Genomic DNA, 121896 nt, shown 5'->3' with positions numbered 1-121896 from the left:
TGTTGCGGTAAGAGGAATTATACAAAACATACGTCCTAGGAGCAAACATGTGTTATTCCTCCATACTTGCGCTACATTGCCTTTCTCGAATGGCCAGCACTTAGCAAATAATAGCACAATTCTAAATTGGTAATATATGTGTACAGTAGCAACTGCGGGTCCCTGTACCCGTGTCGCGGAGCACAGAAGAGACGTGAGGGGGCACGTATTAAGTAATGCGATAGTTGTTCATGTGGATAAGGCCGGGCACTTACCAAGGTGGGAAGGGGCTGAAATTTTAGAGAAAGGTATTAACAAAAAAATAAGGAGGGCACTAGAAGCTGCACACATCAAGACCAAGGACACACTAAACACAAGAGGGGGATTTTATTCGATGGCAGTTAGCGACAGCCAGATTATCCTTGCTGAAACGGAGCACGATTGTGGGGAACGAACGTGATCGGATGTAAAACATCGAAATGTCATTTCCATGAGTGATTTATTAATGCTGATGTTTTTTAAAATGTGATTTGTGACTTTAGGTATATTTTACTGACGATGGCACATTGTTGTCGAAGCGTCTAAAATACAAAAAGATTTAGATTTTAATTATCATTTTGGTTTGCAACTATTGGCCATCAGATTTTATAAATATGTCTAACAATACCGAACAATTAGATCAAACAACTAACTACCGGGCTTCTAAAAAAAGTTAGACGATTTTATAACTAACGTATTGAAGGGTGTATCAGTGTCACAAAACATAATTGGGTATCACCTAAAAGCCTCATCAAAGACATTTCGTTTGAGGGGATTTCGATCCTCGGCAGTCGCCTTTCTGAGCCGCGCCGAGGTTATGTTCGAGATGATTCCCTTTTTGCTCGATGCACAGTTTAGCCCGGCGAAGCGCGACCTCTGCTGCAGCACGACCCACGGAAAGCTGCAGACGGCACACCGCTGACTTCACTGCATCCTTATCATCTTCGGAACTTTTTGGGTGGTTTCGGTACACCTGGGACTTGAGGTGGTCCCATAGGAAAAAGTCCGGTGGGGTTACGTTCGGAGAATTCGCCGACCACGGGCGTGTCTCGAACCTCGAGATCACGCGCCGCCCGAAGCGCTCCCACAGCCCCTCCCGGTTTTCTTTAGCGGTATTGGCGTGGCACCATCTTTCTGGAACCATTGGATCTTAAGCGTTTCCGGATCTTTGCTCATCCTGATATTGCAGAAGAACCCTCCAAAACGTCGCCAGAGCCACCCGATATCGCTGACCACTAACAGTCTGAGTGGCGCATCTCTCACACGAGTGGTGTTCGCCGTGAGCCTTTGATTGGGTTTATGGCCGCCGCTGTGTTCCTTGAATTGCGTGAACCTATTGTTAATACTTCCTCGAGCCGGAAACTTGTCAATAATGTGGAAAATTTTGTTTCAAGATGTTGCTCTCTTTGCCTTAAAGTGTTTGCGGATCTTCCGTGGTGTCGAACCGACCGACTTAGGGAAAACATAATTTCACGAGTTTTGCTTTTACTTCCTAAGACCACGGCTTCATTTTTTTAAGCTCAAATCATGGTGTCATATAAATGTACGAAAAATTCTCCGTTTTTCCACGTGCATTGACTTTGCTTAACCCGGCATTTGCTGGGGTATTTCGCCACCCATCGTTTGCTGGGGCGGGGGGGGGGGCGTTAAACGCCCCCAGCCGATAACTCGAGAACCAATAGGCGCAGCGAAACGCACGAGGCGGCAAACGAAAGAGCGCGACGAGACGCTTCAGATGAGTACTTAAAAGTTTAATTTTGAGGTCACAGGTCAGGTCAAGGTCAGGTCAAACACCGGAAATCGGGCTTTCAGTAGCATGGACTTCAGGACTTCGCAATGGGCGCCTCTCGTCATAAACTCTGTCAAAACGGTGCACAATCCATCATATAAGGCTTACAAGAGTGTCAGCTCCATGTAGGGGTCAGTCAAGCATAGGTCAGGGTCAAGGTCAGGTCAACCGGGTAGGCACATATCCCCGAAAATCAAAACTGATATTCGCAGCCTGTGACACATGTTTTATGGGTAATTTGGAGCGTAGAACACGATGGTGACATTATTTTTCTCATATGTGTACGAGTTTGGCTCAAAAAGCTCAATTTAAGAAATTCATGCATCATGGTCGTGAGGTAGTCACGAGAAATTGCCAAGACTCAGTTCAAGATTTTGGAAAATGCGGAACAATAATCAATAATCGAAGATAGCCATTAGATTGCTCATGGTATTGGCAGTCTAATGGCGTTTACGGCATGTCTGTATATCTATTCTGTGATTTTATATGATTTTTTGAACATATGCCGTTTTTGGTCGAAAACTCAGAAATCATGACGTCTTTAAAACCTCGATATCTCAAAAATTTTCCAACCGATTTTTTTTGAAACTTTGTCACAATAAACTTCAATCAATTCACTACAGGTACTTAAAATTTGGCGCGCCTGCGGCGCACCGTTTTTATGCTATGGCCCGGCGAAAAACGTGGGGGCGTTTAACGCCCCCCCCCCCCAGCAACTCGCGGGTTAAATGTTGTTAGGGGTCCTCTATTTGCAAAAGAAATCCGTCTAACTTTTTTAGAAGCCCGGTATTAAATAAACAAACAAAGAAACGGTGTTCATGAACTTTTCACGAAGAAATATACAAACAACAAGCCCTGCAGTTATCGGTTTCGAATTTATTTCCACAAATGAAATATAGCCCGCTCTGCACCAGTAAATAAACCACTAAACTGAAATGAAAAGACAGCTACAACCTAAATCGTATCAATATCACCCAAAGCAGCAGCAACAGCATGGCATCTGTCGACGGCGCAGGGCAGCGAGTGTCGTCACACAGCCCAACGGAGCGGGCAGCGAGTGTCGTCACACAGCCCAACGGAGCGGGCAGCGAGTGTCGGCACAGCCCAACGGAGCGGGCAGCGAGTGTCGGCACAGCCCAACGGAGCGGGCAGCGAGTGTCGTCACACAGCCCAACGGAGCGGGCAGCGAGTGTCGACTCGTCACACATCCCAACGGAGCGGGCAGCGAGTGTCGGCACAGCCCAACGGAGCGGGCAGCGAGTGTCGACTCGTCACACAGCCCAACGCAGCGGGCAGCGAGTGTCGGCACAGCCCAACGGAGCGGGCAGCGAGTGTCGTCACACAGCCCAACGGAGCGGGCAGCGCCACTGACGGCTGAGTGGTCAGCCCGTCTTGGCGTTGGCCTGGCGTTTGCTGAGCACCTGCCTGGCCGGCTGGGTGAGCAGCGGCGGTCCGGGCAGCACGACTGCCGGCCGCCGCTCGTCCAGCAGAGCCACCTGTGGGCACACCCACCCCGCGGTCAGCCATCATCACCGGCGGCCACCTGTAGGGGAGAGAGGGGCGGGGGGGGGGGAATTTAGCACACCTCATCCTTCATCAATTTCACACATGTGAAAATTTCAGACCAAGGTCATTCAAGGTCAGGTCACTAGGTCACTTCAAGTGACCTCACCTTGTAAAAAGTTTCAATGTCTGCCATAGCTACACCGAGAGACCGATTGCTTTAAAACTTTAAGCGATTGATACGAGCAATAGTACGCACAACTTGTATATCTCAGAATTTTGATATCGTCACGAATGGTATTGGGTATTGAGTTTTTCGCGATTAAGTTTTAGTTATCATTGAGATATAATAGCCTTTGCTCATATTAAGTTCCGAATGGTAAATGAAATGCAAAATTCTTTGAAAAATACCTATAGTTCGTCCATGGGACTTCTTCAGGGTCACAATCAAAAGGTGTTACGGTTACAGAGAAAAGTGGGTTTTGAATTTTAAGATAAGACAGGCACGACACGCGGCATACATAGCAAATACCACCGTTTCAAAAGTATCGGATACGGACACATGCATGCAATCCAAAATAACGAAGTACAGAGTCAATAGTCGAACAGTGCTGAACCTGTGAAACTTAAATGGAGTAGGTACCCTCAACACTGCAAATGAAGACTACGCAAATGAAAACTACGCAACTACATATATTCTCAGCCTAGTGCCTAGTCAAATAATGTAGCACTACAGCCATATCAACATAAATAAGATGATCGACAGACATGAAATTCGGACACAATAAAGAGATGAAACAGAAAATGTAAACACATAAATCGGGATCATTGCTGGCTATACCAGCGAAAACAGCACAATCATACACTAACAATACAATAGAACATACATGCAGAGCGATGGACGAGTCTACTTTAGCAGTAGGTATAGGTCAAGTATCGACTTGACTATTTAAGAGGGGTTGTCTGTCCCGGATAGCCAGTGCCTCGGCAATCTTGCGGTCCGCACCATCTTTGTTCCGGCGGAGGATAGCTATTGAAAGCTGAGGCACTGGTGCATCAGACTGACTCTCTCTCATGTGGTCCCCAAAGGGGGTCTGTTGCGTGCGGTTGACTGCATCTCTGAAGTGCTCGTCAAATCGGTACCGCACGCAGCGCCTTGTCTCACCAATGTATGTTTGTGGTGGGGAGCATCTTTCACATGGGATCTCATAGGTCACGTTTTTGGTTGTACATCGGCCACGAAGTCCGCTGTCGCAGGTGCGGCATGAACGGTTGCCAGCTCGGCATGGTGGTGGGTGGGTCAGAGATTCACTCGAGATTAAATTGTCTTTTCACTTTTTCCTCGGCTGTATCTTCTATCTTCTTTTCTGATCTCTGGAGAGAAACGGCGGGCGAGCGGCGACTTCAACTGCTGGTGAGCTGTGCCGTGGCGGCGGCCGCAGCCGTGTTTGCATTGGTTTATTGTAATTCAGACAAGGCGCTTTAAGTTAAGCCATGGATGAGTTAAGCTTTTGCTTTTGCGCCTGTCGTATTTGTTGTACGTTTCCAACGCCGGGTTTTGGTTTACCAAACATGGTTATGTTGATGATGATGATGGCCCGCCGGACGGTCGTGCAGCCACAGGACGACACCGTGACGGGCTGGCGGACAGCATTACATAGGGTTTTGTTCAGTTGAGGGACAGCAGCCAGGCTTCGCGTCACCTTCTGCGACTGCTGGCCTACCACGTCCCATCAAAATGTGAAATTTGCCAATGTTTGGTGCAAAATAATTACAAATGAAAAAGGACTTACGAGTATTTTGCAGTTTCCAACAGCACAGACCTGCAGCCGCAACTCTGTGCCGCGAGTCACTCTTACCTGCACCTCTGTGCCGGGTACGGCCAGGTAAGGCGGCAGGAAGGCCATGGCCAGCGTCTGGCCAGTGTTGTGGCTGTAGCAGCCCGACGTCGTGTTACCGACCACCTGGCGGCACAAACAGATGGGACTGTCATTTTCACCGGCTGACTGCAGCCATCAGCGCCTTTACCAGGGTTTTATAATTTGACCGAACGGATAAAGGACCATGATGTGCTGTGGGCAAGTCAGCGGCTGAAACTCTCACGGCGTGGATCGATCGAGCCTGCACCATAGTTTTCCTATATAGCTGTACTGCGCAAGTAGAGGAGAGTGGGGCAAAGCGGCCACCTACCTACCAAAGCGGCCTAGGTCACGTGATCTAAGGTCAACTTTTGACCTTTCGACCTTTCGAGGTCAACTTACATATGTTTCGATGCGGATCGACGAGAGGATCACGATGGTGCTATTAGTTTGTTCCTAGCTGGGATAACTTGAAAGTTATTCGAGAAAAACTTCATATATATGTATAGTGCCGCTATTTTGACTTCCTTTTAGCTCCTGTGACGTCATCTTTGACCTGACCTGAAAATGACCTGAGTAAAAATTATAGACCTTATCCGTGTGTACCCTTTACCGTTTACCGCTTGTCGCTATCTTGCTTTATTCTCGAGATCTCGCTGTCGCTCCCGCTCGTAATAATGGACAGGTCATAAAAATGACCTGACCTGAGGTCAACGCAGAGCGATAACCACCTTTTTTTATTATCGCATATGCATGACAATCGATAAGGCTTTAATCGTCATCAGACAAAATTGTTACTTTCAGTGGGGAAAATATCAAGGTCACTCTTCGAAAAATAGGACAAAAGGTCACGTGATCAAAATTTTCAAAAATTGAAAATCCGAGATAGCCAAAATGTTTGTTGGTTGATTGTGAGCTGAACCATATAGTTTTTATCGTAAAAAACCAATAGTTTCTGAGTTATAGGTCGCCAAACATAGGGCTGCAGCGCGAACTTCAGGAATTGCCCGAGGCTATATCTCGGAAACCGTTGTTCGAAGAAAAAAATCCTTGCCACAGCTGGCTTCCCCGCCCATCACAACCCCTTACACCAGTTTTCAACGAAGAATAAAATATGAGGGTGCAAATTTAATTTTTTATTTGTCGATTTGTCGTGGAACGCCCCCTACGTCACACCCCGGCGGGTCAGCTGATACAACTGCGGAGGTGCCGGCGACTGACCCCGGTCGCTGGCGATCGCGGGCGGTCGCCGGCGACAGTTGCCGTCGCCGGCGACCGGAAAAGTTGCTACGTGTGAAACGGCCATAAGTTGACCTCACCCAAACAAAAAGTATATCATTAGACGCGCCTGAGCGAGGCAAACACAATGCTGCCAAAATCGCGGCTCTGCGGCCAATTTTTGCGAAGTTATTCACCAAAAACGCAACCGTACCTTGGGGCACTTGTCATGACCTCAGAGGTCACCGGTTGACCTAGGACCTTAAAATCGGGTAGCAATCTCTGCGTCTCGTAACGGCGCACACGCTTGTTTTTTTTTTTCGCGCGACGCGCTAGCTACACCATCTAGAGAACCCCCTTGGGAACCCCCTGCCGGCTTGTAGAGGGTTCGCGTCAGCAGCTCTTAAGGCCCCACACCCGTCTATAACGGCTCCGCACCAGCGTCTATGAGGGCCCACAGCAACGTCTGTAAGGACCCTCTGAGAGAATCACACTAGCACCTCTGAGCGCCCACACCGGCTCCACACCAGTGCCCAGGTTCAAGGGCAATGGGAGGACAGAAGGGCGCCGAACAATCAGTAGTGCGAAGTTGGTGGGGACGTATGGGCACCAGACGGTTGTGAGGGCGCCAGGAGACCATGAAAAGGGCGCCATTCTCCTAGAAGAGCTCCGAGTGATTGAAAACGTTATATGGTCCAGGGGCGCTGAGAGGCCAGAAGGGCGCCTAACAGTCAGTAGCGCTAAGTTGGGAGCGCTAACCGCAGGGGCGCCAATACGGTTATGAGGGTTTCTGGTGGTTTCTGGTGATATAGTATCGATTTGTCAACATCTGCTATTGTCATCCCGCTTTGGTTTGGGCCTGACCTTGGCCAGGGGTGTAATTTTACATCTCTTTGTGGGAGCAGATGCACCCACAATCCTGAATTATGCCCCCACAATGATAAAAATGCACCCACAAGTCTTTTACAAGCATCCTTTCGAGAGCACGGCGCCCTTCGCACATGCCCTAACGGCGTCCTCCTGACCGTCTCGCATTCCTGGATAATGTAACGTTTTTAATCACTCGGCGTCCGTCTGGGAGAGTAGCGCTATTTTGACAGCACTACGCCATTCGCATAGTCTAACGGCGCCCTCCTGACCGTCTCGCGTCCTTATGTCTCTGTCCACCGTGCATCCCTCGACTGTTCAGCGCCCTTCTGGCCTCTCAGCGCCCCTGGACCACATAGCGTTTTCAATCACTCGGCGCCCTTCTAGGAGAATGGCGCCCCTTTTCATGGTCTCACGGCGCCCTCGTAACCGTCTGGCGCCCCTATGTCCCCAACAACTTGCACTACTGACTATTCGACGCGCTTCTGGCCTCTCAGCGCCCCTGGACCATCTAGCGTCTTCAATCACTCTGAGCCCTTCTGGGAGAATGGCGCAAGGAAAATGCCGTGTGTTGATGTTTAGATGTATAAAGGAAACAAGAAGGAAAGAAATTCGGAAAAGGGAGGAAAGATCCTTTCTCGCTGTCTCAATGTTGAGGGGCGCCGCCCCCTCGGCTCTCAAGTTGAGGGGGGGGGGCAAGCGCCCCAATGACCATAGACCCGGGAATAGCCTCCTCCTATTCCCGGGTCTATGGTCAGTACAAAGCGATTGCAATTGCAATGCAGTGCGATTAATGTGACATTTGTGTACCAAGTTTGAGTGTTATCCGCCCAGCCGTTCTTGAGATATGGAAGCGGCAACCCTCACGTGCGCACGTGCAGTAGCACCGCCATGGTGACACATGGAAATGCATTGGCCATTGGGTGCCAAACTATTGACGAAGTTTTGCTGTAATGGGCGCAGCCATTGCGGAGTTATTTTATGTTGAACAATTTCGACACCCCTAAGTTGGCACGTGGCACGTGCCGTAATATTAACTAAGATGTAGAAAATCGGACAAAATTCGGAGAAGAAGGAATAAGTCTACCCAATACAGGGTGTCCGGAAAAAGTTTACCCGTGAAAACTTTAATAAAATCCGCAACATGAAAAATATCTTAACAATTTTCACACACCATCATCACAAGGTCATGAGAAGTGTATGCTGTAATTTTCAAGAAAAATGGTTAATTATTGTGACTGGGATTGCATTACGAAAAAACATGTGAAAAACGCACACAATAGTGTATCTATTTGCACACGCATAGACAGTGTAATGACAAACAGCATTCATTCATTGACAGAATCGCACGCCTAGCCACGTCGTCGTCAAACATTAAACATCATTTCAGCAGTGGTCTGGTGTCTCTTGTTAAGTGACTGATGTGTTCAAAGTGCTGGCCACGCCTATTCAGACAGACGCTGTCGCTGATGCGGCGTTGGAAGTGATCCACCGTGCGTCGGCAGTGGCCCATGTCGGTTGGGATCTCCCCAACCACTAGCACGATTGCACTCTTAAGCTCAGCAATTGAAATTGGAAAAGGCCATCTTGCTGGGAGCATCGGAGAGTCTCCAGTTGAAGGGTTTGCTGAACTGAGTTTAAGTGCTTCGGTAAGACTGTGTTTTGGCATAACTTTCGACACAGAAAGCTTTTTGTTTGTTAGTGCGCCCTGGTTAATGCATGACATGTCAGTCAACGTGTGCGACTGAAAGTTACATTTTCGATGAATATGTGTGCATTTTAGAGCAGAGTATTTAGAACACCGGGTACAGTCAGAGTTTGGGATATGGTAGCAGTCAAATGTCGACAGAAATGGCGAACAAGTTACAAATAGAGGTAGGTTTATTCCACTGTTATACTTCCTCTTGAAAACTGTTAGCACACATGACGTCATAGAGTAAAAAGTCCCCATCTAAGGTCATTAAGACGAATTTTTGACATAATTAAATAACAAAATTATATTGTGTTACCTGTTTTTTCTTTTATTGTTCCAACAATCATTTTTATTATCTCTATTGGCAAATTATTTGTTGATTATGTCATCTGGGGCCGCGAGTCGGCGAATGCAGTCGGTCGGAAAAAAACACGTGTTTTCGGCGGCCGAGGTAAACAAATTACAGTATAGGTAGCTTTGGGTGATATGCTATTTCTATTATTGAAATCGCGTCTCCTGCCGTCAGTACTTTTTCGTCGCAGTGATTTTCACTTTTAGAATTTTCTTCAATAATTGTGGTATTCAGTTCTGCCTCTGATTTGCAATGGCAATTATTATTTGAAGTGAAGAAGGCCTTGTTATGGCCCTGCACAACCTCGCTGAAAAGTGAAACTGAAACGGCTGGAATAACAGTATTGCAACTGGTTTCAAATTCTTCTTCAAATTTCCTCGAAGTCAGGCTTAGACTTATGAATAACATCAGATTTGCAAGCATGTTCAAACTGCTCCATTAATCTCCAGAACATCAGGCTCTCTTCTGATGCTTACAATGCCTGTGGCTCCAACATTATATTGCTAAGAATGGCAGTTCAGCAAGATGTATGTGCAGGCAGAGGCACTTAGCCAATGCACAATGCAGTGCAGATTAATTGTGGTGTGAATTTTGTGTGGATCAGTGCACAATGCGTGCCATGATGTGGTAAATTCCATGCCGAATGGCTGTGCTGTGATATGAGCTGACACTGTTGAGTGTTGATGCAATGCTATCTAAGAAATTTTCAGAAGGCAAATGAGACATCATTGAATATTAGTGTAGTTTCCATATAAGTGCAGAGTTCCCAAACTTGCAGCCTTTTTTCGTGTGATTGTGCACATTTCCAGCCTATGTGCGTGCTAGTGCGGAATACTTAGTTGCTAGATTGGTTGGAACAGCTTGTCAAGTGTCAACTCTGTGGTAAGTGTGAAGATGAAGTCCAGTGAAGATTTTGAACATCTAACCTGACCTAACCTTACCTTCTAACTCAAAGCTTTCAACCTACCAATCAGGGCTGCGGAGTCGGAGTCTGAGTCGGAGTCTGAGTCGGTCGGAGTCGACAGTTGTGACCGGAGTCGGAGCCGGAGTCGGAGTCGATTTTAGAAACCAGAGCCGGAGTCGGAGTCAGAGTCCACGAAAATCCGTCGACTCTGCAGCCCTGCCAGGTCTGCGGAGTTGGAGTCGGTCGGAGTCGAAGTTCTGGCCGGAGTCGGAGTCGGAGTCGGAGCTGGTTTTTGGAAGCCGGAGTCGGAGTCGGAGTCGGAGTCGCTGAAAATCCATCGACTCCGCAGCCCTGCTACCAATATACTACCTATGAACCCACCAGCCTAAAACCTACAACCTAACTCCTACAACCTACCAAACTCATGTCTACAATCTGGACTTCATCTACTCATATATCAACTCTATTGCCTGATAATCTTTTCTTGTTTCACACAATCTTATGGTCTGATATGTCTTTCTGAAGCAATAGTCAAAGAATGTGATAAGTTAAGTAATTTTGCACAAATGGAGATAAATAAATTTATGTATATGAGGGTTTTTGAGCTAAGTTGTGTTTCAGTGGTGATAAATGGAATGCTGTCATCATCACATTGCATTGCCACCATGAGCAAAGGCATTAGGAGCATTAGGAGGCAGAAGTATTGACTATTGAGATGAGCCATCCATTTGTGTTTTTACCAATGCATTACCTTAGGCCTTTAGGGAAAAGTGATCAAAAGTTGTTGAGTGAAGGGGAATATGGAGAAGAGCATTTATTGTTTGTTTTTGGGAAGAAGACAATCAATTAAACTTATGAAAAAGAAGTGATCATGCATTGTATTATGAGCCCAAATCAAACAGGATTCTCTCATGACCATACTAAATGCACAACCCTTAGCTGTTTGTGCACAGTGGAACCCGCTTAACCCTCGCCGGACTTATTGGTTTTCTACATACGCGCCGGCCGGGGGCCGGGGGGGGGGGGGGGTACGACCCCATCTCGCCGTTTCGCCCTTAATGGAGCTAGAACGTCGCAGAAAAGACGAGCGTGTGTGTCGTTACGAGATGCAGCGTTTTGTACCCGATTTTAAGGTCTCAGGTCAACCGGTGACCTCTGAGGTCAGGTTAAGTGGCCCAAGGTACGGGTTCGGTTTTGGCGAATAACTTCACAAAAAATGATTGCAGGGCCGCGATTTTGACAGCATCGTATTCGCCCTGCTCAGGCGCGTCGAATGGTATTCTTTTTATTTGGGTGAGGCCAACTTTGGTTGTTGAGTTGTTGACCTCGGGTCACGGTGAGGTCAGAGGTCTCAAGGGCACGAACTTGGTCGAAGGAGGTCATGTCACATATCATTCGATTTGGCAGGTCTTCCCGAGTCTATTGGTGGCTTTCCCGACTCGCTAGCCCAATTTGATCAGAAGTTATTGTCGAAAAACTTATGACACTAGTGACGTCATCGATGACGTCATGCAAGCTCTTGGTGCAAAAATGAAGCATCGAACCTTGTAAAGAGTGCATGAAATAATCACGGTTGCGTGTGTTACAGCTAGTCTGAGATCGTTCTGGGCTCAAAATAGCTGTTTATAAGTTTCCCCCATTGGCTTATAATGGTGACTTCATATGACCGGCCTGACCTCATGTGACCTTGAATAAAAAAGCGAGATATACACGTTGTGAGACTTCTGGAGGATACTAGGTCCTGCAAGTTTCATCTCCTTGTGAAATCTGTTCTGACACTGAGGGCGTTGCGAACTTGCGGTATCTGAGGACCGTGCAGAGGTTCACTTATGACGTCAAAGGTCAGTGACCTGACCTGACCTGAAAAAGCTGCTGGTATTGCAAGATCCGGCTTGAATCAAAGGTCAGGTTCATCACTACTCGGTATGTTCCGAGCATTCGAAAAAGCAACCATCAAGATGTAATTGAATGATACCGTTTAGGATTGCACCTTCCCAGGCGCGGATACAAGGGGGGGGCCATGGGGGCCATGGCCCCCCCTTGGCCGATTTTTTTTTTCAAAAATAAAATAAAAAGTTAAAAAGCTGAAAAGGGGGCCTCCTGAAAATAAAGTGGCCGAAATCCGATGAGTTTTTTTTTTTTTAACCTACCCACTTAGTTATTTCTTAGAAGACTAGCTGAGAAGACTTCTTTGTTAGAAGATTGGTAAAGCTTTTCATAACTTGGAGGTCTCTTATACTCACAGAGATGACCACTTTTACAGGGCCTCCTAACCTGCACAGAGGGCCTCCAAGCCTGCACAGATGTTGAGATGTTGCCTGAACAGCTAGATAAGCTCAATAGACGCAGTTTTTTTTGGGGGGGGGGCCAACAAGTGGGAAGATGGGGCCTCCAACAGGTGGGATTATGGGGGGGGGGCCTCCTGGTTTCTAAAGACCCCTCCCTTGGAGATTTTCTGGATCCGCCCCTGCACCTTCCCGCCTATCGCCAAATTTCAGCGTTTTATGTATGTACCATCGCCAAAGTGGATGCGGGCATCGATAGAAGAAAGATCAGGCTGTCGTATGGTACACTCGGTTTATACGTATCTCGACTAATAAGTTAATAAATCGACTTTTAGTTTTGCCTTCGAAATCGGTATCTCCCATAGGTAAAGCACTAGTGAAGGGAAAATAAAAAACCTTCACGCTCTGCTTACGTCACCAGAGCGTGAAGCTACCAATGCCATTGACTGGGGGCCGTTTTAGAGCACGTGCACTATTTTCACGTGCTGGCTTGCGGCTTAACTCCTGCATACAGTTCTGTCAAAGATCTATTACAAATGTTCACCATGATGACATTACGAAATGAGGCGGGTTGGCGCGCAAAATGTGCTAAATTTTCAAAGTACTATTTAATCTGTGATACTATAGCAATACTCATGAAACTTTGTCCACTAACTTCTCATTGCTTTGTTGAAGTCCCCTGAAAAATTCAGCTGAGTAATAAAAAAACTGTCAATTTTATTAAAGATTAATTGGGTAAACTTTTTTTTCCGGACACCCTGTATATACATATATATGATATATTGTCAAACTGCTGTACCATGGTGAGTAAATGACCATATAAAAGGTCGTACAAGGCGATGGGACTGGGCGGTTCAGAACACACGTCTTACGCATTTTATTTTCGTTATTACCTGCTAGAGATGTCAATCGGATACCAAGTTTTTGGTATACCGCTACCAAACCGATACCAACTTGGTATTTGGTATTTCAATCGTAATGTGTTTGGTATTTTGTTGGTATCATAAACCCTCACTAATGTATAAGTGGCTAAGAAATCGGTAAAAAGTTGGTATTTCCCTCATGTTCCCAAGTTGGTTTGGTCTCGGCATTTTCCCGTGGCTTTGGTTGGTGTTTGGTATCGGTATCGGTATTCCGATTTTATGTAATTGACATCACTATTACCTGCTGCTTGCCGTTTTTGGCTTTCAAGCATTTAAGACATTTTTTGTCGTCTCAGGCTCAGTAACATTACCTCCAGCTCGTGGGAACCTGCATTTCAAGCCAATAAACAAGGGCTCCGCCACCGGGGGGGGACGGGGGGACATGTCCCCCCAACCAAAATGTTGGGTGGGACATACTATCTTCCCCCCCCCCCCAATAATCGGCTCTCCTGCTGGTAGATAAATCGACTCTTGTTCCTGACACCGAAAACAGAACATAGGTGCAAAGAATCTCCGAAGAAAAAACGTGATGAGAATATAATCAACCTGCCGTCGACAACTATACCTATCGTCGCTGTGCTTTTAGTCTTTTGTGTAATGGGGGCCACGGATTTCAGTTTTTTTTTAGTAGACCATACAGGGGCGCAGCCAAGGGGGGGGCACACTGGGCTTTAGCCCCTCCCAAATCTAGCAGGCGCCCTCCTGGATGGCGCCTTCCACGATCATTTCGGGGCGCCGAAGCCCGAAAGCGCCTTTCTATAAGGTCCAGCACTCTAGGCGCCCTCGACGGTAAGCCATTGCGGTACACCATGCGGCACTGGCGCCCAGGTTTACAATTTTATGCCTATCTCTTTGTGGGTGAAGATTCCCCAATCTCCTGACCGTCTAGCGCCCTCCTCATCTTCAGCGCCCTTCTGTCCGTTCGGCGCCCTCCTGACCTGTCAGCGCCCTTCTCGCCATTCAGCGCTCTTATGGGCTATCGGCGCCCTTTTCACATTCGGCGCCCTCTGGGCTGACCAGTCGGCGTCTTCATGGTCCTTACCACACAGCATCCTCCTGATCTGTCTGCGCCCTCCACAGTTGTCGGTGCCCTCCTGACATGTCAGCGCCCTCCTTATCGTATTATAGCGCCCTACTCACCGTACAGCGCCCTCCTGACCTGTCGCCATCCTCCTCACCGTACAGCGTCCTCCTGACCTGTCGCCATCCTCCTCACCGTACAGCGTCCTCCTGACCTGTCGCCGGCCTCCTCACTGTATAGCGGCCTCCTAACCATGCAACGCCCTCCAGACCGGCGCCCTCTGCGTTTAGCGCCCTCCTGACAAGTCGGTGCCCTTTTCACCATAGAGGGCCCTCCTGAGCTGTAGGCGGCCTCCTGACCGTACATCGCCTTCCTCACCTGTCCGCGCCCTCCTCTTTAAGCAGTGCCCTCCTGCCTTGTCAGCGCCCTCCTCACTCGTATAGTGCCCTCCGTATCGCATAGCATCATCCTCCCCATACGGCACCCTCCTGACCTGCTGGCGCTCTCTTCACCATACATCGTCCTCCTGACCTGTCAGCGCCCTTTTCACCGTAAAGCGCCATCCTGACCCTCGCCCTCCTTACATTACAGTGCCCTCCTCACCAATTATCGTTCTTCTTATCATACACTCCGGACCTGTCAGCGGCCTCTTCACGTTACCTATGTTGGTTACTGACCGTGGTAAGATCTGATCATTGTGTGATGCGTTTAGTTGTGTATTATGGTTTTCCATGATCCGTCATATTTTGTGAATTCCCGTAGAAGTTTGAGCTTGAGAGAAGGTGAGCTTGAGAGCAAACCGAGTTCAGTTTAAACTCATTTTGTTTAAAGTCTTGTCTAACGTTTTGGCTTTGCGTAATAACAAATGTTATCTTGCACGTCAAACATCCATTTTTACAACTATTTACATTAGAAAAGCGTAATGGAACCAATGCACAGTGGGGATTTTTCCGATCTAGCGCCTTTTAATTCAAAAAATCTTTTTTGGATTTTTGTTTATTTTTTGTGTCAGTGGGGCTAAGAAGTGTCTGAATTTTTCATATATGGCATTGTTTTATCTGTATGTCTACAGCAAAACTAGGAAAAATGCGCCCAAAGTTCACACTCATGCGTGATTACTCAATGGGCTCAGCAAGGCCCGAAAGTATAACTCAATTTCATTGTCCTGTCCTGTTGGTTTTAATCTTGCGAGGTCTTAAAGTTGCATATCGTCTGAAAGGCACCTTTATTAGGAATGGAATGGCAAACAGAAAGTATGCCACAACCTTACTAAGGTCACAAAAATGCCCTTTACAAAAAAACCCTTACAGACACCATATTGAAGGAATGGTATTCTAAATAAATGTAGGAAATCAACAATGTTCTCCACACTTTTCCACTCCGAAATATATCCTATCGAATTCACCACTTTCTCCTGCACAAGACAACGCCTAGTTTGGCTGCCGAAACTTGCCTGAACACGGAATATTCACATTAGAGTATCTTAACACCCCACTCGAGGAGCGCAGGGCAAACAGGACGATATAGGTATGTTCCGGACATAGGCGAATAATTTTACTTCGTGATTTATATGATGCATATTTTCTGAGACACATTCATAAGGAATAGGATGACAAGCGTAAATTATACATACCGTAACCTTATTAACCATCGCACTTGTGGGGTGGGGGAGGGGGAAGGGGTCGGATAAAACCCCATGGTTTTCCGCAAATTACTCGCGCCAAAAGCGGCCGATCGCGCCGAAACTTTCGGTGCCCTCGAGATCATCAATATTACATCTAACCTAAAAATTTCATGACTCTGACCCAACTGACCTTTGACCTGTGGCATATTTCTCGAGACCATGTTTGGCCGGAATCGCGATTCGGCGTATGCCAGCTCACATTATCCGCGGTTTCCAGTCTTTTTGTGGTTTTAAACGTTCAAATATGTGAAATGATGTTGGTGCCATGCATAATGGTGGGTGGCAAGGTCACGTGAAGGTCAAGTCAAGGTCATTGACCTTTTGATGACCTTGGTTCACTTTTTCGAGTTTTACTTGTTTCTAGGGTAGTTTTTGGTGCTGATTTCGATTTTAGCAGCCATTTGAATATTTACGAAGTAGTTCTGGTGCCTTCGTTCCATGCTACGAAGCTATCAGTAGTAGGTGACACTTCTATGGATGGCCGGCAGGACGCCTACTAGTTGATCTAACCTGACCTGACCCGACCTGGCCTAAATGCATAAAGACATCGTCTGTGATCAAAACTAACATGAAATTCGTGATCAGCACCCCAAAATACCCCGTAACACCCTAACTTTGAGAAGTTAGGGTGTCAGCACGAAACCAAGATTGCTGAACATGCAAAACAAGACCCAAGTAGTATATCAAGGTACATAAGGTCACAACAGAAATTGAAGCCAAAGGTTGGACCACTTACAACTGAAAGCGGTACATTGACACAGAGTGACATGGAAGCAGCGGAAGTGTTAAACAAGTTCTTCCAAAGTGTATTTGTTGAAGAAGACGATTCTGAAGTTCCAGAATTCCCAGCTCGTGTACAGGACGAAAATATCCTGGAGCATATCGAACTAACACTACAAGAAGTGCACAGGGAATTAGAAGCCCTAGATATTAACAAGTCGGCAGGACCAGATGGCATACCCAACAGTGTAATGAAAATGTGTGCAGATCAAATGGCTGGACCACTGAAATGCCTCTTCCAGAAAACCTTGGACTTGGGCAAGCTACCAGTTGATTGGAAGGAAGCAAGGGTAACACCACTATTCAAGAAAGGGTCAAAAAAAGCCCCAGGAAATTATAGACCCATCAGTTTAACAAGTCAACCATGTAAAGTTTTGGAGAGAATAGTTAGAAAACGCATTGTTGAACACCTGGATGACCATGACCTGATCTCAAAACACCAGCATGGTTTTACAAAGAGAAGATCATGCCAAACCAACTTGATTGAAGCAATGGAAGAATGGACCAAAACATTGGATGACGGACATGCTTTGGACATAGCATACTTGGATTTTCAGAAAGCGTTTGATACCGTACCGCATAGAAGGCTAAAGAAGAAATTGTATGGCTATGGAATACGAGGAAGGCTGTTAGACTGGATTTGTGACTTTCTGCACAACCGCCGACAACATGTGACTATAGGAAATAGTACTTCGAATTCAGTGGATATAAAAAGTGGTGTGCCACAGGGTTCTGTTTTGGGTCCAACATTGTTTTTAGTTTATGTCAATGAGCTGCCAACAGAGATCAAAAGTAGCATAAAAATGTTCGCTGACGACGCCAAAGTGTATCGACCAATCCGACATGATGATGATGTAGCTGCACTACAGGCCGACCTACAAGCTCTGTGTGCATGGTCTCGGAAATGGCTACTGAGGTTCAATGTTGCCAAGTGCAAGATAATGCATTGTGGGTTTTCAAACCAACATAACCGGTATTACATGACAGAGAATGGTTCGAATAGAGAACTCAAAGCAACTACCCAAGGCTATAGAACTCCAGGTAAGGACACCAGCCGTTTGACCTTGAACGCCGCCGGCCGGCCGATGACGTCATTGGAGGCAAGCCGGCTCGGCGGACACACAAGGCGAATGCATAACGGAGGGGCGTTGGAACGTTGCGGGAGCCGGGGAGATATTTTAATGTGGTTGTATACCACCATTGTTATGTTTATTGATCTACAGACTGCATTCTTTTAAACCTCGATGCACTCTAGGCCTGGATGGTTCGTACATTCGTGGAACGATCACCCCGTCCGAAGTCCGTGGTCGAAGCTGTCATAGTATTAAAGACACTAAGACGGGTGCAATAACGGCGATCCGATCCCGTCTCTGGCGAATCTAGAGGGGTCGTAAGGACCCAGGCCGAATCTGACCGTCTATTTTTAGGGAAACGGGGTGGGTGAATTGACAACCGATGGCTTAAGAGATAATGAGAAGAGATCCCGTCGTCGATTGTTGTTTGACAGACAACACATGTTGTACTGGACGTATGACCATCAGAGGTAATGCCTGAACGTAGGCAAGCATAATTGTTCTGTCATACTGTTTAGGAATATAAAATGGTAATGGAGATTATTGAGGATATGATCTCTACATTACAGGAATTCGCTAATTACTACGGCCCATAGGGGCACCGCCGGAGCTGTTGTTTTGCCATCGGTCCCAGGCAACTCCAGGGAGCTGCAGTACCCGGCGGCCAAAGCGGCCCACCTCGTCGACTCGCAGGTCCTGTGGGATTCCGTGATGCTTTAGTGCTTCACCCACAGAAGCACGGGCATAGCAGTAGGATGTGGGGCTAGGTGTCTGTCCACCTCTTCATTGAAAGAACAACGTATACAGCGCCTGGTCCCGCCGAAGCTCTGTATCGACCGTGACTTATTCACAACTGGCGGATCCAGGAAGCGGTCTTGGACACTGCGGGGGCTTACCCCAAAAAGGTTTTTCGGAATTAATTTAAAAAAAAAACTCTGATTTCGATTCCTTGCGCACTGCTGTGCAGTGTGATTAACCAACATTTCCTCAGAAAAGTTGTGAAGTTTTCTTTGATTCTCGAAAAGCGATTTCGGGCGCTGCCAATGTGGGGGAAGACATTTGCCCCAAATGCCTTCCCCTGGATCCGCCAGTGGGTTGCCCCACTCCGAGCTTGACTAAAACCATTTTCAAACCCCACCAGAAACCGATGGTAAGGTGAATTTAAATCCAATAACTCATCTCTGTCTGCCCGCCTAAATATGTATACAACACATGGTACGGCACCCGGCCCTGTCTGAGCTATGAGCCGATCGCGATATTTTCGGCTTTCCCCAACCCAAGCTCGATTAGGAACGTTCTCCTTCCCCACCCGATTGCTGATGTCAATTCAAATTCAATACCTCATCTCTGTCGGCCCGACCATAACCCATTCATTGCACACCGTTCAGCGCCCCGCCCCGCCAGAAGTATCCTAGCGCGCTGAGCAGTTGCCTCCAGCCGCGTCATCGCGAGGCCCCGCGCGGCCCATAAATTAATACATTGCGCGAATAGCCGTGTCGCCCCCCTGCAACTACCATGGAGCGTGATCTTGGCGTGATAACTACAAGCTCCCTCAAAGCAACTGAACACTGTTATCAAGCAGCCAATAAAGCTTCTTCAGCATTAAGATTACTGAAAATTGCTTTTGCTAGCCTCAACATGAACAACTTTAAGCCATTGTACACATCCTATGTGCGCCCTCATCTTGACTACTGCCTGAGTGCTGTCGGACCCCATTTAATTCAAGATCTTAAAGCCTTAGAGAAAGTTCAACGGCGTGCTTCGAAACTGGTTCGTGAAATCAAACATCTTCCATACCTGATGGTATGTCCATACCTGATGATATTTCCAGTCGTTGATACGACTGGAAAGGCTGGAACTACCTACCATTGAAGAGAGACTCAGCAGAGGTGATTTGATAGAAGCTTACAAGATCCTAACAGGTAAACTCGCTGTCGATCCAAACCAGTTTTTCGAGAGGAACTTCGATGACAGGACAAGGGGGCACCACCTAAAGCTCGCAAAAAGAAGATGCAGCAGTCAAGCACGGGCCAAATTCTTTGCAAACAGAGTGGTTACTGCCTGGAACAGTTTACCAGAGGAAGTTGTGGCTGCAACATCTACAAACCACTTCAAAAATCTGCTGGACCGACATCGGGCTGCGGCACCCTGACCTGTCATCTTGTCCCAAACCAGTATGATGTGGGTACTGAATAGACTGTGTCTAAACCTAACCCACTACATAAACCTAAACCTAACCTAAGTTTCAAGAGGTCTCGATTTCCCAACTTTAGTTGGGTCATTAAACTGACTTGGAAAGTCAGCTTATGACCTTGGACTTTGAAATTGGATATGTTCGGCCTCATTTCGTCATAGGCAGCACGCTTGACTTTTCCGCGAAGCTCTAGCTTGATCAGGGGCCAAACGGCTGAGCGGGGGGTCCAATTGAACCCCCTATACTATGTTGATTATGCACATTTACAGGTAAAATTCTCACCAGGAAACACCAGCCAACATATGTGCACAATCTGGCTACAATTCTACCTATGGTTTGCCCTCTACGAATAGATACGTGCTAGATCGGAAAAATCCCCACTGTGCAATGTTTAAAGCGGCGCCAACTAGAATTAGAACAATTTCCGGAAAATAAAGGCATGACAACGTTTCCAGCGCCTTAATTTTTGAGCTTACTGCATCTAGTTCGGCAAACGTCCACCAGCACGTCAGTGCCACTGGCCCGGCCGGCAAACTATTCACTCATCTTATTCACTCTCATTCAACTCATTCACTTATCACTATCGTCCTTTTTGGGTCGGCCGTAAGCCAGATGACGCTTGACACCAGAATTTGAGACCTAAATTTGAGCCGAAGGACGGAGGAACTGAGCCATGGGGTCGAAAAATACACCGGTAATGCAGACATTCGCAGTCCGTTTGTTTGCCTTCAAGTCTGCCGCGCCTCGCTTCCGTTTGAAATACGTAAAATGTAAAGGCAGTTTTCATCTGAAATACCTAGAATAAACCGTAGTTTGAGTGGAATAAGGTCGCGTAACCACTGACCATAAAGGGAAAAAACGAGTGTACATTTTGTCGTCCTTGCTCGGCATTGATAGCGTCCTCCTGAGCCGAAATTGGCGCCCTCCTGACCCGAAATTGGCGCCCTCTTGAGCCAGAATTGGCGCCCTCACCAATTCTAGCCCCCTCCAAAAAAAAAAAAAATCCCTAGCTGCGCCCCTGAAGTGACCTCAAATTGCTTGTGGTTTTATCATCTGCTAAGCCTTTCGAAGATTAGCCATCATTATTAATGTTACCCATTTCATTAACACCAGTATAACGCCTTTTGGGGCGACTAACGGAGCGAGCGAGAGGGTGAGCCTTGCACGTGCGAAATTTCGAGGGGGTACCTCCAACTGACTTGGGCGCGGCACCCTACTAACCGGTCTCTAGCGATGTGCCAAATTTGAGCACAATCGGCCCAGCCGTTCTCGAGATCTGGAAGCGGCACCCTGCACGTGCGCACGTGCAAAATGGGTCCCAACTGACTTGTGCACGGCACACTACTAACTGGTCCCTAACCGTGTACCCAATTTGAGCGCCATCGGTCCAGCCGTTCTCGAGATCTGGAAACGACCCCTGCACGTGCGCACGTGCAGCAGCACCCCAACTCTGGCACATGGATATGCAGTGCCTAGTGGGTGCCTACCTACATGCCAACTTTCAGCGCACTCGGCCAAGTAGTTACCGAGATATTGCAACAATTACAAAACTGACACCTCTTCGTTTTGCACGTGGCACGTGCACAAGGGGTCACCGACACGCATTGGGAATAGTCCAATACTGGGTAGAAGGAATGAAGCTACCCTACAAAAATTACCGCGTGTAAATCGGTCAAGTGGTTGCTGAGATATAAGCCTCGCAAAAGCGTCCGCACGGCCGGCCGGCCGGCCGGCCGGCCGCTCAGACTCAGAAATTTCCGTTAATCTAAGGAAAGTTTCGCTCGCTTCGCTCGCTCCGTAACCAGTATAGCGCCTTTTGGGGCGACTAACGGAGCGAGCGAGAGGGTGAGCCTTGCACGTGCGAAATTTCGAGGGGGTACCTCCAACTGACTTGGGCGCGGCACACTACTAACCGGTCTCTAGCGATGTGCCAAATTTGAGCACAATCGGCCCAGCCGTTCTCGAGATCTGGAAGCGGCACCCTGCACGTGCGCACGTGCAAAATCAACTGACTTGTGCACGGCACCCTACTAACTGGTCCCTAACCGTGTACCAAATTTGAGCGCCATCGGTCCAGCCGTTCTCGAGATCTGGAAACGACCCCTGCACGTGCGCACGTGCAGCAGCACCCCAACTCTGGCACATGGATATGCAGTGCCTAGTGGGTGCCTACCTACATGCCAACTTTCAGCGCAATCGGCCAAGTAGTTACCGAGATATTGCAACAATTTTCAAAACTGACACCTCTTCGCTTTGCACGTGGCACGTGCACAAGGGGTCACCGACACGCATTGGGAATAGTCCAATACTGGGTAGAAGGAATGAAGCTACCCCACAAAAATTACCGCGTGTAAATCGGTCAAGTGGTTGCTGAGATATAAGCCTCGCAAAAGCGTCCGCACGGCCGGCCGGCCGGCCGGCCGCTCATACTCAGAAAATTCCGTTAATCTAAGGAAAGACTTCGCTCGCTTCGCTCGCTCCGTAACCAGTATAGTGCCTTTTGGGGCGACTAACGGAGCGAGCGAGGGGGTGAGTCTTGTACGTGCGAAATTTCGAGGGGGTACCTCCAACTGACTTGTGCACGGCACCCTACTGACCGGTTTCTAGCGATGTGCCAAATTTGAGCACAATCGGCCCAGCCGTTCTCGAGATCTGGAAGCGGCACCCTGCACGTGCGCACGTGCAAAATGGGTCCCAACTGACTTGTGCACGGCACCCTACTAACTGGTCCCTAACCGTGTACCAAATTTGAGCGCCATCGGTCCAGCCGTTCTCGAGATCTGGAAACGACCCCTGCACGTGCGCACGTGCAGCAGCACCCCAACTCTGGCACATGGATATGCAGTGCCTAGTGGGTGCCTACCTACATGCCAACTTTCAGCGCACTCGGCCAAGTAGTTACCGAGATATTGCAACAATTGCAAAACTGACACCTATTCGTTTTGCACGTGGCACGTGCATAAGGGGTCACCCACATGCATCGGGAATCGGTCAAGTGGTTGCTGAGATATAAGCCTCGCAAAAGCGTCCGCACGGCCGGCCGGCCGGCCGGCCGGCCGCTCATCCTCAGAAATTTCCGTTAATCTAAGGAAAGACTCCGCTCGCTTCGCTCGCTCCGTAATTAGCCCAGGTGTGGCGCATTTACCCCGGTCGCATTTGAAAAAACGTAGTGGTGTGACAAAACATGGCGTCCCTATTCACCGCAGCCACAATCTCTTGCATAGAGGTGCTCAAATCATTCAAAATTAACCATCTGTCCGAAAAATTAGCAGTACATGTGTCCAAACATTCACTAAACCTTATTCTACAGCTTTGAAGAATGCTTTTTTTCACTAAGAAACCCCAACATTTAAACAAAATCGTTACTTAAGCTCATGCTGCCTTACCTCTGCCAAGGTTCCACCGGAAAAGGAAGTATGATCGAGGTGGGTAACTTTTGCAACCACCACTAGGTACTTATGGTGTGCCAATTTTTCTGGAGCTTGGTAGGGCGCATTTATCCCGCGGGCGCAATTAGGGTACTCTCCCCTATACGTTTCCAGACTTGTTATGTCATAAAACCGAGCCAACATGTGAAATGACGGTAGACACATGCATTATGGTAGGTGTCAAGGTCACGTGAATATCAGGTCAAGGTCATTACCGTTAGATGAATTTGGTTCACTTTTTCGAGTTAGGCATGTTACTAGGAAACTTTTTGGAGATGATGTCGAATTAAACATCCATTTAACATTGAGAAGTAGTTTTGGTACCAATGCAATATAAAATATCCATGACAGTTGGATAACGATTATACAGTTGGATCCATGACAGTTGGATGCAGCCCAGGATGATTATTATCATCCTGGGCAGCAAAACTGGCGGTAGGCTAGGAAATTTTCATGCGATTCACATTAAGAATTTTAGACGGTTTTTGTATCATTTTTGCGAAGTTTGTATAATTAGTATATGACTGAAGATCGTTTTTCCATTGGAGCACGTGTTGAGGATGAAAGCGTTTCTAACAGGTTTGTTAGTGCACTCCGTGCACTAACAAACAGTTAGTGAACGGGTCAATGACCATTATTAGAAGGATGAATAACCTGTTGCTCATTTCTGTCAGAAATAGAAAAAATAAACCAATATATATTCGGGCGTGGCCCTTCTTCAGTGGTACAAGATCACAATAAAACAAGAGAGACGTATGTGACACACATGAGGCAAAATACAATATTTTGAATCAAATCACTCACATATATTTTGCATGCGCTTCCAAGATAGGCGTCGATCTAGATTTAGATAGTAATAAATAGCTAATAAATGGTGGCACAGTACATACATATGGCACATACATACATATATATAGGTACAGTTCAATACGATACAGGTAAGCTCGGTTTGCATAACAACATTTATATGCCTAGATAGGTCATTTTAACGAATCATCGTCCTGTACATCGGGGCATGATATTCGCCATAGCCTATACTGTCACCATAGCCTATACCAAGAATAGCACTTTGTATAACATTGCTAACTATTCGACATCAGCCTCATCAGACATCAGACAGTATGGTCACTGTTATGTGTTTGTGAGTTCGAGTGCATGAGCGTAAGTGTAGGTGTGTGTGTGTGTGGGGGGGGGGGCTATGTTTGTGTATGTGTTAATCGTGGATATGTAAGTGAATATGTAAGTGAAGATTGGGGGATGAATGGGTAAAAGCAAGAAAGAGTAAGGGAATTAGTCCCGACGATGTGTGAATGAAGGCGTCAAATAATGTGATCTAATCAAAATCTAAGTATGTACTATCTGGCGTGATCACAAGACCGTCTATAGCTCTGAGTATGGTACTGGCTTGATGAGCGTCCAAGATGATGTCATTGTGTTGAGTGTGGGGCGATGATTGCGAATTTCGATGGACTCGGCGATCTTCAGCTCAGCTACGTCTTTGCAGATTTGAAGAATTGTAATGGAGAGGGCATCGTGGCTCGGCTCTACGTTACAATGGCAGGTCATGAAGTGTTCTCCGAAAGGGGTGTTTCTTGTGTGGTTTTTGGCGTCACGTAGATGCTCGTTGAAGCGGAGCCTAACGCTTCTTTTACTTTCACCTATGTAGGTGACTTTTTGGGTGCAGAGGTTGCAAATGATCTGATAGACTACGTTTTTTACGTGGCATCTACCCTTGAGTCCAGCTAGACAGCAGTGACATTTTTTGTTCCCTGCTGGACACGGTGGCTTTTCTAGAGCTGAGCTGGTGAGTTTCTGTGAGAGGGTGGGGCCACTTTGCCATGCTATTCGCATCGACAGGTTGGACTTTTTCACGATGGATTCGATTTTCCTAGAGAGGTTATCATCTATGAAGGGAAGGGTGACGTACGTGATGTCACTAGGGCTTTTAGATAGTTTTTGTGCCGGGCTCATCTTTTCTTTATCACTCGTTTTGACTTTGCTGTTCGTTTTTACTGAGAATTTAGTTTTTCTGATGAGCTTAGTGGGGTAGCCGTTGTTGATGAACAGCGATTCAATTCTGTTCATGCCGCGTTCCTGGGCTGATGTTGAACTTCCGAGACGCTGAGCTCTTAGAAGTTGAGAGTAGAGCACCGATCTTTTGGTCTGGAAGGGATGGGCTGATGTGAATGGAAGGATGATGGGAGCTGCCGTGGGTTTTATGTAGAGTTCAGTGGCTAATGAGTTATTTTTTTCCAGCGTTACCAAGGTGTCGAGGAAGGGGATTTGTTTTTTGTCAGATCGGTCGCTGCGTTCGATAGAAAATTTAAGCGAGGGATGGAAGTTGTTGAGGTAATCGAGGAAGGCGTCTAGAGTATCAGGTCCGTGTGTCCAGACTCCGAAAATGTCATCAATATATCTTACATATAGGGCTGGTTGTAGATTTGCTGAAGCGAGGATCATACTTTCAATCGCGTCCATGAATATAATGGCCAAAGGGGGAGCCACGCGGCTGCCCATGGCAATCCCATGGGTTTGTTTGAAGTATTGTTGTCCGAATCTTAAGTAGTTGTTGGTCAAACAGTGCTTCAGGAGGTTTTCTATGATAGGTGGGCTAAGGTCTAAAAGGTCTATCTTTTCCTTGTGTTTCGAGATAAGCTTCATCGTGAAATCTATCGCTTCGCTTATGGGAATGTTTCCGTAGAGGTTCGCTACGTCAACTGTGAATAAAATCGAACCAGTTGGCACACGTCTGGGGAAGGATTCATTTAAGCGGTTGAGAAATTCGTAGGTGTTTTTCAAGTGAGCTGGGACGAAGATCAGAAGTTGGGTTATGAGCCGTTCCAAAAACCATGTCAGTTTATCCAAGGGGTCACCACAGGCTGAAACTATAGGTCTAAGGGGCATATCGGGCTTGTGGCTCTTTGGTAGACCGTATAGCTCAGCAGTCCTAGAAGAGGAGGGTTTTATCGCGTTGACGACTTTGTCACTGACTTTCCCCGCTAGGTTTGCCGAAATGATTCTTTTTGTCTCAGCTTCAAGTCGGGGTGTGGGATTCTTAGGCATCTGTTCATACTGGGATGTGATAGACTGTGCTTTTTGAACATATGTATCCTTAGGCATAAGAACAAATCCTTTGCCCTTATCAGAGCGTTTTGCAATGATTTCTGGATCGGAGCGAATAGCATCTAAAGCGTCTAAATCTTCTTTTGAGTGGTTAGGTTTGTTCGAGGTGCGATGGTTTTTGAAGCAGTTCATGACCTTTTGTTTGAGTGCTCTGAGTGCACGTTCTGTGTCTTGGTCACCAAGATTTTATTCACAGTTGACGTAGCGAACCTCTACGGAAACATTCCCATAAGCGAAGCGATAGATTTCACGATGAAGCTTATCTCGAAACACAAGGAAAAGATAGACCTTTTAGACCTTAGCCCACCTATCATAGAAAACCTCCTGAAGCACTGTTTGACCAACAACTACTTAAGATTCGGACAACAATACTTCAAACAAACCCATGGGATTGCCATGGGCAGCCGCGTGGCTCCCCCTTTGGCCATTATATTCATGGACGCGATTGAAAGTATGATCCTCGCTTCAGCAAATCTACAACCAGCCCTATATGTAAGATATATTGATGACATTTTCGGAGTCTGGACACACGGACCTGATACTCTAGACGCCTTCCTCGATTACCTCAACAACTTCCATCCCTCGCTTAAATTTTCTATCGAACGCAGCGACCGATCTGACAAAAAACAAATCCCCTTCCTCGACACCTTGGTAACGCTGGAAAAAAATAACTCATTAGCCACTGAACTCTACATAAAACCCACGGCAGCTCCCATCATCCTTCCATTCACATCAGCCCATCCCTTCCAGACCAAAAGATCGGTGCTCTACTCTCAACTTCTAAGAGCTCAGCGTCTCGGAAGTTCAACATCAGCCCAGGAACGCGGCATGAACAGAATTGAATCGCTGTTCATCAACAACGGCTACCCCACTAAGCTCATCAGAAAAACTAAATTCTCAGTAAAAACGAACAGCAAAGTCAAAACGAGTGATAAAGAAAAGATGAGCCCGGCACAAAGACTATCTAAAAGCCCTAGTGACATCACGTACGTCACCCTTCCCTTCATAGATGATAACCTCTCTAGGAAAATCGAATCCATCGTGAAAAAGTCCAACCTGTCGATGCGAATAGCATGGCAAAGTGGCCCCACCCTCTCACAGAAACTCACCAGCTCAGCTCTAGAAAAGCCACCGTGTCCAGCAGGGAACAAAAAATGTCACTGCTGTCTAGCTGGACTCAAGGGTAGATGCCACGTAAAAAACGTAGTCTATCAGATCATTTGCAACCTCTGCACCCAAAAAGTCACCTACATAGGTGAAAGTAAAAGAAGCGTTAGGCTCCGCTTCAACGAGCATCTACGTGACGCCAAAAACCACACAAGAAACACCCCTTTCGGAGAACACTTCATGACCTGCCATTGTAACGTAGAGCCGAGCCACGATGCCCTCTCCATTACAATTCTTCAAATCTGCAAAGACGTAGCTGAGCTGAAGATCGCCGAGTCCATCGAAATTCGCAATCATCGCCCCACACTCAACACAATGACATCATCTTGGACGCTCATCAAGCCAGTACCATACTCAGAGCTATAGACGGTCTTGTGATCACGCCAGATAGTACATACTTAGATTTTGATTAGATCACATTATTTGACGCCTTCATTCACACATCGTCGGGACTAATTCCCTTACTCTTTCTTGCTTTTACCCATTCATCCCCCAATCTTCACTTACATATTCACTTACATATCCACGATTAACACATACACAAACATAGCCCCCCCCCCCACACACACACACACCTACACTTACGCTCATGCACTCGAACTCACAAACACGTAACAGTGACCATACTGTCTGATGTCTGATGAGGCTGATGTCGAATAGTTAGCAATGTTATACAAAGTGCTATTCTTGGTATAGGCTATGGTGACAGTATAGGCTATGGCGAATATCATGCCCCGATGTACAGGACGATGATTCGTTAAAATGACCTATCTAGGCATATAAATGTTGTGAGATGATGTTTTTCGTACTCCAGCGTAGATGGGTAGCCATACGGCTTCCACGGTTGACAGTGATGACATCAGTCATCTTTTGCAAGCTCGTTAAAGATTTGGGCTGTGCGGGGACTCGAACCCCGGGCCTTTTGGATTAGCGCTCCAATGCTCTACCTCTGAGCTATACAGACCAAGTACTTTAACGAGCTTTCTGCCAAGTTTTATGCGGATCATTCTTAGGTGTTGTTTTTTATCCGCTGGGTCTGAGAGCGTGAGATGATGTTTTTCGTACTCCAGCGTAGATGGGTAGCCATACGGCTTCCACGGTTGACAGTGATGACATCAGTCATCTTTTGCAAGCTCGTTAAAGATTTGGGCTGTACGGGGACTCGAACCCCGGGCCTTTGGATTAGCGCTCCAATGCTCTACCTCTGAGCTATACAGACCAAGTACTTTAACGAGCTTTCTGCCAAGTTTTATGCGGATCATTCTTAGGTGTTGTTTTTTATCCGCTGGGACTGAGAGCGTGAGATGATGTTTTTCGTACTCCAGCGTAGATGGGTAGCCATACGGCTTCCACGGTTGACAGTGATGACATCAGTCATCTTTTGCATCATCAGTCATCATACTTGGTCTGTATAGCTCAGAGGTAGAGCATTGGAGCGCTAATCCAAAGGCCCGGGGTTCGAGTCCCCGTACAGCCCAAATCTTTAACCCTCGCACGACCAGGCCATTTCTCATAACACGAACGACCAGGGGGGGGGGTTGTTACGACCCCCCCCTGGCGTTTCGAAACGGAAGGTCGTAGAGCTTAGCGGAAAAAACCAACGGATTGTTCTCAACGAGATCTCGCGATTGGTGGTATATTTTTTGGTCCTAGGTCAACATTTGACCTACTTTTGACCGGTCAAAGGTCAAATTTTCGGAAAAATAGATTTTTGTCAACTTTCGGCGGCGATTGCGGCAAAACGGTGGGAGATATCGACTTGAAACCTTCACTATCGTGTTCCTTGATCAATTCTCTATCGTTTGGTATGTATTTGGTTTCCCTAGCTCTAAAAATGGCGCGTTGGGAGCGCCGGAAGTCGGCAAGGTCACAGTCGGCGGCAGAAATTCGAAAAATCAAAATTTAAATTTTTGAAATCTGATTGTATTTTTGGATTTGGGAGGTCCATTTGCTCCCTATAGAAGCTAATATTGCTGCATATTCCCATTGAGGTGACAAGAATTAGCAAAATAGTGGTTCGGGCGCTTTTCAAAAATAGTACCGGACGCTGTTCCTCTTGTGACGTCATAGCTCCGTGACCTGACCTGACCCGGTCAAATTTCTTATACCATATGATAGCCAATACTTGCCCCAACATGCATGGGAAGTTTCATCACCATCCATCAACCGATGTCCGTACCACCGGCAGGAAACCTCGGGCGTTGGCACTCAGTTTGTGAAAATCCGGCCGGAGGCTGTACCTCTTATGACGTCATAACTCCGTGACCTGACATGACCCGATCAATTTTTTTTTCGGCAAAAGATGCGCAAAGGTTGCCCCAGAGGGTATTGAAAATTTCAGCCCGCTACGACAAGCCGTTTAGCGTGCACTTCGAAAAAACCTCAGGGGGGGTTGATACAACCCCCCCCCCTAGGCGTTCTAGGGTTAACGAGCTTGCAAAAGATGACTGATGTCATCACTGTCAACCGTGGAAGCCGTATGGCTACCCATCTACGCTGGAGTACGAAAAACATCATCTCACGCTCTCAGTCCCAGCGGATAAAAAACAACACCTAAGAATGATCCGCATAAAACTTGGCAGAAAGCTCGTTAAAGTACTTTGTCTGTATAGCTCAGAGGTAGAGCATTGGAGCGCTAATCCAAAGGCCCGGGGTTCGAGTCCCCGTACAGCCCAAATCTTTAACGAGCTTGCAAAAGATGACTGATGTCATCACTGTCAACCGTGGAAGCCGTATGGCTACCCATCTACGCTGGAGTACGAAAAACATCATCTCACGCTCTCAGTCCCAGCGGATAAAAAACAACACCTAAGAATGATCCGCATAAAACTTGGCAGAAAGCTCGTTAAAGTACTTGGTCTGTATAGCTCAGAGGTAGAGCATTGGAGCGCTAATCCAAAGGCCCGGGGTTCGAGTCCCCGTACAGCCCAAATCTTTAACGAGCTTGCAAAAGATGACTGATGTCATCACTGTCAACCGTGGAAGCCGTATGGCTACCCATCTACGCTGGAGTACGAAAAACATCATCTCACGCTCTCAGTCCCAGCGGATAAAAAACAACACCTAAGAATGATCCGCATAAAACTTGGCAGAAAGCTCGTTAAAGTACTTGGTCTGTATAGCTCAGAGGTAGAGCATTGGAGCGCTAATCCAAAGGCCCGGGGTTCGAGTCCCCGTACAGCCCAAATCTTTAACGAGCTTGCAAAAGATGACTGATGTCATCACTGTCAACCGTGGAAGCCGTATGGCTACCCATCTACGCTGGAGTACGAAAAACATCATCTCACGCTCTCAGTCCCAGCGGATAAAAAACAACACCTAAGCATATAAATGTTGTTATGCAAACCGAGCTTACCTGTATCGTATTGAACTGTACCTATATATATGTATGTATGTGCCATATGTATGTACTGTGCCACCATTTATTAGCTATTTATTACTATCTAAATCTAGATCGACGCCTATCTTGGAAGCGCATGCAAAATATCTGTGAGTGATTTGATTCAAAATATTGTATTTTGCCTCATGTGTGTCACATACGTCTCTCTTGTTTTATTGTGATCTTGTACCACTGAAGAAGGGCCACGCCCGAATATATATTGGTTTATTTTTTCTATTTCTGACAGAAATGAGCAACAGGTTATTCATCCTTCTAATAATCTTATTAACAATGCTCAGCTCAACGTTCAAATACCTGGGGTCAATGACCCATACAAAACAGACAGGTCAATGTCCTATGACCTACAGTCAACGCCGTGCAATTTCATTTTTCATCTATTTTATTGTCTATTGGCTCTTTTTGCCTATTCTATGGTTTGTTTATTTATGTATGTATATTCAAATGTGTTTTTCTCCCTATCTCTGGTGTTCGGACAAAATCAATATCAGTTTCAGAGCCACCCAATTAAATATCAGCAGTGAACAATCAACATGTATTGCAGACAGGGATGCGGAGCCGTGGAAATTTCAGACGGCTCCGGCTCCGGCTCCGGCTCCGGAGAAAAAAATCGGCTCCGGCTCCGGCTCCGGCTCCGGGTGAAATGTTATGGCGGCTCCGGCTCCGGCTCCGGCTCCGAGTAAAATGGTCCGGCTCCGGCGGCTCCGGCTCCGGCGGCTCCGGCTCCGACTCAGTACATCCCCTACGCAATCAATTAAATACGGGTGGAAGAAAAATTGGATTGGTTATACGCGTTACTCTTTGCCATGACCGGCTCACCGCGTCCCCGCGCAAACGCACCTCGGAGAGAACTGGCAGAACAAAGGGCTAGGAAGCGATGGCATTGGAAACGCAGTCGCCGCGAATCGGAGTTCAGTGAACCATCGTAAGCTGACACCCGTCTCGGCTGCATTGGGGGGTGAGGGGTGGGGGGTGGGGTGTGGGATGAGACGGTGCAGGGAGTCGCAGTCCACTGCACTGGTTTGAAAACAATGGCCGTCACCTGATGACTGGTCCTCATGTTCTGGGGATGCAGTAGACGTGGGGGGGGGGAAGAGCAAACAGGAAGTTGATTGCGTACTGTGGGATACTGGGGATATTCGGATTTTTTCATTCACTTGATGGCCCATGACGTAAGTACCATATGTTTTACTGCCTTGTACTGTCAAACCGAACTAGGTCAATTATTTGTTTTCCTCTTCAAAAAATAAAAAGGAGCCGGAGTCGCCCCCTTTTTTGGCGGCTCCGGCTCCGGCTCCGGCTCCGGGCTATATTGTTTCACGGCTCCGGCTCCGGCTCCGGCTCCGGGCTATATTGTTTCACGGCTCCGGCTCCGGCTCCGGCTCCGGGCAAAATATGCCGGCTCCGGCGGCTCCGGCTCCGACTCCGGCTCCGGCTCCGCATCCCTGATTGCAGACTTAGCAATGACACAAAACAGTCATCAATACATGTACATATTACATATTCGGCAGCATTGTCTGCCGTGCGTCCATCACATTGACGTGTGCATGCCCTCCAGGGTAGCTCATACGCTCTCCTTGCTCGTCATGTTGAAGTGTATGTTGAATGTACAGCTGTGGAGCTCTGTGCCGACCACAGCACCACGACTGATGCTCGCGAGATCCGCCGTGCTTGTGACCGTGAATGACGCACCGCTCTGTACGTCGCTGCTGACCTCGGCTACACTGGCTTTGTGATCTTGACGATGCTTATCACTGGAGAAGTCTGCATTTTCAGTTACGGTCCTTGCCATCTTCCGTTGGACGGTGTCGCATGTCTCAGAGTAGCTAGTGAGACTGTTTACTGACTTATGCCCTGTGAGCTGAGTCACATAGCTTTCAGGACACCCACCATCAAGGAGCCGTTTGATCGCAGTCTTCCGGGCGCTGTGGTTTACGATTTTTTTTTTTTGTCTGTTATCTCAGCCATTTTTGCTGCAGAGCTGAGTAAGCCCCCAAGAGAGTTGGCTCCCAGCGGAGCGTTTTTGAACCAGTTGCCAGTCTTTTCAAATGTGTAGTTCACTGCCAGGTAGAATTTTGAGCACGAATCGGAGCTTGCTGGTCTTTTCGACGAATACAGCTTGAATGCTTCCACTGGACATTTCGTTTTATCCTCCAGCGGGAAAATCTTCGGCTTGAAAGCCCTGCCAGAGTCGCATCCGCGGCGAGTCTTTGTAAGTCTCTCCGAGTACTCGAGGTACTCACCATCAGCTCCGCATTTCAGATCGACATCTCCCCATAGCATCTGGTGGTGCTCGTTGCGCCCTCGTAGTCCAAACAGCATCGTGAAATACCAAAAAAGGACCCTAAGGAGCGCCATAGGATGGCGAAAGCCGAAGGCCTTTGACTCCCAGAAGTTCCTCTCGTCTTCTTCGGATGCTGGCATGGCTCTATTTGGCCTGTTGCCCTTGCCGGACGACTTTGACACCGCCATCTTTGCTTTGAGGACATCTTGGACAAGAGAAAATGAGGACGATGTCGATATCTTAAAGTCAGGGTAGCTCTGCTCTTTTAGGTGCCTTTCGATTGAGTATATGATCCCCTTCAGAGTCTGTGGTTCATATTCCTCGCCATCGCTTCTCTTCAGTTGTTGGATATACCTACATAGGTAGGCACTTAACAACGGCGCATCCAGCTCATGTGGATCCTTGCTCTGTCCTTATGCAGAAGAAAGTGTTTAAATTTACGTACGTCTTGTTCAGTGATTTCCTTTGTCCTGGATGACTTGGTGCTAGCAATGAACTTAATGGCTTCCTCTCTCGCTGTTTCTATGGTAGTTTCATTTTTATCTTCATCATCATCAAGGAAATTGCCAATTAAATCAAAACACGGTCTATCACTCATTACTGTTAATTCGAATAACGTGTAACTGCCAAGGCCTAAATTTGCTGACAATGCAAACCGAAATTGTTTCCAGACTTGATTTTTCGCTGTAATTTTGAATTCGCGTGGCGCAGTCATATACTAAATCGCTTAGTACACTCGCGTTTCTAAATTTTCATTTTGTGACCTCGACTGCGTCTCGGTCACAAAATGAAAATTTAGAAACGCTCGTGTACTAAGCTATATTGTGAAACATTGTGAAACACAGTGATCAAGGTCGTATGTGACCGAAAGTTTTGTGTATTTAAAAGTAATTTAAAAATAAATATCGTTTGGTAATCTTAGGTTTCCTGAGTTGTCGTTATCCAATGCAATATGTTACGAGGCTGTCTGTGGTGGTTGACACCTACTTTGGCTAGCCGGCGGGACACGCACTTGTTGATCTCACCTAACATGACCCGACCTTCGCCAAATGCTAAAAACGGATTCAATTCAGCGCAAAACTATAAGCCAGATATCATTGAAAAATTTGAAGTTTGTTTTTCAAGTTTTTTTTTCTGTCTGGTGTATCAATATGATGAAGGTGCAATCTAATATTGGGTAATATTGCATGGGTCAGGTGGCCTACCTTTTCTCTATTTTATTTTCTTAGTTAAAAAAATCATCGTATCAGGGCTATGACGAAAAACAAGTGGCCTAAATCCGATGAGAAACTGGATTTGGGGGTACCCTAGGTTTAGAGGAGACACTAGGGCGATGGGCGAAGAGCAGACCGTCCCTCCCTTCCCCCCCCCAACCAAAAGTCCGTGGCAGAGCCCTTGCCAATAAACACACCACAACCACGTGTGTCATAATGCTGAGCGATGGCGTTCACTCGGCTTGCTCCTAACTCACGATAACTCTCCCGCTAGATGGCAGGCCTGATCCCAATGTCGCGGATCCAAATGTTAATTTCAGTGAGACTGAAGTGTCATGTCTTAATAGTTAATACCCAGGTAAATGCTTATTTGAAATTGTTTTAACGGACTTTCACTGGGTAGTGGGTAAAAGTTATTATTGGTCCCGGTACTCCGACTTATATTGAAAAGTCTTCGATGGGGCACACATAGGTTTAAACAGACAAAAATCAGGTAGCCATTTTTCGCAACACATCAATCAAATTTCTAAATATCCAGCATGTGATGCACAACTTACCTATTCTCATATGTAAAACACAGCCAATAGGTACACTTCCTCTTTCAAAGAAAAACTACTGTTTTAGAGCACTGTCCCATATGGGGCTAAGCGAGAATTTACCCACGCCCTGGTTAGAATTTACCCACACCGGCTACAGTGTGGGCGGCAGTTCGCCCCGAGGCAGGCCAGCACTGCAGCTGTGGAGCCGACATGGGGTCGCCGTGTGGTTAGAGAAGCGATCGAAATTCGAGTGTGCAATCCGTCTTTAAACCAGGGCGTGGGTAAATTCTCGAAAAGAAATTGATGGAAAGAAATTGGAAAGATGGAAAGAAATTGATTTACCATGAAACAAATGTATTATTTTAGCAATTGAAAAGACCGAAATACAGAATGAGCTTTCGCTGCTAACGCATCATCAGTTTCTCAGAATCTGATGATGCCTTAGCGGCGAAAGCTCGACCTTAGCTCGACGGCCAGGGGCTTAGCTCGACCTTAGCACGAGCTTTCGACCTTAGCTCAAAAGCTCGACGGCAAAAGCTCGGACCGGCTCGACCAGGGCCGGGGGTTGCAGCTCACCTTAGCTCGACCAGGGTCAGGGGTTCCAGCTCACCTTGTCACACAGGTAGATGGTTTCATCGCCCATCGGGTCCACCTGAGGACTGTCGATGCTCAGATGAACCACCATTTTCTGCAGGCCCTGGCGGAAGGTGCGCTCAGCAGCTGACTTGCCCACGTACTCCTGAGTCACGACCAGGGCACACCGTCAGAGGGACAGGGCGATAGGGCCTCCTTATCTGTTCATGCGGCATCATGGAAGGATCGCCATCAGGTTAAAGGGACTATCCCACCTTTAACATGGGGTTTGAGTTGAGATAGCCAAGTTTGCGGCGAGGTTCAGAAACCACTATCTATCTAGGTTGCAGCCCCCGCGGCCTCTTGGTGTTGAAGAAATTCGTTCCCTTCATTTGAAAATGGGCCTTGTACTTACAAGGCCCTATCTTCAACATGGAGCGACCGTTAGTGTGACGTCACCTTGTTTAGTCATTCTGATTTAAATGGGTTTGTTCGTTGAAAAATCGCTTAAAACTTGGTCTGAGCTTTGTTGTGGTGCCTACAGAGTAAAAAGAATCAGCTTTATGACAGTAATGTGGCCTGGGGAAGGAGGTAATTTTGGGCTGTGACGTCACATATTTGAAAGTTTGTGTTTGGAATATGGGAAGCCTAAGATGTTTAATGAAAAATAAATGCCAGAACCGTGTTCCTGGTCATCCAATCTATAAAGTCGGGCACAATTTATCTGAAGTTTACTTGTTGAAGCACTTGCTGTATGTAAGGCATAGGTATAAGTTCTATGAGAAAAAACACTTTTAAATGGCCTCCTTACAATGAAATACCGAAAGATGAAATAATGAAATAATTATTGATGATTTCGACCACAGGTCATTATCAAAATAAGCCAGACAGAACTTTTTTTTTTGTCAAAAAAAAAGTTCTGTCTGGCTTATTTTGATAATGACCTGTGGTCGAAATCATCAATAATTATTTCATTATTTCATCTTTCGGTATTTCATTGTAAGGAGGCCATTTAAAAGTGTTTTTTCTCATAGAACACAATTTATCTGGTTTTAACAACATTTTAGAAGGTGGGATAGTCCCTTTAACCCGCGCCCTGCTGGGGGGGGGGGTGTTTGAACACCCCCCTGTGGTTTTTCGCGAATATCTCACGCCGCCGTTTTTGGTACACCTTATCATACATCAATTCTACACATGTTGTGAAAATTTCAGACCAAGGTCATTCAAGGTCAGGTCACCAGGTCACTTGAAGTGACCTCACCTCATAAAAAGTTTCAATGTCTGTCATAGCTACACCGAGTGACCGATCGCTTTGAAACTTTCAGCAATCGCTAAGAGCAATAGCATGTACAAAATGTATATCTCAGAATTTTGATATCGATGACCTAAAGTCAGGTCAATTTTGCGACCAATTTTGCGTTGGATATCAAGTGCGCTGCTTATCATATACTGATGACGATGCCGTTTTCTGGTGCCAAGCCAGCTAGAACCTCTTTGTCACACTACCCGACCAGATTTTTGCTGCTGAGGTCATTTCAGGTCAAGTTAGGTCAAGGTCAATGGTATGTGTTTGTATGTCTGTGTGTCTGTGTGTATACTGATATGTGCAACGAGTGTTTATGTGTCCATGTTACATGAAATCATGATCTGAGAAGCTTTTACCAAAAATGCAGTCAAAAAACTTCACGAAAAGTAAATTCAGCTTGCCTAAAGCGCAATTATTTTAGATGACCTAGGTTGACCTTGACCCTGACCTTGACCTCTGTACATCGTCGAACAACATATTCCATGATAGGTGGGAGGTAAGACTGGCAAAAAAGGCCGAAAGCAAGGTGTCAAAAGCTCACAAGGCCCATAGCCAACGCAAGATGTTGAGAATTGGTCATTTGGGTCTTGACATGACCTGAAAAACAAGGTCATATCTCCGAAACCAAAAACCACAGAAACTTGAAATTTTCAGTGGACATCAAGAAAGGATAGAGGAGCAGCTGTACGAAAAATCTGGCTTATAGCTCTAAAAATGTTGAGTGCAGAGCAGAAAAACTGCCTGAGGGTGGCAACCAGCCCCCCCCCCCATGTGGGGGCGAGGGTTAACTTCGGCTCAACCGATGTCGTCACAGGTCAGGTTAAAAATCACATTTTCTCCGTTTACAGGCATTTCAAGAAACGTGTTGTAAAATCGAGTAAAAGGCATGCTAACTCATCAACGCCGAGTGGCGACTATAGCTGCCAGCTACAAAAAGTTACTGCTGAAGGCAAGGTAATAACTTAAGCACAGCATTTGTGGGATGCCTAATCAGCATAGTCCCTTCTTATCATGATCAGACGGTAGTGGCGGCGCCACGAATTTTCGCCAGTGGGGGCAAGCTTTGAGCTAAAACTTGGCATACCTGACCTTTGATTCAAGCCAGATCTTTTGACACCAACCGCATTTTCGGGTCAGGTCAGGTCACTGACCTATGACCGATGACGTCATAAGTGAAACTCAACACGGTCTTCAGATGTCGAAACTTCGCAACGCCCTCACTGCCAGAGGGCGTTTCACAGGGAAATGAAACTTGCAGGATCTAGTATCCATTACGAGTCTCACAACTTATATAGGTCTCGGATTATTCTTAATGGTCATATGAGGTCAGATCATTTTCGTGACCTCACCATTATAAGTCAATGGGGGAAAAATGAAAACTGCTATTCTGGCGCCGGGAAGGATCTCCAACTATCTCAAGCACACAGAATCGTGATTTGATGCACTCCTTGCAAGGTCCGATATGTCACTTTTGCAATGTTGACCTTGCGTGACGTCATTTATGACGTAATCAAGGTCATATTAGTTTTTCGTCAATAACTCCCCATCAAATCCAGCTAGCGAGTCGGGAAAGCCACCAATGGACTCAGGAAGACCTGCCGAATCGAATGATATGCGACATGGCCCCTCTTTCGACCAACATCGTGACCTGGGGGCGCTGACCTGACCGTGACCTGAGGTCAACACCCTAAGTTGACCTGACCCAAACAAAAAGTACATCTATTTTGAATTATATTCTTTTGAATTGGCTACACATGTGTTTCGACAAAATGTCTTTTTCAAGCCTTACATCCCAAATGATAACAATTCAAAAACATTGGCCTAAATACACATTACACAGGTGAATAAGGTCACAAAACAGATAGTAAATTCGTTCGCAGAAACATGTCGCATTCTATGTCGTACCCCTGTTTGCCAGATCCCTTACAAGTAGTTGAGCCGTGTATCTACTCAGTTTCACTTTACCAACATTGCCGTTCAAAGTTAGAAGGGTACAAATAAATGCCGCCTCTAACGCCTGTCTATGTTTCTTTTTTAACCTTCCAGGCGGTGGGGGGGGGCATTTTTTTGCCCCCCCCTTTACTTTTTTCGATATACCTCGAGAACCGCTGCGCCGATCGTCACCAAACTTTCAGTACCCTCCCGGGAGCAGCTAGCGCACATGGTGACCAAAAATTTTTCCAAAGGCTATGATAGGTTGGCCGCTAATGACGTAAGAGTGACGTCATTTTTGCCATTTTCGACCCAAAAAAAGGTTTCGCGGGAAGAGCTGTCAGGCCTACAGCTTTAGAGATACAGAAAAATGTTTTAGACATAAAAGGTGTGGAATCAAAAGGGCTACAAAACTGCTATTTCGGTTTTTCGAATTTTTTGGATTTTGACCCCCAAAAATCAAAAAATAGATTTTTTGAATATAATAGCCGAAAAATCCAAAAAGTTTTTTGAATTTCGAAAAAAACCGGAATATATGTGATAGTCCCTACCGCCTTCTATCTACATACCAAATTTGAGATCGATACCTCGTTTTTTGGCCAAGTTATAGCGGAAAAAAACTGTTCAAAATTGATGACGTCAAATTTTCAAACTCAATTTTTAGCAATTCTAGACCTCGTAGCGCAAAACAAAGACCACCATTAGACTCCCCGTGACGAGCTGCATCGAATCTATACCCATTTTATGCAAAAATATCAACTTTGAAATTTGACCTTTTTTGACCTGACCTTGACCTGACCTCCACCAGAAAGTGACCTAAACCGTACCTGATGGTCTTATAACCAACACCATTGAGTTGGAAATGAAAAACTGGCCATAAACCATGCATCACATAACCTTAGTAAAGTTGGGTTCATGTGGTGACCCTTTGTGACCTTTGGTGACCTGACCTGTGACCTGACCTGGTATGACCAGTGACCTCTAATAGCAACATATGTACTAGAGAACTGACGCCTTATCGCTGATTTTCGACAAAATGCGTTTTACTCGGTGTTATAGCGCTTTCCCTAGAAGCCCTGTGAACGGTGAAACATTTTATCTTTGACCTGACCTGTGACGTCATCGGTGACCCCGAGGTCAATGAAATTTGGTTTCCTTCGACAAATTTGACAGGGCTATCGAACGCCGTTTGAATTTTCCGGATCCGTTCAGTAGTTTCGGAGATACGGGGGGGGGGCAAAAAAGTGCCCCCCCCCCCCCACCGCGTGGAAGGTGGCTGGTAGGCCCACCGCCTGCCGGGTTAACCCTTTACAAAAAATTGAAGTTCCGTTCCAGTCTGGAAGGTGACCGGCCTCGTCGACATGCTGCACAAATGCATTAGACAATCTATGATTTCTAAAGGCCTGGCTACACTATGCGTTTTCTGCGTGCGTTTTTGCAGGTTTGCGTGTTTTGCGTAATATCGTTCTAGGAAAAAAGTTATAAACAATATAATTTTTACTTTGGTTATATACAAAAGCTAATATAACTCTTATGTAACTAAAATTTAAGGTGAAAAACATCACAAAAACGTAATATCGTTCTTTTTTCTAGAACGATAGAGCTTCTAGAACTTTTTCTAGAACTTTTTTCTAGAACCACCAGGGGCGAAACGGCGAGGAGGCCCCCCCCTCGGCCGGCGCGTATGTAGAAAACCAATAGGTCCGGAGGGGGTTGAGACTCGCATGCGTCTTTGGACCAGGGCTCAATGCAGTGAGTAGTGTACGTGCTGGGTCTGACCTTGTCGGAGCGTAGAAACATGTCCAGGCCGGCCTCGTGGGGGCCGACATCACAGCTCATCTCGGCGCCCCAGGCGCGGAATCCCTTCTCAATGCGAAGAACATCCAGCGCGTGAGTGCCGAAATCGCCCACACCTGAGCAGCAGTCAGCACAAGTCAGCATCCGTAATGACAGTGCAAAGTGTGAGATTATCTAGGCGTTAGATTCACTGTGATAGGTTCTTTGTTATTGTAATCCTCATTGCAGATTTAAAAAGCAAATTCTAGGGTCAAAGTCGGCCAAAACAACAATATGGCCTTTTTTCGACAAAATCTAATTTCGAGTGCAGTATCATCGATCAAGCAGGTGCAGTGCATGACGGTGAGCTATGCAGCGTTAACTCCGACTACGGAGTCAGAGTCGGTATCCTAGGTCATTGGTTGACCTTCCAGGTCAGGTCAATGACCCAAAGTCGGGAAAATCGGGACCTGTTAGAAAGTCGTAAACAGTGGCTGCTAAGGGGTTTTTCGGGATGCTGTTCACGAAAATCATGTTAGTTTTGATCATAGATTATGTCTTCGTGCATTTAGACCAGGTCGGGTCAGGTCAGGTCAGGTCAACCAGTAGGGGTCGTGACGGGATTTCGTAGTACGTGTCAACCGCCTCTGACAGCTTTGTAACATGTTACGAAGACACCAAAACTACTTCGTAAATGTTCAAATGGTTGCTAACTTCGAATTCAGCTCCAAAAACTAGCCTAGAAACATGTACAGCTCGAAAAAGTGAGCCGAGGTCACCAAAGGTCAATGACCTGACCTGACCTTCAGGTGACCTTGACATCCACCCAAATGCATGGAAGCAACATTTGGGTATCATCGGCTTCCTCTCGTCACGCGCAACACGCTCGTTTTTTTCGCGAAGCTCTTGCTCGATCAGGGGCCAAACGGCAAGGGGGGTCCAACTGACCCCCCCCCCTACACATTAGAAGCTGGCAAACGCCGCACACATGCGAGGGTTAACCCTCGCCCTGGCAGGGCATTTTTCATAACACGGCCTGGCGGGGGGGGGGGTCGATGCAACCCCCTCGCGATTGGCTCCTATGGCACCTAGAAACACCAAATTTGAGAGGTAGGTGGGCCCCCTAGATTTCTCACCCCTGTGCAAATTTGGTTGCTCTAGGTCAATATTTAGGGGGGTTTGGGGGTATAAATGTAAAAATTTCGATAAAAACAGGTCAAAAGTTTTTCGCTTATAACTTTTGATCTAATTAAAATAGAGTAAAAACAAAAGCACGAGTGAACTCAGCACGTCAAGGCGCATCGAATAATATACTTTTAGCCTGCTTAAGTGTACTTAAAGTTTTTCTTAATTATTAAAGTGACCATCCCACCAAAATTGCCTTTTCACAAAACCGGCCCATACCTCCCGGGTCTCCCCTAGTTAGTCACGAGAAATTGCCAAGATTCAGTTCAAGATTTTGGAAAATGCGGAACGATAATCAATAATCGAAGATAGCCAATTCATTGTTCATGGTATTGGCAGTCTAATGGCGTTTACGGCATGTCTGAATGTCTATTCTGTTATTTTATATGATTTTTGAACACATGCCGTTTTGGTCGATAACTCAGAAATCATGACATCACTAAAACCTCGGTATCTCAAAAATTTTCCGACCGATTTTTTTTTTGTGAAACTGTCACAATTATCTTCAATCAATTCCCTACAGGTTGCTTAAATTTTGGCACGCCAGGCGCGCCGTTTTTATGCTATTGCCCGGCGAAAAAGGTGGGGGTGTTTAACGCCCCCCAGCAACTCGCGGGCTAAGGGGCTAATACATTGGGATGCCCCCTTAGAATCAGTGACGTCAGCGGTGATCTAAAGATTTTAAAACCTTATGGTAACATCTTTGTGAAGCAGTGGTGGTATACGAGTATGCTATTTGCGCGCAACATCTGCCGCAAACCCCGCACTTCCAAAATGAAGTTGCTAGAAACAGCGGAGATCCCAAAAAAGTAAACAAAAGTAAAAGTCTAATATCTTGAAAACCGGTGAATATTTTTCGGTGAAATTTGGTAGATATTCGTTTTTGCTCTTTCTGAACCGAGCGACATCACTTTCATGCCAATCCACTAACTTTTTTGAAGGTGGGAGCCGAGGGTCCCTTTATGTAAACTTTAATTAATTAATTAAGTTCAAGTTAACCAAATTGTACAGTATTGCATATCATTCGATTTGGCTGATCACCAGGAACTCAATGACACCATTTTTTAAGCTCTAGCGTCATTATGTGCCAAGTTATTGGCAAAACGTCATTTGACCTCAGTTGACCTCATTTGACCTGACCCATGGATAAGTACACCAAACAAAGAAGCACCAAGTGACATGCTGTTACGCACTGTGGTTTCAAAGCTTAAAAGTGATAGAACGAAGCAGATATCTCCAGTATTTTCCGAATTTAGTATTTTCCCATAGGCTTAACATTACAACGTAATGACCTCTAACTGACCTTAGGTCAGTGAACTCAAAAAACCCGAACTATATGTTATACAACTTGGTGAAGTTAGCACATCCTGAAAGTTTGAAAGGAAATCAGTGCAAACTGTGAGTTAGACAGGTGCATGAAGAAAATTGGAATTAGACCATACACACACACACACACACACACACACGGAGTTTATTGGCATAGTACATGAGGTACATCGAGTACGTATCACGGAGAGTTGGCGCAAAAGCCATGGGCTTATCTCGAGGCGCCAAATCTCGACCATGACCTTGTACCGGTTTTTCTGACCTTGTGACCTGACCCAAGGTCACCCGGACCTGAAATTTTCAGGTCATATGTAAAAAGGTTGCCCCATAGGCTGTGCCAAATTACGCTATCTTCGAAAAACCTTAGGGGGGTCGCATCGACCCCCCCCCCGCCAGGGCGAGGGTTAACCCGCGCGGGGCTGGTGGGTAAATTTTACCCACCCTCGCGAATTTTTGCAATATCTCAAAAACGGCGGCGCGCAGCGCCGCCAGACTTTTAGTACCTTTTCTTACATCAATTTGACACGTTCCCTGAAAATTTGAGCGAAATCCGTCGGAATTGTTTTGAGAAATTGACGTTTTAGTGACGTCATGTTCGCCATGTTCGCCTCAAAAACGGCAAAATTTCAAACGCCGCTAACATCTTCATTTTTAAAGGAATCAAGACGTAACAAAAAAGATTATACGTAATTCTACTTAGTCTATCAAGTAGCTATCTCGGTTGTTTGAAAATTTTGGATTTTGGCCCATTTTTCAAAAAACTGACTTTTTTGGGAAAATAATTATAAAATCCAAAATTTTGAGTGTATCGAAAAAAACGGAATATATGTCAGAGAAGTGGTCTATGTGCACCTATGTACATACCAATTTTTAGAAGAATCGGTTCAAAAATGTGGGAGTTATTCAAAATTTTATGACGTCACGACACACAAAATTTTGAAAAAATGATTTTTTGGGGAAGTTGTAGACCTCGTACGGAAACAAAAATAGCACCATTCGATTCGCCGTGAAAAACTGCATCAGATAGACACCTTTTTAGGCCTTAACAACCAACTTCAAAATTTGACCTCACTTGACCTGACCTTGACCTGACCTCGACCTGAAATTCATCCAGAGGTGGTCCATATCACTTACTGAGTATGCGTATTGAATTCTATGAGTAAAATGACCCATAAAACATGTGTCGCACATGCCCTTTTCTATATTTTGTTTTTGGTGACCTGACCTGACCTGACCTTGACCTTGACCTCTGAATGATATTGTATGCAACGAGGATTGTCTTGGTAGCCTAAAAACACGTTTTTGGCAATCAGTCTCAGTCCATGACTACATTCTTCGGCAACTACGGTGCAAGGCCGATACTGTAGGAACTTGCAATTTGTACCCTTGACCTGACCTTGGCCTTGACCTCAAACTTTAAATTAAGTACATGTTTTTAGTTGTTCGTGATAAGATCTTTCGATTGGCGTTTGAATTTTCCAAATAGGACCATTAGTTCGGGAGATAACAGGGGGTAAAATTTACCCCCCCCCAGCCCCGCGCGTTCGGTTGGAGACCCCAGCCCCGCGCGGTTTAAGATTGAAATACCAAATACCAGGTTGGTACCTGTTCGGTATCAGTATGACACAAAAATTGAGTGTTCAATTTTCATTTGCCTAGTACCGACACTTGCCTACCACATGTACGCCCTAGTTGGCTAATTGCGAGCTTTTCGGTGATTAATCCGCGTACCGACGGGGGTCCGCGCCAACTTAGAACCAACAGGGTGGGTGGGGGGGGGGGGGGCGGTTGACCGCCCCTCCCCTAATATGTCGAGAACGAATCAAGATAGCAACAAGCGGTAAACAGCATGGGATACGCACGGACAAGGTCTACAATTTTCACTGAGGTCATTTTCAAGTCAGATCAAAGATGACGTCACAGGTGTCAAACAAGTCAAAATGGTGGCGCTGGAAATGAAGTTTTTTTTTCGAGTAGGGTAAGGGCGGGTAAGAGGACGCAGGCGACAAGAGTACGCAGCAGCTGTTTCGGTTGCTTAGCAACGCCTCATCAGCGTCATCTCGAGTCCTAACTAGTGACGTACCCAGGGGGGGGGCCACGGGGGCCATGCCCCCCTGAGCGCCGGGGGCCCCTCAGGCCCCAGGATATTTTTTTTAAGCACTGAATAAAACGTCTTTTACTCGGAAGAAAAATTGATATTAAAGTTTCATTTATGCAGCCCTGGTTACCCGAGGGGCCCATGCAGTCATCCAAGGGCCCCCAGTTTCCTGGGCCCCTGGTCGCCTAGGGGGCCTCTGGTAGCCGGGGGCCTGGTCTCATGGGGGCCCCTGATAGCCTGTGGCCCCTAGTCGCCTAGGGGGCCCTGGTCGCCTGGGGGCCTCTGGTCGCATGAGGCCCCTGATCGACTGGGGGCGCCTAGGGGGCCCTGGTCGCATGGGGGCCTCTGGTCGCATGAGGCCCCTGATCGACTGGGGGTCCCCAGTCGCCTAGGCGGCCCTGGTCGTATGGGCCCCTGATAGTATGTGGCCTCTAGTCGCCTAGGGGGCCCTAGTCGCATGGGGGGCCTCTGGTCGCATAAGGCCCCTGATCGCCTGGGGGTCCCTAGTCGCCCAGGGGCCCCTGGTAGCCGGGGGGCCTGGTCGCATGGCCCCTGGTTGCATGGGGCCCCCGGTCACCCCTAGTCGCCTGGGGGACCCTGGTCGCCTTGGGCCCCTGGTCGCCTGGGATCCCCTGGTCGCCTGGGGGCCCCTGATCGCCTGAGGGCCCGCTTGTCACTTAGAGGGCCCCTGGTCGCCTGGGGGCCCCTGGTAGCCGGGGGCCTGGCCGCATGGGGGCTCCCTGGTCGCATGGGGGCCCCCTGGTCGCCTGGGAGCCCCTGATCGCTTTTGGGGCCTGATCGCATTGGACCTTGGTCGCCTGGGCCCCTAGTCATCTGGGGACCTGGTCGCCTGGGAACCCCTGGTCGACTGGGGGGCCCCTGGTCTCCCGGGCCGCCTGGTCGCCTAGGGGGCTTGGTTGTCCAGGCTCCCCTGGTCGTCTGAAAGAACGCTTATCACCTGATTGATCCGAAATCATCTGAGTGGCTACTGGCTACTGGATATAAGTAGAGACTGGAGTAGGCAGTCATTACGGAGCGAGCGAAGCGAGCGGAGTCTCATACTGAATTAAGGGAAAATCCTGAGTATGAGCGGCCGGCCGGCCGGCCGGCCGGCCGTGGGGACGCTCTTCAAAAGCTAATATCTTAGGAACGGGACATCCGATTGACAAGCGGTCTTCTTTACTGAATGTCACTTGGACGTAAAAGTTCTGTGGTGTGATGGCCACCATGCGTTCTTGCCAACCACCGCACGTGGCGCGTGGTAAAGTTGGACATTTTTTAAGAACCCCCAAAATTGCAACCTCAATAACGGCACAACGGTTGGGCCGATTGAATTGAAACTCGGTAAACAGTTAGGTCTCCATCAGATAATTCATCTGCATGCGTTAAGGTTAGGGTGCTACAGCACGTGCGCACGTGCAGGGGGCGCTCCCAGATCTCGAGAACGGCTGGGCCGATTGCGCTCAAATTTGGTACACGGTTGGGGACCAGTTAGTAGGGTGCCGTGCAAAAGTCAGTTTGGACCCCGCTTGCACGTGCGCACGTGCAGTGTGCCGCTTCCAGATCTCGAGAACGGCTAGGCCGATTGCGCTGAAATTTGGCACATCGCTAAAGACCGGTTAGTAGGGTGCAGTGCACAAGTTAGTTGGAGGTACCCCCTTGCAATTTCGCACGTGCAAGGCCCATCCTCTCGCTCGCTCCGTTGGTCGCCCAAAAGGCGTTTTACTGGTTTGAAGGAGCCAATATCATTCACGGTGCTGGAGATATCACAGAAAAACAAAAAGGCTAAACTGAATATCCCCCAACCTTGGCCCCAAAGGTGTCATTGGCTAACACAGGGATGTGGGTCGATTTGCAATCGCATTTCCTCCTTAGTCCTATTCCTCCAATTAATACAGGGTGTCCCAGAATTACCCAAGCATTTATTTTCTGGCTAAAAGTACAATTGCGCTCGATTCCTAGTGAAACATATAATAGCCGCGTTTACAAAGGGCTAGTTGCCAGATAGTGGAATTCCGATAACGAGACATTTATTCCACACTATTTATATACCCATTATCCGGAATTGGAGGATGTTCGGTAACTGAGGCGCTCACTGATAAAATGCCGTGCGCTTCATGCTCACTCCTCAAGCAAAAATATTTTTACTTTCCAATTTTCCACATTTTCTCAAGGCTTAGACCGTTACAGAGACCGTTTTAACCCTCGCATGTGTGCGGCGTTTGCCAACTTCTAATGTGTAGGGGGGGGGGGTCGGTTGGACCCCCCTTGCCGTTTGGCCCCTGATCGAGCTAGAGCTTCGCGGAAAAAAAATGAGCGTGTTGCCCGTAACGAGAGGAAGCCGATGATACCCAATTTTAAGGTCCTAGGTCATTGGTTGACCTTCCAGGTCAGGTCAATGACCCAAAGTCGGGAAAATCGGGACCTGTTAGAAAGTCGTAAAGTGTGGCTGCTAAGGGTTTTTTCGGGGTGCTGATCACGAATATCGTGTTAGTGTTGATCACAGATGATGTCTTTAAGCATTTAGACCAGGTCGGGTCAGGTCAGGTCAGGTCAACCAGTAGGCGTCGTGACGGGTATTCGTAGTACGTGTCAACCGCCTCTGACAGCTTCGTAACATGTTACGAAGTCACCAAAACTACTTCGTAAATGTTCAAATGGTTGCTAAATTCGAATTCAGCTCCAAAAACTAGCCTAGAAATATGTAAAACTCGAAAAAGTGAACCGAGGTCACCCGAGGTCGCCAAAGGTCAATGACCTGACCTGACCTTCAGGTGACCTTGACACCCGCCCTTATGTATGGGAGCAACATCAAATCACATGTTTGAACGTTTGAAACCACGACAAGCTTGCAAACGCGCGGCTAATGCGAGCCGACATACGCGAAATCGCGATTCCGGCCAAACATGGTCTCGGAAAAGAGGTCACAGGTCAAAGGTCATTTGGGTCAGGGTCATGAAATTTTCAGGGTAGGTGTAAAATTGATCAATGCGAAGGTACTGAAAGTTTCGTCGCGATCGGCCGCTTTTTACGCGAGTTATTCGCGAAAAACCATGGGGGGGTCGACCCCCCCTACACATGCGAGGGTTAATTGACTTTGATGAAGTTGAACGCGAGAAATCACAACCAAATGCTACATAATGGTTGTAAAGAACTAAATTTCGTTTTCCCACACACGTGGCGTTTTCTCACCTACGTCTGCAGGAGAGACCGGACCCACTATGCCCCCCCCCCCACCATCGAAAGGTTCTGCATGACTCCCGGGGGCCCCCGGGTGACCTGGGGGCCCCTTCGAAAGCAGGTGGCCCCCTCCTGGGCGAAATCCTGGGTACGTGCCTGGTCCTAAGGAAGCTGTCTCTCACGCGGCTTCGATGGTGGAAGGTGGGCGCGCTACGGGTTCACTTGTCTTTTTTAGAGGCTTAGACGTGTTTTTCACATCGCTTTTAGACTTTTTGGGGTGCAGGAAAAGATGTGACCTTCCTCAGGGAGCGGCAATAGAATTTTCATTTTTTCCTATCAAGATACCACGGGGAATCTGGTGTGTGTGTGTGTCAAGTCCCAATTGTTTACGCGACGACTGTGGCGCCAGCTCTCAGCCCGCTTTGTGTCTACCGTATGTGTCGGCCATGAGTACGCATTGCCGTGGCGGACAAGAGTACGCAGTTTTCGAGTGCGTGGTTGTGTTGCATTAATCAACTTAGTGCATCAGGCGCGCAACCCCTCAGCAGATTCACGGGATTGGCCAACAAGGTGGATGACACTCGGGGGGACGTCGAGCAGTTGGGGAAACCACGAAGAGCATCACTGTTTCTGGTAGACCAGGGGGCATTTGCACGACCACAGCGGGGCGCCTCGACTCTGTTAAGAGTGACCGTTTTAGTGGCTGCGGCAATAAAGATAACAATAGTTTAATTACTTGCATGAATGCATTGATTCCAGCGAGTAGGAATGCATACACGTAGTGCGTACTCCGCCCGCACGAAGTGCGTACTCTTGTACTGCCTATCGGGCAAGAGTACGCAAATGCAGGGTGTTAGAAAATTGCTTACGGTCACGCTTTAAATTGGACGTAGGCCGCTGTAGTCATGACAGTTTGTGGACAAATGATCAGGCTTTATCGATTCGGAATATACTGATCGTAGCCGTAAACCAAAACCGAACGGCGTGAGACGACAAAATGCATTAGGTGCGTACTCTTGTACGGTCCTCCCCTAACTTTCGAAGAAGCCAAGCTATGAACTAACTAATGGCACCATCGTGATCCTCTCGTCAGTCCGCATCGAATCATATATGTGCTGACCTCCAAACGTCAAGGTCAAAAGTTGACCTCAGGTCACGTGACCCCAAGGTCAACATTTATATCAGTCGATGCTCCTTGACGAGCTGAAAATAATGAGACCAACCGCGCGGCTGCATTTCGTTCCTGTAAGGAGCTATTAGCAAAAAACCTTTGGTGACCCTTGATGACGTCACATGACCTTACAGCTGCCCAAGAGCAAAAAAGCCTCAAGGTAGTCAAGGTTAATAGTATATGAACTATGAAGGCATTCATGGTATATTTGGCCATTCCGACGTGTTTTAGTGGAAAAACAGGGAGTTGATTTTTCCTCCATTGACTCATAATGGGGAGGTCAAGAAATTCACCCGACCTTAGGTTATCGATACAAAAATTCTGAGATTAACATATTGTAGCTATCAATGACTTTATTACATCCTACGACTTTCAAAGGCCTCCGTCATCTATGTACTGTAGCTCTGACACAGTGACAAAGTTGCAAAAAAGTGATTTGAGGTTGGGTCATTCGAAGTGCCCTGGTGACCTGGCCTTGAAAGGTAGGAAGGTTCAATCTTGCACACAATGTGTAAAGTTGATAGTGAAAAGTCATGCCAAATTTCGCGGCGCTATGCACGGCACTTTTTCCGCTATTAACGAAAAACCTCCGGGGGGCCGTTAACCGCCCCCCCCCCCGTCCCGCGCTGGGCCGGTGCTTCACGACTTCCGCGCCGGGCCGGGGTGTGTGTGTGTGTGTCTGAACACCCCCCCCCCCCCCGTTTAACTCGGCTCCTGGGCTACGTAGCGACACGTGGTAAGCGGCATTCGAAAGACCGTAAAAAATAATGACGGAAACACTCGATCATTTTTTGGTTCAGGTCAAAGGTCAGGTCGCCAGAGGTCATTAAAGGTCAAATGTAGGCCATTTCAACAGTTTTGGAAACTGCCAACGGCTAACTCGGGAACTAATAGAGCTACAGCGCCGCGAAAAAGCGCATTCGATAGCCCTTTTACAGACCTTTCTGAGTGTTGTTGTCAGATTTGACCTAAGGTCAATGGTTTAACCTCCAGAGAGCAAAAAACGGTAAAAATAGCCGCGTTTTCATAAAAACAGCTTTTCAGTCATAACAATTTTGATTCAAGCAAGCCATGGCATTACTTTTGCCAGCATCGTGTTCCTCTCGTCGAGACGCGTCGAATGAACTATTCGCTGACCTTGAAAGGTTATTTTGAAAATTTGACCATAGGTTAAGGTCATGCCCTGACCGGAAAGGGTCATGTTGCATATCGGTCGATCCGTATCGTCAAGCTGAATACATCTGACGTGTTTTCATCGCTCTAGCACGTCTCTATCAAAAGTTATAGCCAAAAAAACTGCTGGTGACCGTTCTTGACCTGAGATGACCTCAGGGGCACACAGAGGGGTCACAGGTGCATTTTTGCGATTCAGTGTGTCATGTTTACCCATAAACTGATGCAAGAGAGGGTTTTGAACACCATTCGTCCACAAGAGGCGCATTTCAATCTTCTCCCAATTGACTTATAATTTGTAGAGGTCGCAAAATTGACCTGACCTTAGGTCATCTATATTAAAATTCCGAGATAACCATTTTGTACATAATGTTACTCTCATCAATCGCTGAAAGTTTCAAGGCGACCGTTCAGCCGCTGTAGCTCTGATGAGGATTGAAACTTATTTTCTGAGGTGAGGTCACTTCACGTGACCTGGTGATCTGACCTTGAAAGCCCTGGGTCTGATATTTTCACAACATGTGCGAAAACGATGCATGAACAGGTGTGTCAAAAACGGCGGCGCAACACCCTCCCCCCCCCCCCGGCGCGGACCGAGCTGCGGTGACCTACCGAGGTGCTGGCCGGCCTGCAGGATGGCCTCGTACATGTGGGCCGTCTTCTGCCGGTCGTGGTACAGCTCCCAGCCCAGCTCTCCGGTGTAGGAGATCCTCAGAGCCAGTGTGTCCACTCCGGCGATATCCAGCTGCTCGACACAAACGCCATAGAAATAAACACTAGAACAGACGTCTGCCTGCATGTAAAAAAAAAAAACATTTAGAACCCAAGGTGGTTTTAGGGTGGCTGGATCTACACCTAGTATCAATATCGTTCTAATATAAGTTGATATTATAAATAGATGGATACCGTACACTTTGGGTAGACCAAGACTACACCTTTTTGCGTTGTTCGATGGCCAATCGTCATAACCATTTCGGCATCAGTTTGGACAAGCATCATTCAGAATAACCCATCGGCGATTTGCATCACTGTTTGACGGTCGGCAAAACAGGCTGGACTCCATTTAACCATTCTGCATAACTCTTTGTCATTGAGCACAATGTTCGTCATAGGCAAAACACTTTGTCAGATTGTCATAATGCTTCGACATTTCACAAAATGGTTAGTCGATGTGCAAAATTCATCGGTACTGTGCGTAAACAATGACTGTTTATTTAAAACTTTCGTCAATGATCAAAATGTCAATGATGTAGTGCTTATCTAGCCATATTCAATGTTTAACGTTATTCACATTCAGGGATGAGGCTTATGACAGTTCCAGCGCAATTTGCAACCAATTAACCATTGAATTCCGAAAAGGCAGTTATACCATAGCTACGAGGAGACTGCCGGCGCCATACCGAGTAGGCATGTAGATTCTTGAGCGTCGGACTCCTAAACGCTTCGATACAAACCACGAAGTCGGCCGTCATTATCGCGTCACTGCCCGTGCGATGTCATGGGACAACGCCTCGGGCGGCCGCGCCGGTCGGACTCGCGAGGGAATGGCTGACAGATGGCAAGCCGGGCCCTGCCGGCCGGACACCTTGGTTTTTGGGGCGGGGCTGACTTATCCAGCCTGTTGCCTGTTCCTTGGTGTTTGAGGCGGGGTCAACTTATCCAGCCTGTTGCTCTGTTGCCTGTCCATTTTTCAATCAGCCGATAACATGTCAGCTACGTCCATCTACATTGTACCTATGGTGCTCATGAACGCTACCGATTTTTATGTGGATCGATGGTCTACGAGTTTCGCCACCTATGCCTCGCATTGCACTGTATAAACGCGGTCATATTTATACTTCTCTGTAAAGGGGCGATCTGTTTTTAGTTTTGTTAGTTTTGTTAGTTTTGTTAGTTTTGTAGTTATGCTGAAGGTTTTGCCGGAATGCCTCTCACTGGCGCCACCTATGTGCTGATCGGACGAATGGGTTTTGCTGATTGGCCATCGAACAACGCAAAAAGGTGTACTAGCCGCACCATCTGAACATACATTGCATAGGGGAAGCCGGGGTAACCCCGGGCGCGGGGGAAGCCCGGCCACCCCGTTTCCGGCTAAATTATTCATAATAAATCCTCTTCGGGCCGTTTGGAAGGCGGCCGGACCGTCCCAACAGGGCAATCTGGTCCCACGGGGACAGTCTCGCTTCCGCAGACCGCATCGACTGTGACCAGTTGGTCTGGCAGTCCCCGGGAGACGGTCAAGACACACTGGTCTACTGCATGAGCCTTTCGCTAGGGTAAACGCAGTAAAAAGCAGTTTCATTGCACGTCTCTCTCGTTCATGCAATCTGCTGCTACAGCACGTGCAAGCCGCAGATATTTTCATGGCAGCTCATTCGGACGCGATGCCTGGGAGTACTCCAACACTCTCAGTCCCTACAACGTCTGAGTGTTGTCTCTGACTGAGCTGTATGACTGAGTGTTTGTGCGATCACTTTATTATCTGTTTGCTTACTGTACGTTTTGTTTTAGTTTTTGTGTTTTTGTGTTGTTATTTGTATGTGTCATACTGAACTGACTGGAGCCGTAAATGGGCGTTTGTCTGTGGCTACCTGGATAATTAATAAACAAATAAACAGATCACTGTAGCTGGCTCGCACAATCCAATTACTACACCAGAACATAGTCATGTCATAGCTTTGCAAGGGCCTTTTCAGACCGAAAGAGTTGGCTTCCGACAAAACAGACAATTTTTCTCAAGTAATGCAATTCATCAAGCACCACATGTTTTCAGAGTGTTTATTATGGGTTCCGTCCCATAAAAGCGTAGTTCAATTTTCTCCCACTGACTTGAGGGATCTCAAAATTGGCCCGGCCTTGCTGTCAACGATTTCAAACTTGCTAAGTATACGTTGTAAATACATATACTGATTTCGATAGACTGAATATTACATAGACTGAATATCGAATACATACACAGGGTCTTTCATAATAAATGTTATTTTTAAAATAGCCATAGCTCAGGTTTGTTTGTTTATTGAGGCTTTAGGGCGCACCGACAGCAAAGGTCATTTTGCGCCCATAACGTCGCACCCATAGCTCAGGTGATATACATCACAAAGTGATCCATAGCTCAGGTGATATACATCTCAAAGTTATATTGTCAATACCCGAATGAAATAACAACTTTTTTATTTTTTCATGGTTTAGCAGGGTTCGCACTTCACAAAATGTGGAACGCTTCAAAATTTCGGGTGGTGCGTTCCTCTAACTTGCTTTCCTTTGAAAAACTTTGCGTTCCTGCGTTTTTGCGTTCCTAAAAAGGCGGTGCGTACGTACTTACGCAAGAACGCAGGAACGCACTAAAGGAACGCACTTGCCCAGCTCTGTATGCCCGACGTTTTTTTTCTTTTGTGCAGAAAACACAACCACCCTTGGTGAATATCGAACAACCATCCATTCAAGTGCTGGACCGAGACTCTAACCACTCGGCTACGGCGACTTGGTGTCCGTCCGCGAGTTCAGTTTGCACTGTAAGTTTCAAGTCAAACCATAGCCCCAATGGATGTATTCTTGTCCCAGATGGCAGATGGTAATGACGTCACACAAGAGATGGCGCTAGTTGGTTGGCCGATTCGTGGCATGCAGTTGGCGAATACGCGCCCCGGTCTACCCTATTTTAGTTTTTCATAGGTAATGCGCAATACACGGCAGTAAAATACCAAAATAGTGCAGTAAAATAGCATTGGCGACGATCAAATAACATGTGCGCGATATGTAAACGTCTGCAACAATTGCTGTCATATTCCTACCAAATCCGTGGCGTCACTGCGGCGCCCTTTTTTCCTTGAGTGAGTAGTGATGTATGTAATATAGGGGCTCGACACCTACCTGTCGGGCGCTGAGGAACGGGAACCGGCCGACGTCCTGTGTGGTGAGCTGCTGCAGCAGCTGCCGGCTGCGCGGACCGGCCACGCTCAGCACGCCCAGCTCCTCCGTGGCGTTCCGCAGCTCCACCTGCAGGCCCCTCTCACGAGCCACGTACTGCAGCCACCTGCACAAACAGTATGTATGTTAGGGTGGTCCTTATTTTCGAAAATCGTATTTGGATACCTTGCGCCCCTTCAATCGGTGCCGTTTAACGAAAAAACATGTCTGTCAAAATTTCAGATCCCTACTTCATTATTTACTGGTAGCTCAACGCTCGTTCGTTCGTCAATGTTCGCTCAATGTCCGTTTCGTCGATCAACGTTCGTTCCCTCTTCCTCAGGTGTAACGGTTGTCTGCGTCGCAAACTTCTGGGTACATGGTGTCCCCCAGTTATGAACTCCTTGGCTCCAAGTTCCCAGTAGCGGCGGAACACCTTCAATTAGGGGGGGGGGGCACTGCCGACTTTTGGTCCCATTCTTTCCATGCAACGCCCATAGGGCTATACTAAAATGGCAAAATTAAGGGGGGCACGGTGCTCCGGTGCCCCCTCCCGTTCCACCACCTATGCAAGCTCCCATCCCGCGGCCAATCTCTCGCCTACTTCCTCCACCGCCACCAAATCCTCTAGGAAACGGTCCGGGAAGCGGCCAACCGGACGTTAGAGAAGGTACTAGAGTAGAGGAGTTCTGGGCCAGGGCCAGGAATCCCACCCAGCACAAAGGGAGAGCGGTCAAGAAGGTGGAAACTCTCTTCGACGAGTGGAAACGCCTGAAAAAGAACAAGAACAGGACTTCCGCCACCCAAACAAGCAACGAGGACGTATTCAAGAAACAACTGGAAAATATCTTTGATATCGCCCACGGTGACGCAATGTCCTTGATACCTAACCATCCCGGAAGATCGCGCCTTCCTTCTCGCCCAACGTGAGCCAGGGAGACGGGATAGAATGACAGAGGCAGACATGGCGCTCCATTCCCAAGAAAAGAAGAAGAGGAGGAGGGATGACGCCGAAGAGAGGAGGAGGAGCAAGGCGTCGCGTCGGAGGAGGCGCGGGCGGCAGCCGACCAAGTGGAGCTGGAAAGCATAACCTCGAGTAGCTCCGAATCGTCCCCACTTCGCGGAGCCGTGAGACCTGGCCCCAGCATGGGTACAGCCACTCTGTCATCCCGAAAGCGTGGTCGAACCACGGCCATCACGCCGCAACTTTCCGCTAACGTCTAACGTGTGTGTGTGTGGGGGGGGGGGGGTCGGTTGGACCCCTCTGCCTTTTGGCTCCAGATCGCGCTAGAGCTTTGCGAAAAAAACGAGCGTGTTGCCCGTGACGAGAGGAAACCGATGATATCCAATTTAAGGTCCTAGGTCATTGGTTGACCTTCCAGGTCAGGTCAATGATCCAGTGGTCAGAAAAATCGGGACCTGCAAGAGCTTCGTACAGTGAAGCTGTATTGTTTTTGGGGGTGCTGATCACGAATTTCATGCTAGTTTTGATCACATATGATGTCTTCGTGCATTTAGACCAGGTCGGGTCAGGTCAGGTCAGCCATTAGGCGTCCTGCCGGCTACCCATAGTAGGTCTCAACTACCACTGGTGGCGTCGTAACACATAACAAAGGCACCAAAACTACTTCGTAAATGTTCAAATGGATGCTAAATTCGAAATCAGCCCGAAAAACTGCCCTAGAAACATGTATACCTCGGAAAAGTGACACGAGGTCATCATAGGTCAATGACCTGACCTGACCTGACCTTCAGGTGACCTTGACACCCACCGTAATGCATGGGGCGAACATCATTTCACATGTTTGGACGTTTATAATCGCAAAAATATTAGAAACACGCGGATAATGAGAGCTGACATACGCTGAATCGCGACTCCGGCCAAACATGGTCTCGAGAAATAGGTCACAGGTCAAAGGTCATTTGGGTCAGGGTCATGAAATTTTCAGAGTATGTATAAAATTGATCATCTCGAGGATACTGAAAGTCTCGTCGCGATCGGCCGCTTTTTACGTGAGTTATTCGCGAAAACTCATGGGGGTCCATCCCACCCCTACACATACGAGGGTTAATATGCATTGAGCCACCAAAAAGCATCCGCCGATTTCGCTCTTTTTGCTCTTTTTCCACGTTTCTAGACGAATGGCATCATTTGAGGGGGCGCAAGCGCGAAAAAATAAAAATAAAAATTTTGTATGGAAATAAGGACCACCCTAATGTATGTACATACTTACACATGAGCCATGTCCGGAGGCTGGGCCCAGGGCACACTGCACACGTCTAGGGGTGTCGCCACGGATTTTTTAGTAGGGGGTGGGGGTCGGGTTGCTGGTCTTCGCCTTGACGGGTAGGGGTGTTTTTGGGCACGCACCCGTTTTTTCGTGTGGGAAACCTCACGCAGGGCCACGAAAGCAGCGGTATAACTTATTGTAAATTAAATTTGCATTGTGAATAAAAAACAATAATCACATGTCACCTAAGGTCAGGTCACCGTGCCATGTCAAGTTCAATAACTATGCCTCTTAGAATTCCTATCTTGTCATTCCGACAGATTATCTCCTAAAAGTTTGAAAATTAGTATGATGCTTGGAGACGGGTTACACAGCACATTGAATGGACGCGTCCACCCAATGTCCTGTGTAACCCGTCTATATGTTACAGGCAATGTGTGGAATCAGGCATTCTACACATATCCCTGACTGCTTAGGCATTCTATAGAACCAGTACTAGGGTGACCCGCGTGCTCCGCAACGCGAACAGGGGTATTTTCGATCGGTGGGTGTTTGGTTCTTGTGTCGGTTGGGTTATCTATCCATTTCGGTCGATTGCTTTTTGACGGCTAAACGTTTTGGTTTGTGGGGAAAATATCCATCACATCGAGGTGCCCGTGTCTGATAAGCATGCTTTCTACTTAAGAAAACATGTCAAATGTGTTTTATAATGTAGGGGAGAGCGGGGAGAGTTGTATCATGTCCAAGTTGTATCAGGGCGAATTGTGCGAAACTTATCCAATTGATGGCGCTCGTGACACGACCAGCCGACGAGGTTTTCCGGGCGCCATCTTTCCCTGTTCTGTCGTGTGGCTGGGTGGACGCGTCTCGAGGTGAGAGCTGATTTTATGTTTTTTAATGTCATTCTAAAAAAAATAAGTTGCAAGAAAATGTGTGTTTTGGACATTTAGATGTGCACGAATTTGAAAGATCTCCGTAGCGGTGGTGAGGGTAGGTTCTAAGGCTGCGTGAGTGAAAATGGATTTCTCCGGCTGTCCGCTGTTTTTTAGCACGAGGATGTTTTTCCAAGATGGCGGCGAGGTACATGTTGTATCAGAGCCGGGTGGGGTATGTTGTAACATGTATGTAATGTATGGGTATGTTGTTTTTGATAGCGAAAGCTAAGGCCTGGCTCGCGTTTGTAGGTAGCTAGTCAATACTCGTTCCATTTTGGCACAATGTGTTGGCTTCTTTGCTCTAAACGAGCCACTTTTGCGTCTAGTCTGTTGATGTTTCGTTCGTTTCGATGTTTCGTTCGGATTGCATTGACCTAAGTTTGGTCTAATAAAAGTGAAGCCTTTGAGCATATACATTGTATCAACCCCATTTAATGTTGTTGTTATGCTCAAAACCAGTAGCAAGCACACTCCCTGAAACGTGAAATACCTAGCGATACAAATTACCCCACCATGTGATACAACTCACCCAAGCCATGGGGCAAGTTATATCAAAAACATTGTTCTATTCGGCAGACCGTAGAAGAAAAACTGGTAGAGGTAGCGGAAAAGTTACTTTGCACAAAAAAGCAGAAGAATCAAGGAAGGAGATAGTATGGAAATAATGAGTTTATCACGGATAGTTACGAGGTTATGGGTCTCGGAGTAAAAACTGATACAACCCACCCCACTCTCCCCTAGGTGCGTAGTTTTATGACAAATGAGAGGCGTAGATAATTTTCGCTAAAAATGGTTTTGCAGAGGTTTGAAACATTAATATTTTTTAGAATACTGTGGCTGGTCATGCAAACGTGATGATTGGATCTTGGAGAGAATTGAATGCTCTTTCTAATGATAGCATTTTCAATTGTCAAACGTATCAGGTTAAGCAGCAAACCCCGTGTAATTATTTAGTGGCACATTACGGACAAATACCATTTTCTCCAGCAATTTGTTCCACCTTGTTTTTCATCGATCAGCTTTTCACAATTTTTCCATGAGAGGCGGTACATTTCTCTTGCCAATAGGCGTTGTTTCAACTCGCTAAGTCTGACGGTCACGGGAAAATAAAATAAAATCCAAAATCCGTTTAAAACGGCACTTTTTGAAATGAAATTGCCCTCACACGTGCACGTGGTGCGTGCCACCCCCTGCACCGCACACTATTCGATTGCCCGTTCGATTCTCTACACGATGCTGTTTTCCCCGTGCCGATCGGGCGCACGGCTACCGAGATATTGCACGGGGAACGGACCCGTGTCGGGCAAATTTAGCCATTTTCACCCGTTTTTGCAAGCCGATTAATACATGTAAAGTCTATGACGCGAATTTTCACTTTTTAGGCACGCGCCACGCGCTCGCTATCAACCCGATCGAGCCGAGACCCCCCAAAGGCACGTTGTCCATCCTTGTTCTATAACAGGGGTCGGCAAATGGTGGGGCATGCCCCCTTTGGGGGTAATGGAGCCCTTTCGGTGGGGGTAATGAGGGATTCTGAGAAAGCCTATCTTTTTAGAGTTTGTAGCTCCAGTGATGGAGCCATCGTGACTGTTGCATCCCAGGGTTCAAAGATTAGCCCAGGCCAAAGGCACAGCAGTCAGCACACATTGATTAGATACCAATTTTCACGTACCTGCTCGCCTCACCATCTCACCCCTCCGTACAGTCGTACAAAAGCAGCTGCAACTTTTGACCGTCGCCCGTCTGTTGGCGTTTCAACAGCCGCTAACGTAAGGGGGAGGAGTCGATCGGACCCCCGCAGCCTCTCGGACTCTGATATGGAGCTGTGCATAAAAAAGACGAGCGTGCTACCCATGACAATAGGAAGCCGCAGCTGCACATTTTTAAGGTCCTTGGTCATTCCGTCTCATTCAAGAGGGCAATGACAAGTGTCGAGAAAATCGGGACCCGCTATAACTCCTTGAAGTGAGAGTTTATGGCTCAAGATGATCTCCAGAAAAGCTCATAAGCCAACGGTCATTATGGGTCCAGAGGCCAGTTTTGCCAACAGAAAAATAGCCGCCTGCCGGAATTTTTGCCTAAAGATCGTTTCACATATGGAGCGTAAACGGTACAGCCCTATCCGCTTACGAGCCCATCGCGTTTACGCTCCGTATGTGAAGCGGTCTTGAGGCAAAAATTCCGGCAGGCGGTTATTTTTCTGTTGGTAAAACTGGTCTCAGGTCATGATATTTTCTGGGCTGGTAAAAAAAAAAAAATATGATGGGCTCGAGGGTACAATTTGGTCGTGATCCAATGCCTTTTACGTGAGCTTTTAACGAAAAACTACCCGCCGCCCCTAAACGTACAAGGGTTAAATGGGATATAGCATAGGCGGCGGAACGGGGAGGGCACCGGGGCACCGTGCACCCTTTGATTTTTGCATTTTAACATTAGCCCTATGGGTGTTGCATGGAAAGAATGGGACCAAAAGTCAGCAGTGCCCCCCCTCCCCTCCCCCTTAATTGAAGGTGTTCCGCCGCTACTGGGATATAGGCATTAAATATTTTGTGGAGGAAGTGTCATGTTTTAAACTTGATGCATTGGAAATGCGCAAATACCCAAAGAGTTCCAGGACGGTATGGAATTTCAGTAAACTTGGTTGTGTCAGCAATGGGGTCTGGTAGGTGGGGGTACTGGCCCTGCCTGGCGCCCAAAAAGGGGGCACGACCCCGAATGACCTGCCGACCACTGTTCTATAAGTTGCGCAAATTTCAGCGCGGTAGGTGTGACGGTGTGACCTGTAACCCGCGCTACGTAGCACCATGTCGCGACCTCGGTAACAGACAGAAACTACGTCACCACAAATAGTAATATAGACAAGCGGCTGCGCCACTTGCTTCGCGGCGTAGCCAGAAAATGCGGCACCAGCCAATTTGCTTTCGAATGGTGTTTGATTTAAACTGATCTGTCGTCTGGAAGCAGAGACATGGACGGAAACGCGAAGAGGAAAATTTTGAACATACCTAATCTGTGGGCTTATTTGGATGAAATTTGGGTCATGCGGGGTCAAGTCAGGTCAAGTTGGCCATCCCCGGTCACGCTGGGTCAGGCCAGGTCACCTTCGGTCAGGCCAGGTCGTATAGGTCACCTAGTCACATTGGATCGGCCTGTACCACACTTCTACTACTTCTACCCATACAACTACTCCTACCACTACCCCAACCCCTACCCCTACTCCTACCACTACCCCTACCACTACCCCTACCACTACCCCTACCACTACCACTGCCCCTACTACTACCCCTACCACTACCCCTACTACTACCCCTACCCCTACCCCTACCCCTACCCCTACCCCTACCCCTACCACTACCCCTACCACTACCCCTAATACTACCACTACCCCTACCGCTACTCCTACCAATACTACTACCACTGGACCAAGTGAGGTCACAGACTATCAGATAAACTGATAAACTAAAAAAAGAGTTCTTAAAACTGCCCCTACACGTGTCACTCCATTATTCTTTATCGTATTTGGTAAAAATGGCGCCTTGAGACAAATGTGGCGCATTGCGACAAAAGTGGTGCATTTGTGCCTGTCCTTTTGTCATGCATCCTTTCACCGATTTGCACCTTTATCGGACCATATTTGGCAAAGTTGTGCAATTTCCGGCAAAAATGGCGCCTTTCGACAAATGTGGCGCATTGCGGCAAGCCCGGTGCATTTGTGTTAGCGCATTGACAACTGTCCCTATTCAACGAAAATCAACGCCTTCATTCGCATCTGTTTATCAAAATAAATAAGCTGCAATCCGCAAATGAGAGGCACCCGCCCCCGATCGTCATGCATTTTAGTTGCAAAGTCCATCAAACCCGGCTGCCGATGCCTTGAAGACCGAGCAAATTTGTGAGGAAATACGCACTTTTCCAGGGCGTGCCACGTGCAAACCATCCACCCCCGGGACTCGAAACACGACACTGCACGTGCGCGTGATGTCATCAACACCCTGCGAAAATTTCAGCCCAATCGACCGCACCGTTTGACCTGTGCACGGCGTCAAAGCACCCCTCTGCACGGTGCAAACAGACAGACAGACAGACAGAGTTTCATTTCACAAATACACCTTTTTAGCCGCGATTTAAAACAGTTGAACTCCATTTTAAAAAAGCTGATTTGTGATTTAAAACTGTTGAACGGGGTTTTAAAACACATGACTTCCATTTTAAAAGAATTGAATACGATTTTAAAACAACTGACGACGTTTTTAAAACAGTTGAATTTATTTTTAAAATAACTGAACTGCACCTTAAAAAGCATGATAGGGCCAGTAACACTTCAGCTACACTAATAATGATAATAGCTATATGCTCCCCCGTTTTGCGTCGTCTGCTAGAATTGAATGAAGCGCTGCTTCTTCAAACCGGAAGAGTTCGAGTACATAAATACAACATGTAAAATGTTGTTCTCATGACTTTCCATTTTCCCACTTTTTCTGTTCAGTATATATGCAAGACTGCCACTCCCAGCGCACCAGGCCATATATAGATCACTTGGGTCACTTGTCACTGGGCTCAACATTCGAGCGACTGTACATATACATAGATACTACATAGTAGGTATTGCATTCACTTTATAAAAGGCATATTATATTCGCATTTACTTCAAGGAAAGTATCTACTTTAGACAATGTCATCACCCAGTATCGGTGACTTGATAGTCACCGATGATGAAAAAACTGTCACTGCTGTAAGAGAAGAAATAGCTCAGGCGGCTGCATAAGCTATGCTGGGTGTATAAGGTATGCTGTGTACCGGCTGCATGTAGAATGCCCGAAGATGTGCAAAGATAGATGCGTCACAAAAGCATGACGATCTTCTATGCAAAGTTACATGTGTACATAGTTTCGAATAATTTCGATGTCAGCTAACGACTGTTAAGCAGTGAAACCACTGTCAATGTTATCTGAATAGCCTTGCAATAAATGCAGTGGGATTTTTTATCTTTAAAAACATTGCAAAAAGCAATAATCATAACACATCGGCAAACAAAAATTAGTTACACTTTCAACAGAAAAGGCAAGGTATTAGATAAGGTTGCATGACAACAAAATGCAATAATAATGAATGAGATAATGCTACATTTAGCACACTTTAAAATGCAGTTCAGTTCTTTTAAAAATAAATTCAACTGTTTTAAAATCGTCGTCAGTTGTTTTAAAATCGTATTCAGTTCTTTTAAAACGGAAGTCATGTGTTTTAAACCCAAGTTTAACAGTTTTAAATCACAGATCAGCTTTTTTAAAATGGAGTTCAACTGTTTTAAATCGCGGCTAAAAAGGTGTAGTATAGTAGATAACGCCTTTTGGGGCGACTAACGGAGCGAGCGAGAGGGTGAGCCTTGCACGTGCGAAATTTCGAGGGGGTACCTCCAACTGACTTCGGCACGGCACCCTACTAACCGGTCTCTAGCAATGTGCCAAATTTGAGCACAATCGGCCCAGCCGTTCTCGAGATCTGGAAACGACCCCTGCATGTGCGCACGTGCAGCAGCACCCCAATTCTGGCACATGGATATGCAGTGCCTAGTGGGTGCCTACCTACATACATGTCAACTTTCAGCGCAATCGGCCCAGTGGTTACCGAGATATTGCCATTGTTACAAAGCTGACACCTCTTCGTTTTGCACGTGGCACGTGCATAAGGGGTCACCCACATGCATCGGGAATAGTCCAATGCTTGGTAGAAGGAATGAAGCTACCCTACAAAAATTACCGCATGTAAATCGGTCAAGTGGTTGCTGAGATATAAGCCTCGCAAAAGCGTCCGCACGGCCGGCCGGCCGCTCATACTCAGAAATATCCGTTAATCTAAGTCCTAAGACTACGCTCGCTTCGCTCGCTCCGTAATGACTGGCTTAACCCGCGCCCGGCTGGGGGTCCTGGATTTCCACGCCCTGCTGGGGGGGGGGAGTGTTTGAACACCCCCCTTGTAACTCGGCTCCTGGGCCACGTAGCGATACGCGGAAGGCGGCGTTCGAAAGAGCGTGAAAAATAATGACGAAATCACTTCGGTCAATTTTTTGGTCAGGTCAAAGGTCAGGTCACCAGAGGTCATTGAAGGCAAAATTTCGCCGATTTCCAGGTCGAATGTCGAAAATTTCCAGGAAGCCAACGCATAACTCGGGAACCAATAGAGCTACAGCCGCCAAAAAGCGCATTCGATAGCCCTATTAACGCCCTTTCTGAGTAATTCTCTCAGATTTGACCTAACGTCAACGGTTTTGCCTGCAGGGGGCAAAAACTGCAAAAATAGCCCATTTTTCGGAAACAGTTTTTCTGCAATTACTTTTGACCTAAGCCTTGTACGAGCTTACTTTTACCGGCATCGTGTTTCTCTCGTCAAGACGCATCGAATGAACTATAACTTGACCTTGAAAGGTCAACTTGAAAATTTGACCTCAGGTCAAGGTCATGACCTGACCGGAAAGGGTCATGTTGCATATCAGTCGATCCGTATCGTCGAGCTGAACACATCTAAGGCGTTTTCATCGCTCTAGCATGCCTCTATCAAAAGTTATTTGCGAAAAACTGTTAGATACCATTCGTGACCTAAGATGACCTCAGGGCATAAACAAGGGTCACGGACACCATTTTCATGTTCAGTGTGTCTAAACCACTTGTAATTCGGTGTTTGGGAGTGTTTATAATGTCTTTCGTCCAAAAGAGGCGCATTTCAATTTTCTCCCATTGACTTATAATGGGGAGGTCGCAAAATTGACCTGACCTCAGGTCATCGATATCAAAATTCTGAGATATACATTTTGTACATGTTATTGCTCTTAGCAATCGCTGAAAGTTTCAAAGCGATCGGTCACTCGGTGTAGCTATGACAGACATTGAAACTTTTTATGAGGTGAGGTCACTTCAAGTGACCTGGTGACCTGACCTTGAATGACCTTGGTCTGAAATTTTCACATGTGTAGAATTGATGTATGATAAGGTGTACCAAAAACGGCGGCGCTCCGCGCCGCCGTTTTTGAGATATTCGCGAAAAACCACAAGGGGGGGGGGGGGTGTTCAAACACCAAACCCCAGCAAACCCCAGCAGGGCGCGGGTTAAGCTCCCAGACATTCTATAGAATGCCTAAGCATTTTGATTATCCGAAACAACACGCGTCTAAAAGTTCTCCTTTGAGACGCTGATGACGGCGATTTAGCCGAAACGCGTTCGTCCATCATTTTTGTTCCGTGCTATTATACTTGTCTCAACTGAAGTACTATTTGTTTACCTAATTTTCTTTATTGGCCTTGGCCGGTCGTCACCTCACACTATTTCAGGGCAATGAGTTGAGAGGAAGCGATGGAGAAATTGTGCTATGCCGACCACCAAATGGTGCGCCGCAAGCAGCAACTGATCCAATCCCCTTGGCACGGGAGAGTAGAGTTCTGCACGGCTGCAATTTTCCACAGCCTAGCCGCCCCGCAGCCGTGGCTCCACAGCCACAGCCGCCCACAGCCGTGGCAAACTGTGGGCAGCCAGCCGTCAGCCGGCCGTGGATACTTTCAATGAAATGCAACCAAATAGTATATCATAAGTTGTTTTTAGTTGAAACATATAGCCAAAAGCACATTGCAATGGGCTATAGATTATCAAGCTCATGAAGCATCATAGGTTAACCCGGCAGTTGCTGGGGTATTTCGCCACCCACCGTTTGCTGGGGGGGGGGGGCGTTAAACGCCCCCAGCCGATAACTCGAGAACCAATAGGCGCAGCGAAACGCACGAGGCGGCAAACGAAAGAACGCGACGAGACGCTTCAGATGAGTACTTTAAAGTTGAATTTTGAGGTCACAGGTCGAGTCAAGGTCAGGTCAAACACCTGAAATCGGGCTTTCAGTAGCACGGATTTCAGGACTTCGCAATGGGCGCCTCTCGTCATAAACTCTGTCAAAACGGCGCACAATCCATCATATAAGGCCTACAAGAGTGTCAGCTCCATGTAGGGGTCAATCAAGCATAGGTCAGGGTCAAGGTCAGGTCAACCGGGTAGGCACATATCTCCGAAAATCAAAACTGATATTCGCAGCCTGTGACACATGTTTTATGGGTAATTTGGGGCGTAGAACACGATGGTGACATTCATTTTATCATATGTGTACGTGTTTGGCTCAAAAAGTTCAATTTAAGAAATGCATGTAAAATGGTCGTGAAGTAGTCACGAGAAATTGCCAAGATTCAGTTCAAGATTTTGGAAAATGCGGAACGATAATCAATAATCGAAGATAACCATCTGATTGTGCATGGTATTGGCAGTCTAATGGCGTTTACGGCATGTCTGTATGTCTATTCTGTGATTTTATATGATTTTTTGAACATATGCCGTTTTTGGTCGAAAACTCAGAAATCATGACGTCACTAAAACCTCGATATCTCAAAAAATTTTCCGATCGATTTTTTTGAAACTTTGGCACAATAAACTTCAATCAATTCCCTACAGGTACCCAAAATTTGGCGCGCCGCCTGATGCGCATCGCATACCTACACAAGCCCTTGCAAGGGGTTAAGAAAGATGGGTAGGTAGGTATACCTACATCAACAGAAAACATAAACAACGAACCAGACTAGAAGCACTAGCAGTGTAGACATCTAATGCCAAATCCTGAAGCATGGTTGTGGGACAGAACAACAGACTCTGATGCTTTTCATTATCAATGTTAGGTATGGAAAATGAAACTTGAACTGAAGTTGATAGACTGTCAAACAGTGATTGTCTAGTCAAAACTCTTGCTTCTTTCTTACTGTAGATGCCCCGCCTATCGACGGTGTCATTCTCGCAACTCCTCGAGATATCCGCAACAATTCAGATCAAATTTACGTCCACGTTGACCCAGGAAGAAATTCAAATTTTTCACCTTTAAGTTTTCCTAAGTTAAGTTTTAAGCTCCTGATAGAAATTAAGTTATTTTGTTGTGTTAACGGCCAGGAAACCGTCAAAATTACTTTTAAACGAGACGAAGCGAGGCGCTCTGCTAAACGAACCGAAACGAAAAGATCCAGAAAGAAACGAACCCGAACAACAAGCCGACAAGACGACACGACTTATTCCGTTTAAATTAGGACAGTTTCAGTCGAACGATAAGCTTGATAGTTTAACTACTTAGAACCTTGTTCGTCTTTCGTCCTTTTTCCGTCAATATATGTAAATAAAGCTCGTAAAGGTTTTTGATGGGGTTTCAATGAGCTGGCTGTTACATAAGTTTAAAAGTAATTTTTTTTTGTTTTGGTTAATTTAGAAGTCTTTTTCAATCGAACGTTAAGTCGACATGGAAATGACTACCAAGGACATCAAAGAAGAGCTTAAGAGAAGAGGACTTTCGAAGAAGGGAAGAAAGGAGGAACTTCGAAGACAGTTGGATAGTGCAAAACTCGAAGAGAATGCGGATGATGTAATATCAACGACCTCATACGAATCTCTATCATCTTCTAGTATGATATCGCATGTGGCTTCTGAAATTGCTAAAAGAGCAGAACTGAAAGTTAAAATGACGCTTTTAGAGGAGAAACAAAAACTTCAAATTGAAGAGCTAGAATTACAAATGAAAAGGGCGAAATTAGAGTTAGAAGAACAAATCGCTGCCTCAGAAGCGCGAGAACAGGCGTTAGCTTGTCCAAGCGAAACTTCAACTAGTGCACGAAGTCATACATCGCGAAAAACAAGTTGTGAACGAGAATGCCGGTCAACCAACAGGACAGAAGAATTATTGGCCATTTCATCTTTACTGACCCAGCAAAAGAGAAACCTTTTACCGCCATCAACGATACAGTGTTTCGAGGGTGATCCATTAAAATTCAGAGGTTTTATTCGCGCCTTTGATTGTCGAATCGCCGAACGAACTGACGACTTTTCCGAACGACTACACTTTCTCGAACAATTTACGAAAGGGAAGCCAAACGAAATAGTGCGAAGTTACATGAACATCGACCCATCGAAGGGATATATCGAAGCAAGAAAGGCAATGGAAAGAAAATATGGAGATGAATACAAAATATCTGCGGCTTATATAGAAAAAATCTTTCAATGGCCATGTATGAAGCCGAGCGATGTAACTTGTCTTGATGACTTTGCTATCCTTTTACGAAGCTGTTTCAACGCAACCGAGGAAATATCTGCATTAAGTGAAGCTAATCATCCCAAAAACTTGCAAATCATTATAAGGAAGCTCCCTTACTCACTACAAGAGCGCTGGCGTCGTGCATATTTACGTCTGGACAACGAGTTGCGTTGGAGAGGCCGGAAATAGTGGCGATTTCAGGACCGCAAGAATGGACCGTCATTGGAATGATTCTTTTTTAAACCGTGGACTGTTTTCGGCCGAAATTTAATAGTTACTACAAAATATTTTGTAAGTACGTTTTTACCAAGAATGAATGCCATCAGGGCTAAATTTTTACTTCTATTGCATTTTGTCAAGAAGCATATAGTGCTGTTATATTGCAGTTTTAGCGCGTTTGTTACAAAATATGAAGCGAATAAGTGTCAGTGTGTCTGTATTTAGGGCCTTGAGTGTGTCAGTGTAATTCATCAGTGCCAGAAGTTAACTTGAGGGAAGTTATGCTAATTACTCTTGTCCATCCACTAAAATTTATTAAATATTTTGCTTTGTGTATTCGAAAAGGAGAGGGAACTATTTCATTTGTGCCTTCATGTCGGAATTGAAGGTGGATCATTAAATTTTCAACGCAGTTTACAAACAAGCATTTGGTCTCTCAAGCAGTGGCTAAGAAAAGGTTGATCAATCCTGAAGTTCAGTCATCGTACCTCACATTGGCAGGAAGATCCCCCAAGGACAGAGGATATATTGTATACATGTCCTGTAAATCAAAACAAACAAGCATTTGGTCTTTCTCGTATACAAGCAGTGGCTAAGAAAAGGTTGATCAATCCTGAAGTTAAGTCATCGTACCTCAACTTGGCAGCAAGATCCCCCAAGGACAGAAGATATATTGTATACCTGTCCTGTTAATCAAAACATTTTTGTGCCTGCAAAGGCTTAAGTTATCTGTGGTGTGTTCGGAGTTAGGCCATATGGCCGTTTTTGTTGTATGTTTATGTGGAGATTGAATATAACTGTGACCCTGTGCTTGTTTGTATACTTACTATGGTCAAACAGGGAACAGCACATTCACATAACATACTCACCTAGCACCTAACTCATAGCTGTACCCTGCAGGATCTGTACTTGTTCATGTCTTGAGCATTAACAAAGCACTTAAGTAGCTTAGTAATCATTCCCCACATTTTCTGAGCATCTAACATGACATACAGCAGTGCAGAGCAGCTTCAGAGAAGAAACTCTTTAAATGCACAGACTCACACCAGCCACCCAATGAGCCAGTTCCTCAGTTGACTGTTTCCCTGGATGCAGCTTGGCAATGTGAGCTAACTTTTGGCAAGTTGAAGGTTAGCAGGTAAGATTGAGTTAGGGTGAGTACCTACCTATAACTGGGTGCTACTGCTATGCAGGTCTTGGGTAGGCTGCAAATATGTGTGATGATTGAGGTTAGGTCAGCTGTCAGGTTAGTCAGGAGTATGCTCATTGCTCAGGTCACATTTTTATGGACACTTGGCAAATTAAAAAACTAACAATCTAATCTAAGCTAACCCGACTAAACATACACAACTACTGACTATAGGAACTAAGCACCTACCTACTTGTGCCTACATCTCATACCATGTCAAAGTAGAGTTCCTTGGTGGAAGATTACCCTCAGTACTTTTGATCCCAGCCCTGTGAAGAAAACTAATACTTCTAAGCTCTGAGTCACTGCTGGCCATCCACAGGAAGAAACGCTGAGACTGAAAGCTTTGCCATTGTATATTGGAACAATAATCACTATCACGAATGACTATGAACACATTATATGATCACATCGTTGCATGGATTGTCACATTGACAATTCTACTACAATCCTTTTTCAAGAAATACATTGATGATTAACATCAAAATCAACATAAAGTGGATTTAGTGATCCGAGCTTTCTCCTCCAGTAGCAATGGAATGATCGCATGTTTCATTTGCCAGACACTGAGCACCTGATGCACATTACAATCTGCATAGCATGAAGCATCTAAGCTGCCCAAGTTCATTCATTCTAGATTTTTAACTTGAAAGTTAGCACTAATTCATCTTGCTGTTGTAAGTTATCATTCAATATCCATACCAATACATCAATATGCGCTCATCAGTCATCAGTCAACATTTTCTGGCATGATCCTGCTCAGTGTGCTCTTCAGTAGGTATTGCTCCAAGGTCTGCAATATTATAGCTTGTTTTTGGCCAATAAACCCTTTTAATTTTATTTTTCTTGCTGATATATGAGCCCGATCACCTTGCGTTTATCAACCAAAATTTCATAACTTGTTCAACTTGATATTGATATTGCTCAGGAGTCAGGACCTCTGTCATCCTCCTGGATACTTCGGATTGTTTTCAGTCAACATGCTTCTTAAATATGATATAAGTCAATATTCAAAACATCCAACAAAACGACGTACAAGAGTAAGAAAACCACCAGATAAACTAAAAAATGGCCTTGGAACAGAGCCAAGCGGTGCTCCATTTGTTTGTTTACAGTGATTGTAGTGCTGATGTATTTTTAGGACTCTGAACGTCGGCTTATAAAAAAAATGAAACGTTTTTACAAAAGTTGTAAGGCAAGTAATATTTATCTGAAAGAACTAAAATATTCAAAAGCCAAACACTATGAAATACATGAATAGGAACGAAAAAGTAACCCAAAAATCCAGCCTAATCACCGGCTCCTAAAACTGCAACAAAATCAGCACTTTTCCCCGCAACTCGTTGTCCAGACGTAAATATGCTGGCGTCGTAGGGTGTACAGTTTTACGGAAGAAGGAAGAAGATTGAACTTTGTCGATTTAGTCGAGTTTGTAGAACGAGAAGTACAAGTCATGACAGACCCTGTTTTTGGAACGACCGAAATGGCGTGTTTAGCAAAAAATAGAAGAGTCGCGCATACTTGCGATGAAGAAAGGTCAAGAAATAGGAACGCTTTCAATATCAAAATGGAAGACAAATTCCGCAAAGATCGTAATTGCCCATATTGTAATCTTACACATGACATTGAAAATTGCGAAGCTCTGAGGCAAAAGAGCACCGAGTTTCGATTAAAGGTAGTAAGAGAAAACAGACTTTGTTTCGGCTGTTTAATGAGCGGTCACATTTCGAAGCAGTGTCAAAATCGTAAAACATGTCAAAAATGTTTTAGGAAGCACCCCACCATCCTGCATGCGGAAGAAACAATCCAAACCAAGAATGTACAAGAATTAAGCGATACGGCTCAAGAAAATACTACAAAGTCTGACGTCTCAAAACACGAATCCAACCAAATGTGTTATAGTGTCATTGACGACCAGGCCGGACCTGTAATGTCTGTGATCCCGGTGGTGCTAAACGGCCCAAATCAGCGAAGTGTCGAAACGTACGCATTTCTCGACAACGGCAGCTCTGCCACGTTTGTGACGAGGCGCGTCGCAAATGAGCTTGGCTTATCTGGCGACGATACTACTCTTACCTTGACAACGGTAGAGCGAGAAAAGAGTAACCTTCGGAGTACTATTTTGACAGGATTACAAATATCCGATATCGACGGACATAACACGTTGCCTTTGCCTCCCGCATTTACAATTAACAAGATTCCACTATCAAAGGATGATATACCAGATGCACAATTGTTAAATAGTTGGAAGCATCTCCACAAAGTTCAAATCTCTGAACTAGAAACAGAGCACATTGGGATTCTGATTGGGTGCGACTGTCCCAAGGCCATGGAACCATGGGAAGTAATACATAGTAAGAACGGCGGCCCATATGCGGTGAAGACGGTTCTCGGTTGGACGGTGGTAGGGCCAAGATCTCCATGGAAACCGTCACAAAGTAATGCAAGGAAAGTCAATCATACTGAAGCGCATCACGATGAAATTGAGAAACTATTAGTTTCTATGTACAACAGTGATTTTACAGAAAGGGAGAACAGTGAACTTATCTTATCTCAAGAAGACAAGAAATGGGAATCAATGGTTAGTTCAAGCATCAAAATGATTCATGGTCGTTACGAAATACGACTACCCTTTAGAGAAAACCCAACAAAACTTCCAAACAACAGAAAACTGGCTGAAAGGCGAGCTGAAGGGCTGAAAAAAACGATTCATGAAAAATCCCGTTATGCACGCCCGTTACGCTGACTACATGAAACAGCTTTTGATCGACGGTCACGCCGAACTCGCTCCGAAGTTAGCGACTGATAACGACCCAAGTAAAACGATACAGGGGACATTTTGGTATTTGCCACATCATGGCGTGCAACATCCCTCAAAACCAGAAAAGACCAGAGTTGTCTTTGACTGTTCGGCGAAATACGGAGGAGTTTCTCTCAATGACCATTTACTTCAAGGCCCCGATTTGACAAATAGTCTTATTGGTGTTCTTTTACGGTTCTGTGAAGAAAAAGTCGCATTTATGGCTGACATTAAGGCCATGTACCATCAAGTTCGTGTACCAGTGGAGCAAGCCGATTACCTAAGGTTTCTCTGGTGGCCAAATGGCGCCATAGATACACAACTAGAAGAGTATCGAATGCGGGTTCATCTTTTAACATAGAAAATATTTGAATTTCTTCCTGGGTCAACGTGGACGTAAATTTGATCTGAATTGTTGCGGATATCTCGAGGAGTTGCGAGAATGACACCGTCGATAGGCGGGGCATCTACACTCTCCCCCGTCACGCGCACGCTGTGACCCTTTCGGTGCCTCCCTCACTTGAATGTAGGAGTTAGAGGTGTCAATTTCAGAAATTTCTTGTCCGATGTCCGTCCAATGTCCAAAATCCTAGCTCACTTTTGTCCGAAAAATGTCCAAGGCATGGATTTGTCCGAAAACTGTCCGAAAGCTGGATATGGAAAGAGGATGGGGGAATTGATCTATATTAGGTATATGTTTGTATATACCACATGATAACTAAATAACAGATCCGCCATCTGGTTTTGAGTACAAAATATTGCAAACTAAAAATGTTGAAGCAATATCATATGCAGTAGGGAATGGGCATTAGGGCAATAGGCCTAATCTGATATATAAAACAAACACAGCATATTGAGACAAGCCTCTTCTCTTCAAAATGTGCTACAGCCTACAACTGAAGCCGAGTAAGCAGGAATAATGCAAAACATTGCCTTATCCCTCCAGCTTGCGTTCTCAAATACTGACTTCTTGCCACATCCCTTAGGCCTTACACTAAGCCACTTGATGATGAATTAATACAGCAATAATGCAAGCAGCTATAGCTGCTTGCATATGGTAAGTGAATATATTCACTTACAATAACGATGGATATCTTCATCTTATATCACACTGGCTAGTGGCTGAGATGTAAAGTAGAACACTTCTTGCAAAAGCAAAATAGTTCATGTGAGATGAAACATGTGAGATAGGTACATCTGGAAGAAACGTAGAACACTTCTTGCAAAAGCAAAATAGTTCATGTGAGATGAAACATGTGAGATAGGTACATCTGGAAGAAACGTGCTGTTCACTGAGCCACACATCTCTGAATATCCAATAGAATAAGCGAGCAAAAAAATAAAAATACCTGCTATGATTTAGCACAAGTTCACTGAAATTCAAAAGCAAAAAGAAGTTGTATAAATCCTTGGTAGAATGAAAAACACATTTCATGCTACCATCCTCGGTAGCATGGAACATGGGTATCCGGCTTTGAGTCGACGATGTGAAAGTAAATCAATAATATGACGTCATTATGATAGAATTTGTCCAATTGAAGTGCATGTACCGTTAAGTGTTTGATATAAATTCAATATATATTACAAAATATCATATTTCTTTCGAAAATAATTCAATTGTAAAGCAAAATAACGGTTTTTATTGTATTAGACGTCAATTTTTGTCTCATCCGATTCTCATAGGGAGGCCATCTTTCCTTAGGTGACATTCATTTATGACGCTTTCGCCGCATTTTATCACCTTTTGGTTTCAGTTTATTGATAGGCTCAGAGCTCAGAGTGGCTCAGAGATAGGCTATCGGCATATTTTGATATTTTATGTAGCATTGTAACCGAAGGTTTGTTGTCAATAGTTAAAACACTATTCTTTAGAATTGTGTTTTTCTATTGAAAAACAATTCTGAGTTCCCTGACAATTTGGCAAAAGCTGCCTGAGATCAGTACAACTTGATGCTCTTGAAAACGGCTGGTCCAAATATTCTGATTTTTTCAGGATTTCTAGTGGGCCAGGTGATCTACGTTCTGGTATGGGTCTCCCCTCCGCGGACCATCTGGTGCACGTGCCACGTGACTTTAAAAATTCCCGTGTTAAGCCAATGGGGAAAATGAAAAAATGCGTTCCACGGCAGATTGCTCGAAAACGATCCAAACGACCCCCCATTTTCTTACATGCAGATCAACCACCATTCGGTGCACTACCCATGGGTATGTCGCAAAGTGGCCGGAAAAGTCCAGAACCACGTGCCACGTGCCGTTGAAAATGACCCTGCACACCGGAAATTGGGACTTTTGGTCATTTCGGCGCACCCATGATGCATACTATGGCGTGGGTGACCAAACAATGGGTGTCATCCGGTCGGCAACTGTTTAAGGTGTCGTCCAGTGGGCCAAAGTGGTAGTTTCAAACTTTTGGGATCCACCACTCTGGGGATTCTTTTTGACAATATACTTACGTTTCTTGGCGCAATGTTCATTCCACCCAGCCGGTCGTCAATGCGTTAGATGACCCAAATGACGATTGACCTGAAGGAAGTTGGGGGCGAGGAACACGCACGTGCCATCCGTTTTTTACTCGGGCGCTTTCATCTAGGAGATTTTTGCAGATACGTCAATGCGTTAGATGACCCAAATGACGATTGACCTGAAGGAAGTTGGGGGCGAGGAACACGCACGTGCCATCCGTTTTTTAATCGGGCGCTTTCATCTAGGAGATTTTTGCAGATATCTTTTTGATTTGTGAAAATGACCAGCCTAGCGGTATGCCAGCCGCTGATAAATTATTATCTTGCTGCGGCCGGGCGCTTATTTGCGGTGTTTGCGTTTGGCGGCTGGCGGGCGACTTTTAGTCGTTTTCGGTTATCAGTTAGCGTCGGTGCGGTGCGGGCGGTTTTATTTTTTTCGGCGTTTCGGCGTTTTTTTCTGTGTGGTTTGCGGCGGTCGGGTGATTTTTTGCCGTTTGCGTTGGCTTTTCGGGCGTGCGTTTTACACGTTTTGCGGTGTTTACGTTTTGCGGCGGGCGGGCGTTTTGTGTTTTTTGCGGTGTTTGTCTTTGGCGGCGGGCGGGCGGGCGGGCGGGCGATGCGGGCGGTTTTCTTCTTTTTTTTGCGTCGTTTGCGGTGTTAAATTTGTTTGCGGTTGGCGGGCGGTTTTATTGTTTTGCGGCGTTTTTGCGTTTTTTATTTGCGGTTTGCGGCGGGCGGGCGTTTGTTTATTTTTTGCGACGTTTGCGTTGGCGTTTCGGGCGTGCGTTTTGCGCGTTTTGCGGTGTTTGCGTTTTCCGGCGGGCGGGCGTTTTTCACAATTCAAAGTCCAAACCTTCGGGCCACAGCGCTCCTCGAAAAGCGCTGCCCTCGAGTATTCGATATTTCGGCACGGATATTTTTTGGAGGAAGGGGAAGAAGGGGATGACTTTATGATAGGAGGTTCTAGGTAAGACTCTCTCTTGTGCTACTTGGCACACCTTGATATTTGCAATTTCTTCAGTCTCTTTTCTGTTAACTTTCCAGTGGGGCAAAACTATTTTTGGATTCCCTACTTTACTGCTTTGGTGTCTGGTGCTTCCCACAGGTCAATTGTACATCATATTCATAACTGTGTTATCTAATGATGGGCTTGCTGACAACAATGTCACCTGGCTATTGCTACTTGCCTACTTGTAAACACATTTTCAAAAGAGTCAAAAGTTGGCACAGTACATGTAGGTATGTACCTTATTTGACTCAGGGCTACCCACTACATGCAATCACGTTTTCTTGCACTATAATTATGAATGATGTATGAAGCACCTATCCCTTGTCAATTTTGCTGACATGTTTTGCAATTTGGATATTGATAATGCAAAGAAGTTTGAACTTAAACTTATTTAAGAAATTTGTAACTTTCAACTAGTTTTCCGAATATGTCCGATATAGTAGTCACTTGTCCGTCCGATTTCCAAATCGGAATTCGGAAATTTTCGGAATTCCAAAATTTTCGGTTCCGATTGACACCTCTAGTAGGAGTACGACCTTGCTTATCGGACGACGCATCGTTGATGAAGCGGTCTTGATTTCGACAGTTCGCACCAGTCCACTGTCGTCAGGAAAGACATTTGTCACTCGGCCTAATTTCCATACATTTCGTGGCATATCATTGTCGACCAGCACGACGATGTCCCCTATTTTCAAATTTTGCTTTCGTTGATTCCACTTTTGACGCGGCTGTAGTGCTTGAAGGTATTCCCTCCGCCACCTTGTCCAAAATTCTGATGCTAAATGCTGAATTTGCTTCCATCTTCGCCTGCAATAGTCAGCGGTGCCTTGAAAACGTCCTGGAGGCAAACAGGCAACGGATTTGGCCTGTAGGAGCAGATTCGGTGTGATAGCGTTTAAATCCTTGGGATCTCCTGACACCGTTGTTAGTGGTCGACTATTGATAATATTTTCAACTTCACAAAATAGTGTAGTTATTCCTTCGTCGTCCAGCATTTGGCGTGAGGCTAGTGCGCATAATATCTTCTTTGCGGAACGAATTTGGCGTTCCCAAACGCCACCGTGGTGTGGAGCGCTGGGGGTGTTAAATATCCACTTTATGTTGTGCTGCAGCAAGAAGCTGTGGATCTGGTCCTGATTCCAGCGCGCTATTTCAGTTCGAAGCTCTTTCTCGGCTCCAACAAAGTTCGTTCCATTATCGGAGCGTATTTCCTTCACAGTTCCTCGTCTTGCTATGAATCTTCTCAGCGCGTTGATGAATGAGTCTGACGAAAGTGAGTGGGCAGCCTCTATGTGGACGGCTCTGATTGTTAAGCAGATAAATAAGACTCCGTATCTTTTTACAGTTCCGCGCCCTCTTTTTATGGATAAGGGGCCGAAACAATCGACGCCGACAAAGGAGAATGGCGGCAAATCCGAGATCGTGCGATTAGCGGGTAGGTCAGCCATTTCTTGATTTTGTGGTCGCCCTTGTAGTCTTCTGCACTGAACGCATTCGTGGAGAACCCGACGTACGGATGCATTAGCATCAATGACCCAGTAGTTTTCTCTCAAACAGGCTAACACGTGTTGTCGACCTTTGTGACCCTCGGATACATGAATGTGACGAATGATAACTTCAGTGATGTGTGATTTTGCCGGTAAGATTGCTTGATGGCGGCATTCGAATGGTAGGACGGCATGAGTCAGGCGTCCCCCGACGACGATTATGCCGTTGTGCATAACAGGGCTGAGCCGGTAAATCGGGCTGCTGCGGGGAACCATAGCCCCCTGCGACGTGGACGAGAGAATCTTGACTTCCTGAGGAAACAACTGTGCTTGAGTGTACCTAAGTATCGCGTCTTCAGCATGTTTCAGGTCTTCTACTTGGAGCAGCCGTAGACTATCCGTTGGATGTTCGCATCGAGACCGGTCCTTAGAACACTTTGCCTTTAAAAGGGCTTTTACAACATAGAAATGTTGTAAAATGTTTATGTGTTATGTTCTATGTTTTACAAATATTTCTAACAGCCAGCTCTTTCAATGAGCTGGCTGTTACACTTACCTTGCATATTTTCTGGGGTGTGATATGCCAGGCCTGAAGCAGCCTTCTGAGCAAGTCTCAAACTAATTTGATATGCAAGGCATCAACACTAGTGAGCATCCAAGAAAGAAAAACATTCATCTATTTTGATTTTTCCAAATAATGATCTTCGCTCAAATCCCCAAGGACGTGCGAGCCACAATTGCCTCTTTCAAATAAAAATTTTACTTGAGTTTTTAATGACGTCAATAGCAAAGAAGTGGCAATAAATTGTTTTGTGTCACTATAAACAGCCATAAAAATTATAATTTATAAATTATAATGCTATACAGTTAAAAACTTGCTCTCAAATAAAGATAAATTATCAAATTTTTACATTTTCAGAAGAAGACGTCATTTTATTAGTAAAGTCAACAGCTCGCGTAAGAAATATTGTGTTCAGGGTGTCGTTGCGAACGACAGCTCCCCGCCGGAATAAGCGCGAGGATTTGCATGGTGTGTCAAAAGTGGAAATAGCCGGTGCGCCGTCTGGCAACCCGGCACCCCGCCGCCATAGGGAAATTCATGCTTTTTGTCGCTTTTTCGCTCCCTATGAGTCACTTGATCTAATTAGAGCTTAACTAGGAACGAGGCGGGTCACTTGGACGTATTCGGGAGCCGAATACGGTGTTTTGGAGCCAATACCTGGGAAACCCTGCCCGCCCAATGCGAGTTTTTAAGAGTCTGCATGCCCAAATTAACGTTGAGCGCGGCCGTTTTCGGTCGGTTTTCCCCGACCTTGTGGCGAAATCGCCTTATTTATTCAACCAGAGTGGGCTAATTCGCTTAACTAGGAATGAGGCGTTGAAGAGAATTATTCAAGGAATAGAGCTGTGCAAAAATATTTCTTGTATTGTTAAAACTGTATCCGCCCTCGAACGATAAATATTGTTGACTCATCAGAAACACATCACCTGGAATGCGTTTGGACTTGGCTGGATCTAATATTAGCGAGTATCTGCTAATGCAGTTTCTTGGCTTACATAGTACGCACACAAGCATACATACTTCCTGCCCTTGGTTATTCCTCACTTGAATGAACATTTTGCTATAATAACTATTCCAAGCAGTTAACAGGTTTAAGTGCAGTGCCAATTCGGAACCGTTCAGCGCCGCCAGTCTCCCAGGCGGCGCGTAACGGCTGCCGCCGGCCGCCGCGCCGCCGCTCTGGCAGGGTGTTTGACTTCATATCTCTGTTGCTAGAAAAGTTGTGGACCGATTTACTTGATTCTTGCATGAAAAGATCCGCCATTCAATTCTTAGCAGATAACGAAAATTTGACGTCAATTGCACGATCCGCTGCCCATATTGTGGTACTGCCATCTATTGACAAGGCTGGCGAACTAAAGCCGGGCGGCTATTTCCACTTTTGACACACCATGGCATTCTCGTGATTTGTGTATTTTTGTCGAAGCAAGTAAAAAGGGAGAATTTCGGGAGGTGGATTCGGAACTTTGAATAGAATCATGTAGAATCTAGCATATGAGTAGTTATTTGCAAGTAAAGGCAATATAAGACATGAGATAAAATGATTTTGGCTTTTTTAATGTTTGAATCATAACACAGGGTTTTCGCCGTCATGTGAATTACGTGTTCAGGGTTTTCACCATCATGTGAATTAACCGTAAGTAAGGTTCATGCTCACTTATAATCTAATTTCATTGGCTTCGTTGATCAGCATTTTCTGTTAGCGGTCACTCACACACCAGTTAGAACATAAAGCGCCAGTTTTATATTATGTAATTGGACTTGCCGAAAATCCAGAAATACATCAAAGAGTTATTTTAGATAATATTTTATGAAGCCTTTACCTGCCTTTACCTAGGCGTGATTTCTTTTTCTATTACCTGAAAGAATCATTGAGCGCTCGTCTTCAATAGCTGTAAGGTGCTCTCCTAATGACCAGGTGAGATTGATTTGAGAGGGATGTGACAATGCAACATGTTGCATTTTCTGAAACTGTAAAGTCTTGATGATGAAGGAACAATTGGTACCTATAATTAGTATTCTGTACCAGAGTGCAAACTCCCCTACAGCAAATGGTAAAACCATTACAGGTTTTCAAAGGCTTCACCACTTTCAATGTTGCTGGGCATCCTTTGCATGATTTTTACAGGCTAGACTGCTTATAAGAATGTAAGATTAAGGATTTAAAATTTTATATTTGACTACTTAAGATTGAGCTTGAAATCTCACAGCCGTGGCCACAGCCGTAGCCGTGTTCTTGGAGATATTTGCAGCCGCCCCGGCCCACAGCCGTGGGGCTCCAGCCAGCCGCGGCTGCAGCCGGCCGGTGCAGACCTCTACGGGAGAGCAACGGCGCAAGGCACAGGAGAGCTACAGGCGCCAGTCGCTGTAGGCCAACTAGTCGCTTAAACGGTTACCCTCGGAGGATTATGCTGCTACAGATACGAAGCTGCACTAGTAGAGTGTTGGCTGGGTGGGTGGACCGTGGGCTTGAATCGAAAGTGATTGCGAATGGCGATGGCTTCGTTTTGAATTCTGATGTTAGAAATTAAAGGGAGTGTGCCACCTACCAATGATTTCCCATTTTATTTTTCCTAGGATAAGAAGCTTCTGTTTTTACCTAATATCGCCAAAAAAATCAAAAATGGGCCTGGAATAGTGCTTTTTTTCGCCTAAAAGTTTATCGGTTATTCGATATGAACATGTCGTAGGCATCGGGTGAAATCCGGCATTTCATGATTTCAGTTTTTGCCGGCATTCCATGTAATGCCTAGGCATTTCATGAAATGCCGGATTTCACCCGATGCCTACGATATACATATAACAACTGTAGTGGGCTGGCCTGCAAACAGGCGCCGGCAACAATCACGAATGCGGCGCATATGTGACAATAAGCAAAGGTCATTATAGAGTTACGACGTACGGGAATGAGTTATCAGCTGTCTAATCGTAGACAAGACAAAGTCGAACTTAAACTGTAAGCCTGCATTGGTATTGTTTCTTTAACCCTCGCATGTGTGCGGCGTTTGCCAGCTTCTAATGTGTAGGGGGGGGGGGTCGGTTGGACCCCCCCTTGCCGTTTGGTCCCTGATCGAGCTAGAGCTTCGCGGAAAAACCGAGCGTGTTGCCCGTGACGAGAGGAAGCCGATGATACCCAATTTTAAGGTCCTAGGTCATTGATTGACCTTCCAGGTCAGGTCAGGTCAATGACCCAAAGTCGGGAAAATCGGGACCTATTAGAAAGTCGTAAAGTGTGGCTGCTGAGGGGTTTTTCGGGGTGCTGATCACGAATATCGTGTTAGTTTTGATCACAGATGATGTCTTTAAGCATTTAGACCAGGTCGGGTCAGGTCAGGTCAGGTCAACCAGTAGGGGTTGTGACGGGTATTCGTAGTACGTGTCAACCGCCTCTGACAGCTTCGTAACATATTACGAAGGCACCAAAACTACTTCGTAAATGTTCAAATGGTTGCTAAATTCGAGCTCAACTCCAAAAACTAGCCTAGAAACATGTAAAACTCGAAAAAGTGAACCGAGGTAACCCCAGGTCACCAAAGGTCAATGACCTGACCTGACCTTCAGGTGACCTTGGCACCCACCCTAATGCATGGGAGCAACATCAAATCACATGTTTGAACGTTTGATACCACGAAAAGCTTGCATACGTGCGAGCCGACATATGCGGAATCGCGATTCCGGCCAAACATGGTCTCGGAAAAGAGGTCACAGGTCAAAGGTCATTTGGGTCAGGGTCATGAAATTTTCAGGGTATGTGTAAAATTGATCAATGCGAGGGTACTGAAAGTTTCGTTGCGATCGGCCGCTTTTTACGCGAGTTATTTGCGAAAAACCATGGGGGGGGTCCATAGGTGTCGATTTGTATACTTTTGGGTGTGCCCGGGCACCCCCAATGCTGAGTTGGGCACCCCCCAAGGGGCTCTGGGCACCCACAACCAAAGTTAGTACTGGCATCACTGTTATGGTTCTTTGAACGCATTGTTTTCTCTGATTCATAGGCGCGGAAACCGAGGGGGGCAGTACGGACAGTTTGCCCCCCCCCCCACTCTGGAGCCGTGAGAGTGGTGTCCCCACAACTTTAAGACGGAACATAGCACGTTTTTGCAAATTTTTCTTTTTTATGAAAAAGCCAAGGGTGAAAAATAAATGGCCTAAAACCGGCGAGAAAACTAGATTTGAGAGTACCCTAGGCTGCTTTCTATTTGGTGTGCCGACACCATTCTGAACACATCCAAACACCTATTAACAATTCAACATGACACACTGAACTGGAAAATGACACCCGACGTGAAAATGACGTGACCCTTCCTAGTATCCCTGAAGTCATCTCAGGTCACAAAAGGGAGCCTAACAGTTTTTCGTTAATAACTTCTGGTAGGCGCAAGCTAGAGCGATAATTGACTGAACGGATCCACTGACATGCAACATAACCTTTTCCGGTCAGGTCTTGAACTCGGACCCGGGGTCAAATTTCAAAATGAACTTTCAAGGTCAAACTATAGTTTATTCGACGGGTCTTGATAAGAAGATCATGATGGCTAGCAAAATAATGTCATGACTTTCTCGAGTAAAAAGCTATGGCAGAAAAAAAAACTTCATGAGTGGCTATTATTAGAGTTTTTGCCCTCTGGAGAGTTTATGCTAAGCCGTTGACCTGAGGTCAAATCTGAGGACTGCTTTGGCCAAAGAGCGCTGAAAGAGCTATCGAATGCGCTTTTCCGCGGCGCTGCAGCTCTATAAGTTCCCAAATTATGCGCCAGGTTTTCGAAAATTGTTCAAACAATCCAAACTTGACCTTTTATGACCTCTGGCCACCTGAGCTTTGACATGACCTTATGAAGACCAAGTATTCTGTTCATTTTAACTGTCTTTCCAATGCCGCCTACCGCATGCCGCTAAGTGGCCCAGGAGCCGAGTTAGACGGGGGTGTTCAGACACACACACCCGGCCCGGCGCGGAAGGCGCTGAGCACCGGCCCAGCGCGGGTAAAACTGCTCCGTCTCCGTCTTTACTGGGTGGGCAAACACACTCCACTGGGTGGGCAAAAAAAGCTACTGGGTGGGCGGTGGGCGATTGCCCACCCATGTTACCATGTTATCCGAGGCCCTGATACTAACACAATGCAGTTTTATCTAAAAGAATAGCATATGAGGTCTGCCTTAACCCTCGCCCGTATTGGTGTTTTTCCAGCCGCGAACGTATAAGAGGGGGGGGGGGGTACGTTGAACCCCTTGCCGTTTCGCCCCTGATCGAGCTAGAGCTTCGCGGAAAAAACGAGCGTGTTGCCCGTGACGTGGGGAAGCCGATGATACCCAATTTTAAGGTCCTAGGTTATTGGTTGACCTTCCAGGTCAGGTCAATGACCCAAAGGTCGGGAAAATCGGGACCTGTTAGAACGTCGTAAAGTGTGGCTGCTAGGTATGGTTTTTTCGGGGTGCAGATCACGAACATTATGTTAGTTTTGATTACAGATGATGTTGTCATGCATTTAGGCCAGGTGGGGTCAGGACGGGTCAGGTCAACCAGTAGGGGTCCTACCGGGTATTCGTAGTAGGTGTCAACCGCCTCTGACAGCTTCGTAGCATGTTATGAAGGCACCAAAACTACTTCGTAAATGTTTATATGGTTGCTAAATTCGAATTCAGCTCCAAAAACTAGCCTAGAAACATGTAAAACTCGAAAAAATGAACCGAGGGCCCCAAAGGTCAATGACCTGACCTGACCTTCAGGTGACCTTGACACCCACCCTTATGCATGGGAGCAACATCATATAACATGTTTGAACGCTTGAAACCACGAAAAGACTGCAAACGCGCGGCTAATGCGAGCCAACATACGCAAAATCGCGATTCCGGCCAAACATGGTCTCGAAAAGTAGTTCACAGGTCAAAGGTCATTTGGGTTAGGGTCATGAAATTTCAAGGGCAGGTTTAAAATTGATCAACGCGAGGGTACTCCTGAAAGTTTCGTCGTGATCGGCCGCTTTTTACGCGAGTTATTCGCGAAAAACCGAGGGGGGGGGGGTCGAACGGACCCCCCCCCCCCAATGTATACGGGCGAGGATTAAAGCTCTGGGCACCCCCAACCATTTTCACAAATCGACACCCCTGGGGGGTCCATCCGACCCCCCCCCCCTACACATGCGAGAGTTATTTTGGCTGTCGAACATTAATTTATGGTTTGAAATATGATTTTATGTAAAATAATTGATATTAAACAGCCGTCTCTTAAGTTATGAACCCATCTCACCGCACGAAAGTGGCAGAAATGACAATGATCAGCTGACGCATTTTTCTTGGCCGAAGTCAGAGCGCGCGGCCCAACGCACCACCACCGCACCACAAAGTATGAGCAGAAGCCACCTAACAGGCGTGTTCGAAACCGCAGGAGATGATGATGAACGGGTTTATCGAAACTTGATTGGATGAGCCTATCGGTAATAGCGATTTTAGTGTGTGCATTTATTGTTCGTAGTGGTGTGAAATGTGGTTGGGGTACGACCGACAACCCGTCGGGGCGAATTTCGCTCTGGGGTGCTCAAAATTTGAAGAAAAAAAAAATTAAGACGTTTCCATGAGTTTTGAAGGTATGGATAAGTTCTCAAAATCCGGTTCTCCTTATCCGGGTCATTAACTACATATGGTCCAGGAAAGCTGGCACACTACCTTTAAGCTGAAGTATATAGCAAAAGGTTAGGTCCTCGTCATAAGCACTTCGTGTATCGACTCTCAATATACAGGGACAGCTCAACCTACACTGTAATGCCAGGGAATAACTTAATGGTTTATTTCTCCACGTCCGGGCGGTGGCCCGGCCGTAACAAGAGCCGGATTAGGTGTTGTTCGATCTCCCCTTGAGCTTCCAGCTTGACTTCTGGGCCATGCGGTGTTCGAAAGGTCGTCAAAATGATAAAATTTTACTCGAGTAATGCTTTGGCAATGTTCGAAAGGATGCCAAATCTAAAACAAATAGCTAAGCCATTTTTAGGTCAGGCCAATTTTTGGCCATTTTTGGCTCGTAGCTGTTTTCTCCAGTTTGACCTTAACTCGATGTCTCAGTCCTCCAAAAATGGACGAATTTTTATCAAACTTTTTTTCTGTGCAAATTTCTTACCAAAGGCGTTTCCGATATTGACATTACGGCTTACGCATCATCGTCTTTCTAGCGTTTAGATAAATACTCTGTACTCTCAGAATGAAAACCTGAAAGATAATATACAATTTGGCCTAATAAGTTAAGATTGAATACCTGACCGGAAAATTTGACTGAATGAACATGAATGACTGAATGAACATTTGACCGACTGAACATAAATAGCTGACCGCAAGGTAGCCTGGCAGAAAATTATCAGTCTGTGCTATTAACCTTATATGTACAACATACACTAATTTGAGCAGCAAGAGACAAATGTATATACTGAGGCCCCCCCCCCACCGCCTGGAAGGTTAGGACTTAAGTTGTACTTAAGATGTGCTTAACTTTTAAGTACATACACTTAAACATGCAAAAAAAAGTATATCATTCGACGCGCTTTGACGTGCTGAGTTCAATGGTGCTTTTTTTTTTTGCTCACGTCATTACCTTTATAGTGATAGGATGAGGTTAAGTGTGTTTTTTCATGTTTCCATGCAGATATGTGCGAATGTAACCATTACTTGAGTGTACCCATTACCAAGTGTGAAAGTGCCTGTCATTCTTATCACGCGAAAAGTAGAAAGATAGAAAGTGACGATGATTCGACTTGTACCTAATTTGTATTTTGTCTTCCAATATTCTTATATTTGGCATTGATGTGATCATGGCCCGTGGCCGAAAATTCATCTAAAACAAAAATACATGAATGAAAGTATAATTTTGTAAGGTCATTCAAAAAACAATTAAACTTGTTTTGCTCATATTAATTAGATCAAACGTTATAAGCGAAAAACTTTTGACCTGTTTTTAGCGAAATTTTTACATTAATACCCCCCCCCCCAAAAAAAAAAACTCCCTAAATATTGACCGAGAGCAACCAAATTTGCACAGGGGCGAGAAATCCAGGGGGTACACCTACCAAATTTGGTGTTTCTAGGTGCCATAGGAGCCAATCGCGAGGGGGGTCGCATCGACCCCCCCCCCCCCTTGCCAGGCCGTGGTATGAAAAATGCCCTGCCAGGGCGAGGGTTGAATCATCATGCATATTATGACTGTGATAATCAGCGGGTGCGTGCTTATAATGCTTCACACAGTTCATGTTTCCTACTGATTAAAAATGACATGCTATTTATATATTTTAATTAAGCTTAGAATGTGCAATATTATTTTTGTGTAGACTTGCATATCCCATTATCCCAGAAGGTGCTTTTGGCAGAAAGGGGCTGCACTTTTATTGCTCAGGAGGTGTTCGAGCGCCCCAAAACCCCTAATACTCCTCCCCTGTGTATGACGTACGGGAAAGATGAATGGATCAAGCTTATGGAGTAGCCTAGCCACCCACCCAGCTGTACGCCGCCACCGACCCAGCTGTCCGCCGCCACTGACCCAGGGAGCAGCTGCCGGCGACTGACCTGAGGTCGAGGGCCTGCCGGCGACTGACCTGAGGTCGAGGGCCTGCCGGCGACTGACCTGAGGTCGAGGGCCTGCCGGCGACTGACCTGAGGTCGAGGGCCTGCCGGCGACTGACCTGAGGTCGAGGGCCTGCCGGCGACTGACCTGAGGTCGGGAGCCTGCCGGCGACTGACCTGAGGTCGAGGGCCTGCCGGCGACTGACCTGAGGTCGAGGGCCTGCCGGCGACTGACCTGAGGTCGAGGGCCTGCCGGCGACTGACCTGAGGTCGAGGGCCTGCCGGCGACTGACCTGAGGTCGAGGGCCTGCCGGCGACTGACCTGAGGTCGAGGGCCTGCCGGCGACTGACCTGAGGTCGAGGGCCTGCCGGCGACTGACCTGAGGTCGGGAGCCTGCCGGCGACTGACCTGAGGTCGAGGGCCTGCCGGCGACTGACCTGAGGTCGAGGGCCTGCCGGCGACTGACCTGAGGTCGAGGGCCTGCCGGCGACTGACCTGAGGTCGAGGGCCTGCCGGCGACTGACCTGAGGTCGAGGGCCTGCCGGCGACTGACCTGAGGTCGGAAGCCTGCCGGCGACTGACCTGAGGTCGTGGAGCTCGCTGCCGGCGCCGGTGACGATGAGGAAGCGATGGTCGTCCAGCGTGGTCAGCGTGAGCTCGGCCATCACCCGTCCGGCCGGCGTGAGGCAGTGCGTGATGCAGGTGCGCCCCACTGGCGGGATCGTGTTGGCAGTGGCGTGCTCCAGCAGCGCCCGGCCGTGGCGACCTGCGCACGCACGATAGAGGTCACGATAGAGGCCACCGACGGGCTCCCGCGCCGGTCGCCATACGTGTATAATGCCTCGTCTGTCATTAAAATATAACCCCCCAAAATTCGATCCGAGTGCCAGTCGCTACTTTCGTCGGCCTACTCGAATACTTTCCCTATGTGCCCATTGGCTTAAAGGGATGTGTTCACCTTGAAAAAGGGGAGTGGATGGTTCCAAAATACTTGAAAATGGCTGATAATACCTCAATGGGTAGCTACATGCCATTAACCCGCGAGTTGCTGGGGGGGCGTTAAACGCCCCCACTTTTTTCGCCGGGCCATAGCATAAAAACGGCGCGCCGCAGGCGCGCCAAATTTTGGGTACCTGTAGGGAATTGATTGAAGGTTATTGTGACAAAGTTTCAAAAAAATCGGTCGGAAAATTTTGAGATATCGAGGTTTTAGTGACGTCATGATTTCTGAGTTTTCGACCAAAAATGGCATATGTTCAAAAAATCATATAAAATCACAGAATAGACATACAGACATGCCGTAAACGCCATTAGACTGCCAATACCATGATCAATCAAATGGCTATCTTCGATTATTGATTATCGTTCCGCATTTTCCATAATCTTGAACTGAATCTTGGCAATTTTTCGTGACTACTTCACGACCATGATACATGAATTTATTAAATTGAACTTTTTGAGCCAAACACGTACACATATGATAAAATGAATGTCACCATCGTGTTCTACGCCCCAAATTACCTATAAAACATGTGTCACAGGCTGCGAATATCAGTTTTGATTTTCGGGGATATGTGCCTACCCGGTTGACCTGACCTTGACCCTGACCTATGCTTGACTGACCCCTACATGGAGCTGACACTCTTGTAGGCCTTATAAGATGGATTGTGCACCGTTTTGACAGAGTTTATGGCGAGAGGCGCCCATTGCGAAGTCCTGAAGTCCATGCTACTGAAAGCCCGATTTCAGGTGTTTGACCTGACCTTGACCCGACCTGTGACCTCAAAATTCAACTTTAAAGTACTCATCTGAAGCGTCTCGTCGCGCTCTTTCATTTGCCGCCTCGTGCGTTTCGCTGCGCCTATTGGTTCTCGAGTTATCGGCTGGGGGCGTTTAACGCCCCCCCCCCCCCAGCAAACGGTGGGTGGCGAAATACCCCAGCAACTGCCGGGTTAATTGGCCGAATTTTAATGAAAATGATGAAAAACTGTTTTCAAAATGATGACGTAATTTACGGTAGTGACGTCATATACAACACAAAGCCACCTTGTGGGAATGTAGCGAACCACAAGTCGCTTCAAGTTATGGTGAACCAATGTGCTACAGACATTGCGCGCAAGTTTCGATAATTACGCAAAAGTGTTTATGGCTGTATTTGTGTGCCTTTTTCGACCTAACATTTTTCAAGCAATTTTTTTTTTTTTTTTTAAATGAAGTAAAGTTCGTCCTACTTGTGGCTCAAAAAGGCTTTGGTAATGAAACTTCAAAGTGATATAGCCATGAAGAATATTGAATGGATCATGGACCAGTGGTGAATCAAATTCAAATTTATAATTATTTGAATTACGAAGTGTTGAACCTCATTAATAATTTAAGCCATGCATGGCAAAATTCACGATGCAGAACAGTTCGGAAACTTAAATTTGGGTTGAATTTACGTTAAATTAGGTACCCATCTGAATGTTCAATATAATTTTTGTGACAATAAAAATGTGATTTACATTGGCGAAACAAAAAGACGCATCCGTGACATATTCAATGAACACTTTCGTGACGCTAAGAACAAGGCAAAAAACACCCCTCTTGGCGATCACGTTACCCAAAGACATCCCGGCACAATCACATCATCGTCATTCAAAATCTCCATTGAAAGAGTGTGTATTGGTGTGTCGCTAGTCACAGATCACGGTGCTCCTATGATTTTCCTTTGCTCCAAGACAACCGAAGACCAGCTGTACAAGTAAAACTTTCTAGAAATTAAACCCATCCTGCCGCGTCATGTCAAAGTTTCGAGCAAAATCAGTTTCTGGCGTTGAAGTCTCCTGATACGGCCTGTTTATTCTTTTATTTTCGTGATATAAATGTCTTTGGTGAGTGGTATTCTATGCCAGGGAGTAACCTAGGAACCACATGAAAGGGTTTTCGTTGAATAGTTTGTACTTTTTTGGAGCATAAATTTCCCAAATTGACATGGTTTTAGGCGCATGCATTTGGAAGTAGGAAGATAACACCAAAAAATAGACATATTGAGCTTGACACAGGTGTAATGTTGAGGCAATGTGGTGGCAGATCCGATAGGAGTCTTAAGGTTAAGGCACATGCTTGCTTAACTTTTAAACATGATTCCCCCCTCCAACACCACCACCCCTAAAAACTTTGGTATTAGGCATTGGGCTTGGGTATTTATTGTTTCCAACCGACCTGCCCGATTAACAACGTCCGTCAAGTGACTATCATCGGCCGCCATTCCCGTTCATAAACGTTAGCTGCCGGTCATCATCCATCGCCAGTCCGTGGATCCGGCTTTGCAAATTATTAGAATGTGCCTCCCCCCCCCCCCCACACACACACACATTACGCTTAGATCCGCTTCTCAGGTAACGTGTTGGACGGTGGATACTCGTCACGCGATGCATGGCGATTAAACTCTTAGTTAGTTCGTACTTGTGCTTTATATCCGAATGTGGGAGGTGTACCATGATTTAATTACTATATTTGTTGTCCCAGACCCATACATGATGGGTCTGGGACAACAATGATTATGTATAATCATCGGACGATTGGTGCATTTATTCACCCTCACGCACATAACATATTTCAGGGACAGCATTTGCGAGCCAAATATTTGTAGCATCACTAGCTCAATGCAACAGTAGTCGCCAATCGCCAACTTCTTTCAAACGTTCGGGAACATTTAGTCGACGTGTGAGGCGGTTTCAGATACCGCCGCGTCTACTGCTCGCCCGACGACTGACCCAGCTACCCCCGCCCCCTTACGTTTACGAACCGCTCCTATGCCGCCGTGTAGACGGAATAGACGCCGAGCCGCTGATCGTCTTGGGAGGTAGCTCGGTGAGTGGTGAAGCGCCGCTTTCTTACATTTTCAAAAAAGTTACAGCGAAGTCCACACTCGCTTCCTTATATTCCGTACTTCTGAGACCGTGCGGCTTCTGCCCTAGCGTCTAGCGGTGACACCTGAACGGCCGAAATGCAAACCTGTGCGGGGATTGCGAGCAGAACAGCACCATAGCAAGATGAACCCAGTAAGAAGTTACGCTGTGCTATTAACAGTAGGAGCTTATGTGCGTAGGTTCTTCGCCAGAGTCCGGACTGCACCTCCCGGCAAGACAGGAAGTTTCTAACACTTTAAACAGTTTCTGTAGCAACACCGTGTGTGTAGCTTCCTTGATCAGTAGCGACCGACAGGTAGGTACAGCAATTGAATTCAGACTTCAGAGTCGGTAGCCTTATATTTAGCATGCCGTAGCTCGTCAACTGTCTTAACCCTCGCCCGTAAACGGCGATCTGCCACCTTCGCCCATGCAGGGGGGGGGGGGGTTGGTGCGACCCCCCCTTGGCGTTTGAAAACGGAGCGTCGTAGAGCTTAGCGGAAAAGACCAACGGATTGCTCTCACCGAGATCTCGCGATTGGTGGTATATTTTTTGGTCCTAGGTCAACATTTGACCTACTTTTGACCGGTCAAAGGTCAAATTTTCGGAAAAATAGACCTTTTTCAACTTTCCGCGGCGATTGCGGCAAAACGGTGGGAGATATCGACTTGAAACCTTCACTATCGTGTTCCTTGATCAATTCTCTATCGTTTGGTATGTATTTCGTTTCCCTAGCTCTAAAAATGGCGCGTTGGGAGCGCCGGAAGTCGGCAAGGTCACAGTCGGCGGCAGAAATTCGAAAAATCAAAATTTAAATTTTTGAAATCTGATTGTATTTTTGGATTTGGGAGGTCCATTTGCTCCCTATAGAAGCTAATATTGCTGCATATTCCCATTAAGGTGACAAGAATTAGCAAAATAGTGGTTCGGGCGCTTTTCAAAAATAGTACCGGACGCTGTTCCTCTTGTGACGTCATAGCTCCGTGACCTGACCTGACCCGGTCAAGTTTCTTATACCATATGATAGCCAATACTTGCCCCAACATGCATGGGAAGTTTCATCACGATCCATCAACCGATGTCCGTACCACTGGCAGGAAACCTCGGGCGTTGGCACTCAGTTTGTGAAAATCCGGCCGGAGGCTGTTCCCTTTGTGACGTCATAACTCCGTGACCTGACATGACCCGGTCAATTTTTTTTTATCAAAAGATGCGCAAGGTTTGCCCCATAAGGTACCCAAAATTTGGCGGCGCTGCGCGCCGCCGTTTTTGCACTATTTCCGAAAAGCCTCAGGGGGGGGTTGTACCAACCCCCCCCCCCCTACATGGGCGAGGGTTAACTTTCGCTCTGTATGCGGAACCGCATCGGACAATCGTGAACGACCACCGAAAGCAGCGTCGTCGTCCACGGCGTCGGAAACGTTCTGTGCAGCCTGTAGGTGTAGATTAGGGTTGTTAAAAAAAACCGAATTTTGGAAAAGTATATGGGCTCATGGCTCATGTGGTGCGGTATTCTTTTCTGAGACCAATGAAGCCTTTTTTTCTGAAAAGTATTAACTGTTATGGGCTCCTCAAACGGCTTAAAGAGGACCATGTTACGCCCACCGACCGGCCTGTGTCAATAAGGGCGAGAACTCGACGCCGCGCGCCGGCGGCAGCGCCTTATCGGCACCGCGCTCTACGATATCTGCCGGGCGGCCGGCTGGGCGGTGGGAAGTTATAAGTGCGTGGTGTTATTGCACACGATCGGGGTGAGCTATCCCATGTTTTCGGGGCGGAAAGTTTCAGTGCAGCATCGGTGCGTCTGCCACGGTGGTCTGTGTCGATGGTATAGAAAATAACTCAAGCAGAGCTCAGAAAAGACTGAATGATTCCGGATAGTTGCCTCGAAGCAATCCGTTTTAAGAATACAGCTGCCTTCTTAACGTACCGTATCACTTGTTAATTCTTCAAAAAGCAAACTCTGAGCAATAACACACCTCTTTGCATTGCTGTTGACAATTTACGTTAGGTTTTGACGGTGGCTCGCACCCCCAATATGCTGCCGCCCAACTTTATTCCAACGGCGAAACGGCAACTTCGCGAGAATCGAAAATTCACGATATACGTACAGCAGGGGCTGGCAATGCAGTATGCACAAGGACAGAATATGGAGGATACCCGACAGTCATCGGCCCAAGTTTGGGGGTGGCTTTGACGAGCATAGGCGTCACCAATGTCATTATTCAGATACGTTGATGTCAGATGCTGGGGCAACAGAATCGACGCCAGGTTTAACTTAGATTAGCGGGTCGAAAGAAAACATAACATGTCTGGGAGTGACAGGGTGGCCACCCTGACAGTGTGACGAAGTGAGGCATGAGTAGAGACATTAGCCGGAGTACCTACTCATATAAATCAAGCGCCGTTTATCCAATCCTTCGAGCATAAGCGACGCCGGCAGTCCGGCCAGGGCGGCCGTGCCCACCGATGCCGATCAAGACCCGAATCCAGACCCGGCATAGAACACAGCTCTGCCCTGACGTGACACATTACCCCGGTGTGTCACTCATGACGGATAGACCAGTGCAGGAGCCTTGCCAGCTCCTGTTGTACCTACTTCGTTAAATTTTCGAATCTCGCTAAGTTGCCGTTTCGTCGTTGGAATAGAGTTACGCGGCAGCATATTGGGGCTGCGAGCCACCGTCAAAAAGCAACTTAAATTGTCAACAGCAATGCAAAGAAGTCTGTTATTGCTCAGAGCTTACTTTTTGAAGAATTAACAAGTGATACAGTACGTTAAGAAGGCAGCTGTATTCTTAAAACGGATTGTTTCGAGGCAACTACCCGGAATCATTCAGTCTTTTCTGAGCTCTGCTCGAGTCATTTTCTATACCATCGACACAGACCACCGTGGCAGACGCACCGATGCTGCACTGAAACTTTCCGCCCCGAAAACATGGGATAGCTCACCCCGATCGTGTGCAATAAGACCACGCACTTATAACTTCCCACCGCCCAGCCGGCCGCCCGGCAGATGTCGTGGCGCGCGGTGCCGATAAGGCGCTGCCGCCGCCGTGCGGCGTCGAATTCTCGCCCTTATTGACACCGGCCGGTCGGCGGGCGTAACATGGTCCTCTTTAAGCCGTTTGAGCAGCGCCTAGCAGTAATACTTTTCGGAAAAAAAGGGTATCATTGGACTCAGAAAAGAATACCGCACAACATGAGCCATGAGCCCATATATGTACTTTTCCAAAATTCGTTTTTTTTAACAACCCTAGTGTAGATGATGCAACAGTGAGTCCCTGTGTCTTTGTGAGTCTTCGTGAGTTCTGGCCCACAGAACTCACAGGTGTGCGCTTCCAGCGTTACTGACAGCGTAGCTTTCTTTTGCACGGCCCAGAAGAGCGCGATATGAGCTGACAAGTGTGTGGTTCGCTTTGACTGAGTGAGCTGTAGGACTTGCTGGAAAAGAGCACCTGGCTGATCATCGAGTCATTTCCAAACTCACAGATCACAGCGAATCTGAAAATGAAGACAACCGAAACGAGCCGCGGATGATGGGCTCCTAGCTCATTCATGCGGTAGCAGAGGAGCGGGCCGTGAATGAAGGGGCCGTGAAGGTCGTGATGGGGTTAGCTGAGTCGGTTGCCACTGAGAAGCAGAGGCACGGCTGTATATCAGCTGTAGCCGCCTAACAGGTATGGACGAAAAGTATCAACGTGCTGAGAGCTGTCAGTCGGTCACCAGTGGTGAATTTGACTACACTGTTTGAGTTAGTACATTCTGAAGCAATCGCTTAACTCGCAAATGCTGTCCCTGAAATATGTCGTATGCGTGAGGCGTTTATTGAATAAATAATCCAATTATCCGAAACATCAGATGATCGCATGGGTGTGGGACGATTTTGATTGGCTGAAAGTATACATTGGTTAAATCAGGGCACACTCACCCATAATCTGATGCAAAGCACAAGGACTAGTTGAAGCGTCATGCACCGCGTGACGAGTACCGTCCAACACGTTACCTCAGAAGCGGATCTAACCGTGATGTGTGTGTGTTGGGGGGGGCACATTCCAGTAATTTGCAAAGCCGGATCCACGGACTGGCGATGGATGATGACCGGCAGCTAACGTTTATGAACGGGAATGGCGGCCGATGATAGTCACTTGACGGACGTTGTTAGTCGGGCAGGTCGGTTGGAAACAATACCTTCCTAGCCTGCATGCCTGCATGTTCCTAGCCTGCATGTTTTTGGCGGTGGTGGTGTTGGGGGGGGGGGGGGGGAATCATGTTTAAAAGTTTTAGCAAGCATGTGCCTTAACCTTAGGACTTCTATTGGATCCGCCACCACATTGCCTCAACATTACAGGTGTTAAAGCTCAGTATGTCTCTTTTGTGGTGTTAGCTTCCTACTATCAGATGCATGCGTTTAGAACCATGTTGATTTTGGACATTTTCTCACCAAAAGTGTTCCAAATATTCGCCACAAACCCCCTAGGGTGGTTCATAGAATGGTCCTTTAGGCACCAAACTGGTCAGCGAAGGCATTTATATCAAGAAAATGGAATACAAATCGGGTTGTATGTGGAGACTTCAACGCCAGAAACTGATTTTCATCGAAACTTTGACATGATGCGGCAGGATGGGTTTTTATTTCTAGGATCTTTTTCTTATACAGCTGGCCTTCTAAGGAGCAAAAGAAAATCATAGGAGCACCATGATTTGAAATAAAAAGTTTAATTGCGACACACCCTAGGCCCGTCACTGTGTAAAGACGTCGCTGATTTAAAAATATCCGAATCAGTGGAAATAAGGAACCAAAAACCATGTTTGAACGCCCAAACTTCATGCTGGCCACTTCTGCAGCGTCCATCGTACACCCCCACAAAACTTTATTCAATATTGTACACATCCACAAATTGAGTGTGACAACAACTGTCTGATTGTGCCGCTGATTTAGGCTGCGCCAAACAATGTGATGATTCATGCAGATTCTATATTGTATATTGTATATTGATCTTGTGTGTTGTATATTGTACATGTATTGTAGATATCATGGACGGTGCATCGTTATTTCGAGAGCCATGTATATATGAAATTATTCTCTCATCAAGGAGCTGGTTGAAGCGCTGCACGATTTATTGAATGATGGAATCGAATTTTGTTTGTTTGTGTCGACAATAGGGTTGGGACCTATCTCCACACTCTGTATGTTTTGGTAAAATAAGAAAGCTGAGAATTTTTCATGATTGAATTTAAAATCATTTCGTTAAAAAATGCCTAGTTAGCTCAGAAATTAATTATTTGTGACTGAAAACAACTTGCTTCTGATTGGTCGGGCTAATCATGACGTCACATGTAGGTATATAACTGTGTGTATATTTGGCGCAGTTGAGACATATATTTTGTATGTATTTACCTATGGTAAATCGAAGTGATTGGTCGTGTTTTCAGTGTCTCCTTATTTTGCGCTGGTATTGCGTGGCTAAGAAATTTCATCAAGAATAGCATATGCTAAAATGTTCCTTTAATAGTGGAGCTTCAATATCAGTGAGTTTTATTGGCAAGCGAAAACTGATTTCGCTGTTATTTTATCTGGAACTTACTCATTTTTTAGGTCAATCAAGGCCATAGGTCAATATTCAAAATATTGTACGGGAACAAGTTGGCACTTCTCTTGATTTTTGCACTCAAATCGCGTGCGATTCAGCTGTATTGGAACTTGCAAAGAAGCTTGGTGATTAACCCTCGCCCTGGCAGGGGGGTCGATGCGACCCCCCCTAAGGTTTTTCGAAGATAGCGTAAAAACGGCGGCGCGCAGCGCCGCCAAATTTGGCACGGCCTATGGGGCAGCCTTTTTACATATGACCTGAAAATTTCAGGTCCGAGTGACCTTGGGTCAGGTCACCAGGTCAGAAAACCGGTACAAGGTCATGGTCAAATTTCAATTTTCTTTTTGCACCTGTCCAACTCACAGTTTTGGACTGATTTCCTTCAAACTTTCAGAATGTGCTAAGTTCACCGAGTTGTATAACATATAGTTCGGATTTTTTGAGGTCACTGACCTGAGGTCAGTTAGAGGCAGTGGCGCAGCCAGGGGGGGGGGGTCAGAGGGTCAGCTGACCCCCCCGAAATTTCTGTCAGGGGCCCGCTCGAGAGAAGGAAAGAGAGAGAAGGAGAGAGAGAGAGAGAGAGAGAGAGAGAGAGAGAGAGAGAGAGAGAGAGAGAGAGAGAGAGAGAGAGAGAGAGAGAGAGAGAGAGAGAGAGAGAGAGAGAGAGAGAGAGAGAGAGAGAGAGAGAGAGAGAGAGAGAGAGAGAGAGAGAGATAGAGAGAGGGAGAGGGAGGAGAGAGGCCCTAATCTAATCGGACGAGCCCGCTTCGAGAAATGCCTACTGGGACACCACGGGTGAGGGGTCGGCCTGGGGCCCCAGGTGGACGGGGCCCGGGCCCCCGGGAGAACGGGCCCGGGCCTCCTGGGTGGATGGGGCCCGGCCCCCCCCCCGTTGATGGGTCCGGGCCCCGGGAGATTGGAGAACGGACCCGGGCCTCCCGGAGAACGGGGGCCCGGGCCCCCGGGAGAATTGACCCGGGCCCCTGGGAGAACGGGCCCGGGCCTCCTGGGTGGATGGGCCCCCCCCCCCCGTTGATGGGTCCGGGCCCCCGGGAGAACGGGCCCCGGGAGATTGGAGAACGGACCCGGGCCTCCCGGAGAACGGGCCCGGGCCCCCGGGAGAATTGATCCGGGCCCCTGGGAGAACGGGCCCGGGCCTCCTGGGTGGATGGGGCCCGGGCCCCCGGGAGAACGGGCCCGGGGCCCCGGGAGATTGGAGAACGGACCCGGGCCTCCCGGAGAACGGGCCCGGGCCCCCGGGAGAATTGACCCGGGCCCCTGGGTTAACGGGCCCGGGCCTCCTGGGTGGATGGGGCCAGGGCCTCCTGGGTGGATGGGGCCCGGGCCCCCCGTTGATGGGTCCGGGCCCCCGGGAGAATGGGCCCGGGGCCCCGGGAGATTGGAGAACGGACCCGGGCCTCCCGGAGAACGGGCCCGGGCCCCCGGGAGAATTGACCCGGGCCCCTGGGAGAATGGGCCCGGGCCCCCTGGGTGGATGGGGCCCGGGACCCCCGTGGATAGGTCCGGGCCCCCGGTAGAACGGGCCCCGGGCCCCGGGTGGACGCCGGGCCCCCGGGTGAATGGGGCCCGGCCCCCGGGAGAACTGGGCCCGGCCCCCGGGAGAACGGGGCCCGGGCCCCCTGGTGGACGGGCCCCGGAGCCCCGGGTGGACGGGGCCCGGAGCCCCAGGTGGACGTGGCCCGGGCCCCCGTGTGGATAGGGCCCGGGCCCCTGGTTGAATGGGGCTCGCTAGGGTGACCCGCTTGCTCCGAAAAGCGAATAAGGGGTATTTTCGATCGGTGGGCGTTTGGTTGGTCTTGTGTCCGTGGGTGATGTATCCATTTCGGTTGATTGCTTTTTGACGGCTAAGCATTTTGGATTGGGAAAAAATATCCATTGCATCGAGGTGCTCGTGTCTGATAAGCATGCGTTCTAGTACTATAGAACATGTCATGTGTAGTTTATAACAACGGTTGACGTAGGTTATTGAAAAATGACAGCCATCGATGAATTACTATGTAGAGGTTGCCAACATTTATATTTTTAAGAATACTGTTGCTCGTCATGCAAAAGCGATGATTGGATTTTGGACAAAATTGAATGCTCTTTCCAACTATGCCATTTTCAACTGTCAAACGTACCAGGTTATGCAGTAAAACCCGTGTAATTAAGTAAGTCATTAACAAATACCATTCTCTCCAGCGATTTGTTCCACCTTGTTTTTGATCAATTACCTTTTCACAATTTTTCCATGACAGGCGGTACATTTCTTTTGCCAACAGGCGTTGTTTGAACCCGCTCCGTCAAACAGTCACCCGAAAATAGCATTAAGTCCCAAATCTGTCCGAAACGTAAATTTTCCAGCATAAGTGCCCTCACGGGTGCACGTGGCGCGTGCCATCCCTGCACCGCACACCATTCGATAGCCCTTTTGATTCTCTACACGATACCCCGTGGCGATTGGGCCCACGGTTACCGAGATACTGCACGGGGACCGGACCAGTGTCTAGCAAATTTAGTCATTTTCGCCCGATTTTGCAAGCCGATTTATACATACATGTAAAGTCCATAACGCGAATTTGCACTTTTTGAGCACGCGTCATGTGCTCGCTATCAATCCGATCGAGCTGAGACCCTCAAAGGCACGTTGCCCAAAGGCACGTATAAGTTGCGCAAATTTCAGCGCACTTGGCGCAACGGTCGGGCCCGTACCCCGCGCTAAGTAACACCATGCCGGGACCTCGATAGCAGACAGAATCTTCGTCACCACATCACCACGCCACAACAAACCCGGCCCAAGGCAATACATGTCCCATATGAGCGCGTCAACCCTCGCCGGCACAGGTCATTCCGGCCATTTTGCGTCCTTCGACGGCACAAGAGGGGGGGGGGGATGGTACGACCCCTTCGTGTTTGGCCCATGATCGAGCTAGAGCTTCGCGGGAAATACGAGCGTGTTCCCCGTGACGAGAGGAAGCCGACGATACCCAATTTTAAGGTTCTTGGTCATTGGTTGACCTTCCAGGTCAGGTCAATGACCGAAAAATCGGGAAAATCGGGACCTGTTAGAACGTCGTTAATTGTGGCTGCTATAGGGTTTTTCGGGGTACTGATCATGAATAGTTATCATGTTAGTTTTGATCACAGATGATGTCTTTAAGCATTTAGACCAGGTCGGGTCAGGTCAGGTCAGGTCAACCAGTAGGGGTCCTGCCGGGTATTCGTAGTAGCTACGTGCCAGCCGCCTGTGGCAGCTTCGTAACATGTTACGAAGGCACCAAAACTACTTCGTAAATGTTCAAATGGTTGCTAAATTCGGATTCAGCTCCAAAAACTAGCCTGGAAACATGTATAATTCGAAAAAAAGTACCGAGGTCATCATAGGTCAATGACCTGACCTGACCTTCAGGTGACCTTGACATCCACCCTAATGCATGGGAGCAGCATCAACTCACATGTTTGAATGCTTGAAACCACGAAAAGACTGCAAACGCGCGGCTAATGCGAGCCGGCATACGCCGAATCGCGATTCTGGCCAAACATGGTCTCGGAAAGTAGGTCACAGGTCAAAGGCCATTTGGGTCAGGGTCATGAAATTTCTAGGGTAGGTGTAAAACTGATCAACGCGAGGGTACTGAAAGTTTGGTCGCGATCGGCCGATTTTTACCCGAGTTATTCGCGAAAAACCTTAGGGGGGGAGGCTGCATCATCCCCTCCCCCTGTGCCGGCGAGGGTTAAAACTGCTTGTGAGCGAATTCACGTAATGAAGAAGAATAAAGCACAATCTACTACAGCAGCCAATAGATGACTGAGTTAGGACAGGCACGTGAGACTGCTTAAATCTTGTCCGAAAGAAGCAGACAACAGTTCCGTTTGCATATATGCTATGCATATTGCGGAAGGGGCACATTTCGGCCTCGAAAGATACGAATTCATACGTCATAGTAACATATTTCTGTCATGGTCAATTCACGTGGAAATTGAACACCGGGTGATTACCGAGCTATTGTTCTATCAAAATTTTCCGATTCAAACTCGCTCAGGGTTATCATGCAGGTAAAGAGGGGGCCCGCTCAGCAGAATGCGTATGAAATATGGAAAGATTCTGAAAAATGGGTGGGGGGACCGCACACTAGGGGGCCCGCTTTGGAGGCGATGACCCCCCCGAAACGAAATCCTGGCTGCGCCACTGGTTAGAGGTCATTACGTCGTAATGTTAAGCCTATGGGAAAATACTAAATTCGGAAAATACTGGAGATATCCGCTTCATTCTATCACTTTTGTGCTTTGAAACCACAGTACTTAACAGCAGGTCACTAGGTGCTTCTTTGTTTGGTGTACTTATGCATGGGTCAGGTCAAATGAGGTCAACTGAGGTCAAATGACGTTTTTGCCAATAACTTGGCACATAATGACGCTACAGCTTCCAAAATGGTATCATTGTGTTCCTGGTGATCAGCCGAATCGAATGATATGCGATATGATGCAATTTGGTTAACTTGAACTTAATTTATTAATTTAAGTTTACTTTAAGAAAAACTTTAAGTACACTTAAGCAGGCTAAAAAGTATATCATTCGACGCGCCTTGACGTGCTGAGTTCACTGGTGCTTTTCGTTTTGCTCATCTTAATTAGATCAAAAGTTATAAGCGAAAAACTTTTGACCTGTTTTTAGCGAAATTTTTACATTTATACCCCCAAAACCCCCCTAAATATTGACCTAGAGCAACCAAATTTGCACAGGGGCGAGAACTCCAGGGGGCCCACCTACCTACCAAATTTGGTGTTTCTAGGTGCCATAGGAGCCAATCGCGATGGGGGGTCGCATCGACCCCCCCCCCTCTGCCAGGCCGTGTTATGGAAAATGCCCTGCCAGGGCGAGGGTTAACCCTCGCCGGCACAGGCCATTTTGCGTCCTTCGACGGCACAAGGGGGGGTTGGTACGACCCCCCCCCCCCCTCGCGTTTGGCCCCTGATCGAGCTAGAGCTTCGCGGAAAAAAACGAGCGTGTTGCCCGTCACGAGAGAAAGCCGATGATACCCAATTTTAAGGTCCTAGGTCATCGGGTGACCTTCCAGGTCAGGTCAATGACCCGAAAACCGGGAAAATCGGGACCTGTTAGAAAGTCGTAAAGTGTGGCTGCTGTGTGGTTTTCCGGGGTGCTGATCACGAATATCGTGTTAGTTTTGATCAGAGATGATGTTTTTAAGCATTTAGACCAGGTCGGGTCAGGTCAGGTCAGGTCAACCGGTAGGGGTTGTGACGGGTATTCGTAATACGTGTCAACCGCCTCTGACAGCTTCGTAACATGTTACGAAGGTACCAAAACTACTTCGTAAATGTTCAAATGGTTGCTAAATTCGAATTCAGCTCCAAAAACTAGCCTAGAAACATGTAAAACTCGAAAAAGTGAACCGAGGTCACCCGAGGTCACCAAAGGTCAATGACCTGACCTGACCTTCAGGTGACCTTGACACCCACCCTAATGTATGGGAGCAACATCAAATCACATGTTTGAACGTTTGAAACCACGAAAAGCTTGCAAACGCGCGGCTAATGCGAGCCGACATACGCCGAATCGCGATTTCGGCCAAACATGGTCACGGAAAAGAGGTCACAGGTCAAAGGTCATTGGGGTCAGGGTCATGAAATTTTCAGGGAACGTGTAAAAGTGATTAATGCGAGGGTACTGAAAGTTTCGTCGCGATCGGCCGCTTTTTACGCGAGTTATTCGCGAAAAGCCTTAAAAGCCTTAGGGGGGGTGCATCAACCCCCCCCTGTGCCGGAGAGGGTTAATTAACTGTGTTGTTATGGCACTGTTTGCAAAGCATGGATAATGAAACTGTGCCAAAGACTTAGCTACATAGCTAGCAATGCTGCCTCAAGTAATTAGTAATACGCAGGAGGGGCAGAATTCAGAGTCCGATCGAGAAGAATCGGTGCAAATGCTACGAGGACCAGGCAGCTCTGATACGATGGCTAGTCGTCTCACTCCATTAGACCAGCTGATTCCTGATAGCACTGACTCGGATGCAAAGATGGAGCTCATCTTCCAAGCCAGAAACCAGCTTCATCGTTGGAAGATGTGATGCTGCCTCTGTCTCTGCTTTGTTGGCCACTTTGCACGGGGCCGAGCTCCGCTCCTTGCGTGAGCGGCTATTCGCCTGTCATCCAGAAATAGTTCCTTCGTTTGCCGGCCGTTCCCTGATTAGGTTCAATACGGGGAGCTGTAATCAGGGAAGTAACTTTCCATATGAAAGGGGTGCAGGTGCACCCCCGTCCCCCATTCACTAGAAGTGCACCCCCATCAAGTCAAAGTGCACCCCCATAGGCGGCGCGGCGCTGGGAACTGCAGTATTAGTTAGATCTAGGTATGTTTGGCAGCTGCAACTCTTCATATCCACATTAACCCTATTTCGGACGGGGGAGGCCTTTCAGGATTTTCTTGTACAATTTCCAAACGCCGCGAGACATTCAGCTCATATTTGGTGACTTTTCCTAAATGCTCATTGCGCACATCTCAGCAAAAAAAAAAAAAAAAAAAATGCCGGGTCAGGTCAGGTAACCAGAGCGGGTTTGTTGACCCCAACTCAGAAAAGTTTGCAATCACGTCAGAGCTTGAGTTTTTCACGAAGTTATTTCCTCTCATCAAGTCTTCAAAACAGTACCTACCTGCAGTACGAGTATGTGTCGTTTGTATATCTCAGTTTTTTTTTATCGGTGGCCTGAGGTTAGGTCAGAGTCGTGACCTTTACATTGCAAGCCTATGGAAAAATATTGAAATGCGACCTGCCTCGAGTAAACGAGTCAAAACCACCCAATTCTTTATGAATTATGACAAATTATCTAATCTGTAATGATTCAGGTGCCATTTACTGACGGACACCGGAGAGGGTTATCTGAGGGCGAGATCATGTGAGGAGATATCTACCATACATCAATGCTCACAATACTTACAATATTGACAATGCTTACAATACTGTTACAATACTTACGATGAGACCAGTAAGCACTCTGCCGTTACAATTCTAACTTCTGTTCGAAAACCGACGTTACACACATTCGCTGCCATCATAACATGTATTGTTTGACAGTAACAAAATATAATTGACATCTGAACCCCAAACGGACCGCCATCCACTCAAATTTTATAACCCTGACCGGTCAGGGGGCGAATGGAGGTCATCTCCTGGGCATTACACTCAGCCCTTGCACAAAATATCTCACCTCACAGTGATCATTACAATATCACCGACTTGATAGTGGATTTCAAAGTACTTGCATCAGCTCTATTTGCTATTGCAGACGATCATCTCCTCAGGGTAATGTTGTTCGGTACATGAACGAAGATCGTTTTCGGAGTTTCATAAGTGCTACTGCAACAGCCTGGCACAAAACAGGACTTGTAACAAGTCTTGTATGCTTTTATCTGCACTTTGCCCTTCAGTATGTCACAAAAGAATTGTTTAGAATCCATCTCACGCTTCTTTCACAGTCTCCCTTGCCACCGTAGAGTGTAGATAGATTGCTGTTGCTGGTAAGTTAAGGCACGGTAGATAGAAATTACCTCGGTTCTCAACGCCCTAAGTTATTACGAGCGAGCGAGCGCAGCGAGCGAAGCGGGTTTTTTCAATATAACGGAAAAATCTGAGTATGAGCGGCCCGGCCCGGCCCGGCCTGTAACGCTTTTGAGAGGCTTATATCTCAGCAACCGCTGGACCGATTGGCCTGCGGTCTTTTTTGCTGGGTAGCCCCATCCCTTCTACCCCGTAACAGACTACTTTTGATACATCTCAGTGACCGTCGTGGCACGTGCCACGTGAAAAGTCAAGGGTGTTCAAGCTGTTTTGCAAAAGTAGTGATTTTGACAGGCTCATATCTCAGCAGCCGCTTGGGCGATTGACTTGCGGTAATTTTTGTAGGGTAGCAGCATCCCTTCTACCAAAAATAGGATACTCTCGATGCATGTGGGTCACCCCCAGTGCACGTGCAAAATACAACAATAAGAGGTGTCAAATTTGTTCCCATTTTAATAACTCGGTAATTACTGGGGCGATTTCGCTGAAACTTGTTTTTATGAAAACTTAGAACAAAGAAATTATTAATAAGATTAGAGAAATATTAAAATTTTAATTGTAAATTAGGCCAAATGTGTATTGGAAAGGCTTTTGCCCTTCAGCATCTTCCGATTCATCATGTTTTTCATTTGAAAATTCGAGGTTCACAAAATGTTTACCTCGCGTTCAATGTTAAATGGGAACAGAACACGGCAGACGCATCAATTTTTGACACTGAGCCTTTCATTCGTGAATGCTTTAGCATAATTTAAAGCTAAAAACAGCGCGAATGGCAGAGTGAAACAAACAACCTCTTTCACACATAGATATAACATGTAATCGGTGGTGCGCCAGATGCGCCGTTATTTGTCAACCGCAGAAGGTGACATGTGACGTAACAGCATCAAGAGCGTCTTTTTCAAGAACTTTAAAAAATATGTTTTCTTTCTGTCTTCCCCCATTTCTCTCAGCATAATGATTTTATGAGGAAATTGTATGCACCATAAATTCTGCGAAAATATTTTTATCATTTCTATATATTCTTAAAAAATCGAGTTCCCAACCGCATTGTTTCTGTACATTCTGAAGATGGCGCAAGCCAAAATATATCAATGATTTTGTTTAATAATTCAATTTCAACAAAAAAAAATGCAAAGAATGAGCAAAAGGTTATTTATACATGCTTTTTTAATGGGCAAATTGCTTGCTTTCAGTTCAAGACTTGGATGGCAGGTTTTAACATGATGCCAGACACCGGTATCTACTTTCAAGGTAACGCGTGGTAACTGTGCATACGCTTGCTTAATTAAGTGCCATTTTATTTAAAAAAAATATGAAGGACCCGTTCCATTTTTTTAACAGATTGTTAAGAATATAATGTGCATTATAATTATATATATATATATATATATATATATATATATATATATATATATATATATATATATATATATATATATATATATATATATATATATATATATATATATATATATATATATATATATATATATATGGCAATGCTCATTAAATGATAACGCAGCTTTTCCGTTTATAAGCTTACGGTTTATGGACTCTAGTGCTCTTATAGCTTTCTTATTGCTTTCAACATGTTCAAAAAGGATATTACCCAAGCTCATAATGGTTAACAAAAGTATTATTTCCATTAAATTGACCTTATAGTTCGACGCGTTTCGTATATTCCCTATACATTTTCAAGAACAAAGGTCATGTCACACATTTCGGTCAAGTCAGTTCGTTTGAATTAATCCACCGCGAGATAGTCGCTCGTGATAAATTGCAAAAGACATTTCTGAAGAAACTTGATATGCTGTTAGGAAATGAATTAAACTAGTTACATCAACATTAACGAATTGCAGATCTATCCATCCAGGTAAGCACAGCTTTCTAGTGGGCGACACGTGACCTAGGTCAGGCGCCGACCCTCATACAACTGCAGGGTTCCTCGGGCGTTTATCTGCCGATTGATGGCTGGGTCCTTTTCCCTGATCATGATGGCCTCGAGAGCCGCCAGTCGTCGCCAGTCCGATGCTCTCGCCAGAATGGAGGTGTTGTCCACGATTTCCCGTCTGGTCAGTAGGGTTTGGTGTTCAGTCTGGGTGTGTTGCTGCGGTCCTCCGCTCTGAAGGTGCATAGTTAGGCGCCGGGACAGAGTCGTGGTGGTGAGGCCGATATAGCCACTTGAAGGGAGGAGCGCACAGTCTCCTTTGTTGCATTTGAAGTGGTATACCAGGTTGCTCTGTTTTAGGGGTGACTTGTCATTGGCCATGTTGTTCTTCATGATGAGTGATGTCGTTGTGGGACTCTGATAGTAGATGGAGATTTTGATGCGGTCTTCTGGATGAACGGGCTTGCAGTTGCGCCGTATGATGTTCTTGAGCGCCGACTCTTCTGCTCGATAGCCGCTGGTCATCTGGCTCTTGTAGTAGAGGCTGATGACGTTGCCTTCATTTGATGTTGTCTGTGATCCTTTGTTGATGTGGTTGTTGACGATAGATTGTATTTGTTGGTCGATGGTGGTCAAGTCATAGTCATTATTGACCAGGACCTGCTTTATCCGCTGCAGCTCTTGGTGGACCAGTGGCCAGCTGGAACAGTGCCTGAGGGCTCGGTGGACATACGCCCTCACCACGCCGTCCTTGTAGCGCTGTGGGCACTCGCTTCCACCGTTCAGGCATCTCTCGTTGTCCGTCGGCTTGCGGTAGACACTGGTGGTGAAGTTGCCACTCGCAGCATCGATGGACACATCAAGGAAGCTGATCTTATTGGCTACACTCTCCTCAACAGTGAAGCTGAGGCCGGAGACCTCCTCCAGTCGTGCCTTCAGTCGCTGCAGTGATGACATGTCACTGACTTCCACCAGGATGTCATCGACATATCGGCAGTACAGGTTTGGTTTTACACGGCTTTCACTGAGGACTTCGTTCTCAACTGCCGACATGAACGCCTGGGCGAATAGCACGCCGAGCGGCGAGCCCATGGCGATGCCGTCCTTCTGGTATGTCTTTTGTCTTGAAATGTCTTTTGCAATTTATCACGAGCGACTATCTCGCGGTGGATTAATTCAAACGAACTGACTTGACCGAAATGTGTGACATGACCTTTGTTCTTGAAAATGTATAGGGAATATACGAAACGCGTCGAACTATAAGGTCAATTTAATGGAAATAATACTTTTGTTAACCATTATGAGCTTGGGTAATATCCTTTTTGAACATGTTGAAAGCAATAAGAAAGCTATAAGAGCACTAGAGTCCATAAACCGTAAGCTTATAAACGGAAAAGCTGCGTTATCATTTAATGAGCATTGCCATAAGAATAATCTGCTTCCAGCTTACACTAATACATATATATATATATATATATGCATACATCGTTGAACACGACAGCATTCCTTGTGTTGTTGAGCTTCTTGGACTCATTTTCAAAGCGTCGTACTATACTTTTCTGCTCAGACGTTAAAGTAAATAGAAGTTGACCGAAGGAAGCAATGATTGTTAAAGTAAGAGCTGCAGCTAGGTATAAATGTTTTCCCATGTAGTTAAAATGAAACTTCTTTGTTGAATAATAGTCTATTTAAAGTAAAGCTTTCGATCAACGTTGATCATCATCAGTACAAAATTATAAACGATAGATGCCGCGCATGAATTGTCACAGTTATATACAAAATTGCAAATCACATCATTATGTTTTTAACTCGGCACCACGTTTCTGCAAAAGAAGTTTCGCATTTCGGCCTGAGGCGAACTAGATGAACGAAGATGAACAATAAAGCACATCATACTCGTATGTACACACAGTAAACCTATGTGTTAGTCATTTGTCTGTCAAAGAGAGGGATGTTCGTCAGGGTCTTTGTATGTGTGTTGATGATCGGGGATGTGTCTCGAATGATAATGGTCTCTGTGATGGCTAGTCGTCGTCTGTCGTTTTGTCGTGCCAGTATGGTGGTGTTTGCTGTCAGTAAGTCTCTGGTAAGTCGAATCCCGTGGTGCTCTGAAAGATGTGTTTTAGGTCCTCCGTCTTGTAAGTGCATTGTCAGTCGGCGGCTGAGTGATGTGGTCGTGTGTCCAACGTAGTATACGTTACGGGTTGCGCAGTCCCCGGTAGAACACTGAAAACGATATACTACGTTGGTCTGTTGTAGAGTTGTGGTTTGTTCCATGTTGTTCCGCATGATGAGTGAAGAGGTGCGAGGAGACTTATAGTATATTTTGAATCGTAAGCGATGGTCAGGCTGGGCCGGTGTCACGTTCTTCGAAATGATGTCTCGCATGGCCTTTTCGTCTTTTTTCCAGGATGGTGTGAGGGTGTTTCTGTAGTATATGTCGATGTTGCTACAGGGGTTGTGTCCTGTGTTTGAGTCGGTGTTGCATGCTGTCATGTACTTGTCAATCATGTCACGTGAAATGTCGTCGAAGTCACGGTTACTATAGCCATTGTTGACAAGCATCTGCCTCACTCGCTTCAGTTCACGATGAGCCACTTCCCACGTCGAACAAACTTTTAGGGCTCTCCTGACGTACGACCGAATCACACCGCGTCTATACGTATCAGTACAGTCCCCATTCGCATTCATACATCGTCCCATGTTTGTCGGTTTCACATAGACATCTGTATCAAAGCCGTTGTCGTTAGCATGAATCATAAGGTCAAGGAAGGGTAATTTCTTGTTTACGTTGAGCTCAGTAGTGAAGGCAAGACCTGACTCAGTTTGGAGCATGTCTCTCAACATTTCCAACAATGGCTATAGTAACCATTGTTATAGTATATAACCCAGTGTAACCATTGTATAGTATATATATATATATATATATATATATATATATATATATATATATATATATATATATATATATATGTTACAGGCAAAGTGAAAACTCGGGCATTTTGCAAAATGCCTAGGCAATTTGCAAAATGCCTGACTGGCCAGGCATTTTGCAAAATGCCTAGGCAGTTTGCAAACTGCCTGACCCACCAGGCATTTTGCAAACTGCCTGAAATATTTTTCCGCATCCCCTTCGAGCTGCCAGCAAACATAGAGACAATTAGCTATGCTATGCGTAACCAATCTCAGCGCAAACCTCACAACCAAGTCCCTCCAGTAAAACACTGTAGCTGTACAAAAAGGGGCTATTGGTATATTCAGCCCAAATGAACACGACACAAACATACTAGCAAGTATACATGTCTCAACCGAGACTGCCCTGCCAACGGGCCGCCACCCCTCCCCCCGCGCGGCGCAATGGTGTCCCCACCCAAACTAGAAACCCTGTCGTGTGTGTCCTCCCCCGGAAAAAGTCCTAACTAGAAAAAAACCGGGGGACCTAGTTGGGGAAAAAACCACATTTTGTGGAAAAACCCATCTTTATTTAAAAGTGTGGTGCGTGTAAAAAAAAAGCCCCAAAAATGGTGGTGGGTGGGTGGGAAACGCAAAAACATTTCAGAGCGAGAACACTGCTGACTTGCGTCAGACCGGGCGGCTTAGAACAGAGTGACCGCGCAAATGCACTCAAACCCCGCGCCGTCACCGTCACGTGACACGAGTCGCTCCACCAATCAGAGGAGGCCGTCGCCTTAGCGGCCTTGCCGCCCGGGGGCGCAGGCGGCCGCCCGCCTGCCGCCGAACGCTGCTCGCAGAGGCCGGCCCGGCTCCGGGGCCGCCCCAGAGAAGACGCTCGTAGTGTCGCGGAAAAACCGGTTATATCTTGTCATATATAACCGGGCGTATTTTCCGCATCCCCTTCGAGCTGCCAGCAAACATAGAGACAATTAGCTATGCTATGCGTAACCAATCTCAGCGCAAACCTCACAACCAAGTCCCTCCAGTAAAACACTGTAGCTGTACAAAAAGGGGCTGTGCTGGGCTGTGCCCACACGGGGAACGTGCTGACCGGCTGACCGTCTGTGACGTCAGAGGTCAGCGGGGTCACGGTGGCGGGCGGCCGGGTCGAGTGTGGAAAATACAGAACGCGAACCGCAGCACGCGCGTGTGGACGTGGAGCCGGGACGCAGAGGGCACATGGCGCAGCCGACAGGATCTGTAAAGACAGACGGTTGAAGATATTGTGTGGTACATTCAGAAGAGGTCAAATGGCATTCAAGGCACCAGACTCGTTTGATTTTTCAACTCCATCCGAGTGGCCTCAGTGGCGAGACAGATGGACGAGATTCAAGATGGCATCGAAGCTCTACAAGGACCCCCAGGAGGTACAGGTCAGTGCACTCATTTATTCGATGGGACCCGCTGCCGAGCAGCTGCTGAATAGCTTTGCTATGCGAGAAGAGGATAAGAAACTGATTGAGCCCGTCACGGAGGCATTTAACCGGTATTTCATGCCAAAGACAAATATCATTGCAGAAAGACAGGCATTCGAGTTACGAGCTCAGAAGCGTGGAGAAACAAATGAAGCATTTATTCGCGCGGTCCTATTGCTGGCTGAAAAATGTGGTTTTGGTGACACCAAAGCAGAACGGATCAGGGACAGGCTAATAGCCGGGATGTCAAGCAAAGAGTTAGCTAGAAAAATTCAAATCCAGGCACTGGAGATTGACATGACGCTTGAGAAAGTAATCGATATGTTACGAAGTAGTGACCTCGTTGATGTGAATAACGAGGTTGATGTCGACAGTGCCCAGGCAGACGCTGCCCAGCAGCAGCGCTGTGATCCTCAGCAGTCTCAGCAGCAGGAGCAGCGTCCGCAGTATCGGCCGCAGGGTCGGCAGTACCGGCCGATGTATCGGTCGAATCAGCAGCGCCAGCACTACCAGCCTCGCCCCCCGCAGCCGTGGCGCTCGCAGCGGCAGGCGTTTCGGCAGTCGCCGGAGCACGGAACATGCAGGTACTGCGGCCGAGGACGCCACCGGACTCCAAGTGAGTGTCCTGCCCTAGGGGCAAACTGCTTCTCTTGTGGTGGTATGGATCACTTCCAGTCGGTATGCATGAGCCGCCAACGTACTGTGAACGAGGTCACAGCAGAGGACGAACTGTTCTTGGGTGATGTGCAGGATGGCAGATGTCGGAGATGGATGATTGATGTTACAGTAGAGGGAACCCAGATGACATTTAAAGTTGATACTGGTGCTGATATCAATGTAATTACAAAAAGGCAATTCGATCAGATGGCAAACAAGCCTGCACTGAACCCATGTAAACCAAAAGTAACAAGTGTGGGTGGTCCATTGAAAGTTCTTGGACTGTTCAAGGGTCAGATGTCATATAAGAGCACAGTCGTTCAAGAAGATTTCTACGTTGTAGACACAGAAATGTCGTACAACCTGTTGTCTCGATCGACTAGCAGCATGCTGGGCGTGGTTCAGTTTGTTGACGCTGATGGTGTTGTTGCCCACTCCGATGTGTTTGGCACGACAGGCTTGATGCAGACCAGTCCCATCAAGATTGAGCTCACTGACAACGCCGTTCCAGCAGCGGTGACGACTGCAAGAGGCGTGCCGCTCCCACTGATGAAGCAGATCCGTGAGGAGCTGGAACGGATGGAGGCCTGCGGTATCATCCAGACAGTCACCGGGCCGACGGACTGGTGTGCTCCGATGGTGCCGATCAAGAAACCCAACGGTGGAGTGCGCATCTGCGTGGACTTCAAGCAGCTGAACAGGTCGGTGAAGAGGGAGGTCCACCCCATCCCGACCCTTGAGCAGCTGTCGAGTCAGTTCGCTGGATCCACTCAGTTCAGCAAACTTGATGCATCATCTGGGTTCTTTCAAATGCCACTTTCCGAGGACTCAAAACCACTGACCACATTTCTCACTCCCTTTGGAAGGAAGATGTTCTCTCGCCTTCCCATGGGTATCAACTTGGCACCCGAGGTATTCCAAAGAAAAATGGAAGAAATGCTCCAAGGGCTCGAGGGCGTGATTTGTTACATGGATGATATCGTCGTGCATGGAACTGACGCTGACCATGATACACGCCTAGCAGCTGTCCTTGACAGGATCCGCCAGTCAGGGCTGAAGCTGAACAGGAAGAAATGTGTGCTGAAACAGAGGAAGATCCAGTTCCTGGGCAATGCTGTGAGCAGTGCTGGGATCCAGGCTGACCCAGACAAGGTGGCTGCCATCCAGAAGCTGAGCGCACCCCGAAATGTGAAAGAGCTGAAACAGCAGCTCGGTATGATAAACTACCTGTGTAAGTTCGTTCCAGGACTGCAAGGAGTGCTGAAGCCCATGACCGACCTACTCAAGAGTGACGCGGCGTGGCAGTGGACTCCGGTGCAGCAGCAGTCACTTCAAAAGGCGAAGGCGATGCTGCAGGAGGCTCCTGTTCTAGCCTTCTACGACAGCACTCGTGAGACGGTGGTCAGCGCCGATGCGTCCAGCTACGGCATTGGAGGCTGTCTTCTGCAACGGCACGATGGCCAGCTCAGACCGGTGGCGTACGCGAGCAGACTCCTCACTCCTACGGAACAAAGGTACGCCATGATTGAGAAAGAACTGCTGGGTCTGACGTGGGCGTGTGAAAAGTTTCACACATATCTTTATGGTCTCCCTGAGTTTACAGCACATGTTGACCATAAGCCGATCGTCCCATTGGTTAATTCGAAACCACTCACTGACTCACCCATCAGGTGTCAACGCATGCTGATGAGGCTGATGAGATACAACGTTCGAGTACAGTACATCCCAGGCTCTCAGCACTGTGTCCCAGACTGTTTGTCGCGTCAGCCGATGCCCTGTGTCGACGACACATGCTTGCAGTTGCAGCAAGATGTTGATGACTACGTGACTGGCACCTTTCAAGCGCTGCCCATGACTGACCGCAGGCTGACGGAGGTCCGACGGGCTCAGCAGGAGGATGACAACATCCGGACAGCCATGGAGTACACCACGAGCGAGTGGACGGCGAGAGCCAGGTCACACCCGCTGTACGGGGTAAGAGATCAGCTCAGTGTCGCCAATGGCGTACTAATGTATGCAAGTCGGCTAGTGATTCCTTACCAGATGAGGATGCAAATGCTGAGTAGATTGCATGACGATGGACATTTGGGCCTATCAAAATGTCGTGACAGGGCTAGAAGTTCAATCTGGTGGCCCAGCATTAGCACAGATTTGAAAGAGTATCTGAAGTGTTGTCAGTTCTGTCAGATTCACTCACCTGTCCAAAGGAAAGAGCCGTTGATACCAACGCCAGCGCCTGAAAAACCGTGGTCACACATAGCGACCGATATTTGTCAGCACGCTTCGCACAGCTACTTGGTCACCGTTGACATTTTCAGTCGCTTTCTTGAGGTTCAACAACTGGGAAACATCACCAGCGGTAGCGTTATAGAGAAAATGAAGTGTCTTTTTGCCAGATATGGCATTCCTGATCTAGTAACTTCAGATGGGGGAAGACAGTTCGTCTCACAAGAGTTCAAGGACTTTGCCACTGCATACGGGTTCAGTCACCGCGTAACTGATCCTTACTGCCCTCAGGCAAATGGAGCAGCCGAGAAAGCAGTGCAGCAGGCAAAATGGTGCCTGAAGCAGCGTGACCCACATCTCGCACTGATGGCCTACAGGACTACTCCAGTCGAGCCCACGGGACTGGCACCGGCGCAGCTCCTGATGGGGCGCACGCTGCAAACTCGTCTCCCGAGCCCGCCGAGTCCGGTAAGGGATATTTGGCGGGTGGCAAACAGGCGGGACATTGAAGCCAAAAGGCGAATGAAGAGAAAATTTGATAAATGTCACGGTGCTAAGCCTCTTGTTGAGCTGGACAGGGGTGAGCGTGTGCGTGTTCGGACCAGCAATGATAGTGACTGGGGCGTTCTCGGACGCGTAGTTGATCGGAGACCGGGAGGACGGAGCTATGTGATCGCCACTGACAACGGTTTGTACGTCCGGAATCGACGCCACCTGGCGAGCGCGCCAACATCGCTAACGCATCTTTCCCGTCCCGTAGATGGTCACACAGCCGGAGGCCCGCAGTCGGAGGATCTGGACAGAGGGGATCGGTGGACCAGCCAGGGGGCGGCCGCATCACAGCCAGGCGACTCACTGAGCAGACAACGGCAGCAGACCGGCGAGGGCGCAGCTGGGCTGCAACCAGACGCGTCACTCCCGCCCGCTTTGACCCAGCCTCCCGCGTCTCCAAAGAAGACCCGGAGTGGGAGGATCTATTGACGGACTGGGTGGAGCGCTCGCTGGGATGAGTCGCTACTTTGTCTCTCCGCAATGATTCAATGCAGGAATTCGTGAGTGTCTTGCTGTGTCGTTATTTTCCCTGTTCTCATTGCTTGTTTATACTGTTGTTGTTTTTTTTTTTTGAAGGGGGAGAGTGCCCACACGGGGAACGTGCTGACCGGCTGACCGTCTGTGACGTCAGAGGTCAGCGGGGTCACGGTGGCGGGCGGCCGGGTCGAGTGTGGAAAATACAGAACGCGAACCGCAGCACGCGCGTGTGGACGTGGAGCCGGGACGCAGAGGGCACAGGGGCTATTGGTATATTCAGCCCAAATGAACACGACACAAACATACTAGCAAGTATACATGTCTCAACCGAGACTGCCCTGCCAACGGGCCGCCACCCCTCCCCCCGCGCGGCGCAATGGTGTCCCCACCCATTCAATACATCCACCCAGACACCAATGCGCCAACATAAAACACCCCCTTCCCGAGACCAGCAGACCGAATGGGGGATACAAATTAACACAGAAGACCTATAGTTACCGCCAGTGTCGAGACCAGTGGCGGAACCCACCCAAATACCTACGTGCTTGGTTGAAGGAAGGTAATTATTTCCTCAACCTGGCCCGAAGCTTACCAGAAACGCCACGATCCCTAAAACCTGCCAACATGAATGTGAGCGATACAGTGGTCACCAATGAAGAACAATATTACGGCATTTATACCGAAGCCCTTACAGCAGGACTAATAACCAGTAGCATTAGCCACTACTGCGATGATAGCCTCCACCAACTAAAGGCCCGCGATGTACCCGCCGAAAAAAACAACCATCCATGAGTTCTGAGGCATCTGACGACAGAAGCTGTATTTTCCTTACCTTGAGCCCACGCACATGCCTCTCAGCGCGACCATTAATTTTCCCAGAACTTTGGAAGGGGTTAGAACAGTATCAACGAAGGTCGTTGACAGCCGCCCAGCAAAAAAGGGGAGGGCTCTCAGCCCGCTCCAGGAATCAGCGCTCTAAGCCGCCGTAAGGACACCCGCGCTACCGGGCGTCCTAGCGGCAGCGACCTAAGGGTAGACTAGCGAGCCGCCCCGTGTCCGTTGTAGAAGGTGGAAGAATGGAGCATCCCGGGCAGCACCCGAGGCCATGAGAAACTGCTTCCCCGGGCAGACTAGCGAGCTGCTTTTTTCTTTTATTATTGTTATTGTTATTGTTATTATTATTATTATTATTATTGTTATTATTTTAGCGCCGCACCTTAAAAAAAAAAAACAAAACAAAAAAAAACATGAAAACCCATTGGTTGTTAGGCAACTGAAAACAGAGGCCGCAGCCACTGTTACGTGTACCTTAGCCCCTGTGCTATACGTGGCAATGACAACGACCATGAATGTTACCTAAAACTTTGCAAGGGCTTAAAACAGTGACCACGAAACTATAGGTAATCAGGTCATAGATAGCCGACAAGCAAAAAGGGGAGAGCTCTCAGCGCGCGCCGGCATCAGCATTCCAACCCTCCGGAATGACGCCTGCGCTAGACCGGTGTCCTGGCGGCAGCCACCTCCAAGCAGACAAGCAAGCCGCCCCGAGGCCGTTGTAGAAAAGTACAACCTCGGCAGACTAGACAGCTGCCCCGAGGCCGTTGTAGAAGGGGACATCCCCGGGTATACTAGCGGGCTGTCCCGAGGCCGTTGCAGGAGAGGACACCCCCGGGCAGACTAGCGAGCTGCCCCGCGGGGTCGTTGTAGAAGGGGACACTCTGGGGCAGACTAGCGAGCTGCCCCGAGGCCATTGTAGAAGGGGGCACCCCGGGCAGACTAGCGAGCTGCCCCGAGGCCGTTGTAGGAGAGGACACCCCCGGGCAGACTAGCGAGCTGCCTCGGGGTCGTTGTAGAAGGGGATACCCCCGGGCAGACTAGCGAGCTGCCCCGGGGTCGTTGTAGAAGGGGACACCCCCGGACAGACTAGCGAGCTGCCCCGGGGTCGTTGTAGAAGGGGACATCCCCCCCGGGCAGACTAGCGAGCTGCCCCGGGGTCGTTGTAGAAGGGGACACTCCCCGGGCAGACTAGCGAGCTGCCCCGGGGTCGTTGTAGAAGGGGACACCCCCCGGGCAGACTAGCGAGCTGCCCCGGGGTCGTTGTAGAAGGGGACACCCCCGAGCAGACTAGTGAGCTGCCGCGGGGTCGTTGTAGAAGGGGACACCCCCCGGGCAGACTAGCGAGCTTCACCCGGGACTTGCAGAATTGGGCATCCCAAGATTCTCCGAATGTTCAGGGCAATTACCCGACCTGAATACCAAAAATAACCGTTTTTGAAATATGATAGTATCCGCATCACCCGCCACGGGCAACAAGCTTGCCTTTCCGCGAAGCTCCGGATTGATCAGGGACCAAATGACCGGCATACAGACAGCCCCTACGCTGTAAACGGGCCAATATGGGTATAAAGGTTGCCGTTGATTCCTAGCTCGACACGTTTTGGAGGTGTTTACTGCCTCCAAACGCCGAGCTGGCTCAATGTCACCCATAGAAGGTACAGTAACTCACCCACCAACCAACCGTAGGCAGGTCCTGGGTGACGTCAACCCTGATGCTGGCGAGGGTTACCCCGTACCAGTGCCCCAAAATTTGTTGATTTAGGTGGGGAACGACTTTTGAAAATCACTTTATTTTCACTTGATTTGAAAACCAAATGAAAATCACTTTTCACTCGCCTCCATTTTTTAAGCCCATTTTCCACTCCCAATTTTACCAAGAAAAGCATTTGCATGGATCGATAGCCATTTTACTTCCCACATACCAGCCTTGTATTAATTTTTGCTGTACATTCTTTTTCCACTCTTTTTAGGCCTTATCTGACCATCAATTTTCCACCCTTTCCCTTATTTGGTGAGTAATTTTCATAGACCCGGGAAACAGGGGCAGCAGGGGCGCTTGCTCCCCCCCCCCCAACCTGAGAGCCGAGGGGGGGGGGGCGCCCCCTCAACATTGAGGCAGCGAGAAAGGATCTTTCCTCCCTTTTCCGGACTTGTTTCCTTTATACATCTAAACGTAAACACACGGCATTTTCCTTGCCATCTGAATGTTTTCTGCTGTTACAGTATCGATTTGACATCTGCTGTTGTCATCCCGCTTTTGTTTGGGCCTGGCCTTGGCCATAAGTTTAGCAGGCCAGCTTTTACACTGGACCATTTTGAGTCAACCTTGAGAAATACCTAACGTACAACTGTGGTAAAATCGTTGCTATAGGTATCATAGTCTACCCGCTCCGGGTGTAAGGGAGGGGTGTGGGGCAATGAGCGCACTGACGTGGCGCCCTTGGAAGGCCGGTATGGGATTAAAAGCTCAGCGACACTAAGCGCTTGTATGGTGCCTTCGGTTATCGTAGCATCCTCAATCACCGGTGTAGTGCCCTCAGAGCCGCCGGTAAAGGGCCTTTAGAGGCAATGGTGTGGGAATGTCATGCAGGTGCCGTTGTGGGCGCTCAGATGTGCTAGTGTGATTCTCTGAGGCGCCGGTGAGGGTCCTTACAGGCGTTGCTGTGGGCCCTCATAGACGCTAGTGTGGAGCCGTTACAGACGGGTGTGGGGCCTGAGCTGCGGACGCGAACCCTCTACAAGCCGGCAGGGGGTTCTCAGTGACCGGCAAGAGGCCCTCAGGCCAGCAGAAGAAGTTCTGTGGGGTCCTTAGAGACCGGCATGGCACTATCAGACGCCGCTGGGGCCCTGAGAGTCACCGGACCGGTGTGGGGCCCTCAGAAGTCACCAGTGGGTGGCCTTTAGATGCGCCGGTGTTGGGTAGGAATTCGGGTCCTCACTCAGAGTCACCGATATAGGGCATTAATAGGCACTAGTGTAGGCACTCAGAGTTGGGGGTGTGAAACCCTCAGTCAGAGACACCGGTGTGGGCCCTCATAGGCGCCGACGAGGGCCCCCACAGTTGCCGTTATAGGGCTCTCAGAAAAATAATTGTGGGACCATCACAGGCGGGAAATGCCCCTAGAACTGAGCCCTCATAGGCCGGTAAGAACTTTCAGAGGCCAGTAAGGGGCCTTTGGAGACCACTGAAGGGCCCTTAAAAGGCACAAGAGGCCCTCAGAATCCGGCGTGGGGCCCTTAAAGAGATCTTAGTGTGGCAATTTAGGGTCTATGAGGTGCTCTAATGAGCCCCATGGGGTCTTTCTATATGGCCATTGTTAACCCCCAGTGGTCAAATGGCGTCGCATGGCCCCTCGGACCCGAGGCTCCCTTTGAACCCGATGGGGAGGTGGGGTACGTGTCCCCTTAGACCCCTAGCTACGCCACCGTTTCATACGCATCATGTCAGGTATTTTATATGCTCGCCCCCCCCCCTTGAAAATCGTTCCCGGGCCCCTAGGAATTTACCTTTGACACCCAAGCCATAATACAATTTTGGGACACTGAGGGGAACTCCCAGTCCGAACAACGCATACTGACTTACTTCATTTTAGCTATTAATGATAGTACCTGACCTGTATTGTTCAATGTTCATTCGCTGTTTTGCAGGATAAAGGTCATATCATATTTTGTAGCGACAAGGAGAAATAATTTGCTAAGAAATAGACCGCTTTGAAGATAGTTACAGACGATTTAAAAACCCTCAGCAGCAGCAGCAAACCAAGGTTGAAAATACGTCTAACGTTAGAGTTGACTAGATTTTATTTTTTATCTTCGGGCTTCGCCAAACGATTTTATCACAATTTTATTACTATCTTAGTATCTTACTTTCCACCAGCATTGCCCTCATGTCCCTATTGGTGGAGCCAAATATCCCCTCAAAAATGATGATATCGCCCATGCCCAAGCGTTCACTATCCACCCTATCGGGTCCCCCAGAACCTCCATTAACAGATATGTACCGGGCCCCGTACATGGAATAGCGTACCTTTCAAAACCCCGGCCACCTTGGCCTATACCTGACGATGTCCCGTAAGACCTGCTAGGCAGCACCACTGGAGCAAGATGAGCTGGGATGGGTCGGAACTCCCTCAGCTGACGTGGGAGCTATGAAGGAATCCTCCAGCGGCCAAAGAAGACTCTGGCAAAGCGGGCCGGCCCCGCCGAGTGTGCCGATCCGTCGCCGTTCAGAGTCGGATGCCAACCACCAAGCCATGGAAGAAAAAAAAAAACAGATTGTGTCACATAACCATTTCTAGCCGAAATCTCGTATCAAAAGGGGCTATATACAAGTATACTGGAACCATTTATCTGACAATGCGTGTGATGACATATCGGCAGGATATGCATATTGCAGATTGTCGCTTATGCATGCCTTGGCAATGCTCTATTGACCAACGACAAGAAAGGCACCTCACTCTGGCAAAAAAAAAACTATTTACAAACGCCACTACAATAAAAAAACGAAATACAGATAACTCGACCCCAATGCAGAGTGAGAGCCACACAACCACGGGCTACCCTAAAACTGCAACCTAGAAAATGGCATACCTACTGCAGCCTTTAAACATGGGTGTGAAAACTTCCTCTGGGTAATAGCCTGTAACTTACTAGGCTATCGCTAATGCATCCCAAAACCACCTTACATAATTCCCCATCTAATCCATAATATCCTAGTCCGCCGAGACTTATCACACCCAAACTGGGTTCCACTGTATCACCTCTGTACCTCTGTATCACCCACTAAACCTTTCATTCCAACCTATCAACACCAGATAACAATACCACCTTAGACCAATGCCATTGCATTGTTTATCCTTACAATGAACTCCATTTACCCTCTCAAGTCTCACCCGGTAGTTGGTACCCTTGTTATCAAAAATCCCTAACCCACTATTGAAAACCCCGCTCGGACACGCTCGGACAGAGCCAACATCACCAGCAGCTCATTCTCCACGGGGTACGCCCACCTGGCACACCTTACGCCAGTAACCGTTCACCTGTATGGGAACCACAGTTCAACCAACACCAGGCACCACAAAACGGCAATTCTACCAACTCTCTGCACAACCACCGGCCAACACCACGTGGCCACCAAACCCTACGCCGGCCAGGCCGTGCACTCTGAGCTGCTACACCGAGAAAGCATGAGCTGATTCCACTCACACGGAGTGTAGAATGGCAAAGTCCGGCGCTCCGTTCCAGGGAAGAAACAAAAAGCAGTTACAGCTATGTTACACCTAGCAAATACCTACACTCAATCTCCCAAAATCTGAAAAAACACACCAAGCCTATTTCTACCAGCAGTTCAAGTTTCGTTGTTTCATCTAACCTTCAAAGAACCTATAATACCGGGCATTTGCCGACCCATTGCTCATCGACCCTCTTCTTACCGTGATAGCATAACATAAGCACAAAAATTACCAAACCTCATGCCGAAAATGAAAAAAAATCAGACAGAAACAACAAACCAGTAAAAAAATAAACATAAAAACACCGAAGGGAAAAAACATCCTCGTCAACCAATATAACATTGATATAAAACCGAACTTATACTCCCCTTGATGTCTTCCAGTTTCCACTGAACACGACCGCAGTAAACGCAAAAACATTTCAGAGCGAGAACACTGCTGACTTGCGTCAGACCGGGCGGCTTAGAACAGAGTGACCGCGCAAATGCACTCAAACCCCGCGCCGTCACCGTCACGTGACACGAGTCGCTCCACCAATCAGAGGAGGCCGTCGCCTTAGCGGCCTTGCCGCCCGGGGGCGCAGGCGGCCGCCCGCCTGCCGCCGAACGCTGCTCGCAGAGGCCGGCCCGGCTCCGGGGCCGCCCCAGAGAAGACGCTCGTAGTGTCGCGGAAAAACCGGTTATATCTTGTCATATATAACCGGGCGTATTTCCCAGGCATTTTGCAAAATGCCTGACATCAAACTCGCACTAGGGACGATGCATAGGTAAACATCATTTGTAACTGCCGCTTACAAAAGTTAATTGCTGTCAATGCGCACCAAGTGAGGGAGGGGACACTGCGTTCTCCGGGTAGCCGGCCGCCGAGGTCACTGAGCCCCAGCGGCCGTCGGGTGCCGAGCACCGGGCGTGGTTTCGTGGGTAAACATGCGTTCGGTACAATGATTGTACTGTTTCTAAGAGCTCTTGGTGGCTTTTTGAAAATACTATGGGTGGATATTAATCAGAAAAGAATGCTCTTCCAATTTAAGAAAATTTGATTGTTACACGTTTACATTATCAATCGTCTCTGCCGGAACAGAAGCCCACCAGGGTAGAATACTGGATATCGCAGCTTTTATACACACGGCTACAACTCCGTATATACGAAAGGTACGGAGACGGTGGCTCATGTCCATTCAGCGGTGGCTCTATCTCGACAGAAATGACGCAAGACGTAGGTATACAGAGTGTCACGAACTTGATGCGCGGTTGGCGCGGTCTTGTCCCTCCATGCCCCTCCCTCCTGAGTGCTGAATGGATGTAATTTTAACGGATCCAGCACCAGGGCATTTGGACCAGGGCAATCGGCATCTACATAAATCGGCCATTCCCCGGTATCTGAAGACTTTACCCTGAAGCTGAAGCCGCTCAGCCTCAGGTTGCAACCCTGACTTACCGTCATCCATAAGTAATGCAGCTGGATTTCGACAAAACCCACCAAATCTGGACCATTCAGGACTAGAGATTCAGACATTTCAATGATGAGGCCGTGAAGCGATATTAGCCGTTTTCACGACGGCCATCTGGTACACATTTGGTTCACATCTGGTGCAGATTTGGTCAAATTAGGTTCAGTGTATTTCTTAGTAGCTATCAGCCAGGGCTGTACTAATTGCTTATATGCCTCCTTTGTCATATTATCAGAGAGCAGCATCGGTTAAAACACTGAAATAAATTCATAAAACAAAGATATTTGCTGTAAAAGAGATAAGGTGCAGATTTGGTCAAATTAGGTGCACTCGCCGGATAGCCCGTCGTGAAAACGGCTATTAGAGCTCTTCTTAGTCACTAACCGTCCCGACAACCAGTTCTGGGCCAACAGCAGCTCAGAGGCGCTGTACCGTCGAGACGGTGAAGCACCCACTGGGCACTGGGGATTGTCGTTTGGGGCATGATGGGCTACAGAGGCCTATTTGAGCTTCACCAGGTGCCGCGGGGACAGACCACGTGGCCGCTGATAACTTGCCAACGAGGTGCTGGAGAACACTGACGCAACTATGATGCAATATATTTCGGGACACAAGTACAACATCCCGCAACAATTTCGTGACACCCTGTATTCGTGATCGTGGAATGTGTCACA

At 47.2% G+C, this 121896-nt stretch overlaps 2 protein-coding genes and 1 long non-coding RNA gene across 3 annotated transcripts; all 3 read right to left on the bottom strand.

The window, feature by feature from the left end:
• Nucleotides 1–2663: 2663 nt before the first annotated feature.
• LOC122366351 (dimethylglycine dehydrogenase, mitochondrial-like) lies at nt 2664–92804 on the bottom strand. The gene is made up of 8 exons (XM_043338528.1): nt 92752–92804; nt 87055–87238; nt 54906–55068; nt 51648–51780; nt 40906–41039; nt 35926–36054; nt 5170–5274; nt 2664–3303 (listed from the first exon to the last, which is right to left on the bottom strand). The coding sequence occupies exons 1-8, from the start codon at nt 92789–92791 to the stop codon at nt 3190–3192; spliced, it is 1002 nt and encodes a 333-aa protein (XP_043194463.1). The 5' UTR covers nt 92792–92804; the 3' UTR covers nt 2664–3189.
• Nucleotides 12145–12932, bottom strand: LOC122366352. Its single transcript, XR_006253875.1, has 2 exons — nt 12677–12932; nt 12145–12193 (listed from the first exon to the last, which is right to left on the bottom strand). It is a non-coding gene; the product is annotated as an uncharacterized LOC122366352 (long non-coding RNA).
• Nucleotides 92805–105440: 12636 nt separating the features above from the next.
• On the bottom strand, nt 105441–106514 carry LOC122366353. Its single transcript, XM_043338529.1, has one exon. It carries the CDS (start codon nt 106512–106514, stop codon nt 105441–105443), a length of 1074 nt encoding a protein of 357 aa, XP_043194464.1.
• Between the last annotated feature and the right edge of the window lie 15382 nt (nt 106515–121896).

Source organism: Amphibalanus amphitrite, unplaced genomic scaffold (genome assembly GCF_019059575.1).
Source record: "Amphibalanus amphitrite isolate SeventyFive unplaced genomic scaffold, NRLGWU_Aamphi_draft 000799F_arrow, whole genome shotgun sequence".
Classification (NCBI taxonomy): Eukaryota; Metazoa; Arthropoda; class Thecostraca; order Balanomorpha; family Balanidae; genus Amphibalanus; species Amphibalanus amphitrite.
Note: the sequence above shows the minus strand (reverse complement) of the source record. Positions and strands in the feature narration are given on the sequence as shown.

Excerpts from the sequence above, each read along its gene's own strand:
- LOC122366351 (XM_043338528.1), bottom strand. The coding sequence starts at position 92,791 with ATGCTCGAAGGATTGGATAAACGGCGCTTGATTTATATGA. Across the intron at positions 87,239-92,751 it reads ACGGCGCTTGATTTATATGA|GTCGCCACGGCCGGGCGCTG; the intron begins GTAGGTACTCCG and ends GTGCGTGCGCAG. Across the intron at positions 3,304-5,169 it reads TACCCGGCACAGAGGTGCAG|GTGGCTCTGCTGGACGAGCG; the intron begins GTAAGAGTGACT and ends GTGTGCCCACAG.
- LOC122366353 (XM_043338529.1), bottom strand. The coding sequence starts at position 106,514 with ATGGGCTCGCCGCTCGGCGTGCTATTCGCCCAGGCGTTCATGTCGGCA.